This window comes from Lytechinus pictus, chromosome 16 (genome assembly GCF_037042905.1).
Source record: "Lytechinus pictus isolate F3 Inbred chromosome 16, Lp3.0, whole genome shotgun sequence".
NCBI lineage: Eukaryota > Metazoa > Echinodermata > Echinoidea > Temnopleuroida > Toxopneustidae > Lytechinus > Lytechinus pictus.
Genome location: NC_087260.1, coordinates 18,778,162 through 18,900,338, shown reverse-complemented (window position 1 = coordinate 18,900,338; position 122,177 = coordinate 18,778,162). Strand labels below are relative to the sequence as shown.

At 35.5% G+C, this 122,177-nt stretch overlaps 2 protein-coding genes across 2 annotated transcripts; both read right to left on the bottom strand.

Annotated features, from left to right (window-relative positions):
• Window positions 1-10,772: 10,772 nt before the first annotated feature.
• On the bottom strand, window positions 10,773-44,554 carry LOC129278603 (transcriptional coactivator YAP1-like). Its single transcript, XM_064111205.1, has 6 exons — window positions 43,753-44,554; window positions 22,763-22,856; window positions 22,003-22,162; window positions 19,691-19,857; window positions 18,050-18,169; window positions 10,773-13,063 (listed from the first exon to the last, which is right to left on the bottom strand). The coding sequence occupies exons 1-6, from the start codon at window positions 44,220-44,222 to the stop codon at window positions 12,959-12,961; spliced, it is 1,116 nt and encodes a 371-aa protein (XP_063967275.1). The 5' UTR covers window positions 44,223-44,554; the 3' UTR covers window positions 10,773-12,958.
• A 9,706-nt stretch (window positions 44,555-54,260) lies between these two features.
• On the bottom strand, window positions 54,261-92,648 carry LOC129278493 (disks large homolog 1-like). Its single transcript, XM_064111232.1, has 19 exons — window positions 92,592-92,648; window positions 91,233-91,283; window positions 85,835-85,959; window positions 83,600-83,702; window positions 81,628-81,837; window positions 80,907-81,105; window positions 79,949-80,147; window positions 78,303-78,459; window positions 77,180-77,282; window positions 68,732-68,843; window positions 68,036-68,212; window positions 66,934-67,018; window positions 66,111-66,198; window positions 63,592-63,630; window positions 62,385-62,432; window positions 61,777-61,878; window positions 60,537-60,709; window positions 59,264-59,465; window positions 54,261-58,084 (listed from the first exon to the last, which is right to left on the bottom strand). The coding sequence occupies exons 4-19, from the start codon at window positions 83,600-83,602 to the stop codon at window positions 57,978-57,980; spliced, it is 2,004 nt and encodes a 667-aa protein (XP_063967302.1). The 5' UTR covers window positions 83,603-83,702; window positions 85,835-85,959; window positions 91,233-91,283; window positions 92,592-92,648; the 3' UTR covers window positions 54,261-57,977.
• Window positions 92,649-122,177: the final 29,529 nt, after the last annotated feature.

Genomic DNA, 122,177 nt, shown 5'->3' with positions numbered 1-122,177 from the left:
CAGTAAAGCTACTTAAAATATTCATACTACTGGAGGTACGCCTATACATTCAAAACTTTAAAACAGATAGGGCGTACAGCAAATAAAGAATAAACACAGGAGCCATGGAGAGCTAAGCCCCAAGATTGGGATAGCTGGAAGATGCCAAATAAAGCTTGACAGTCAATCTAGATTGATGACCTCATGATCAGCATCAACTAGACTCGTTGGACAGACTCTTACAATCAATACATATTGGAAACAGACAGCACAACAGGAGATGATTTCTACATTATTTTCAAGAAACTCTAACAGCTTTGAAAACACATATGTAGAAGAACAAAGCTAAAGCCTGATATATAATTTGGTTTGAAGAACTTTACCAATCTGGATTTTAAAAAAAATCAAAACAGACAGCAGAGGTTTAGAACACAATTCTGAATAAAAATCATTCGTCATAACTTTATATCCTTAGCACATGATGGAGAGGGGGGAGACCTCTTTTTCAAGAACTACCTATTTTCGACATAAATCTAAAAACAATATGTAAAAATGAATAATTTGTAAATCTAAAATGATATATATATTTTTTAAATGAAATCTTCCACATATAATCAGAGGAGCTAGTGAAGTCATGGGATAGTTCATGAAGGAAAATTACAAAAATACACAAATCATGTACAAAGATCGGATAGTTCATCACCAAAAGCTCAAGTACCCCCCCCAAAAAAAAAAAAAAATGATGACAATTTTAATATCCAATCAAGGTTATTCAGCTGTCATGTAAAACGACAATTGTTATTTTCTCTTAGTATCTAAACCATTAATTCAAATTATCAGACAGGGTACATAAAGATCATTGGGTTACTTGTGTGTTGGAAGCTCCTTGCTTGTGACAAAAATTGCTTCGTAGAACATTTTCATATCTATGTTTGCAGTAAATATTTATATCATGATTATTTCTTGATTAGTGACACTCTCCACACCCAGTGAGGTCTTGCTATCAGAGATTTATTTACCTTCAGATTATCAACAGCATTAATGATTCAATGTTCTATTAATTTATCTGTACCTGATGAGTATCACGCAAAAGTGATATGCAGAAGAATCGAAACAGAGGTGTCAAGATACACCACTAGTCGTTACAGAGAACCACGCCAAGCAATTTACACCAGTGCTTAAGTCAGTTCAACACCTATTGGTGTCATTTTGTTTCATGTCTTAATACCATTTGGTGTAACTGTTACATGTAACACTTAAGTATATTTTAAACACCTATGATATGATTTTGAGGGAGATTATAGAAAATGGCCCATTGTGAAGGATTGTTTTTTAAATGCCTTCAAAATTAATGATAGCTAAAATGATTGAGTCAATGAGCTCTGTGTAGTCCCATATATTGATTACTAAGTGCAGTGCTAAGTTGCGTCAAGTTATCTTTATACTATTAAGGTACACTATGAAAGATGGTTCCTTATGACTTTGAGACAATTTAATTTCTTTCACAACTTTCAGGCTCGGGACCTAGAACTAAAGTCCTGGAAAGGGAGACTAATCTTTCAGCAAGACAGCCAGGGAGGCAGAAAGAACAACATCTTGGATTACTCCGCCTTCTTATTGGAGAGGGTCATGGCCCTTGTGCAACGATAATCAGCTTCTTCTACACATCTCCCTTTCTAAAGCAAGCGAGGGCTATAAAATACATGGAAAGTTTCTTCGTCACTCTCCGCTGTGGATATTAAGGCCTCCAGTGGAAGACAGCCAGTTAGTTGTAATAGGATTGCCCTTAGAAGTTCTTGTTCCCTTTTCCTGAAAATGAGTAGCATAGGTCCTAATTTGAATCAAAATTTCATCAGAATTTCTGTCTGCTTACGACCAATCCTTTGTTGCATGCATCTTTAATGAAAGTGCTAAATTTCAAACAGGAATATTTCCACATTTGTCAATTCTTTATAGGCCTATGACATATCAAGGTGTTATAAACAATGTACCTTCCCCATGGTTTTGCTAAGACGTATATGTTGGAAGGGGCCTATTTGACGTGATACTAACAAAACAAGATCAATATGATCATGTTGTTGATTCACCAAGATTTGAAGTTTTTGGCTCACTTCACTTGCCCAAAAGCATGAAAGGCCTCACCCACAAGCATAAGTTGCTTTTAGCATGGATCAATGTATGGAGGTCCTGGTTCATTATTTTGTACATCTTTGTGATTGGTGATGATTTTGATGTCGATTTTCAATATTTCCAAATAACGTTCGATTTTAAAGGTAAATGCTAGTTTTGGTAACGATATCAAAATGAGTTCGTACAGAATCCAATGAAATGACCACCAAAGTGTCTGTTTGTATAAATAAAACGCATGTGCCAAAGGATTCTGGAAGAAATTGTGTAATTGCTGAGAAATCAGCAAATAAGCACAGGATTCGGGTAGAGCGTCGGGCCCGACGCTCAAAGCAATAATTATACACAGTCCCACGTGCGCTTATCTCTGTTGGGGAAGTTCAGTCTGAACATTTTTCAGCGTAGATTTCAAGATTTCACAAAGTTCAGTTTATGTAACTGTACCAGATCTAGATCCTCGATGATATACTGACAATTAAGCCTGGTTTTACAGACTTTCTCATGAAATCAGTGTTTACTGCAACTACTGGAATTTCTCTTTAAATTCAATTCAAAGCACTATAATTACGATGCTCCATTTTGCCTGTAACTCTTGCTGAAACATTAGATCCGCATGTTTTGTCCCAAGTTAAACCTGCTGGTTTGCTCTATTCACCTCTTGGGATTCCCCACTCCTTTCAATCTTGTTGATTTCTAATCTCTTTCACAAAAACGAGAACACTGACATTTTTCATCACACTTCTACGAAATCCATGTTTTGACTTGAACCTTTTGTGACTCGTCAGAGGAGGTAGGGGGTATATTTGGGGTATCGCGAGTTCGGAAATAGCCATTCCCGTCTCGCGGGAATCGATAGGTATGTTCTCGTATGTATGTAGAAACATCAGTTTGGTGTATAGAAGTACCTTCTTCACATTTGCCTTGCAGCTGCCTTGCGAAAGCAACAAACAATTCTACTCCAAGCAGTCTTAAAATTCATCATCAGTCTCGACAAATCGTAATCCTCACCCACTTTCCAATAGGCCAAATATAACTTTTGAAGTCCCTTCAATGATTTCATGTGATTTGTATAATACAATCAACTTTTGGTTGGGATATGCTATGTTATACTTTCAAGAGAAAAGAAATCGGTACTTACATTTGAAACTGAATTATTCAAACTTACTGATCTGTGATGCGCAGTGGGTTGGCTTGAAAATGCCTCCCCAAAGTAACCATATTTTACATTACCCTTTACATTGTGATTCTAGCGTTAAAAATGGTTTGAACTCACCCTAAAGGCCTATACTCTTGTGTTGATTAAATTGCCCATGCACAGTACACGAAACATGAAAACATACTTAAAACACCACATGGTGCTGCAAAACCTTTAACAAGGCAGTGAAATTAACAGCAGGATACCGCTAACTCACAGTTCACAGATCGAGATCAATTTCCACATTGCTCGTTATCGAGTTGTTTTTCAATGTGCAAGAACATGTGTGAAAAATAGGGAATGAAACACTGTCAATGACCCTAAAATTTTCAGGTATCATCCAAATATTGAAGGTAATCAACATTTTTGGTTTTCAAGCAATTTTGGGATTTTCATCACTAATAATTACTATCAATTCAGTTGAAAGTGTGAGCCTACTTATTGATAAAAGAAAAGCATATTATCAGAACAAAAAGCAATCTAACAGAACTAATTGTAAGTATAAGCACCCACATAGAAATTGTCGAAGACATTTTTCTGTCTCTTGCATAAAATATAAAAAAGGAAGTATCTGAAAAAAGTCCCATGCATTATATATAAACTTTCTCAGATCTTGAAAGATCTTGTGATTTTCTAAATCTCTAAAACTATTAATAATCTTTCAAACACAATTTTTTGATTTCTTAATACAGTAAAAAAAAAAAAATGAGCCAAAACAATAAAATCTGATGAGGGGGGGGGGGGGGCCACATCCCTCTTGGAAACCGGAGGGCAATGTCCTCTGGTATTCTTAGAAATCCTCCCGAGGGGGGTTTGGGGGAGTCGTCTGGATCCTTTCAGGGTTTGTTTAATGAGGGTGGATTTCTGGGTTCCTATGAAACAAGAGACTGAAGAGAGGAATGATGGTTTGATTAGTAATCCTATGATCTGTATTCTGCTTTTAAGACCCATTTACAAATCCTTTACAGAGGACAACACTAACGCTAGTGCAGAGACTTTCAAACAATGGAAAATGTACTTGAACTTTAAAAGCCAAGGAGGCGACCACACATTGGCCCCTGTGAGACTAGTGCCCTATTCTGATTTATCCAAAGACATTGGGTAAGGGACAAGGTCGGGTTGCGACTAGGCATAATTGTGACAGGAGTTTCTTTTAGAAATGAATACGCAGATTTTCAAGAGACCTATATAGCCACCAGAGCAAACTTCATTAATCAAAAGCCAAATATCGATTTGACATGCCTACTCCAAACCCAAAATCATTTTCATATGTTTTGATATGAAAAGTTTAAAGCCTTTTTAAATTTTGTCTTGCATTTTGATACTTCGGATTACCCCTTTTGTCATCGAGGAGTTTTGGTTACGGAGAATACGGCGTGTTCCACAGGGGACTGTGGGTAAGCGTACATTCATTCTAAAGGAATGGTAGGTACTACCATAACACTTCCCTGGTACTACCATGGTTCTAGTAGTATCCATGGTACTACAGATTAGGTGGTTTCAAACCGCCTCGATCACAAGAATCCCCGTTAAATTACGAGAACATTTTTAGGCTAAAAAATACCCATTAATTATTCCTGCATTCAGACCGCCCCGAAACATACACTTCGGGATAAATTCCTGAAGTTAGGAGCATGCGCAGTATGGTCTAATAAGCAGGCAAGGCGCGAAATTCAAAACTACTAGCCCAGCAGCCACCCACGGCGCCGCACCCAACGACACGCTGGGCTAAAAGTTCCTGTAATTTGCTTTCACATCGCCAAAATACCTGCGACCTTGGAAAAATCCCCGCGAAAGTTCTCGTAATTTCGCCAAGTACCTACTATTTAGCGTGTATTTTCTTTCGGGGAAATTACGCGTAGTTTGCTTTCACATTACCAAAATACCTGGTATTTTCTGATCGGGAATAAATTTCCCGATCAGAGAATACCTGGAACTGACGAACTTCGAGGCGGTCTGAAACCACCTATTGTGTGTATGCCACACTGCATCAATTCACCACTGTAGTGTGAATATGAAAAACGGGGACGAAAGGAGAGGGATCTTTAGAGATTTTAGTCTAGTCTCAGAAGAAAATCAAAAGGGTGTAGGCCTATACACTCTAAATTCCAAGGATTTGAAATAAATCCAGATCGGCTGTGCATGGTGACCAGCCGAATTTTGGATTAATTTTAATTTTTATGATTAACTTTTAAATCTCAAATGATTTAGATTCAAATCTTTTAGCTTTATGTTTAAATCCTAATGGTTTAAATCTTAATCTAATATTCCGCTAGTCACTATTCACAGCCGATCCGGATTTACTTTAAATCCTTGGAATTTAGAGTGTATTTTATGAAAAGGAATAAGGTCTGTCTTCACTTTTAGGTGACTAAATAGGGATGCTCAAATTGAGAGAGGAAAATTGAGTTTATTCAAGAAAAAAACAAACAAATCAAGTGAGTAAATCACCGGACAATGTAGCATAAGTCAAAACAAATGCAACATATGTAGGTGGACGTTCTAGACAAAGATCAATGTTGCACAGAGAATCTGAATATAAATAATCATAGAGAACAAAGGATATCTGAAATCTGATGTGAAATCTGAAATTTCACATCAAAACATTCAAACAATAACGAATTTGGACTCAACTGCAATGCTTGGACTTGGAAAAAGTGCATAATGTACAATTCATCATGGCGGCCATCAGACAAAAGGAAAAGAAACATGGGGGGACTATCTGGACAGCGGCCAAGATTCAAGTACATGAAGCGGTTTCTAGGAAAAAGAACATCCTTAGATGGCAACCAGGGTCATGTGAAGTCATTTGAATCATCCAGCTTAAATTTACTTTAGTTTAAAACAAATTCACTAGACCTGAGGCCCTATGTATAACACTGCATTGTATCAGGATTAATTTTTTTAATCATATGTTGGGAAGAGAGAGGCACCAATTCAGTAAATCTGTACATGTCCCTGTACATGTACATAGTTTCTAAAAAATACAACAGAATGACACACAAAGAGTGTGATCATTATACTGTAGTTCAGAAATTCAATTGAAATTTAATCATTTTTTTATTTTTTATTTTTACTCTAAATAGATTTATTCATCTATTTACTCATGCAATCATTAATTTATTCATTTACAAAATTTGTTTTCTTCCCTTTATTTGAGGGGAGTGGGGTGTGTGTTTTGATAAACTCAACATATATAAGTGTGAAGCAAGGCCACAAACCAGTTATAAAAAGGAAACTAACACGGGATTGCACATACCAGATATCAATAGTCTGATAAAGTGACCCATTATTAAATTAACACGGTTTGAGCTGCTTTCAAAAATGTCATTTCGGCACATCATGAGTTTAATTTTCTGTTGGTTAACAGTAAAGGAGCAGTATTCATCTGTTCTTTTCATAAATATATACCACTGAAACATTTGTGCGACTACATTGTAGGCCTACATACACCATTCTACACCTTTGGAATAAAGCTCCTCCGTGTGAGGGAGGCCTTTTGGTCTAATGACAAGCACAGCTATCCCTAATCAGATTTATAAATCATAACCTTATGCAAAATCATTTACGGAGGAAAGCACACTCGTTTCATATCTACGCATGAAGTCGATACTGGTAGAGACACAGTAAAAGGGGTCTAGAGGTACCATAACAGCGTAAAAACTCAAAAGGGTTTTTAGAAGTATTGAATAACTTCTTCTCAAAAGAACCTGCCAATTTAAGTCGCTGTTGTTTCCAAAAACAGAAAACAATTAGTAACGAAAATTGGAAATCAATTACGAATAATTAAAATGATCCTTCTGTTTTTTAGAATTCTACAAAAATAAAGCTTTGTCAAAAAGATGAAACTGCATAACATTTTGTTTAAAATAAAGCAAGCTGCATTCTATTTCCTTATTGAACAACACGCTATTTGGTTGATCTATCATTATCTAATCAGTAAAGAGTTTATTCAATTTCTTAATAGTAATTTGATTGTTATCAACAAATAAGTAATTATGGTAATAATTAAAATGCATGATGCAAATTATGTAAGCGTTTGATTAGAATTATTATAGTCAATACTGCATCAAGCCCACAGTGACCATCGGTCTTTGATAACTGCTCTATAAAGATTTTTTTCTATTTACAGACACTCTATAAATGAAATGTCAAGCTTACAAGCCCTTGGACAACCTAGTCTGCAGTCAGAAACTTTTTAATTTTTTTAAAAATTAAAAATGTGGTTTAGATTGCAAGACTACAATGGCTAATTTAATTTTTCAAGAAGTTTTCCTTAATTGTTGTTTACACATCAAAAACTGAATAAATTAAAGAAAGCTAGTTTTATATGTTCAAGACTTTTTTTAATGGATTTGTCTTTTAGCAACATTTCAGTGTCTGATCCAAAAGACTAGTACTCAAGTTCACAGATTGGTCTTTTATATACTGTGTATGTTATCATACTCAGGGGTTGCCCAGACGACTCCAATAGCCATCCAATTTCACCAGCTAGTCTATCTAATTAAACCCTTCCAACACTTAGATAAAGAGATAAAGAAGCCATTCATCCAAGAATACTTCAACCTTGCATGAGGTATCCCTGGTGTATCACCAGCAGATTCTCAATGGACCCACATGTAGTTCAACATACTTTAATAATTTCTATGTATGGTTACTAATACACAACAACAGGCAAAGTACATGTATCTAGAGATCAACCGTTCATGAAAATCACACCGCATTCTTGACTTTGCATGAAACTGATACAAACAAGATGTTTACTAATGAGACCATAATTCTAATTCTTGTAAGACTTTCATGATCATGATTCTACAGTTGATCCAACAAACCCAATAAATATCTTTCTCCCTAAACGTAGCTGCTAGATACACTCGGTCTGAAATGTAAACTAGATAAAGTTGGTGTTTCTGGTATAGTTGGCAAGGCTCCAGGCCCGTAGGAGGCCAGAGCTAGGGGGGTATGGTGGTCTACGCAAACCAGCTGTACTCAATTGTACACACAGCCCTTTTCGTCACGACTGTACGATGCCAATGGCAGAGTAACCAGCTTTTAATTTAGGAAAGCCAACCAAAGTTGACTGGAGAGAAAGAAACAAGAAACAGTATATCGGAAATTGGTGTAATATGATTTATACCGACCAGAAAGTAAAACTGATTATAATCAAAGTAATATCATAAGAACCCATGGCTGAACAAAGATTTGAGATCAAAGATACTGGCCTAAAGTGTGTGATACTTTCCTGATGTTACCATACCACTACGCAAGTAATGGCCTATCAGAAATGACTATAATCAAAGTAAAACTAAAAGAAAACATGGCTGACCAAAGACTAAAGATCATGCTGGCCTAATATCAATGTAAGTGTGATAGGTGCTTACTATTGCTTACTGCTTTCCTGATGTTACAATCCCGCAACACAAGTTACTTGTATTTGACAAGCCTGGTATATTTCCAAGTATGACACCAAGCATGCAGAGTTTCTTGGGCAACCAAAGATAATAGATAGGCTTCAAGAAACGTCTGCCCATTTTGGTATTGTGCCAAGAGAAACACGGATACATTGGAAATTCAGTATGAAATATGTCTGGCCAGGGACTGCTTCGCAAAGAATTAAAGCCTATAAACTAACTTAAATGATAGAAGTGCTATGATTTCTATTCGCATGCAATATAACAAATTATCGCACCAATCAGATGAAGTCATTCTTTATGGTACTGTTGGATAGTCCGCATTATGTGCATTGGTTATTATGCATGTCGATCTTTACTCTCACACTAACTCTTTGTGAAGATGCTTCCCCTAAAACGTATGGTACATGTAATATTCCTGAAACTGTAGGTCATTATAATCTCCTTCATTTTTGACACCGGGTGCATAAAGTTGAGATTGTACAAGCCAATAGGAACTTTCCTAGATATTTGTTCCTCAATTTAGCAATCCAGAGTTTGCACAGGAGCTGATGGGAATGAAAACCTTTAAAATCTTAGTCTTCCTGGAAAACCAACATTTCCATCTCCTGGGTCCCGTAACACAAAGGTTTGTGATTAATCGTACACTTGATTTTCTCGACTGATTGTACATTGTAGTCAATGGAATCAATCGTAGAAAAATGTTCTATGATCATTGCTAAGTTTTGTGTTACGGGCCCCTGGGCTCTGTAACACGAAAGTAGCGATTGATCGCATAACGTGCAATCACTGCAATGGCCAATCAAGATCACTGATGCATGTGCAATTTGTTAGGAGACTGATAACCAATCAGGATTGTTGTTTCAAATTTGCAAGAAATCAAAACTTTTGTGTCACCTCGCCCAGGATGAGCTGTTTGAAACTCATACTGATGCAATGCCAGAATTCTGGCTTTAAAAGAATGAAAAGGACATTTGCTTCGTGGTAATACAAACCAATGCCATTTTGCAAGTTACTGTACAGCAATCCAACATGCAGGCAACCCTGGCATAACCCAATATAAAACTAGGCACCAGTCCCTGGTAGAATCCGATTCCTTGCTCCTCGTCTTGAATTACCATCCAATCAGCAAGCATGCATTACTCCATGCCCTCGGTTTTTAATGAGCAATATATCGCCCGATGAGTGTTAAAAGGGTTTATATGCCATACTAATGAAGAACTTGAGAAGATGAAAATTTTCAATGCCCTCAATATATTGCCTATTGAGCATAGCAGAGTTTATATGTTGTGCTTACAAGATGAAATTTCTCCATAACCTCAGTATCAATTAATTAGCAATACATTGCCCATTGAGCAGTAGAAGGGTTTATATGTAGATAATGTTGTGTTATTTGACAAGAGAAAATTTCTCGATATCCTCAAAAATCATTGAGCAATAGGCCAATTGATTGTTGAGCAGTAGAACTAGAAGGGTTTATACTATTCCCTTTCAGATACACACAGATATAACAGGCAATACCAGTTAACTAAATTACTCTGTCATCTCAAACCTTCGAAACGTTTGATTGAACTTTGCAAAGTTCAACAGCCAAATAACCAGGCCTGTATTTTGGCATAAACAAGAAAAATTGGAATAAACAAAATTTGAAGAAAAAAAATCTGCTGATGGATTACTTTTCAGGTCCCACTATTGGATGTTTATCTGCTGACTGAAAATAAACCGACTTAGGCTCCGAGGCCAGAACTCGGGCAACCTTAAATCTTTTCATTGCTAGTTTTTCACTGAAATGAATCTCCATTTTCCGTCGTTAATAAAAAAAAAAAAGTTAATAATAAATGGCTAAAAAACAACTCGGGGTAAACAGCCAGACCCTTGTTTGATCACAAAAAGGCAGAGTCAATGCACAGAATAGGAGGAAGGACGCGAATCACAGATTTACCTGAACGAAAATTGAATAGTGTTGTGATACTGTGCACTCAAGTGGCAACATTTGACTGCTTTCAATGGAGATTAGTACCTAAAAGATATGAATATCTATCTTTTTTCCCCCTTTTTTTAATGTTGACTTTCTGCTCGAGTTGCATCGCTCGAAAACAAGCTGAAAGAAGTAGTTCTGGAGGTTGTGTATACTTTGAGTGAATGGTGAACAAAGTTGATATTAAGTTGACAAGCTTTAAAATATATGTATTCTTTACACTGGCTATAGATTGCTATCTGATACATGAATTTATGTAGAGGGCAAATAGTGCAGTGAAATTTGATCATGTCCACGAGTCCACTAGGCCACAGAGCTGTGAGTGATTTAATGATTTAATCACTTGACAAGAAATGTAAAGGTTACAGGTGCAATCCCTGACATAGCACTGACATCCTTGAGCAGGACACTTTATCTTACTTGCTCCTTCATATAGTATACATGTATGTACGATGTACTTTTATTATGAAATCAATGTCAATTGTATGTGCATGTGAAAAAAGTGTGTATACTAGTAAAAAACAATTATTAAAATGAAGAATTTTGTATGAAATTAGAATGGATTACGATTAAATTGTCCAACAATACAGGCCTAGATAATAAGTTTATATCAATTGGGCATTTATTCATTTATAATGTCATTAATGAAAGACTGTTGCCGTAGAAACAAAAATGAAAAAGATATAAACAAACCATGATCACACACGCCTACATAACTTGACCCCAAATACATGCATATTTGCGAGCCCATACATGCAAATCTAGAAAAACAATGATTAGTGAGTGGTCAAACTTATGGACCAAGCCTGTATGCAAAGATTTGCAATCAATCACAATAGTTTTCAACTAATTGAAAGTTGTAGTGGTGAAACATATTTGGTAAGTGAAACTTCTTGACCCATTCAGCATGCAAAGGATATCATGGACCCAGTTACACAAAGCTGTAATAAAGTCTGACCAGCAATTTGCCATATTTTTTTTACTGGAATTTCTTTTATTGTGTTGGGAGCCATGGTCTGTCTATTGTTAGTTTGCAAGTGATTGAATAAATTTGTGAAAGAGGGCAAAGAATTGTTCACAACCCCAGGCACGCAACAGATTCAAGTCAACAAGTAACCATCAATGAAAAATACCAAATTCACTTGAAAACATAAATTTTCAATTTTCAGCTGCACAAATATACATCCAAATACATTACCAACAAAAACAAATATGAATACAGCAGGGAAAATCCTATTTATTTATCAATATTATCCCTTTTAAAAAAATAAGCTATTATGTCAGGACCAAATATTAGGTCACATTTTTGTTAAATCTTGTCTGATCTAATGATAAGAACTACATCTTTAATATGGACTTTCCATGACCTTGAATTTCTAAGCAATACCAACGATCAAAAAGATGGTCGACAGATTATGAAAAACCAGGCCACAATAAAGCACCCTTGCCCTCCCCATATCGCTATACCATCGTAAAACTTGTCATAAGATTAATGAAGTAAATTAAGTGTCAAGTAATAACATATGGTCGTGTAGTCACACTAGTAATCTACCGGCTTAATGTGTATCAATTAGTCCAAGAAAGGGTGATAGAAGCTAGGGTTGAATAAGGACATCCTTTATGTTGATACTATAGTGGGCTTTCGGTCCTGGACTACTTATCACATAGTGCAAAAGGTCTAACTAAACTTGCATCAAACCCCTTTCTCAAGATAATTTAGACTGGCTTAAATCTTGATATGAAAACATTCTGTTATAGGAAGTCCCAGAATTTAGGATGGGAAAAGAAATGTTCCTAGGCTGCTCTTGGCCAAAAAATGGTACGTAGAAAAATTAGGGATGGCTAAATTTTTTGATATAAAAATATGGTTCTTAGGCTAACCTACATCTGGCAGCATAATTTTTTTTTGCAGATTATGAGTCATAGATTGCAATGAGATACAGAACCCCCAAATACATTAAAATTCTAAAATTTTAGAAATTTGTCACTTCTGAAGAAGAGGTTGGTAGCATTTAAAGTGTACATAGAAAATGATGAAACACTTCCATTTTGAAATCTATCAGTTCTAGGGATGAAGTTGGTGTAGATTTAATATTTAGAGTGCAAAATCAATAAATTGAGAAAAACTTTAATACATTTATAAATCTATCACCTCTGGGGATGAGGTTGGTGCACATAACTATTTAGAGTGTACAATTAATTTGTTGAGAAACACTTCCATTTTTAACATCTATCACTTCTGGGGAAGAGGTTGGTGCAGATTACTATTCAGTGTGTACATTGAATATATAAAGAGACACTTACATTTTGAAATCGGTCACTTCTGGGGAATAGGTTGGGGCAGGATGACAAGTTTTTAGGATTCTGCTGCGCCTGAATGTAAGACAAACACAACACACTGATAGAAAACCAGACACATTCTCAAAAATAAGGAGACAATAAATAGAACAAAGATTACAGAACAAAAAGCAAGACAGTTGAACAAGTGCACTCTGAGCAAAATCCACTCTTTCTTATCTAATTTTATAAAAAGATCCATCAAAATTTTTATTTCAATATTCATATTGTTCTAGTTTCAAAAAATAAATGGAAAGTATTTTCTATATGTTGATACAAATTTGTTTGATATATTTAATGTTTACCTCTCAATAAGCTACTGTACTCAAATAAATATACAAACTGTTCAGTATACTTAATACCCCTCTTAGCAAATAAATAATTTTTGTGTGAAACCTTTGGGATAGATTGCAATATGAAACAAACAAAAAAAGTTATGAAAAAAGAAACATCTTATAGTGAAATACAGTTTTGGGCACAACAAAAAGAAAAAAAAACATTAAGGCAAACTTGTAAATAAAACAGATAAACATTTTAATTCTAAAAACTAAAATGTACTTTGGGTCTAGAAAAACAAGGCAAATCAAATGAAAACAAAAATATGATTGGATGTCATGTTCTGTATGAAACTGGATTATTAGGAACAAATGAAAGCGATACATAAAACAAGAAAACAAAATATAGGCTTACTATTATATCAAACAAAAATGAAACAATTTTTTTATGGCAACAGCCCACACAAAGGCAGAGAGAATGTTGGCAATATATAGCGATGGTAACCCATTTTGTGTATTTTTATGCTGTATTTCTGTCAATGATTGTATAATAATGAATTGTCATAGTAACATAAGAAAGAGACTTGCTATTGGAATATTCCTGATTCTCATTTCTGTCAACAGTATTTCACTTTCTCTTTCATTTTATGCAGACACTACTAAAAAAAACCATCTGGTTTGAATTTATTATTTTGTAATATGTTTATCCTTTGTCTGAATGTGTTTATTTTATTTCATTTCCCTTTATCTGTCATTAATATATATCACCTTGTTTGAAAATTATATCACTTATTACAATAAATTCATTTGTAATAGGACTATTAACTTGAAAACTGATATATTTGTTTTCTCTTTCCCTTCCACATGTTTGAAATTCTGTCATAAGTCATCCTAATAATAGGCTATATTCAAGGTACATGCAATGTTATTGTCTGATTTCTATATTCTGTTTTTATATAACTTATTGCAGGCACATTTGTTTATTTCATATGCTATAGACTCAACTTCGTTGCAAAATGTAATGTAAATTTTCTGACACCAACTGACATGTGTCAATGGTTTTGATGCTGAATTCTGCGGTCAGATCTCAAACAATATGGAAGAATCCTCATTTTCGTACACGAGATATGCATACACCTGTTATAAATGGAATAATCAATGCTTCAAACTTCTCTTTCTGCGTTCCCACACTGCAAAGACAAAACAACTCTGAAGCCTTCCTTTATGGATAGTCTCAGTCATAAAGACCCTGTTTTATACTGATGTGGTTTGGTCTCTTAGCAACCAGGGGGTAAAATCTATGAGACAACCCTTATCTGAAGTTTGAATTCACATTCTTCCCCCAAAACATTAAAAGGAATAGTATATGTTATTTTTCATAATTACAAAAACAATTTTGTACTTTAACGAGTATGTTTGCCACCATCTGGACACTGGAGGAATCTGCAAAATTTCAATTAAGAATCCCTTGCTATCATTCTGTCTATCATTTCAATATTTTCATTGGGTAAATGCTCAAAAAGTACAGAATCAAAGTGCTTTATAATACCAAAAATAAATTAGTAACATGCACTCATGATTACTTTAGCTTCCATCGGCTTCATGCGATATATGTAATGATTAGATAATAGTCAAATAAAAAAATATATAAGTCCGTGGGATCGCGATAAGTCTTTTAAGGGGAAAACCAGTCCACTCCTATTACAGTCCAATCCCTAGACACTTGAACCCCTATTGCTCTCAATTTTTCTTCCTTTCAAGAACCGTTTAAGCTCCAGTGCGTTCCTTCACATGAGACTTGGCAAAGTCCTTCTGGCCATTGATTTGTGGCTTTTTAATCCTCTGTTAAAGCGTAGTTAGTCCCAAGCCTTTGTTCTGGTGTGGGCCTGTGTGAGACCCTTATTATAGAAGCTATTCAACTGAAACCATTCAAGGAAATGGACAAAGTTCCTTCACTTTTTAGAAGCTCCCAACCTATCAATTGAATTCAAACACTTATAAAGCAAAAGCCAGACCACCTCAACAGAATTCACACACAAAAAAAGTCCATAAATCAGTTTCTTCTCACCCCCAAAATATACCCTCATTAATCATTTTTGAGAGATAAGTGTTATACTTCCCCAATTGGAAACTGTACTCAAAATGCGAGTTGCATATTCCTTATTGGGCACCACTGGCAATTGTAAGTGAACTTTAAATAAATCAAATTTTAGTAATGCCACCCTAGAAATTCATAAATGAGAACCTAAATGATTATGACATAGTATCTGACAAGAATAACAGCTCAGACATATAGTAGTAAGTCATTGTACAATACACACGGAAATCAATGAAAAACCCTGATAAAAAGCATGAATGCAAAGACTAAATAACCAATCTATCTGGAACTACCAAATGCACTAAAAATAGCACACATTTATCATTTAACAATAGTTCGTCCACTTTCAGCCAACTTGCTTTCTGATTTCATCTCTACAAATGTAACCCAAATAGGGGCGTTTACACACTGCTTTGGTGATCTGTTTTGTTGTCGTCATGAATACCTGCTGATCTCGAACCCAAACAGATTTTTTTTTTTCATTCTGTGGCTGGTGTCATGATTCTCGAAAGTGCATTGCCCTGTATTTTGCATAACACTGTGGTCTCAGGTGCCTTTGATATTCAAATGACCTTAAGGTCAAATTCTTTTATTTGAGACACAAACTTTGTCTTCCTTGCAATCATAATCTTTTTATTTCTTTTGCTCAACCTCTGTGTAGATTTACTCAACAAACGAGCTCTATCATTACTTCAGATTCTTTGAAAAAAACATTTTGTATTATACTGTGCTCATTCTGTTTAAATTCATTTTCTTAGTTTTGACCATGGACCTACTACTCTGAGTAGTAGGTCCATGTTTTGACCAATTCAAGTCGATATTCATATACCATGGACCTACTAGGTTCATGCATATACTGACCCTCGTGCATACCACGTGCATACTTTCATGTATTCATCCTTTCCTTCTAAAATAAAGTTAATTTTTATTCTAACGCTTGGAAATATCTATCCTCTTGTCACTTGGAGTACTTCAAAGATTTTAAATCCTATTATATGCTGTATTTTACTTTCCTGCAATGCTATTGTTTGATAAGTTTCCTCTTCCTTATAATTATGAATTTGAGATGTTCCTCCTCTTCTTCTTTATATTTCCTTATTTCCTCCAGAGTAATTAACTAAAATGTATTCAAAGGGTTTACACTTCCCAACACATTTTTTTTTACATTTGCCTTGCTTTAAACCATGTCTTGTAAAACGAACAAAAGGACCACCCATTAATTCAATTTGAGTTCAACTACTCTAAGCATTTAATTTGTAGATTTCTTGTAATTCACTTGAATAAGTGTTAACAACCTCTCTTGTTTTGAAAGAACTCAACAAATGACCCCTTTTGCGATATTATATAAGTAGGTACTGATTGGATAATAGCCAAAACCATAACAATCAAGTCTATTCCTTAATCTTGGAATTTATCAGATGACCAATAAGAGCTAATAAAAGCACTGCTAGGTTTGTAATTATACGCCTTTGTACAAACACTTTCAAACTGTGCTTGACTTCAGGTCCACCCTGCTATAATTGACAGCCTGCTGACTCCTGTACTCGAGTCCTCTAAATTAAAGATTGCAAAACAAACCCAACTTGGAACCATCTAGGTCACGGAGTTTCTTCAGAATCAAACTGCAGTTAAGGACTGAATGTACTAATGCAACCTATGATCAATAGCAAACTCTTATTAGATTTTGGCATATAATAACCAAGATTGGTCTAAAAAAATATTTGAGTGAACCTGGGAGAAAAAAAAATGGCATAAACAAAAGAATATCCATGATCAGGGGCCTGTAACACAAAGCTTAGCAATGATCGTAGAATAATTTCTATGATTGATTGTATTGACTACAATGGACAGTCAATCGTGAAAATCAAGCTTACAATCGATCGCTAACCTTTGGGCTACAGGACCTTGGTCTCTACAACACATAGGTGTGCATGTGGGGAGATTTATGACTGCACTATACCTGTGAAAATGAATGAAGAAACATGACATGTGAGTTGGGTTGAGCGAGTGTTCCCATAGATGTGAATACAGAAGTATAACTCCAGAGTCATAAATAGGCCTATATTGAGCTGCAATATGAGTGTGGGTTGGAGTGTGTGTTCACAAAGATGATACTCTCTGGGTGTGTGTGTGTTCATGAGTGTTTGTACAGTATTTCACACTTAAAGAAATCAGTCATGAATATATTGAGATGCTATGTGGGTGTGGGTCTGAGTGTCTTTTCAAATGCATACTGATAATATAAGGGTGTAAGTGTGGGTTTGGGAGGGATGGTGTGTATGTGTGTGTCAGGATTTGGCTGTGTGTGTGTGTTAACCACATACTCAGACTGTGGGTGTTGGTGAGGGTGAACGTGATGGCTGTGTGTGTTTGTGTGAAAGCATATTTTTTATCGTTGGTCACTGTGGAGAGCACCTAAATGTGCAGGTGTGAGGGTGGGTGGGTGAGTGGGTGTGTTTCATGAATGTTTGTTTACATTAGTGAAGTATACCTCCAGAAATAAGTCATAAACATATGGAGATGTCATGTGAGTCACAGTGTGACCGAGTGTACAGATGCATACTCTTACTGATACTTTACGGGTCTGTTGGTGTGGGTGATGAGTGGGTGTATATTTGGATGTGTGTGTTTGTGTGTATAGCACCATACCTGCTGTAGGATACGCATGTGCTGTCTCTGAAGACAATCTCTCTCCATCATCACTCTTTGAAGGCGAAGCTTCTGCTGCAGCTGTTGCTGTTGTGTCATCGGCCCTCCCTGCTGGCTTGCCTGTTACAAGAGTTCAGAAAGTAGAAGTCATTTCATGTGAAGACTTTGATTGCCCATTGTCAGCTTATCATGAGGAAAGTCCCTTTTTGTCATACGATACTTGTTTTCCTTTACAACATTTTTTTTCTCTCAAAACCCACATCATATCAATATTCTTCATAACCACTTCATGTTGTGGAACTACTCTCTAACCATTTTATACCATCACCAAAAAGTCCTTTCAAATCAAGCACGCGCTAGCTCTAGCTTGATCATTTCGTGCAATTCCTGAGATCTCAATTTTTGTTTGCATCCATCCCAAATTCAATCCTAAAGAACAAACGATAACACATTTGCACCCATCACAGAGAGAGGCCCTCTGTTATCAAATTGTCTCAAACTTTCAAACTTTTCCTCCCCCCCCCCCTTTCCTTGATTTACCATGTTCACCCCTCTTTGTATAACATAAACAAACACACATACCCTCTCTGTTTTCCCATTTCTATCTTTACATGTACAAGACTCCCCTTCTTCTCTTCTCTTCTCACTCTCTCTCTCTTAACTTTCTTCCCTCAAACCATCCATCCTTCGTGGCTCCTCACACATCATCAGCTGTTGCCTTCGTGTCATATGCCCTCTAAACCGAGATTGGTGAATGACAGATATAGATGTCCTATTGAGCTAATCCATCATTACCCCTTCCCATCTTCCATCTATCCCTCTATCATTCAATCTCTCAATCCCATTCCCTGTCATACTGCTTATTTTCCATCTACAAACATGCTGACCTAGCCTGATAGTGCCGACTCTATGAGGGATGTTGTCACATTGGCAGTCACATGACTAATGTCATTTGAAATCTCCCAACCTTCAAATCAATACACCGTAACAAATTTCCATTTCACAAACAGTGATCACGACAATTCCACTTTATTGATCTCTCTTCCAATTTCTTTGACGAGCCTCCCAATTTCTCTGATTAGATAATCTATTTGTCTCCAGGAAATGACATTTCCTAGCAATAAGACCTCTCAATCATTCATGCTTCAAAATAAATATTAGGAATACATATATTGGAAAAGAGAAGTAAATCCATTCAGATTTTGTATAGCTACAAGATCCTAATATAAGCTATCTTCTACCAGTCAACAATAATTTGGTGATGATATCAAGCATTCTATACTTGATATATGAAGAATTGTATTTTGTTAACACAAAATATCAAGAATTCAAATTCTTTAAATGAAAATAATTTATGTTGTTAACAAAAGGCAATTCTTAAAATATAAAAAATGGGACTAAGGAAAGGACATTCCTGGCTATAACATTCAGGGTTCCGTTTCATAAAAGAGACTTGACAAATACACAATTTTTATAACAATTCACTATCAGCCAATCAGATTGAATGATTTCAGTAGCTTTTAACTGTTGGAAAATTGTTATTATAACAAGTATTATGAAACAGACCCCGAGTGTGAGTCTCTTTAGATTTCGCCTTATCTTTGAAGAAGAAGCATTTCATGAAAGTTTATTTCAACTCACCTGTTGTGGAGGGCTGAGTGGTGCCTGCTGTTGCAGCTGTGACTGTTGGGATAGTGATGTTGTAGTGGAGGCAGTTGCAACGGAGTGGCTTGGGGGAGGGTTAGAGTTGTTCTGCGATTGTTGTAAGGCGGCCGCAGCTGCCTGGACCGTACCTGGCGCCCTCATTGCTGCAAAGAGAGCAACATTTATAATTTCACTTACAAAAACAATCATTTGCAACACAAAGTGTGGGTAGTTGATAAAGTAAAGCTCTTCTGAAATCGATGTACCATTACATGTACTTTACTGATCAAAATCTTAAAGGCTATTAAAGTCTGTGCAATGATGCACTTAAACAATGAGGCTACCTTTCTTTGCAATCTCTTAAGCAATGATTCAACTTATCATTTCAAAGATAAGCTCAAACAATTGATCTTGGCATAACTTTTCTAAAGAGTTTTCAAATTGCAATTTCCAAATTCAATCCGAAGTCTCTTACAGCACACTTTTTATCACACAAGCCTACATGTATACACAACTCTGCAATTCATATACATGCACACGACCCTCTTATCAAATTATTCAAACAACACAACCTAACAAATTCCCTTTTATCTTGAGTTGCCTAGCAACTGTATGTAATGGTGGATGATGTAGGTCAAGGCATTAACTGGAGATGACCCTTGCATGTCACAGGCAAGGGGTATCAGGTTCACGTTCCTTGGGAAGGGAAGATGCTGCTAGGAGTTTGAAACACGCCTAACAAGCATGAAACAAAAGAAGGGCTAGCAACATACACTTGGTCTCATTTCATCAAGACTTACTTACAAATGCATTATTCCTACAACAAATTTACTATCAGCCAATCGGATTGAAGGATTTCAGTAGCTTTTAACTGCTATTGTGAATTTAGTATTATAACAAGTTTATGAAATATAACCCACATGTATGTATTCAATGGGTTTTTGCAGAGGGTGAGTGTTACTGGGTGCCAAAAAAACATGCCCCAATAGATGCAAAAAAATAACAGTTCATTTAAAAAACCAGGCAGTGCTTTCAGAAATGATTATATGGTAACTTGCTAACTTTTGGAAACCTTGATATTAATTGACTGTTGAACCCTGTTACTACGGTAATTACCATATCTTAACTTCAAATTAAGATAATCAAAAGATGTTCCTTCCGAGTCCTATAAGTAAATATTTCAATAGTACCTTTTTTATTGATTTTTATCAGGTTAAATATAAGACATTATTTATTTGAACTCTAAACCAGTTTTGTGATTTATTCAAGAACAAATATATAGGGTTATGTTAGCATGGATGTAGCCGAGTGAGTATCGATATGGCTGTGAAAGCTATATCCACTAGGCTGCCACACGGATTCATAAGCACACCTCCGAACAACCTTCATTAAAAAATTCAAAACTAACAGAATTAACGGTTTGCAACGGTTGGTGTACCATGAAGATTTGGTTAAGCAGCTAGTCTATTCTTTGTTGGTTGAAAGTGTTCTGACATTAAAGTCAATGAATGCTGGATGGTATATAATAAAATGGGATATCATTTTGATAACTATTAATAAAATACAAATAGATATCCTTATATAATTGTAATGTAAAAAAAAGTAAATTAGTTTTCAGAAAAGATGTGTTTATAAAAACACATTAAGAAAACTATTATTGCATGATAAAGTGGCACACATTAAGTTTACAACTTCTCAATGTTACATTTCTAACAACCCTGCCTACAAAAGTATTATTTTTAAGTGCTTTCGATAAACTCCTATTTCACAAACAAACTTGACACTGATTGAACTATTTTGATGATGGGAGTAAAAAGCTTATTTGAACAGTCTTTCCAAATAAAGGCAGGGCCTTGACAGGAGTGGCATGTTCAATGAAAGTCTGCAAAGGGGGTGAATTTCTAACCGCACATAATCAAGCTGGTGGGACTACTGTTTGCATAGGACTTCAATGAAATTTATCAGGGTCTACAATCGTGCCAAATATTTTCTAATCATCAAAAAAGGGTAAAAAGAAAAAAAAAAGAATGCCCGCCACCTTGACGATGTATCACTGGAATTGGAATAAAGAATCGGCTGAAATTTGACAAGTCAGCTACAAAATGATGTATGACCACATGTTTGGTAGTGTAACTTTTTTGAGCTTGGATATGACTTAAAATTTTGATGTTTTCGAACAGTTTACCATTTTCAGATAATATCATGGATTCAAAGACATTTAAATTCTCACCCAAAAGATTATCTGATTCTTGTAGTTAACAAGTTACTGATAATACATGTACCGTCGTAGCACGGCATGACTGACTTACCAATTCTAGGGTCCAGCCACGTTGTCGTCCTTTCTACGTGATTGATAAAATAAACTTCGCCCTCTGGAGTTACGGCTTGTTCCCAGTTGATGGGCAGTGGCCCGAGATCTTGCATGGACGGCAGGGGCTGACCGCTGCCTTGCATGATAATTTGCTGCACCTACAGAGTCAATAGTAGGCTCGATTAGATATGCCGCAACAAAACTTGGCAGTAAAGTTCAGCATCGCTTTTCAGTTTTGTATACCATGTCAAGGTGATATGGCCTGACCCCCACAATGTTGCTGCGTTAAGATGCATCTTTTATTTTTGCCTAGCTGGCTTCAAAATCTTGGCCCAATTCAACTATTCAAAAAGTTGTGACCAATCAATTTCTCAAAACATAAAAAAATAAATTCCTCAAAAAGTTAGCATTAAATGTTCTATAACAAATCCATCTTATCATTAGGTCTTTCTTTCATTATCATTGCTATAATTGATGTCATTATCATTATGTTGTCATCTTTGTAATTCTCATCTTCCTCACTGGTATAATGATCATCAAATCCATACTCCTTACTGTCTCTAGTCATGTCTATTGATCAATAAAATGATCATAAAATCAGTCTTTTTTATAAAATGTAACACATGCAACATATCTTGGAAGAAGAAAATGCAAATATGTAAACTAAATAACAAAAAAAAGTACCCAAGAGCTCCAATACTAATATCCCTTGTGCAAAATAAAAGGAGAAAAAAAATCACTACAAAATTTGGACTCACCTGATTATTATTTGTATTTGTGTTTGCTTTGCTCAGTTGATTGGCAACGGCAGGCTTCCTTGGGTCTTCCCACGTCGTCTGTTGACTGCTGTGGCTGTCGGGAATACAACATGTGCAAATAAGATCTGATTGGTCAGACTAAATCAAAGAATAGTATGGATAGAAATGGTAACAATCGACAGGAAATTAAAATGCTTTTCAGATCTATCAGAGTCAACCAATGAAATGCATTTAGATTCAAGCAACCATTTTTTTCAACAAAAAATGAAAAAAGTGATTTGTGAAAAATTAGGGAACACCACATTAATAGATGTTTACCCAATGAGGAAATTCAATCCCCCTTGTTATTTTACATACGGTACTTCATGTTACATTTTTGCATTATTTGGGGAATTCACTCCCCTTTTTACTTTACATCATATTTCATCTTAAATCTTAAAACCCATATTTTATTGTTCGAAATAGACACCAGAAATGAAATACTCTGAAAATTTGTTTTGCCCAATTGATCGTGGGCCCGGCAGCCGCTGTGCAGCGCCAGATCGACGAGGCTCTATCCCTTTAATTGTTGAACGCCACAAAGGGTAGCAGCAACTCCCATCTTTTAACGTCTTTTGGTCTGACGCTGCCGGGATTTGAACCCCCGACCTCCCGGTTGTGAGACGGGCGCTCTACCAACTGAGCCAACACACCGGTGCATGCTACATTATTACATATTACCATTAACATGCTTTCAGAAAATCAATAATTGATCCAGGTTTGGTGTGTGTATTTGATAAAAACAAATCTCAAAACAAGATAGGTTTGTTTTGAATCACCTTATATAAAGCGGGCTACAATCACAATGATCTGTCCCCTTTCAAAATACAAACATTACGACTTCCATGTTTAAACTGATAAAAAATATATATCAGCATACACTGTAGGTAGCGGACAATCCCTTTGTCAAGTCATTATCGTTATTTTTGTAATAATCATAATTAATGAAAAAAATATCTTTGATAATACAAAAAGAAAATTGAAAAAATGAATATCATCTGTAAGTAGGGCCTATATACTTTGTATTGAAGTAATAATAAAATAATAATAATAATAAATAATAAAAGGTCCCTGTATTTTACCAAATTTACTATATCACATGCTTATGTATGATTTATTTATCAGTCTTTTCTGTATTATTTACAATGTATCTCTTCAATTGTCACATTTAAATTGTATTCATTTATATGTTTGATATCATGTGAACATGTTAATTTATCATTGATTTATGAATAAAATGCAGAAACTCCTGCAAAAAAAAAAAAAAAACTTTTATCACAAAGCAGTCTATGATATCATGGACCTTGTAGGTCCGTGATGATATCTAGTTATCTACGGATGAGATAGAGATGGTGAAGTTGAAAAGCATTACAGTTTTAATGGATCTGCCCAAATAAGGCCACGCCAATGGATGCAACTACTGTAGTACCCCTGTGGTTTACACACAGATTGTAATCAGAGGGATAGGACCAACCCACAATAACTAGTAAATGGGTTGTGTTCAGACACAACACACAGGATTACAAAAGACCTAGGGACTGTCAAGGGGTTCATTCATATCAAGCAATGGGTGTGTTCACATTAGAAATTAAGCTCTAAAGGGTCTGCTTTTAGTACATGTATTTATTCAATCAATGGGTCTGTTCACATGTTCACATTATATTTTTGGATTAAGAAGGGAGTCTGGATCTACTTTTGAATGGCATGTACATGTAGATGAATTCATCTATCAATAATTGTGTTCATAACTTATGTTTTAATAACATCAATCATTTGGGTGTTTTTACATGTAGAGCCAGTAGAGGTTCACAAACAGCCAATTTATGTGGTTACAAAAATAAAAATGAGCCTGGATACACATTTTCATGTGCAGAACATCTGATTTGGTCAAAATTCTCATCAGCAAACTACACACAAGCACATGAGCACTTTCCACCCGTATGCACACAATTTCATTCATAGGTCATGTAGGTTCATTCACATTACACAGCTTACAACGTTCTACATGCTCTACACAGAATGTCAGTGGTGCATTCACATTACACAGAAGTTTAAAAGTCTGGAACAAGGTGCATATCATTCAACAGGGGTGTTCACATGGCAATGGTTCAATCTTGCTGTTCTTTCATCCTTTGATCATATCATTGTACTTTTTATTACAAAAATATTAAAAATATAGGCTATTGAATTGAATGTTATATTCCTCATGCAACAATTCATGAACTTTTTAGTTTTACTAATGCAAAGATAAGATACCAATATAATCAACTTTTTTCATCAATTTGATCTATAAAGACCTGAACGTATAAAATGCCTATTTATTACAAATTTGCACCTTTAACAAGGGCAGAGAAACAATGCTTAACTTTATTTTTCATACATGTAGTAAATCAAAAAATATAATGATAGTCTTGATACATGTACATGTAGATGTCAGAAAAAAAAATAGATAGAGAAACAAAGATATAACAGATTTCTTGATCACCATGAATCAGGCTTAATTTCATGGTCCAATTGCATCAAATTTCAAAAAGAAAAATTGTCAGATTGTTCAGCAAGTTCAAAGTTTTAACACAAGCAAGATAGAACTACATGTAGCAGTGATGTATACCTATTGTAATTGGTCATTCAGTGTGAATGGTAGTGGCAAAAGGACGATTCTTCCCACAATAATGAAACTAAGCCACAATTCTTTTGGAAGAGGCTATAAATAGCAGTTTGTAAATGGACTGTAAAAAATATCCATTACAGAGGGTATCTACAGATCCATAAATCTGAAATATAGCAATGCAGAGATGTTTATGTATCCTTCATCTATTACATTTCATTTTATAAATCACTTAAATCAGAAAGAAATTATAATGCATTTATTATCCTATTTTCATTTAATTTCATCATTCATTATTCTTCATTCTGCCTTCATCAAATTATTCAGAATCACAATAAGACCATTCAGCATGTATTTTTAATCAAAAGCCTTCATAATTCCTGTTACGCCGAAATGGACAATTTTGTATTGGTTTTATGAAATTATCCTGTTAGCCAATCTTGTCTGTCTCTCGACACAAAAAAGTAACTTTATTTCAATTCTCAGATGAACAAAGTACATGTAGTACACTAGACATTTCAAATACTGCCAGAGTATGGACCAAGACTACCTCAAGGCTCCAAACTGCTAATAAACTGTTTGCACTTTGGCAACCAAACCGATAATACCTATTCTGAAAAATCTATCAGTTCTTTAAAACCCCACCTCAGGGCATATATAAAAATATGCAAACATACAAACCCCTGACCATATTTTACACTATATAATACAACAAAACAGTCATGAAAAAATAAGTTTGCCTGTGAAGGCATAAAAATTTGGCATCAATATTATGAACAAACAAGGTCTTTTCAAGATGTTTTGCACATTTTTCACCCTGAAAGTGCATGGATAAAGCGACTTTGAAACCTGGATAAATTCATAAGTTTGAACCTTGACCTTAAGCTCACAGAAACATGGCCCATTTCAGGTTGACAAATTCAAACATGAATGACAACGAAATGAGGCCTTACATTTTGACTTTGAAGAAAACAGCTACACAATGGAATTGAACAAGAACTAACAACTTTCTCAACAAATGAAAACATTTCTGTCCGTATTGCTGTAATGTACAAGGTTAAGCCACAGTACTGGGACCCCTGTAATACAAAGTATATTGACTGATGAATATGAATTATTTTACAGCTGATTGCAATCCTTACAATGATTATTATGTGTGAACGAACATACATATCTAAAAATTATCATTAACTATTAAAGGACATGTCCACCCAACAAAAAGTTGATTGGAATAAAAAGAGAAAAATCCAACAAGCATAACACTGAAATTTTCATCAAAATCGGATGTAAAATAAGAAAGTTATGACATTATAAAGTTTTGCTTAATTTCTCAAAACAGTTATATGCAAATCCTGGTCAGTATGCAAATGAGGAGACTGATGACGTCATCCACTCACTATTTTTTTTGTATTTTATTATATGAAATATTCCAATTTCTCCTTATTGACAAGTGAAACAAAGATTAATTCCTTCCTGAACATATGATATTAGCATTTTTTAATATTATATGGTTCAGTCAAGTTGGTCCTCATTGTCAAATCTGTAAAAAATGAAATATTGTATAATTCAAACAATAAAAAACAAAAGAAATAGTGAGTGATGGATATCATCAACTGACTCATTTGCATGTCACTGAGTTGTGCAAATAACTGTTTTGTGAAAAATAAGCGTAACTTTAAAATGAGATAACTTTCTTATTTTACATCCGATTTTGATGAAATTTTCAGCGCTATGCTAGTTTGATTTTCTCTATTTATTCAAATCAACATTTTTCTGGGGTGGACTTGACCTTTAAAGCTATGGGACCTGACAATTTGAAAATTTAGAAAATTCATTCTGCAAGCATGTCTTGTAGTCAATATAAACCAAGTCTACATAGTGTACGTGTCATAGCGAATTAAAAACTGAAACCTGACTTGATAAAATCAATACAATTAATTGTGGATTTTAGACTTTAATCTTGAAATCCTGCTTGCAAATATCACTGGAAAGCTAAATGAATTTCATATCAGGTTCCAATTCCGAGAATTCTTAGAATCTTGCTGTAGTTTGGAGTATAATATTCATGCACCGACATGTCATTTTATCATCAGTCATTAATCTAAAACAACTATTGACACTGCCTTACTTATCATTTCTCCAATCAAATCAAATAAATATAATATCCCATCCCGAAATATCCTAATTTTGGTTTGGCAATATTTAATTGTTTGGTCATGAACATTTACTACGTTTTGAAGGATTTACTCAACCCAGTTTTACGATAACCCTTGGTTGAGATTTGCCATTGTAAAATGATAAAACGTTACTTCGAATGTATATGTGATATTGTACTTTTTTAAATATTACATTTTCACTAATTATCTAGCTCTGATTGTGATTTGTGATGGTTTTAATAACTGTTGAAATTAAGAGAAAATGGAAACAACTTTCTTGTAAAGTTTCATACAGATCACTTTCAAAGTTTTTCAAGTTCTTTTTATGTTCTCTAGAACATAAATGAAATAGGCCTACTTGTAAGGTTTAATAGGATGTATGACACTAAAGAACAGATTTTAAGCTCAGAACAGCTAAGGCATGCCAAGAACATGGCTGAACTTCTGGGATCCCCCCCCCCCCATCCCTGACACACACACACACACACACACAAGATGATGCGCCCTCATCCATGGCTTGACTGATCTGACAATTTTCATCTTCACACAGAAATTGGTTTTCCAATTAATCTAATGCCAATTTGTCCAATTGCCAACTGGTCTACTATCATTTGGTCTACCATCAGTTCGTCCACTCACCACATGGTCTACTTTCATTTATTCTAATGCCATTCCATCTAATAACCAGTTGGTTCAATAGCCATTTAATCCATATACCATTTGGTCTAATAGGACTAGAGCGCTAACTGTGCAAAATGAATGAAAATGAAATGGATATTAGACCAACTGGTTATGAGACGAAATGATCATAGGACATAGACGAAATGGTAATTAGACGAAGTGATGATTGGACCAAATGATAGTTGGACCAAATGGTTATTAGACAAAATGTTGATGGACGAAATGGCATTAGATTAAATGAAAGTAGACCATGTGGTGAGTGGACCAGTTGGCAGTAGATGAATTGGCAATTTACCTTTATAATGACTGTAAGAATACTTCTCCCTAAATCATTTCATTAAAAATGAATATCAAGTGGAAAAAGGGGAATATTTTTATTTGTTGTACATCATGGAGGTACATGTACAGTCTACAGATCACTTCCATGCTTGGAAGCCCATTATACACTAAGTACAGTATATGTAATCTCCCATTCTCCCATCACATGACCCATGGCCCCCTATCTCATAATCGTGATGCAATTTACCTACTTTCGATTTGAATACATGTACAATTGTACTTTCGCTGTGGCGCGTGCGATTTCGCTCATCTGGCAAAACGACCATAACAGAGAGCCTGTGCATTACCAGTTAATATCTTAACCATATGTATCTGCTATAAATGTATTAGGTCCAGAGAGCACTGTACAATAAAGGATGTGTCACAGAAGTAAATCCCTCAAGTAAAATGCATACTGCATGTCTGCTGTGGATAAAACGAGTGTAGTCCCACAAGTATGACATTTTCTATGTGTTTTGATATTTCTTATGATGTAGAATTTGTGTAAATTTAGTTTTATTATTTTATATTGATTGTATTTTCATGTAAATGCAGGGTGCTACATAACTTTTTAGAAGCACTTGCCCGGTCGGGCAAGTAAATTTTTAAATAGTTGGAATATACTTGCCCAAAAATCTATTTCACTTGCCCGAAAAAATCATTGAAAAAAAGTTTTACCTCTTCAAAAGAATTTATCGCGGATTTTAAAACCATTGACCTTTTCTCCCTTTTGACACGAACTGATCTACCTTGTTATTGCATTTATTTTTCCAAAGTGATTTTATCTTGCCTGCCATGACCAAAATTATGGTCAATATCATATATCGACCCTAATTTTGGTCATTCTACTGTGAGAATTTTGCTTGCCCAATTCGGGCAAGTAGTTTTGGTCTTTACTTCAAAACACTTGCCCGACTCTAACTTTTACTTGCCCCTGGCAATCGGGCAAGTGCTTATGTAGCACCCTGAAATGATTGTAAAGGGTAATGCAATTCGGCTTTTCAGCTGCTATAGATACCCTTGTTGAAATAAACCGTTTTAAATAAAAATAAAAAATTTATGTTACCTGTAATAACTCACAGGTTTTTTCTCTCTTGGGCTGGTCACAATGAATCTAAAATAATCAACCTCTAATAATATAAAGTCATGAAGAATATCATAATACCCCAACAACTTTTAAATTAGTAAATTTATAAAATATAAATAGAGCATAAGATGCATATTAAACACATTGACATTGTCATGGAAATTCATCCTAATTCAAAATTATTTATCCTCATATCTTTCCCAATGTAGGATATTATAGGCCTACTACTCAGTATAAACATAACTCATTTCTGTATTCACAAATGTTCACAATGATTTTCTGTTGACTGATGTACATATGTACCTTTTCAATGGAACTTTGTGTAGACCTCATCGAACCAAAAAATTATGGTTACTAATCAAGCACTTTGACTAATGAAATCAAATATGAATCAAGCGATTCATTCCCACTCTACAATTCATGGAATATTGTGTAATACATATCGGTAAACATTTCCTACCCAATATACATTTGAAGCGTTGCTTCCCTTGTTTTTATGAACAGAGAAAACGCAATATACTGCAAGTGTTACACAACAGTGGATCTCCCTATATACCACAGTCACAAAATCAATATTGACAGTGTCAATAATATGGGGAGCAAGCTAGCTCTTCTCATGACAAAAGTTGCCAGTTTAGACCGAGCTCGCCGGAAACCAAGCCTCGTAAACGAAAACACACACACAAGCACACCGGAAGACCCACCGGACAGGGTTAAAATTGATTCCACTTCCATTAATATTATCTGTGCAAATATGAGCTGACCACAAATGAACTTGAACTAACCGAAGCATCACTTTATTGATAACCTCTACAAACTTGAACCACTTTTAAGCCTCCTTATTGGCGCCTACACTCCATTTTTATCTACTGATTACAAAGTAGGGTGAAAAACGGAGGTGTCATTTACGTGTAAAATTACAGGTAACTTTTAATATCTGTAGAATACATAGATGTGAGAGACACTCCTTGATCCTGCTCATGTCATGATACACCATTACTTGCTCTCTTCTTACCAGCATTTTGGTCTCTATTATCATCATTTTTATCATTGTTATCTATCAGTTATCATGATGGAACAAATAATTTTCCTGAAAAATATCCAGAGTCGATATTACCGGTACTCATAAGGTGATTTGAAGTTTGGTGTTTGACATCTGGTGTTTATTTTGGTGTTGGGTCGACTTTTACACCAGAAACAGTACTTGAACTAGACAGAAAAATATGGTGTTGACATCAAGTGTAAGTGTTAGTGCTGGGTTGATTTTTACTCCAGAAACGGTGAACTTAAAATGAGGTGTTTAAACATTGATGTGATTTATTTTATAAACCCAAATTAGATGTTGGAGCTAGATTTTGCCACACTTACGCCAACACAACACCCCACTTGAAATTACTCATAGTGTCTTTGCAAATCGTGTACGAAAGCAACCTTAAACGATGGAGCTTGCTTGGTATAAGGTTCAATTAAGTTCAAGTTGGCAATGGGGAAAATGAAACTAGAACCTAATCACAACAGGACTCTATACCAAAATAAGTCAACCCCGTAGAGTTAGGTCACATGATCTCACAGCTCATGTTTCGAGAACTCTGATTCCTCCACTAAGATTAAGAACCATCTTGACTTGAGTAACTCTTGTACATGTACAAGCCTGTATAAGGTTTTGGTAGAGTTTGAGTGCTAGACAATACTTAATTTCGAAGTTTTAACTCAATGCTACCACATACGGCATGATTAGTTTTTCTGACATTAAAAAAAAAATATTGGTCAATGGTCAGAGAACCTCGCTGGCAATACAACCAGAGTGTATCTTTTGTATAGCGAAATTTGCATATAGCGAGTATGGCGGAGGCATGCATGCTCAATAGGTGGGTACTGTCCTCAGAACTAGTGTTGTGGAAATTTTTTGTACCAATTCATAATGAATTTGAAATGAGTCTGCAAATGTAGACAAAGAAATAATGCTTGTACTAATGAGAAATCTAGTGTTAAAATTTAACATGGAATAGGTCTGCACTCTGCAGTGCCTGTAGACTATTACTTAGAAGGAAGCAATTCAGCTAGCTATTGGACATCAACTACTTCCTGTATTTGCTATCAAATACATATCATCTTCTTTTTGTCCCAGTACTTTTCTTTTCATTTGGAATCAAGAGTGTTTGGTAAGATTTATTTTCTTTCTTATTTTAAAGTTTCTTGGTTTATTGCCTGTATGATGTCTTGGCCAATTCCTTGTTTTATTTCTTATTCATCATCCTGATTAGTCAAATAAATTGCAAAATAAATCATAAAAAGAAGGAAAATGAATTAATCTATTCTTCAAGCAAAAATTAAACAGTACGATGCATGCATGTTTATAAACATCATCGATCTATTAGAAATAGAATTATCTCCCTCAATTTCATGCACAAAATAAATTGATTGTTTACAGTACACTGAGTCATTATACATATCCCTTCATTGATAATGCATACAATAATGAACTATGGGCCTTACACCTGCTGCTAATATAGACAGGGTCCATATGGTTGTCATGTATTATAATTAATAATCTACACAGATATGACTCATCAACGGAATAATCCACCTATAGATTTATGATGCTAATCATATGTTGGCATACATGTGTCATCTTTGCGTACATCAGCTTGCCTAAAAATCAAGTACACTATATTGTTACCAAATGTGTGTTAAAATCATAAGTAAAGAATTTGGAGGAAAACATAGGAAGAATGAGTTTTCTACAATCATTGAGCATTTTTTTCAAGATGAGCAACTTTCGTTCAAAACTCTTCAGGCACTTAACAAATTGAGCAGATGGAAAATTACGATTGTTCTTTAGATAATTTCTCATTTTATTCCTTATTGTGCAATTGGCATTGCTCCTCTGGATCCTATGTGAATAAATAATATATACCATATTCTGTAATCTTTTATAATGACAACATGCATGTAGAATTAAACCTTGATAGAGAATGAGCAAGTTTGGAACATTTGATTTGCAAAATGCATAAATAACATGTATTTTGAAAATATTATACAGAAGCAACAATGAAAATACCCCAGGAATGAGGATGTTCTCTAATAAACATCTTTTCTAAAGAAAAAAAAAAACTTGATGGGGGACGTCTATGAAGGTGTGGGAAATGCGAACAAGCTTGTTTACTGCATATTTCTAATTTCAATGTCTTGAATTCTTCTTTTGTCTCATTATTCGCGCAAGGTGTAAATATGTTTGTAACTTTGCCACAAAAACATGACGAGATTAAACAGGTCCTAAAAAAAGATGAATGGCTGTATCCTCAGGCCCGAGTATCTCCACTGATAGACACGCTCGTCAACTTGTAGCTGTTCCACGCCGTCGACAGAGCAAAGCATCCCACTTCCTTTCAATCCCACTTTTATTTTCCGATGGCAAACAGAATATGGGTGCGTTCATGCTGAATTTTCAAAGGCAGTATCATAAACGTTTTAAAATGCACAAAGTACATGGACCAGTAAATGCAGAACAAGAACACTCCGCACAGTCTGCTTGGGTAAAAGTTCTAAGGACTTGCGACAGCACTGGTCTACCGTTGACAGGGCCCACGTTATGACCTATGGGGCATTGAAAGAAACATACTTTCGAAATGCAAATCAAGTGCAAGTCCCAAAATCAAGAAGAAAGTTCAGTTGCAACTGAATTGGTTTTGGGACTTATGCTTGATTTTTAATTTTAAAAAGATTCTTATCATATAATGGAAATTGAAAATGTCATGAGTTTATAAATCTCAAGTGTATGATGCATTTCAAAATCTCTATTTACCATTTTTCATTCATCTATATATGAAAATGATAAAGAATGTAGCTGTGTTTTGATCTGTTAACATAATATTTCAAAATGCCTACATTCTTGATGAAAAAATGAGTATGAACGTGCCCAGAGCAAACCTTCCCATGAACCAAAAGCAGCTCAAATCAGGCAAAACAATTTTTTCTTCTACCCTCAAAATAATTTCTAAATATTCCCTTTTGATTCTTTCAATAAGCAGCAGCTATATCCACTCCCCCACGTCTTCTATAGGACTATGAATGGGACGATTCCTTCCCTGTATCAATACGATTACAATGAACAGTTATGTCAAGTATGTGACGGAGGCCACGCAACACTTTTATGTTCCTTGCTTCCTATTGTTCAAGATTCACAGGATTGTTCATGGAAAAAAAGAAAGAAAAAGGAACAGTTACAAAAACATTGCATTGTGACAGGAAGTCAATTGCAGATGCTTTCTCAGGCTATATCAGCGCATGGACCTACTACAACGGCTACGATCAGGGCCTCAGAACATCAAGCTTATTAAAGCCAGTCCATATTTAGGTAAATCCACCAAAATGTGACGACTTTTTCAGTTAATTACTAGATTATATGAATGTGTATTCCCCAAAACAGCTATAATGTGGAGATAAATATCAGTGCTCAAAAGCCCTTTCAAAAAGGCAAACAAAAAATGTTTGATTTGAATATTTAAATTGTCACAGAGAATCGCCAGTTGAAAAAAACAGATCAACGGACTACCACAAGTTTTAAAATTTTAATGTTAGATGTGTTAATCAAGTTGTAGTTCACATTATTGACCCTAAGTTACCAAAGATAAAGACAAGATTTAGTGATTGATCATGGGGCTGGTGTCTACAATTGATTGCATTGATTATGGTGTGTATGATTCATCGTAAAAATCAGCCCACGATCAATCGCTAAGCTTTGTGTTCAAAGGGCTCTGCTGTATGAAAATAGCAAACATAGAAAGAATGCTTAAATTTTCAACCACTTCATCTTTTGAAAGGGTAATAACAACTTTAGCAACATGGAATATATCAAACACCATGATTATCAAACTACATAAAACACCTTCACAAATCACATGATCAAATGATAATATCCAAGACATAAGGTCATTCTAAACAATATTCTAGGGTCATGAGAATAAATGGCTTATTTAGAGGTCTGTGACAGATTCAATTTATGAAAATTACATCCCATAAAATGGAGAGTGCAGTCAAAGTACTTGCCCTCCATGAAGAAATACCCAATTGCAATTTTTGAATGAACATGCATTTAATAATTTAGATCGTGCCTATATTGGACTTGTACAATGTATCATCTACCCTTGGGATATTCTTGGGTATTTTATCAAGATACATTTATATTCTTTATTGCAGGTTGAGGGTATCGACTGGATAAATATTTAATGTTAATACAGTTCAATTTTATTCGGGGGGGGGGGGGGTTATACCATGTAACATTCAAGGTTCACGCTTAATCCCATCTTGACCTCAGGTGTATTTTTTATAATAATTCATTTTCTGAAAAGTATCAAATGAATTTGCAACATACCGGTAATACCAATAATAATAATAAATTTAATAATGTTGATCAAAGGCTAATAATGGGATTTTTTTTCCCTGTTAGGCATGATCTCGTAAACATTACCTAACTTAACGCATGAAGTCTCAAGGAAGTAATCGGTCTCAGAAAGTGAATGTGAAAGGGTCCAGGTTTAAGGCTGCACACATAAAACCCAACTATTGGACCAGCAAATCTGTCTAAGAGAGCGAATGTGAATGGGTCCCAGTTCAACCATAGGGCTACTGCATGTATGATGTAACCAGACATGAATCAAAGTTTTCGGAGTAAAGGTTTGATCCATGAAAACTACAAGCTTTCCTAGTGTGAATAGGGATATTGAGAGGAAGGATAACATATGGCATGATCATTTTGAACTCCACATCACATGTGAATGGTGTCTCTGTTCACACCTATGGCAAAGGAGTTGGGGGTCCCTCGTTCTGTGCTGGGGCTGGAAGGCAAGACCCCGGGAACTACTGTACAAGAGTTTGAAGGCAGTTGAGGGAGCTCATTGGCTTTAAAGGGGAATCCAGCCTTGGCCATTAAATGTTGTGTTGGGAAGGAGAAAAATAAATTAAACAGAATGGTGAAAGTTTGAAAGAAATCGGACAAGCAATAAGAAAGTTATAGCTGCTTTAAAATTGAGATCACTAATACTATGTAGATTTCAAATTGGCAACTGGGTAAGTAAATTATGACAAGGGGCAAGGACAACTTTCCCATAGGCCATGTACTTTATTATCAGGGATTTGTGGTTTTCTCCCAAGTACCCATTCCCCTGGGGCAGTAATCTAAATATAACCCAGGTAGTATATTGTTTTATGTCCTCATGAAAGAAAAATATAATTTGAAATAAAACTTTTGGGAAAAATGACATATTAGCCACAATATGTATTGGAGTACATGGAAGAGTAGTCCTTGCCTTACATCACTATGACATCCCATATGCGGCCAATTTGAAGTCTCCATGGGTATAGTGATTACCAATATTTACAACTTTTAAAAATTCATAACTTTCTTGTTGTTTGTCCAATATTGTTCAAACTTTCACCTATCAAATTGTCTGATTTTTCTTTTTCTTATAAAAACAAGTTTTTATTTGGGTTGGATTCCCCTTTAATTCACTTACTGTAGAATCTAATCTTTACAGTGACATTAGCCTACATAAATCTGGGGCTGGCAGCCATGCTTTGCAGGCAAGACTAGAGGAGCTACCCCAAGAGTTTAAAGGGGGTTGAGGGGAACTCATCAAACCCAATGGCTCATACAGTGACTGTATCTTTGCAGTGATGTTCGCCTACATATATATATCTGGGGCTGGCAGCCAGGCTTTGCAGGCAAGAGTAGAGGAGCTACTCCAAGAGTTTAAAGGGGGTTGAGGGAACTCATCAAACCAAATGGCTCATGACTGTACATCTAATCTACATGCATATATTCGTGATGGGTAGGTGTCACTTTCTTGGGGTGAAGGAAAAAGGCAAAGAAAATTTAGAAGAAAAAAAATATTGAAAGATTCTCAGAAGAATATACTAGAATCAGAAGTAGAAAGGGAGCACAGTTGTTTAATGTTTAAAGAGGCAGAATCACATGCTTTTTTTTTTTTTTTTTTTTTTATGCTGATCTACAGTCAACCTCACAAAGGTTTCTATAAAGTCACAACAGTTTCCCTGTCAAAACTTAAGATATTTAGTATTACTGTAGGTCTACCAGGAGTATCCAAAACATATGTAATCTATGGGTGGGGGGGGGGTAGTCAAATTTTGTATTCAACTTGAAGTTTTTAATGAAAAACACAAATTTTGTCAGTCCAAACAGATTCGAATAACTGTCACACCAGGTTATAAGAAAGTGTTCTGATGATCAATGGGTTAACCTACTGAAGCAGCACATTAGTATGATTTCAAACCAAATGGGGACATTCCTTGAAAAGCTTACATACATGTAGATGTTTATTGAGTAAATTGACAGCAGAAAATTAATATTTTCATTCCATTCAACATGGTTTGACCATGGACCTATGGTTTGACCATGGACCTACTACACATGGTTTGACCATGGACCTATAGTTTGACCAATCCAATACTAGTAACTCATCCCTTTGACTCAATCTCACTCCATCTTTAGACAAAAAAAAAGACAGCAACAGTTCTATCCATAGGGATTTGCCCTCGGGAGGTCACAACGAGGTCAATACGAACCTAAAGAATCACAAATTTTATGGTTTTCTCATCAAAGAGCAGGGAACGAGCTGCAAAGAAGTGATGATTTTCCCTTGCCTGTCTGGGGGTAGATTCGGATGACAAGTAATACCATTGACGTGGTAGTAGCAGAGGATATGTAGGTGCTAATTGGGCTGAAAACCCCCTAAATTGATCGTTTCCACTCTCAAAAAGTTGTTTGACAGTACCTTTTTTCCTACCAAGCTACAGAGGTTAGACCAGGAGTTGGTTAGACAAGGGATTTTGCGATAGGCCTACTGCACTGTTTGCAATTAAAGCCAAGATACTGTTTTGTGTTTTGGATCCAAGATTTTGTGCTTTTGTTATTTTATCAAACTACTGTACGTTCTGAGATCACATCTTTATCATAATTTGTTTTTAATGAAATGATCTTTCAACAAATTTGAAAAGTAACTACATTGTCCTATTTTCAGATTTACCAAACTTGACCATGCTTTAAAGGTGACAACTTTATTGTACCATATCGAACTACATTTAGGCTCAAATATACATATAGGGCATTCACTTTAAAAAAAATCATGGCAACTAGCAAAATATTTGCGACAAAACCAAGGAGGTAGGCCTACGTTCATTCATTCTTTTAATTAATTCCATTGGTAGAATACAAGCTCTGTGTAAAAAAAAAAAAAAAAAAAAACACACAACTTTGTACAGTATTACTGTTTACACAAAGGTAATAAAATATATTTCTGCCCCTGGCTAAAGAACAGCCATAGTGCTTAGTCACAATTTCACATGGACAAACTTTAAATTGAAAATGAAAGTAAAAGTATCCTTCCTTACACCACAATGGGCTTTATTACTTTGCAATCATAAGGGCCGTCTGCACCATCCCGAGTTTTCAAATTAGCGCGCTATTTCTGATCCGGCAAATTATCCCGATCTGAAAAATCTCGAGATAGTTGGCGGTGCAGACGCAATTATCGCGCTAGTTCGTAGGATTAATCTCGAGATTGCAATCCCAAGTCAACTCGGGTTTATTTGCAAAATAGCGCGCTATTTTACGAATTATCCCGCTAATTCGTCGGTGCAGACGCACTCGAGATTGGACTCGGGGTAATTTATTCATGACGTCAGTCCATAATGCAATTCGCGTTCCACTTCCGCCTTGGTCAAAACATAAACACGTGCGAAAGTCAACTTTATACATGCGAATAGCGTTCATAAGCAACGATGGTGTCCCACCAGTGAATGGATTTTGGGAGAGACCAGACCGAAGGGGGAGGCGCTCATCGACGATGGTCATATTCAATAACAACACTGACAGCAGTGTTGTCTTATTCCTTCGCAAAATGTGAGCAAATAGCATTTCTTTCCTCCTTCTCTCCCTCTCTCTCTCTCTGTCGTTGCCTCCTACTCCGCCATCATATTTAACGAAGAATACATCACTTCTTCACTCGCTGAGCTGAGAGGATTGTTGCATAACACCGGTTGGATTCGGCGAAAGTGCTAGTGAAAGGAGTACATTGCTTGCATATCGCGGGAAGTTATTCAAAAGCGCGGGCCGTTGAAACTCCAAGATCCGAAAGTGCGCATGCTCGTAATATCGGGCTTGTTGCCTCGCTCGAGCAGGAATCGCTCTTCGTGGGATGGTGCAGACGGGGTTTCTTGAATCTCGAGATTAATCGCGAAGAGGGCTGATCGGGCTAAAATCTCGAGATTGAGCAAACTCGGGATGGTGCAGCACCGCCTATAGAGTTTACATGTGAAGTGAATTTATAGATTATATGGAGGACACCACACAAAGACCCCCCTTGGTGCAGATTGGGGCTAACAAATTTTCAAAGCACCCATTAGTTTATGTCTGTAATTTTTTGTCAGTACTTATTGAAAACACTAAGAGATTGAAAACTAAGAAGGCTACAGAATTAACAGAACAGTTTATATTTTATATGTTGAAATATAATTTGTTTTTATACTGTTACAAATTCTTTTTAATTTAAAGTAACACTCCTGTACATTTGTGTCATTTTTCTTTGTATTATTTGAATTTACAATTACAATCAAGGATGATGGTAGTTTACTGACATGGATCAAGTTTTAATTCCTTGGAGAAATGTAAAATCACAGAAATCTAAATCTTGCTGAGAGAAATTTTCAAATCTCTATCATTTTTTTGGTTTGTTGGATTGGGGCGAATTTGTAACCACTCCATCAATATGCTATTAACCCAAAATTCTGGAAACAAACTTCAATTTGTCTACAGGTCTGAATGATACATGTAGGCCTACAAAAATATATACGGTATCCAATGTTCAACTTTTACATACATCATGGATCCATGCATACATGTACATGTTTTTAATAAGATTGGTCCATGAAAATTGATATCGTGAATTTTACTGCAAGGTTTTATCATTTACAAAATTGAATCTTTACTAGGAAGTTAAGAACCTCTACAAAGACCGAGCTGTTTTTTTTTTTTTGGGGGGGGGGGGGGGAGTGGTGGGCCCTGTGGGGACTATCCATGACAGAACTGACCTGCCCTGGACCTAGTTTGACTCGGTCAAGGCAGGGGTCAATCAAAGGATCTAACCTGGGAGCTATGAAAATTGTAAACATCTCCATTTTGCACTTTCCCTAGGTTGGTCACCTTTCACACACTGCAGGGAACAAGAACCTTGTAACCATGGCAACTGGAAAAAGGGAAATCTCATCCTTATATTACTGTGTACTGATTGAAACAAGAAGTTTTATTTTGTATTTCATTGGGGGGTTTTCAGGGAAAGTCAACGGTTTAACTGGACACTGGGACATGCTTGCATGCACCTGTAATTTTAGCTACAGAACATGGGATTATGGGAAAAATACAAATTGATACAAATGTTCGAGTCCTGGGGCCTGTTTAATAAGACTTGGTATAATAACAAATTTGCAATAGCAGTTTAAAGCTATTGAAATCCTCTAATATGATTGGCTGATAATAAAATAGTAATATAGAAATTGTGCAATTCTTTATGAAAAGGGGACTCTGGTCACAACTCACATCTTATGGATGGTGGTGTCAAAATCTGAATGAAATAGCCTGCATGTATACACACTGTACAATTCGAAATGTTTATCATTACATGTAGGTACAGTGGTGTTCAAAAGTTAATGAACTCCATCAAAAAAATGAAAATATTTATAGTTCTGCCATGTATTAGATATTTAATTGTGAAGTCAGTTGATAAAATATTACATTCAAAAGATTTTGTTTCTCTGGGCTCGCCAAACATTGTAGTTTTGTTGACTGCAGTACATGAAGAAGTGCATTTTGTGGTGAGGTTCACTAACTTTTTAGCACATACTGTATGTACATGTACTACATGTATACCATTAGGCCTACTTTGTTTGTTGGTAACTATAGACTTCCCAATCTGATAAAAAAATGTACCAATAGTACCAAATGGGGTAGATATAAAGATTACATTCAAACTTTGTTTTGTCTACTGGGACTCGATTTCTCAATCATGACTCTAACACAGTGAACGATATCTGTTCCAGAACTGGGAAATCAATTCCAATGGGAAGAGGTACATGTACATATGCCTATACCACTGAATTTCTCTTGACTTGTGTACATTCAATAGGGTCTAAATCTACATGTAATATCAACATCAAAAGAAGTTTCAATACTTTGCTAAAAGAGTAGTTCAATTTCCTTGTCTTACAGTACATGTAGGCCTACATAGTACAAGTGTGCAAACACCTGGGTACCTCATTTTGAATCAATTTTTGATAGAGGGAAATAGGGTCATGGAATTAAAAAATGGAACAAGATTTTGTTCAGTAATAAATAGTACGTAGACCTATAGGCCTACTCGGTGTAAATTGACTTGCTCATTAAATTGTATGCTTTCCATTCAGTCTATTTGGAACCTGTTTCTTTTCCCTTTTGCACTTGCATCCTATTGTTAATCGTCATAATAAGCCATTTAAGGAACTACAGGTAACCCATTCAAGACTTCAAGACAATAATTCAAGAACCATTCAAGACAACCCATTCAAGTTAGCTACACAATAAGCCCATTCAGACTGCAGAAAACCTAGGTACAGGTGTAGATGATCGTTAGAAAATTACATTTCTGTTTTACACATAGGTGCATCATCATAATGTATTTCTCTGATGAAAAAAAAGGTAAAAGTCGGGTTTGACCAACATTACCGAAAGCTATATAAAACTTGATGCTTATGACAGTTTCCTGTGTAATCAATGGTTAGGTACATGTAGAAACCTTAATTTTGATTGGTTGACCAAGTAATGATTGTTATTGCCAAGGCAAGTAACTTTCAAATTCAATAAACATGGAAGAGATAAAAGAACTAAATAATGCAGAACTAGAAGAATCCTTCCCTCTACACAGATATTGTGCTCTCTTCTTAATCTTACATTTGCTACATTCTCTTATAATCATAGGGGAAAATTTTGTCTATTCTTTCGTCTAAATGCTCCTACAAGGTGCGGTTTATTCAAGCATCAGATTGAAGATTACTGATTATGAGGAAAAGAAACTTCTTTAATTGTAATCCGAGATAAGATGATGCTATAAATAGCGATTGCTTGTTTACATTGTCCTGTTATAGACATGGACATTTACAACTTGTTTACAATCTGTAACTGTTTGATCATTTTCTACTCTTTAACTAGTACTAAGACCTGATACCGTGACCTGATAATTCTGATTGTAAAATTTGCCGTATTTTGTGTGTGCATTGCTGGACACAATCAAAGAACATACAGTACTGTATCTCCACGAAGCACTGCACTTCCCAATTTGAAGAAAAATTGTGAAGACGTAAAAATATTCTTTTCTGGTTTGAAAACAAGGAGTGCAGAATGATTATGGCGATATGTCACATTTCCTACATGTAATCTATTACTTCATACATTTTTATGACCATTATCATTACAACAAGTGTAAATCAGCACTTCGGCCATTATCACTGCTACAGTATCACCTCCAGGCTCCATCATCATTACCATCGTCACTATCACCATTGTCATCAGCATCATCATCATAATCATCATCATCAGGATCATCACCATCATCAACACTATCATCATCACCACTGCCACCACCACCATCATCACCATCACCACCATCATCATCATCATCATCAAGTTATAACTTCTTGTCACTTCCATGGTCAATTTGGTCCAAAGCCAATTCGTCCAATTGCCAACTCGTCTACTATCATTTGGTCTACCATCAGTTCGTCCAATATTCACATGGTCTAATTGCCATTTCATCCACTCACCATCTTGTCTAATAACCAGTTGGTCCCATAGCCATTAAGTCCATATACCATTTGGTCTAATTAGACTAAACCTGTGTTAATTTGGCAAAATGAATAGACCTACTGGTTATGAGACGAAATGGTCATCTATAGACGAACTGAGGATTACACAAAGTGATGATTGGACCAAATGGTTATTGGACTAAATGGTTGTTAGAGGAAATGTTGATGGACGGAATGGCATAAGACTAAATGATGGTAGACCATGTGGTGAGTGGACGAATTGGGAATCTGCCACTTCCATCACCACCACCATCAACATCCTCGTCATCACCTCCATCATGGTCATGATATCCACAATATCATCACTATAAACCCATCACCCCATCATCATAATCATACCCATCATAAACTTTATCACCTCCCATTATCTTCACCTTTTCACTTCCAAGTTCCAACCTCATCATCATCATCAACGACATCATCATCACCATGACCATCACCACCATTTATTCCATAAGCATCAGATGTCCTTCTTGAATTCACTATCATGGCAATAATTATAATCTATGTAAATCCCCCAGATCATACAATGTCATGTGTTGAGTAATTAAAACCTAACAATCTTTATATGTACTCCTCCTTTACTTTCCAATCATTGCATCCTCGATTCATTATCATGGAATCCTCATCGTTGCTGCATCCTCACCCATGACACCCCCAATAAAAACCACCGCCATCACCGTCAACCCCCCATGCATTGGACATTTCCATTACGGCATTGTCACTATCCTCACTACCGTTATCATCATCTCCATTTTCACCATCATCATACATACCACTATGATCATCATCACACCAACATCATCATCAACCATCACGTATCATCACCATGCATCATCAACTCCACAACCACCACCATCACCATTAAACAACATCACACTAGTAGTAGTACAAGTACCACCATTTATCACCACAACTACCAGAAGTTGTACTACCAGTACCAGGACTACAGTATACCACAATCAGCACCATCATTAAAAATATCATCAAGATGATCTTCAATCATTTCATCATCTTCTTGTTATAATCAGCAGCAGGGTTAACAGTTTCATGGATTGGGGAATACAGACAGGTCCAAAATGGGTGGGGGATGGGGGAGTGGGGTTGGGGAGTGGGGTTAGGGATGCAGGGTGGAGCAAGAAGAGGGGGATGCTATCTGATCTCCACTACTTTTCTTCCCTTTTAAACTTACTCAAGAAAATATTTTTGTCCGGTTGGTGTGACGGCCATCTCCCAGCCGCTGGGCAGGCCATCCGTATCAGTGATATCATAACTCTGTTGCCGAAGATGCTGATTTCTGATCACATCTTGTGGGTTGATGCTTCGCATCTCTTGCAGCGATGCCGGCGACGAGTGCGCCCTGCCGTGGGCGATCGTCATCCCCTGAGGGCCCAAGCTACGGCTGGCAAGTTCATGGCTAGCGTTCGACATATTTCCAGAGTAATTCGTCGAGTCTGCGCTCGATTCCCTCGAATGGCTTATTCTTGGTTCTTGGAAAAAGGAAGCAGGCATGTTTCTTTTTCGCCATGGTACTTGCTGTGGAACTTTATCGGCTGCTTCGGCCGAGTTCAAAACATTGCGAAACAGATCGTCCAACTCCGCTCCCGAGTCTCCTCGTACGTGAACGATAGCGTTCTGTCTTTTCCCTCCTGTTTGCTCCATTTTTATCCGCTTTCCTCGCCAAATTCCTCACTGAATCCCTTAATCCAATATCCTCTATCCACTGAACATGAAATAAAATCTAAATCTAAATGGTGTCAGTAACAGCCGGTTCCGTATTAAAAAAGTTTTCTACCAGTTGATTATCATCGTCCCCGCATCTTTACACCATGGACCCTATAAGTATAACCATTCCGATGCATAGGTTCTTAGCTCCAATCGTATCCGGTTGCACACGGCGTATTTCACCTATGTGTATGTACGATCCCGTAGGTTGCTTCGCTCCACGGACTTTTTCGTTGTCGCAGAGTACACAGAAAAGTTACCCATACACCAAAGGCCGACCTTGCATGCAAATTATTGGTCCCTATTAAGACCGCATCACTACTCGACTTTTAACTATTTCAAACAAGATAGATCTCCGTTTTCTTGTTGTCTTTTCAACTGAATGGCATTTTATGTATGTTCAAAACACCAATAAAAACTTTTTCCGGTGTATCATAGACCTTTATTATCTTTATGATGCATACAAACTGATTAATATCGTTTTCAAAATCTTCACAAATCATTCCGCGAGTGAATCTTGCTCTACCAGGGGGGTATAGTTCGCCCTTTTCGATCCTTCTTTTGGTCAAAGGCCGACTTTTGTATGTTATTATTGTTTACGTCACAGAAAAGGGTGTGGCCTACGCCGGAAGATTATTGTGCGGAATAAAAGAGAGGTTTTATAGAAAACCTTGAACGTTCTTTTTCCCCGAATTAAGTGTCTCATTGCGGAGACCGACCGAAACTTCTTTCATTCATTTGTTGCTATGCGGTGATTGATAATAATGACACCCATAATCAGAATAATCAGATGATAACGAGTTACTTCTCTGATTTATGATTTACATTTTCAACCGCGGGAGCACAGCACTTCTTCCTGACTCGGTGCGGGCGTTGACCTGCATATTATTTATTCTGAGTTCGATTTTGAATTGTTAGAGAATCCCTTTGTCAATAGGGGTAATATAATAGGAGACCCAATCCCCTATCCCTAATAATAGGGTTCAGGGAGGGGGTACCGATTGAACCATGTTTCTTCGCTTTTGAAGAAGGGGGATTATAGCTTCTTGTAGTTATGGAATAAAATGATGTATACATACTTTCGCTAATAAGGGGTTTGGGGTGATTTCGTGAGCACTAATGTGAGATGCCTAATGCTGTTTAATTGATTTACGCTTAGATTATTACAAGAAGAAACCCTTTGATCACTTCCGCAGTCGGTACCTGCATTGATTGAACACATTGCAAGCCTTAACTAATCTGTGGTTCTGCCGTACTGCATAATATTTAGGAATATTTTTCTAAAACGTCTTATTATAAAAAAAAAAAAAAATCGGATTATTATTTGGTATACGCTCAATCAATCACAACCTTATCAGATTTACTTAATTCATCCGCCTAAACCTTTATACTTGCACATGGCATATCATATTGTTTAATTGATTTACGTTTGCAAAATAGGAAATGAAATAAGTTATTATTTTCTCCACCAAATTCGAATAGGCCTATATAAATTATGCACTTTAAAATTGACACAAGTTGATGTCTCATGGGAACCACACATAAGGTGTTGAAATTAATTTTATTCACAGATATTCTTATCTATTTTTTCAGTAACTTACTCAACATAATTATAGATTTGTTTCCTATTTTATCTATTCAATTACATTTTGCCTTTATCCATAATGATACTAATAATAGTGCCTACGTATAACGCGCAAATGCATGTGCACATTGCGGCAGGGGGGTCCAGGATTTTTCGAAGGGGGGCACATTTTCCCGAGGAAAAATTTGGCAAGCAAAAAAAAAAAAAAAGTTTCAACGAAAAATTAAGCCTATTAAAAATTGAGCCACGAAAAATGTGACAACAAATTTTATTTTTGTCTCTCAAAAGAGGGGGGAGCCACGGGCCGGCTGTGTCCCCCCCCCCCCCTGGATCCGCCAGTGCATTGCGGTTCTCATGGTGTTTCAAAAATCACTAAAATCTGTAAAATTAAAATATAAATGAAAATAGACATTAAGTAGTTCATTACTTACTTTTTATCAACTTTTCCCTGTAGTTGGTATGCGTTTTATTCATTCATTCATTTATGACCCTTTTAGTCACATAGCTATCTTCTCATTTGTTTATTTATTTTATTGACTTAATTGCTTATCCTGTTTAATTCATTCATAATATTTTCCTCACTACGAGTAAACAAATTCTGCTTTCCCCTCTGTTTTTAATTTTTATTTTTAGAAGACTCCATGCACTCCGTTCCTGTTCACTGTGTATATATACACGAACTTGAATCGGTTTATTTTCAATTTGTCTATAATGCCAATTCGTCCAATAGCCAACTCGTCTGACTACCATTTGGTCTATCATCAGTTTGTCTACTCACCACATGGTCTACTTTCATTTAGTCTAATGCCATTCCGTCCAACAACAAGTTGGTCTAATAGCCATTTAGTCCATATACCATTTGGTCTAATTAAACTCAAGTGTTAATTGTGCAAAATGAATGAAAATGAAATGGATAGTACTGTATATACCAACTGGTTATGAGACAAATGGTAATAGACGAAATGGTGATTAGACGAAGTGATGATTGGACCAAATGGTTTTTAGACGAATTTTTGATGGACTGAATGGCATTAAATTAAATGAAGGTAGACCATGTGGTGAGTGGACGAGTTGGCAGTGGACGAATTTGCATTTTACCTTGAAGCATGTCTCAAGTCTGGAAGCCAAGTGCACTTATTCATTTTTATTTTCTCTATATTTGTGGTTGGCAAAGCAGGCATTCGAATGAAAATTTGGGCAACAATACAGCAGGTTCATTTAAAGGGCAACTATTGATAAATATATTTATTTGGTTACTTTTTTGTATACTATTTTTCCTTATATTGTCGGGATGACATTGAAGCGTGTGTATCGCTTGTGAAATCTATCTTTCCACTCAAATTACAGAAAATCATGTGATTTTATTAATTTCAATTCTTGTGTTGAAGGAATATCAATGCAGACACACACTGTAGAAACGCAGTTTAAAAATTAAGCATGTTTTTTAAGCCCGTCACTTTAACAAATATTGTTTAAACTTCAAGACAATCGTTTAAACTTTATAAACAACTTTTTAACAGTTTAAACGGCGTTTTTTTAAACCATAGATATTTATGTGGATAAATCTTGTTCCCGATTGGATTAAAGCCGGTAGCCGCGCGTGATATATATTAATCAATAATAAAATAATAATGGTATTTATTTCATGATAAGTTCGTAGCATACTTAATTGTTACATATTATTCAGATAATATCACAAGAAAACGTTAATACGGCAAAAGTATCAGTAGAATATATTAAATGATAAAATAATGATCTTTATTTGATAATCACATAGAGAAGGTACAATTTACCCAGGTCCTTAATATGGGACAAACTCCCATTCACTGGCAATAGGCAGGGTTAATGATTATAGTTAAGTTGCATAATAGATAGAAAAAAATGTGCAAGGAAATAAATTGTGATATAGACGTCATGATAAATAAACAGGGCCCCGCATGCATGTGAACGACTTCCTTTCACCAGGACGTTTCGCTCCAAAAAGAAGGTGATTTCGTTCCAGGAAAATTTGTAAAAGACCCAAAAAAGCTCATTTTGGTTACATTTCTGCCATTTAGCATACCTAACCAGGGGGTGGGGCTGCCTATGTAAAATAACATCCCAAATGCAGCCAGGCCTGCCCCCAGCCCCCCTGCTTCCCAGGGCGATGTAAATGAATTGTCATGCAATATAAAACTGGACTAGTGTACAGAAATTGAAATAAGAATCGGGTTTAAAGTGTATAAGAATTTGAAAAGTGAAAGTGATATAATTGGCCATTGAACGAGGAAACAGTTTCATACACATGATTTCACGCAACTGTATCATTACAAATAGTCGTTAATTATGCGAATTTCATAATTATATTTGGAGTTAAAGGAGAATGAAACCTTTGGAACAAGATAGCTTGTGTGAAAACAGAAAAATCTAATTAACAGATCAACGAAAGTTTGAGACAAATCAGACCAATAATGAGAAAGTTATGAACATTTGAATATTGCGATCACTAATATGCTATAGAGATCCTCCTATTAGCAATGCGACAAAGATGTGTGATGTCACTTGTGAACAACTCTCCACATTACTTTAGTATATATTTAACTTAAACTGCCTCTTTTATCACATCTATCAGTAGATCATGTGTTCTTTCTATAGGAGAGCATGTAATACAGATTTTTAAAGAATACATCATGGAGGAAGAGTTGGTATCACCTTAAGAAAAAGCAAAAAGTGCAATTTAGGGGGTATATTATAGTCAATCAAAGGGAAAGTTGTTCACATGTGACATCACACATCCTTGTCGCATTGCCAATAGGAGGATCTCCAGCTCAGTCGGTAGAGCGGGGGTTTCGGTTTCCGGTGACCCGGGTTCGATTCCCAAGTGGTGCGCTAGTGCCCTTTGGTAAGGCATTTATCCTCATTACCAGGTCCCTCGGAGAGGACCTTAAGCCGTTGGTCCCCTGGTTGCTTGCTCACAGGCATTCGTGCTTTCTTAGCAGTCAGGTAAAACAACCTCGGTATAACATTAGTGATTACAATATTTAAATGCTCATAACTTTCTCATTATTTGTCCTATTTTTCTCAAATTTTCTTTGTTCTTATTCTTTTATTTTCTGTTTCGACACAAGCCAACTTGTTCCAAAGGTTTCATTTCCCTTAAAAATACAATGCAGTTAGGTCCTGTTGATATTATAATAAAGGCGAAATCTCACAAGGTCAATTGCGCCATCTTTCATCTGACATCAGTAGGGTCCATATTGTATAAACTCCGAAGTTGTGTTGATAATTCACGCTCATATAAATCTGATATAAGATTGGGAATAAGGATAGTAGAGATGTTTGTCAATCAAAATTTGAAGGAGATCCTTCAAAATTCACACTAATGAAGATTTCCATTATCTGCATGGGCCCAGAATGATATTGATGGAGCGTTGTGGTCCAGTGGATTAGTATACTGACTTTGAAACAGAGGGTCGTGGGTTCGAATCCCAGCCATGGCGTAATTTCCTTCTGCAAGAAATTTATCCACATTGTGATGCAGTCAACCCAGGTGAGGTGAATGGGTACCCGGCAGGATTAATTCCTTGAATGTATGAGCGCTGAAAGGCAGCTCGAGCTAAAGCCGGGGTAATAATAATAATAACATCGCGCATCGGAAAAGAATTTTTTTAGATATATGGCGCTATATAAATGCCTATATTATTATTATGGAAAATATATAGCGAATGAGATTATATGGTTTTATTGTGTATTATTTCTGCAAAATAGTGTTCACGCTGTCATTGTTTTTACTCTACCACTGCTGATATATATATTAAAAATTTTTGTTTAAAATCTAATCTTTATCATTATTATTCCACCTTTGTTCGAGTTGCTTTATCGTTATCATTGAAAAAAAATAGTTAGGTCCACTGTCACTTTGAAGTTTCAAAATCGACACAAAATTGATAAGGATGTTGAAAATGACATAAAAGAATAAAGTTGTACAGCGGTTTTTACAAGATTTTACAAGTGACATAATATGCACATGCATGTGACAATAATGTTTCATTGTCCCAGCATGAGATTTGTTCTTTATAAAAACATTTTTTAGTAATATATAGGTTTTATATATATTGCAAAAATAATGAAGGTGATGTTTAGGGAATTGTTAAGATATGGGGGACTTACTCTCTTGAAACGTCAAAAAATGAACACTTTGAAAAGCCACCACTTGGTTATTCTTTCATGGTTGTTTGCCAAACTGTCTTTTTTTCATTTTTCCATCATGTTTTTACTTTTATCAAAATCAAATTATCTTCAGGGTAGACTTCCCTTCACTAAGTCTGACTTTTATCTTGACATAGTCATTCTTTCTGTAATATACATGAATCAATTTCGAAGCCAGTATTGCGATGAATTATCATGATTTTGTTGTATAACAACCAGCACTTCAGTCCCAAATATGAATATTAATGTGGGTGTTTGTTATGCGATACCAACACAACAGATCAAGCTAAGTTCAATTGGCAACAACAATAACTCTACTCAAGGAGGAGAAACGAATCAGTGTACGAGGAAATCGTCCGTAAATAATGCAATCTGCGCCAATGAGGCGTAACAATGTTTCATTTGTAAATCTAATGATAATCTTAATCAAGAAAGGTGATAATTTTTTTCCCTCGTTTTGAATAATAATCCTGCCAGTCTTTATCTAGACATGCACCCATTTAATACACAAACTGCAAACGGGTATTCAAAATGAGTATGAAATCACCCGCAAGCGAAGATTCTTGTCAAGGTTTGAAGTGGTGGTTTTTGGTGAGAATAAGTTCAAATTTCTTGTAATTTATGAAATATCTTTATTATCATTATGTGCTAGAAAGTGATCACTTTTGGAAATCCTGATAGTACGCTCACTGCGCCAACAATTTTGATCTCCTACGTCCTACGATGTCAGGTGGATACAATAATTGTTATTCCCCTCTGTTCCTTTTTTTTTGCTGTTGTCACGGTACAATGTTCATTTGATGGATAAAAAGACTATAAAGAAAAGCAAATCGTGACGTATTTCCATGCAAATGAATATAAATAATGACTAAACCAAAGAGAAAAAGATAATATGGAAAGGGAACGATAAAGGAAAATTTACGGAAGTGCCCCCGAAAACCCATCTTTGTAAATTAATAGAGCGTTTAATCGCAAAATGACCCATCGTCTATACTCTGTGAGGCGAGCAAAACGAGATAATAGACTTCAGTGCTCGCAGGCCTATCATTCTATTATCTATTTATCTATTATTATTTCAGCGTTGACGACAGTATAAATGGTAAACCCATATATTATTTTTGTCAAATGTGAAATGGCCCGTGAATTGGGCTGAGTCAAGGGTAATGATTTGTGATTACAGTTATAAGGCCCACGGGGGTGGACGAGAGTAAAAAAAGAAATAAAAGAGATATAGAACGAGAGAGAGAGGGAGATGGGGGTTGGGGAGAGAAGGGTGGGAGGGAGAGAGTGAGAGAGGAAAATTTAGATTGATAGGTAGACGAAAAGAAAAAGGAGGATACTATAGTAGAAATATATATGTATATAATTATATATATAGAGAGAGAGAGGGAGAGAGAGAGAGAGAGAGAGAGAGGGGGGGGGGAGGGAGGGAGGGGGTGGGCTAATAAGGAGCCCCAACATTTAAAGGGGAAGTTTACCCTGAAGAAAGGTTTGTTGTAATAATAGCAGAAAAAAAAAATATTTATGAAGGTTTGAGGAAAATCCATCAAAGATTAATTTGAGAAAGTTATTAGAATTTTAAATTTTTGATTTGTGACGTCATAAAGGAGTAGCTGCCCCAATTATGTAAAGTAATATAAAATGCATAATTTTCAATTATTTAATGGTTCGTAATGACTTATCTTTGTTTTCTTTTTAGGAACGGGTGTAAAATGATGTCTATTCTATTGATATACTGAATGTACGGAAAAAAATAATTTTCATTTTTTTCTGAGAAAATGACATTTCATCGATTTTTTTACCATTCAATATGTAGAAAAGCTGCTCGCATTATGTGACGTCACAAAATAATAAAATAGATAAAATTCTAATAACTTTTTTATTCTTTGATGGATTTTTCTCAAACCTTCGGCAATATTTTTTATCTGCTATATTTACAATAAACTTTTTGTCAGGGTGAACTTCCCTGACTTAGCATGCTTTAGTGTGCTATGCTGTCACAGTGTCAAGATCACTTCTACTGCATCCAAACGCTCTATGAAATCATCCACTAATTAACTTCCGTCAAAGTTGAAGATTTGAAAAAATAAACAATACCCCAACAATATTTACTCCTGTATAAACTTTTTTTAAAGGACATATATCACGTAAAGTATCTCGTAATGACCAACCAGAAACACAAGTAACAGCTGGTACTTATGATGCCCATTATATAATTTTCACTTTTTCCTGGAATAAGAAAAGGGCGGTGCTAATAAATGCCTTTCCTTGCTAAAGGTGCCATGGCCGCGAATCGAACCCCGGACATCTACCGTATGTGTCTAGTTCACTAGTTCTAGGTCACTGCACTTCTACTTCGTTCTTGGTTTTATGATTTTAATATGAATGACTTTAGGCTCAATTTGTTTGACACCGTGACGGTGGTAACTTACAGCTGTAATTAGTTTGTCACAAAAAGACATTATCAATGTTTTATTTGAAGCACTGTCTAAAATACATTGATATCAGTAAGATCATAACTGATACGATGATGATGCCAAAACTTAAATTTATTCATGTTTACCACTGTGACTTCGGCCTCCCAAAAGCAATTATAAGGAATAATAATAAGGAAAGCAAGACATTGTGAAACAAAGAAATGCAGGAAGAGAGCTGAAAAGGTAGAAAAGAAATGGGCATAAGAAACCAAACTAGGTTGGGAAGAAAGTAAAAGAAATGTAAAACTGGAATTAAAAAAAATAAGTATATAAGACAGATATTTTCCCCCACCAAATGTGAATGGGGCCTATAATATTTACAACGCTGGGGGCGATATTGCAATTACTGCAAATTTTCAATACGAGTAGCAGATTTTGCATCCCGTGATTTGTATAGGATTGGTGTTGAATATGTATTATTTACAATGTAGAAGATATATATTTTTTTGTCTGAAAATCTGAATTAAGAATAAAATCCATGCTGCTTTTTGCTTTCTCAGTTACTGTTAAGATTTTCTTTAACATTTCTCTCCTTTTTTTTTTTACTCCACTCTCTATTTTATTTCTTTCTTTACTCCATTTTTTCTTCCTTTTTTTGGATCCCCCTTCATTCCACTTTTATCTTTATATCTGCTGTTAATTTTTTATGATGGCATGGCGCCTGTGGTACTTTTAGGGTAAATTTATAATGTATTTTGATATTTTATTCATATTTTCTTTTGCAAAAAAGAAGAGAATGTAACTCCTTGTAGTTAAAAGCCACCGACATTATTGTGTGCGCTCATTGAATATTTTAGATATTTCTGTGTATGAACACATGGGGTATATCAGTTGGTAATGCTTATTTCAATGCCCTTTAAATGCTAGGGAACGATGGGGGGGGGGGGGCCCTCCTGGTTAATTTGTTTCCATGAATTTATGCTGTTGTCTTTTAAATGTAACTTAAGGCCACCTCACACCTTATGACCCAACTGGTCTATGACTGGTCTGCGAATGAGTGAGTGGAGATGAAATGCAAGGTAAGCCACGATACCGCACACCTTGTGATTCGACTACCATGCAGTCAGAAACTCACGCATGTGCTTTTTCTTTTGGCCATAGTAACTGAGAAAATGATGCTTATTACTGCGTCTGCGCATTGCACATCATGTACGCGTCGTGACTCTTATGTCTGATTGGCTGGAAGTTGGATTGAGCCTGCGATCCAGTTGTAAGGATTCGACATGTCAAATCCTTACGATTAGTCTCTGACCGGTCTGCAACTCTCAAGTTGACAAGAGCTGTGACGTCACATTTCCCTTCACTCAGCCGCAGACCAGTCATAGACCTGGGCCCCATCTTACAAAGAGTTACGATTGATCCGATCAATCGTAACTATTGATCCGATCAATCGTAACTATGGACGGCCAGCAACATCAAAATCTATTATGCATGTTTGTTCAAAATATTTTCTACCTATGATGTATATTCATGCATTCATTGTTTTCTTGAAAATTCACTGCGCTTCTCTTTGCATACAGAGGACATTGTGTAAGTTTTTTGTAGAAAAAATTATGACACTGATGGATTTCCATAGTTACGGTTGATCGGATCAATCGTAACTCTTTGTAAGACGGGGCCCAGATGGGTTGCAAGGTGTGCGGTGGCCTTTAGGTGAAGACTCTAGAATATAACTAACACATAAACAAAACTAAATCAATAAATAATGCATAAGAGAAATACATGTTGAGTTTATTTCAAAATGTCTACTTTTTTATTTGTACAACACTTAACCTTCCGTGGAAAGAAAGAAACATTATACAATAATCATAAATGACTACATAACATATAATTCTTCATTTGCATGCTAGTAATTAAATATCAACATATGATGAATATACAATCACAATCTTTTGTGTCATTATTTTCTCTCACTCTCTTTAACATGTGCTACAACTCCCATACACATTGTATATCTGGAAAAATGGAAAGAGACAAAAAAAAAAAAAAAAAAAAAAAAAAAAAAGTTAAACGTACATGAAATATTGATAAGTACATAATATATAACATCTGCGGGGCACTTAATGGCAGTCATGTTATCGTAATCTTTGAAATGCTTCGTGCATAAGAGGAGTGTCTACATCAACGATCCCAACACAAAATATAATTTTTTAGCAAATGAGGGGGCACACACAATTATTATTTTCCATCACCTAAAACTGCAAAAAACAGCAAAACTCATCTTAGAGAGAGAGATCCAGAATATTGGACAAAGACAAGATTTAGGGCAGATATAAAGGCTGAAGTAAATATATTCTATCAATTTTTGTAATCAAAGATTTGAGATAATTATTCCTCCCCTTTTGTTGCTTGCACTTCTATTTTTAAATCTAAAATGTCTTTAATATATCCTTTTTGAATGAAAGTTGTTTACGGCAGATTATAGAGTAGTTAACTATATGACCTGATGTGATAAAAGCCTTAAGAAAAATAATCACAAGATTTGACTTAGTCCCATACAACCCTTTTGATGTCCTTTACATTGTCAAACTTGTACATCTCACAATCAAATACTAGTATATCCCTAAATTACGCACTACCCTTAGAAAAAATATGAATTGAGAGAGCAACAAAAAATAATAGAATAAGACCAATGTGTGGTGGTTGAGTGCTAGAAAGTATAAAGTGTAGCAAGTGCTTGCTTGTATAAATGTCTTGAATAATTGATAACTAGTGCACGTTCATTTCCAAATATTTACAGCAAATGAAAGCTGGATTTTTGACATTTTTCTGCAGAGTGAAACAAAGAATCAAATGTTATGCAAAGCAAAATACATTTCAGAGAAATATGGGAAAGCCTGATCACCTTCCTTTCAGAAATTTCCTTAATAAAATCTGCATACTCCAAAGTAAGATGCTTGAATTTTCTTGAGTAATAAACTGCCTAATTAGATTGTGTCATTTTCTTGAACTCTTTATTCTGACTTCCAAGAAAAGCTTGTATATTGGGAAATGAGAGCGGCAAATTTGTACCTCAACAAATGCTCTTTATGCCAACCCTCCTCTAATTAAAACATTCTTTTAATCCAAATGGAACTGATGCATGCGAATAAATCTGCATCAAAAGTTTGAGGATATTTTCCATATTCGAGTATCGACGCCCACCTGGGTGTGGTTTCACAAAAATGGAAGTACGACATGCTTAGTGGCCATTACTGCGCATGAAAACAACACCATATGGGTGGTTCACAAAGAATATGTTAAGTCATGGTTAAGTGCCAACGGATAAGAGCCATAAACAAATACCACACACAACTGGGAAGTGCAATTTTAAGTTGCACTTAACTTTTTGTGATACACCTCCAAATACCGGCACTATAGCTCTCTTTTACCGACTCTCAAACACCACGAGACAGTTTTGTTGTCTGAAATGAAAAATATAAAAGATGTGATATATCATGGAATTGCGGAACCCAATGTCATCATTCATGGAGGTTTAATGTGCCCATTCTTGAGTATTATAATATTTGGCAAACCTTATTATTTTTTAAACAGAAATAACAAGAATAAAGAGGCCATGCAGCTTAAATTGCTTTGGCTAACCATGGTTAACAAGTCAAATAATTTGTATCAAACTCATAAGTGCAATCTAGGAATCATTACACTTGGGGATTTTATATGTATTTGAATACACACAATTAATACCTTTGCAATGATCATTACAACACATTTGAAAGCCATGGGATTGCTCGTAACATAACAGATGTACATATATAGCACCATATTATGCTTTCTGTAACCGCATGTCAATATGAACACATGTACATACATATGACAAAGGTGTGGGTTTATACATGCACGATGTACACTTGATATATAGCCACGTTAATCACGCTTTCGCTTTGGTTTTAGAATTTAAGATATGAAAATTACTTTGTCTTGATCTAGACTGCCCTACTTAAAAATAAGGGAAGTGAAAAAAAATCAAACTTTCTGCCAAAAGGTAAAATTTGTAAGCTGGGATATCATGTTTTTGATAATCCAAGTATCTTGCATCGGGGGGGGGGCAAATTTTAATGATGCACAAGTCATAGTATCTGTACTCAACATTGTGCCCAGAAATCCAAGTTTTGAGATAAATATAAAGAATTTGTCAATAACATTTCTTTTCTACGAGTTGGGTCAAAGATAAAGGCAGACAGGAGAGAGGCGAAGAAGGAGGTTGGGGGGGGGGGGGGTATGGAGAGAGGATATGGTAGGGTACAGAGATATCAAGGAGAGGGAGAAAGAGAGAGGAGAGAGACAGAGATAGAAAGATAAAGCGAGTAGGTGGGGGGGGGGATAGAGAATGTAATAAAGGGGAATTGAAGAGAGAAAAAAAAGGAAGAATGATTCTTTTTCAAAGAAATCTAGGAAAGTTTTTTTTGCACAGAGTTGCCATCAACCAGTAAATAAACAGAACAAAAACAAATGTTACTCATGATTAGTATTTGGTCCACATAAAAGATTGTATCATACATCATGATAGAATTACGGTACAAGGAACAACATGTCATCACTTTACTAACCTTCCAAATCATTATCAAATAATAAAAGTAAAAAAAAATGCAAACATAGATTGATTTATTCATAATCTGTGAAGGGCACACAATAGACAATTTCCTAGGAAACCAAATCTTATTACACTCAGGCTAAGATTTGACACGATCATAACCTCAAACTACAGGTATTTACTAAAGAGGGAGGATATTGGTCTTTAAAATTTCAATTGAATTAAATTCTAATACATTTCGGGAATTTGCACGCATAGGGACCAATTAATTTTCATCACTTTTTTTTTAGTAAGCTGCATCAATCAAACTACAATTAAATCTGGCACCTTTATAAGTGAGTATACTGTATATACTTAGGCATAATATATATATATTTACTAATATATCTTTTTTTTTCTTGCAAAATGGCAATACAAAAACAAGGAGAGTAATTTCACCATCATACGTTTAAAAAAATATGTTCACAAATTTCATGAAAAAAGTGTGATTTTTCACTCCAATTGAACAGGTCGTTGCTAAAATTACATCTGCTGAGAATATGGGAGGGAAAACAACAAATACTTCCAGAAAATACTTCAAAAAAGGTGAAAATGTCTGATAACGTGAACTATGATCTCCTGCTGAGGGCATTCTTGGTATAGGGCGGATCAGGTTCCGGTACTGCACCCTAATGGACTCCTACGGGGTTAGAAACGGAGACATCTTGCGTATAAAACACAGAGGGGGTTAAGTAATTGTAACATACAATTCCTCCCCCAATATTCCATGACGATTAAAATTTTTCTGTACAAAAAATATCTCTAATATCCAACATGGCTGTGCAACGTTGTCAAAATGTCTTTTTTCTTCTCTTGACATATACAAATTTGGTAATTCATGTTGTGATTCCGGTAAGAGAAGGTAGCCGTTTTCACAGTTTTTCTTTCGCTGGGATCCAGATCGTCGGGCCGGATTGTTCGTGGATGATCTCCTTGACTTGTTGGTATATGTCATCTATGGTGTCTCCCAAAACGATTGCTATGGAAAAAAAAAGAAAAGAAATCTTTAAAGGAGAATGAAACTCTTGGAGCAAGTTAGCTTTTGTGAAAGCAGAAAAATCAAAGAATAAGATCAACAAAAGTTTGGGTAAAATAGGACTAGCAATAGAAGAGTTATGAGCATTTGAATGTCGAGATCACTAATGGTATGGAGATCCTCCCATTGGCAATGCGACCAAGATCTAAGGATGTCACAGATGAACAACTCTCCCCTTTTGGACACTGAAAATATACCCCAAAACATCTCTTTTTGCTCATTCTAATCATATGACAAACGATTCATCAATGATATAATGTTGTGAAACCTCTGTACTTGTCCTCTCATATAAAGAGAACACCTCACCTTGTGATAGACTCTATAAAAGGGAGAATATAAGTGAAATAAGTACTAAAGTAATGAGGGAGTTGTGACATCACAGATCTTGGTCGCATTGCCAATGGGAAGATCTACATGGCATTAGTGATCTCAATATTCAAATGCTCATAACATTCTTATTATTGATTCAATCTTCCTCAAACTTTCAACAATATGTTTCTTTGATTTTTCTCTTTGATATGGATTCAGCTGGTTTCAAGGGTTTCATTCTCCTTTAAAGACCAGTTCATAATCAGCCCATGTCCCAAATGACCTCCAATATCCACAGATATTTGAAAAAATGGAGAAGTATTTTTGTACTTGGATCGGACACTCACAATCAAACAGTGGTGTATAAAGAATCCCTTTTAATCCAATTTTGAAAAGTGGATAATTGCAATTGGATATCAAGGAACATACCACGAATGAATAATAGACGGTATTTGCAGGGTATTCCAATTTATGCAAGCACCATTCAGCTTTAAGCACATAGAGATGAGCTCCTCTATTCATCCCGCTTTTTATACTCAATGAGGCTCAGTCTTCGGACACCAGTTTGCATAACGTAAGTGTTACAATGTCCGAGAAGCACACAGACTTTTAAGAAAACAGTGAATGCATGAATATACATCAGATCTACAAAATATTTTGAACAAACATGGATTTTAAATGTTGATGTTGCTGGCTTTCCATGGTAGTAGTTGATCAATCGCAACTCTATGTAAGACTATGTAAGACGGGACCCAGGTGATCCTTTAGAAAATAGTTTATCGGTAAAACATACAAAAGAAGAAGAACCTATACCTGTAAAGTATTCCAGGAACTCTTGTTCCAGTTTGAGCGCCCTCTCGTACGTCTTCCTCGCCTGATCCTCCGAGACCCTCCTGTTCATCTCGACGATGGATTCTACCGACTTAGGCTTGAGGAAGATGGCGATGGGGTAGAGTTGGGCCACCTGGAGGCGTTTGATGGCGTTGCCGCTTACGTCTAGGATACAGTGCTTGCCCTGATGATGAGATTTAAAAAAAAAATTCAATTCAAGGTTTATTAAAAACATGAGTCGCAGCCAAATGGCTGAATTGGTCATGTATACAAAGTAAAAACAATTAAAAGACTCATTACATATTTCAAACATTAAAAAGCAGTACACCTTTGTAAAAACTGACATGAGAAATATGTGTATAGGCAAGAATACTTAGGCAATGAAAATTTACATACATGTACATAAGATAAGATAATGAGGAAAAGGCAAATTAAGAATAATAAAAACAAAATAAGCTGTAAAAGATCAATAAAAATATATGTATATTAAATAAGAGTTGATTTCCTCATTCATGAAAAAACTTGATATGCACAAAGTAGAGAAATGTTGGTACGAGTCACATGGGCGCCAGTTTCATGGGGAGTGGATCATTATTTGCAGAACCAAGACTTGTTAGGTACATTGAAAATAACTGAAATAGAGAATTCTTTTGGGAAAGCAAACTCGATGTATGAGTGAGAAATTTCTTCTGCCAAGCTTGGCTTGGCCTCAGACAATAAGGGGATTTCCAGAGGCATTACATAACATCTGCTGATGGTCATAATTCTCTGCTGCACTCTGTATGATTGGCATCCGAATGATTCAAATTCCCAACGAACAATGAAACGATGCACATACAACTTCAATCTATTTCTCATTGAAGTCCACCTAGTAAAACGATCACTTTAAATTTAAGCAATTTTTCTGACCAAACAATCTATAGTCAGTCAAATTTCTCCTATGTTGAAAATATTTTTGTGGTCCTAGTATATTTGATTTCAGATATTTTATTGCCTGAATTCTAAAATATTAGAAATAGTAATGGTCAACAAAATGTAAAAGAACTCAATCAACTATATGTATTAAAAACAAACAGAAATTCTGCATCCTCAATAAATTTTGGGTTTCAACTGAAACGTTACAATTCTGTAGATGATACCTATTTTTCTTAACACCATTTTGTTTGAAATACCAAACGATAATCAGTTTCAAAAAGCAATACATGGATACATCACAATTACTTGATTACAGTCCTACATATTGCAATTCATGTACCTTTTCTGAAACCTCCTTGACGGATGCCACACTGGTGCCATAGAGATTTTCGTTGTACTGACCGGCTTCGATGAATAGATGATTCTGGATGTCTTTCTCCATCTGTTCCCTGGATTCTACAAAATGGTAATCCCGACCGTCGACCTCGTGAGGTCTCCTAGCTCTCGTTGTATCTGAAGAACAAATTTAAAATTCATCTTAACAAAAATGATAGTATATAAAGCAATGCTCATCTAGTTGCCCATTAGGTGCACGTTTCATTGCCCCAGGTTTAGTCGTCATATTCAATGCCATCATCATTTGCAACCATCGTAAGAAACCACAAAAATATCTGTGGCAGCTATACTATAAGATAACTATCATGGGAAAGGTACATAAAATAGCCCAATTTACGAGGTTAATATAACAGAGTTCTAGCCCCTGATGGACAAAGTATTGCAATAAAATGCAACTTGATTTACACGAATTTCTTACACTGTTGTTGCTGCTAAGCTGTGGAAGAAGCAACAAACCTTCCTCAAGACTGCTACATCAGTGGACCAGGTCAAGAAACTCTTAAAGGTCTATTTATTTTGTTTATGAACTATAAATACAGGTCACTTTGAAATGATCACTGTTGAGAGGTCACCATGTATAACCAAATTGTGAAGGGCTTTAACACCGCAAAAAAAAAGACGCTAAACCAAATACTCAAATGGATTGGATTGATTTGGATAAGCAGGAGTGCGTATTGGGATTTGTGGTTGAGTTTTCACGTAGAGTTTGGCCTCGGGTAAATTGCTTCTAATCCCAAATAGAAATGGAGAAGCCCTCCAAAGATGGAAAGGTTTATACTCATTTGGTCTACAAGCTGTTGGCCTACTTCTGAGTCTTGTACCACATGGGCAAAACCAATTTGGGCTAATTTCCACTTGGCTACACTGTACTTGTTCTAATACCCACTTGAACCTACATGTAATCCTCATTTAGTATAATGTTCAAATTTTCACTTAGGCTACCAATTCATTTCAATTTCTGTCAAATGAAAATTTGATTCATAAGCAGTACATCTAAACATATAGACCAAGTTCAGTTAGACCAAGTGGATATTAGACCAAATGGGTGTATCCTAACTGGAAATTTGACAGTAGTAGTAGGAGGGCAAATGGTAATTAGACCATGTGGGATGAGACCAAATGGAAAGTAGACAAAGTGGGTGGAGTCCCAAGTGGCAATCTATCAATGGAAATGGAAAACTCACGTGGTACACAGCTTCCAAATTCGTCAGGCATTTCCGAGATGAGATCATCATTGACCCTGTCTTTACCAGGCCCAAGGATGATGACAGGTCTTGTGTATTTAACTGAAAATGAAAATACATAAAAACAATGTTAAAATTCCTAACTAGCATTTTGTCAAGGGCCCCTGCTGTATAGGGTCTAATACAGAACACATTTTTTTTTTTTTTTTTTGGGGGGGGGGTGGGAGGGTGTGTGGGCAATATGCTATTACGAGTATTGCAAGAGGGCTTAATAGCCAATCGAAATGGAAATTTCCATGGCAGAGATACCATATATTAATCTTCCTAGGGTTCAACACAAGCACATATGAATATATTTTGTATAAAAGCTGTTGTATATCAGTCTAGCTTATTGTAATTCAAGGAATTCATATTACGATGACAAAGATAAAGGGCAGACATAACAATATACTAATAGAAAAGTAATGCCACAGTTACACCAACCAAACCAACTCCAGACCGTCCAAAGCTATTGCATTATTTACAATGACATACTATTGGTCCGTTTGGAGTCGGTTTCGTTGGGTGTGACTGCAGCAAAAGGCCAAATCAACCCCACTGATACTCACTTTCTTGTTGGACGACAGCTTCATATGAGAGAATTACTTCCTCATTCCCTGTTGTAAAGTAAAAGTAAAAGTAGAGAGGAAATATAATAGTAAAGAAAATATGCAACATCTTTATGGCACTTAAAACAAATGTTTCTAAGTACTGCAAATATGATTAACAATAAACATATCCTGATCATGAAATTTTGAAAGTATTGATTTCTTTTTTATATAATATATGAAATGCTAATCATCATAACCTAGATTTATACACTTGAAGTATTAACTATGAAGTACCATCTCTACAAATGCTCTTTACATAAAACATGACTATAGTAAAGATTAATTAATTATTAATCAATATGCTTCTCTGGCTAAATAAATACTCATTATGTTCAGCCCAAACTTGCAAAGATTTATCCAGTAGTATTAATAACAATTGTATTGAACTTATCAGGTTAAAAGATTTTTTTGAGAAGGTTTTAATTTTCATGTCTCCAAAAAGAAGAAAAACATCATACTCTAGTCTTACCCTGTAATAACTTGTCAAGGAGTAATGTTTAATTTTGTCAATATTACTTTTAAATCAAATTTTACAAATATCTCAATAATTCACCAGCCCCCTTTAAGCTAAAACCCCCTCATTCATGTATGTTAATTGTGTCAATTTGCAGTGATAAAATTAATAATTTATAAATTCTCTTACTTAATACTCTCATAGAAAACTATGAAATTAATGCTGTGCAGCTTTGATGCGAACAAAATTTATAAATTGGTTGTTGCTTATTGCAAAGATTAATTTGACATGATTTCACTTTCATATGAAATTTTATAAATTGTTTTTCTTTTCATCCCTATCAAACTTAGATTACGTGTGAACAAATTTATGAGAAGTTGCCAATTTGCAAAGATTAAAAGATTAATAAGATGTAAATTAAACACGATCTCACTTTCATATAAAATGTTATAAATGTAATTATATCATCCCTATCAAAGACTTGATTAAGAGTGAGCAAAATTTATCAGAAGCTGCTAATTTGCAGAGATTAATAAATCATGCATAATTTCACTTTCATACAAAATTTTATAAATATGATTTTATTTTCATTCTCATCAAAGCTCAGTTAAGTGAAGATAACATTAGAGGTTGCCAATTTGAAGGAAATAATTTCATTAATTAATCAGTGAATTTCTGTCTTATCATGCGACTCATTAGGTTTCTACTTACTGTAGCTACTTTCGCTATCACTGGCATTGGATGTGAAAGCTGTGGAAATTAATATGGTGTATAAAAGAAAATATAAACTTGTGCATTAGACATTAAAATATAGAGTTAATAATCATGCTACTAAATTAAAGTTTGCTGATGCTCTATTATAGTTATATATTCATACTACACAATCTTGTATTTTGAAATTTATTACATTTGTGGGAGAGTATATATGTTCTACTAATAATCAAAATCGTCTTTCATTTATTTCTTTCCCAATATGGGAATTCATTTATATTGATGCTTAACAGACAAGTATTACTGCTTTCATATATAAACATTAACAAATGCCCCTATTTAATAAGTTGAATTTGTATAACACTAAACATACAGAAAACGAAAAAAAAAAAAAAAAACCATACGAAAGGTGAATGAATAATATGGTTGCTAATTGTGAACACAGCTATCTCAGAATAGAACATTCTTTAGGTAGAGAATAAACATGGGTGGATTAACTAGAGGGGGTACAATGTATATTTAGGGGTACAAGAAGAGGGGTACATGCCCCCCCCCCTATTGCCCTTGATGTGCATCTGGTAAAACACATAGGTCAATTTACAGGAAAACATGTTAAAATTGTGAGGGCTGCAATTGAACAGGGCTATCTATCAAATGAAAGGGGGGGGGGGATGTACAAACAAAATGAATATCATTATTCCGAGAACATATGTCTGCATTTCAAATGGCACAATAAATTACAAAATACACGTAGTCATGCACATGCAGCTGTGTCGATTTTTCTAAGTTTGTGTTGTGAAAATATACCACTGAGGGTGGGGCCTGTGATAACAAATATTATTACATATTTAAATCACTATTAAAAACTGATGTATATATTTTTTTTGCAATTCGTCTCCATGATAAATTATATCTTTATTAGTTCAAAGTACAAAGTCTTCATCTTCTTATCATGTGTGTAAAGTATGTACTTGATTAATGCACAAGATATAATAAAGTTTCAGAAACATTCTCGGTAAATGTATTTATTTCCTCATAGCACTGGCACTGTGTGCATAAAAGTGATCAACACAAAACTGATAATCTGTGTCTGCAATATATGTGCATTCAAAGTAAAACAATGACCCTTTGAATATTAAATTTTCCTATCATTTCAAAGGAACCATTTTGGACTGTGAAATGCTGAATGTAGGGGATTCTTTAACTCTTCTGTAAGTGCAAAGTTACATCTCGATTGTACTACATTGAATGTCAAACAAGGGGTAACTAAAAGTGTTGACTGATTAAATTATTGACCTGGTTGTGAAGACGTTGATACTATTACTGAAGATGACACTAAGGCAATAGAGTAAAGCAAGAAAGAAAAAGAAACAGAAAGCATTCAGTAGCCAATGCAATCTTTAGGCAAAAGCAATCATTAGGCAAAAGTAATCATTACGCAAATGCAATCTTTAGGCAAAAGCAATCATAAGGCAAAAGCAATCATGAAGCAAATGCAATCATGAAGCAAATGAAATGCAAGTTTGAAGCAAATAGAATCAGAAGCAACTGCCATCATGAAGCAAATGTCACCATGAAGCAAATGCATGAAGCAATTGCATTCATGAAGCAAATGCAATCAACAGGAAATTAAATTTGAGAAATACAATAAACCACAAATTTGAGTGAGAAAGATAAATATCCAAGGTAAACACAAAATTTGGATGAAAGTAATTATAAAAGTTAATACAACCACAATGAAATCATTTGAAAATGTAATCCAGATGACCAAAGATATGAACTGCTGAGATTAAGTTAGGTTTTGATGCCATTTATGAAGTCACAAAACAGGAATTCCATTTAAAAAAATGGGCAATAATGAAGCAAGAATGACAAATACTAAATAAAAAATTATGTTCTTCGAATAGTTAGGTGATTTGTGCTCTAAGTAGACAATAAACTGAGATTTATAAAAAAAAACAATTGGAGGGAATACATGTATGTAAGCACATACAAATCTTCAAAAAGAATTTGAACTATCAATATAAATTAGAAATATAGTTAACTGATCTCCCTTTGCAAATCATCTACTGACTTATCAACTAATAACATCATTTGAAAATCTAGCTGCTGCATTTTCTTCCTATTGAAGCTTTTCTCATGCAGTTTTTAAACTTAATACACTAATTAAATGAGCTCTGAACATGCAAAAGCTGCAAGCATCATGCATTTTTATAATCCATCAGTCAAGTTTTATACTACAAAATACATAATGCCACATTACTGCTCCTGAATAAGCAATACTTTACTATTTTCTGAGTTTTATTACATAAAGTTATACAAACGAAACATACTTCAGACTTAGCACAGGAGTTATTACATTATTTCAAATGGCTTATCATTGGTCAGTTTGGAATCTGCTTTATTAGAGTGACCGCGGGGATAATGCAGGTTTTTTCCCGGCAATTTAAATCTGAATAAAAATTTCCATGGACAAACCCCTTTTTGGCAAAGAAATATAGTTATTTGATAATACTTACGTTCTGGGTCGCTTGTCTCCTGATCACTGTCCCTGTTCTTCTTGAACTTCCTGAAGAAACCCTTTTTGCCTTTGCTATTCACAGTTCCCTGATGTGAGCAAAGAGAGGAGTGAACATTACTTCAATCCACATACATGGGACTACAATGCTAGTACATGTATATGTGTGGATGTTAACATTCACATCATTGAAAATGATCTAAAATTCATTTGAAATTTCTGGAAAATGTTTTTCCATGTGTTTCTTCTAAAATTCTTAACATTAAACCCATGATGGTGCACTTTATGTGTGGAACAGTGATGGATCCTATGACTGGGGTAATAATAATTACAATGTAAAACGCTTAGAAACCAAAGTATGAAGTGCTATATAAATGTAACTAATATAATTATTATGAAACTATATCTTTTTCCAAAACAAATTACATACAATTTTGTGAAGACATCTTGGTCTTAGGGGAACAGAATAATTCGAGACAAAATGTGAGTCCCATACCCCCTTCTAAAATTTGCCCTCATAAGATGCAAAAGAGCCCTGATATATTTATGCTTGGTTCAAAGAAAAATTTTAATTTAGATTAATTTTGGGATGGAGTAGTTCTGAAGGAAGTACAGAACATTTACCCTACACTCCATATCCATTTATAATGTCAAATATGGTATTACTAAAACAGTCAATACCACATAAATTCAATCTCCAAAAAAAAAAAAAAAAAAAAGGATTTTACACTGTTACATTTATTGAATGCTTAGAAATTGTATCATGTGAATAACCCACAAGAATTGAAATAAAAATAATGTTGTATTCCACAATGCTAACTTACGGGCGGCTCAGTGATGTTGTTGCTGCCTCCTTTGTTACCCGTGAATTTGACACTCCGTAACCTAGCCTTCTCTTTCCTCTCCACTCTGCGTGATTGAATAGAAATATATTATGTTACTGACAGAAAACTCAAATATTGAAGATATTGATCCCCCAAATTTTGTTTATAAATAACTGTTAGAAATTAGGCAAACTTGTATTGGATCAAATGGTCATTTGGGGCCGTAACACAAAGCTTAGTAATCATCGTAGAACATTTTTTTACAATTGATAGCATTGACTACAATGTACAATGAATTGTGAAAATCAAACATGATTAATCGCTATTAACCCCTGTGTTATGGGACCCGGAAGTAGCTGAAGTGGCAATAAGTCAGCTGGAAGCTACAATATGAGCATGTGCAAATATTTAAAACTCATTGACATGAACATTTTACTGGTTTGCCTGACACAGCAAGAGCCAAATTTTGCAGACTAGGGCTCCGTAACACAAAGGTTAGCGATTAATCACTATTTTAAAAGTACAAATCTGATTTGTTCCTAGTCAGTCTACTGAGCTAATTGCGCATGCAATGATGATCTTGATAGGCCATTTCATTTTGTGATTAATCGCTAATCTTTGTGTTACGGGTCCCTGATTCCGCAAACAATGCCTCATTGATTGTAAAAAGCAGGTAAATGGGACACCTTATTTTCAGGCGCTTGTAGCTGTCCAGTTGGAGGTATCACTTTTCAAAAGTTTAAAACTCATGTTGCACCTCAGTTACTTTGCGATCGTCTGATCTTAGCACAAAAAGACTTATCTGTGGATATTAGAGGTTATTTTTGAGAACTATGAACTGGGGGATGTTTCACAAAGATTTGAGTATGACTTAAGTCGCACTTAAATGCCGACGCGTACATGATATGTAACGCACGATCTGATTGATAGATATGCAGTAGTGCGCGTCCTCATGACACGATCTGACCAATGCGGTCAAGCCTTTCATACCGTAAGCAACTTGGTATTTAAGTACAACTCTAAGTCATACTTAAATCTTTGTGAAACACCCCCCAGGTCTATTAGAGGGCATGGACAGGGTAAAAGGTCAAAGTTCACTGACCTCCTCTTGCTTGGAATGATGCCGATTTCTCCCTCCTCTCCGTTGGGAAGAATGTGACGTGCCTGCCACCACTCATCGTCGCTGGCGTTGGTCACGTGAATGATGTCACCGAAATCAAAGCTAAGGCCTTGACTGGGTAGACCGCTGTCCCTATTCTTATCATAGTCAAACAGAGTTCTAGAGATGATTCAGAAAAATACAAAAAAACAAAATATTAAAAATGATTTGATGGAGAATCCACTCCTTTAAGCAAAAACAGGAAGAATTTGTTTGATATAAAAATAAAATATATTGTAATTTGATAATTTTACTTGTGAATCAACAGCACTATGGATAATTATACGATTTAAATTCTTGAAAAAAATGAGAACAGATAATCCTCCACAACTTCAGGCCATTTTTCTGTAATAGCATTTCAATCAAACCTTTTTTTAAACACAGAGCTGTTCATTGACATTTACTTGCATTTGATAACCATGCATTATAAATGCTTTATACAAATTGATCATTTTATCATCCAACCCTGAACTTCAAAGAGTAGGCTATTCTTATTTTCAGAACATTAACTAACAGAATCAATGCACATATTAAAAGAAGTAATTTCGATTTCATAGAGAGTATATTAACATATCATCAGATGATATCAAACTTTGTAAAAAAGGAGTCGTAACAATGGATTTTTGTTGGTGCACTCACCTGACAAATAAGGTCCTCTTAGCCGACGTCCTAAGACTTCCTGTGGGACTAACAGAGTTCTGCATCATCTCCTCACGCAATGATTGGATCTTTGCTTCAAAACAGTTGTATTCTAAAATGGAAAACAGCAACAAAATTGATTTAACAGACCTGCTTACAAATCTATTACAATGTAGGAATGTTCCCCCAGGTAACGTAACAGGCACACCAATGTAACACACTCCAAACTGATCGATGGAATGTCACTGAAAATAACACAATATATTTGGTCGGTCTGGAGTCAGCCTGGAGACGGCTTGGCATTCATGCCTGGGCTTAAGAATGTATTCAACTCATATATTGAATAGATCCTACAAACACAACATGTTGGGATGTTGGGAAAGCCTTGGGCAAGCTTTCCCATTGCCAAAAGTAACCTTTGTTTGAAAGTTATGCATGGAATTCAAATGTTTAACTGGTCCATAATGCTTGTTCACAACACGGTACATTCAAATTTTCTTTCACAAAATAAGCTATTCATGGATGTTTCTTTCTTAAGAACATAGTATTGTACGTAAAAAAACAACAACCTACAATACTTAAAATTCAGTTTGCATACATTTCCATTACATGTACTTGTCGCTATGGCATGCCTAGAAACCTCTGATAAGCATTCTTGACAAAAACAGCTTTTGTTTTCAAAGTAAGCCTAACATTCGGATGTTTGTAAACATAGAGGTTGCCTGTTTTAAATGAAAGGAATACTGTACCGAATATACAGAATGCATGAATCAAATGTTGCTATGTCTGGTAGCCCTCTAGCATGCTTTATATGTTTTCATACTTTGTTTGGCAAGAATGCATAAATTTGAATATATTACAGTTGACTGGTCTCTGGAGTGTAATTCAGTAGGGTTAAATTTAGTGCAAACCAATAGATTTATTATCATTACCATGTCAGTAAAAGCTCCAGCAATCTCTTCACATTGCTGGCCAAGCTTGTTGACTTGCCCATTACAATGAGAAAATGTTACCTTTCCCTATTGAGCAATCTTTACCGCAATTACAATACAAACATTACGAAACCAATTCAAAAGTTATTTTCAATATTATATATATTCACTGAGGCTTTCATAATTTGTCATTGTAATCAGTCATGATGCATATTTGTAATATTCAATCATTTCTTGTAAAGGATGTGAAAATCAAGCTTTACAATATAGAATACAATTGAACAGCATGTGACTATATACTGTAGGGGAAAGAATGTTATTTGCATATAAAAGGGCAAAAGGCCATTAAAGTATGATCGTGTACATTCAATCAGTCATTGTATTGTTAAAAGTCACTCTCTGGGAAAATGATCCAATCTATATGTAATACAAATGGAAACCGAATGTGCTCCACACAATACAGCAGACTAAACATGATCAGAGATGAATAAAAAATCTTGTATAATTGAAGATTGTGACTGGGGGGGGGGGGGGGGACACCACGACTCATGATTGATTGGTTTGTTTGATTAATTTATGGCTTCTTATTAGAAAGGAGTGCAATAGTTATTATGCACTCATTATTCCACTAGAGGGTAGGGGGATACTGATTACTTTTCTGATTTTTTTCAGGACATACACTGTTCTCTATTGCAACACAGCCAAGTGCATAACCAAAATTTATTTTGCTAATTATCAAAACATAATGTAAATATGTAATGAACGGTTATAAGATCAAGAGGAAATACCAGTAATTGTTTTATAAAATCAACATTTTTTTTCAAACCTACTCCAGAATTTTGTGGTTAGTAGAAGATCAGGCCTAAATCATTTCCCATATGTATTACACCTACACTCCCATTGGCCAAATTTTGTCTGTATTAAATGTAATTGTTCTATAATTTACATACCAATGCATTTTTTTGGCAATTTTCTTTGTAACACAAATATTGTTGGTGGTAATTTTTCTTTTAAGATTAGATGTACATGTATATATATGGTAATAAAAAGCCTGTCATACAGGCAGCAATTATCCATGTCACCCATGTTTAAACCTGATCATGTTATGGTATGAAATATTTGTAAATTACTGGCTAACATTTAATTGTATATGTGGGCATACAATCTAGAGACACAAAAGATGAAATTCCTGTCTTTCATGATCAAATTTGCATTTCATGCCTGAGCAAATTTAAACAAAAAGAGTGAACTTTTAAAAAAGAGGTTTAGCCTCGAAGGTGACTTTTCAATCAGGTTTTGTAGGTCTGCTCAGTCAAAGCGTTTCTAAAAAATCAATTATGTTTATTCATGATAGTGTAAATATTTATGATGAAAACCAAAGCTACAACTGAAAGCATATTTTTAAAGTTGCAGTAGAATCATCATAAAAAATATATGAAAATCTGTTTTCAAAATGCTAGAGATGTATAACTATAATTCATAATATGAAAAAAAGTCAAACCAAAAACAAATTGATATACAGATATATATTAAAATGACATGTCATCTTGTATAGAAGTTCATTTAAAAAATGTCACAAAGATGTGCATTTCATACAATATTCTTAGGCTAATTAATAAAATTGCAAAACTTGTGAAAAAAAAAAAATTTTAGATTTTGAATTAGTGGTTTGTAAATGATATATATACTATCTTGAATCAAAGTTAATTTCAAACTTGTTTCGGAGATGTGTTATAATATAAAATCATAAAGTAATAAAATATGAATTCACATAAAAATTACGATACAATCATATCAGATTTGGTGCCAGTGTAGTTGATGTTTATGATGTTGTATTTGTATCAAGGTTCATTTTAGTGATATAGATGTATGAAAACATAAAATTATAAATGATGAAATACCACCAAAACTTATAGTTATCATTCGGTGTCTATGCTGTGTAAAATATTATTTTGTAGACATCATGTCTTTTCCTGACCCACCACCAACATCATTTGTATACCACCTATCACTTTAACTCCATTGAAAACAACAATGGTAGAATGTAAGTATGAGGAACATGTACTCATGCTATGTATATGTTAACTACTGCATACTTTCTCTTACATATTTTCCTTTTGGCTTGACCTTTCATCCACAGTATTATAATAAAACTGAACAAAGTCTAAACTATTTCAGTTCACACTGAACTGCATTTCAACACACCCAGACAACCTCATAGCACCTATCAAAAATCATTCAATAAAAAATTAAAATGCCAACAAAAGTGGTAATATACAAATATGATCTAGCACTGACGCTATGTAAACTACTACATACTACCTTGTACCAGGGTTGTATATCATATCCATCTTTATACTTGACCTTTCATCTGAAGTATTGCACAAATTAACAGAGCAAAGTCCAAAATATTTCAATTCACATTGAAGTGCATTTCAACACAATCATATGTCCACTCGTCAAACCAGAGACTTCATCGCGTCAGGTCCAACCAAAATGATACCATCTCCGTCAAATCTGATCCCAGCCTAGTTCTGAAATCACGTTGAACAAAAGGAAGACCTTAAACCCAGCAGATGTCCTTTGTGCCATCAGATTTTCTAACAAAAGCTGAAAACTATATAGCAAGCAAGTTTGGTACATCATTTGAAAGAATAGCCTAATGCAGGATCGGTTTCTATAGTAGGCGAGCTTTTTTTTCAGTCAGTTCTTCTATTTTTTGTGTGCAAAATACAGCCCCTAAGTGTTCTTGCAATTAAAACTTCTGAAATGTTGATGTTTGAGCACCTAAACCTATAAAACATAATCTATCTTTTACAAAAAATAAATAAAGCCATGTTCTTGTCAATGACACATACAATCTTAAACATCTTAGCTCCAAATATTTGTTAATTTCATAAGACCATGTCTTAGTGAATGATAATGTGAATATGTATCATCTTAAAAATTTGAGCTCTAATTATAACACAAGTCAAAGGAAATAATCAACCATGCATCAATTCCGGTTTGTTTATAGGCAGAGTGACACAACATATAGAAATAATCTTTTTTTCTTCAAAATTTTGAACAAACCGAACAAGCCATTCCATACTTGATTCAAAGCAACTTACAAATAATGTATGTCCAATCATTGAATTAGTCAAATTCCTTCCATGCAGCAAATACGAAAATGATGACAGCACTATCAAGTCCATGCCATTGGGCTATTAAAATCACACATGAGTAACTGTAGTTTCCTTTCAATAACACATCATAAAGAAATTCCAACCACTCAGAAGTACATTTCGCAGTCTACATCAGGTTGTACGTAACCATCCTGGATGAGTGAACATTACAGTGAAATGAACACAGCCAGGAATCCCCAGCATCTCAAAGCATGGAGATCCACCGAGTTCATTTCATGTCAATTTCGAAGACTGAGTGGGTGTCCCCAGTCAGAGGGAAAGAAAGAAGAAAGAGATAAGCCTCGCTGTAACAACAAGTATTATCGATGGCCAAATACAGATCTTGGGAGCGTATATAGCTGCTGTGACATTTCTGTTCCAGAGAGGATTAATGATCGCGGAGTGCCTGCTTCGAACACTGAAACCCACTCATGAGAGAAGAACTATCGTAAATGTTCCGGCCATTGAAAATGTAGTACAACAATGAGAACGTGGAGAGAATGAGAGAGAGAGAATAAAACACTGCAATGTATCCAGTAGGCATATGCTATTGTCCGCTCCACATTCTGCTTTAAGAGTAAACAGTAGTCCACGATTTGATTTCAAATGGCTCATACCGACTGCGGGGCAAAGGGCACGGGAGCATTTAACTTTGGCTTGTATTGAATAATTCAGGATTGAATGGCTTGATAACAATGTATGCTCCTCCGACTTCTATCTGTAAAATCAATAAGTCCTTCCATTCCCCTGGCCTTTCGTCAACCCTGATGATAAATGATTCAGATAGATTTTCAAATACAGGCCTAGATCAAAGAGCATTGTGTATTTTTACACATTTTTTTATCAAGTGTATAAAATTTGCCTTGTTCACAAAAGCATGCTTATAAGTAACTGATAACAAATATATATATATTCAGATAGATTTTCAAATACAGGCCTAGATAAAAGAGCATTGTGTATTTTTACACATTTTTTTATCAACTGTATAAATTTGCCTTGTTCACAAAAGCATGCTAATAAAGAACTGATGACAAATTTTGCGAGTTTCCATGACATGGAAAATCTAATTTGTTTCAGTTCTGTTTTCTGAGAATGTGTATATATATTCAAAAGAATATGCACCTGTTGTTTAAATTACAAACTTGCTATTGATTAATACAATTCCAGGGTTTAACTAGATATTGAGCATTTCATATAACTTGATCTTGATTTTAAGTTTTATGAAACGGGCCCTTGCCCCGCCCCCAAGAAAAAAAGAAAAAAATCTATTTGCTCCTACAGTACAAAAAAATATTATAAAAAAGGAAGTAGAAGCAATATTCCTATCTACTGTGAAATGAGAAATTACACCTTTGAACAAACAAAATTAAAACCCCAATAAATATATGTTAAATGGACATAGCAAAACTAAAAAATAATACAATACAATGCATCTTTAATATACGTTGCGAGCAAAATCAATTTAAGATAAATACAGCTGCTAATTGAAATCAGCTTTTGGTATCGCTTTTGAAAGAAACCTCATTTCATGTGATCGACTGTAGTCATCAATAAAATTAGTATTTGAGGGATTATTTTTCACCAATTTGTTCTAGTGCTTGTAGGAATTTAAGGCCTGTATTATGAAGTCCAAGTCAACATGGTCCATCATCTTAAACAGCTAAATCTATGACTTGAGCACAAAATAAGCATACAAATTTATTGATTCTCCCCTTTGATCTGTGTCACAATTGTCTATGTATAGTTATACCACAACTTTGGATCAGAGTTTACACGATATCTGAGTTCAGAATATTTGCCTACGACTTTTGTCATCTGTGACAGTCCAGAATGAAAAATGTCTGACATTAATATTCATTTACAGTTCACTTTGTAGATGTGCATGTTTAACGACTTGTATAGGCAGGAAGTAAAATCAAGCATATATCCATAACACACATTGAGAATGAACAGAACAGGAACATATTATTACCCTAAAGACAACGAAATGAAATCATACATCCGAACCTGACCGGAAGTAAATGTATGTGTGGGGGAGAAGCAATAGGCTTTTGAAAATACTTCTTTAGCTTATTTCTAAGATTTCAATTAATGCGTGTATCTCCTGCCCATTGTTTACAGATTTTAAAAAGCTTCTTTTCTTAAGGAAATGCAGGTGTCTTTAGTCCATTCTCTGGAAGACGGATACTATGAAAAGCTGATTATCCTACTCATTGATCCACAAGACAAAATTACAAGATCAGGAGGAAAAAAAGGCAGTTGTTTTTGGTAAAGTGGATAAGCACCCACATGCAAACCATGAAATATGGGGTTCAAATCTCACAGCATTACTAGTGTGCGTTGGAAAGACTTTAGGCAGCTAAAGATTTGTTTCTGAGAACGGAGACCGAGACAAGAGCACATATAAGAGACAGATACATGAAATGTCATACCAAATTGCCCATATTAAGTATTGCAAATACTTATTATTTCATTGAAATCCATGAAGGTTGCAGTATGTTAAGGAATAAGTTTCTCTAAATGAAAATATCATGGGACTATCGCTGTAGTATCTAATAACAAAAATATTACAAATCTGTATGTATAGAGCGGTAACTAGCTTTATATAATCTTTTTTTCGCAAAATATTATCAAAGTATTCATCAGCCAGATCCATTTAAACTGTAAATATTTTACAATGCCTACCAAAGTTTACTTGCACCTTTAAGAGTCTGAACTCTTAAAACAATTCAACATGACCATCAGGCCATGACAATTAGTCAACCAATATCATAATATTTTCCAGTTCTACTTCACAATGAGGGCAAACAAATAAAATCAACCGGATGGAAACTTTTCGTAGAATACAAAAACAGACAGCAATAATAATTCATGATGTATTTGTGGTATTTAGATTAAGAATGTATATTTCTGATACATGTGTTATTATTCCCCTCCCACCAGAGGATGATGTTTAAACAAATACATGCCAGACATCCTGTATGGATTCCCCATCTTACAAATACAGTACGGGGGCAGATATCCACATTTCTAGGTATTCAAAAATCAGAAAACCATGACCATTGTTTCCTCTGTTTGTCAAGGAAATGTCCCCTCTTTTCATTTCATATTTTATATTTCTACTGTTTAATTTACATTTGAATTCTTTATGTGCCTTGAACATGCTACAGAGTGGATTTTGGCGATTTTCAAGTAAAACTTTCATCATCATCATCATCATCATTTGTCACCATCATTTTCATCCCCATCATAATCATGATTATTATAATTTTTATGCATGTAACTTCTACTACTACTACTACTACTATTAAGTGTATCATCATGATTCATTTCTAAACTTGAACAATTGCACAAACAATATAATATATTCAAACAGAACATTTTAAGGGATCCAAAATGTCTTTAGAAAATGATCTTTCCCAATTTTTTAAGGATATAAAAATCCTCAATTTGGCTATGAAATGCCTATAATTTTCATGCTAGGAAAATATGACCAGAAAACCCTTAAGTATTCAACCTAAAAGAAAAATAATTATCTGATGAAGTCAAACAAATTTTCAAACCTAATTAAGAAAAAACATGTGTTATTTTTCCTGTATAAGCTGGATTACTCCTAACATTTTCTTTGGTCTGAAGAGTTACCAGTAAACATAGTTCTTTCCCCACATGACATTTCACTATACATTATAAATTCCAACAGAAAACAAACAAAATGAAATCCCATGAAATGCTCCTTCCCCCTACAGCAGATGAAAATTTACTTTCTCACAAGCAATGATTATGGAAAGCAACTTAAAAAAGAAACGGATTGTACATTAGAGATCCTACAAGTGTTGCTTAAGGACAAAGCAAGCCATACAATGGCTTCATTAATAAAATGGCTTCATTAATGAGTATGGCTTTTCTCCTACAGGCCATACCACATCAATAACAAGATTGATAAGAATGTTCAGAGAAATATCAAATAAGAATAACACTAAGAATGTCATGAAAATTAGATCCCAACATCACATTACAGAATTCTCAATATAAACAACAACCCCCTCCCAACTATTGCTGCCATTACTCCTCCTCATTCCGTTTCCCTCTTCATGTACCTTTTCTTCTTTGTTTCCTCCACCTACTCCTCCCCTTCCTTCTTCATCATCTATTAGTTTATTTTCAGAGAACAAGGTTCCCTCTCAAAATCTGGACTCGTACTCGACTTTAAGTGAATTCCCTAAATCCCAGACCTAAAATAATGTCACACAACAACAACAGCACCGCCACAACCAACCAACAGCAGCAGCACCACCACCAACAACAACACTAGCAACACAACATCAACAACATCAACAACAACATGAACTTACCTTCTGGTTTATATTGTGCATCTATTGTAACCACTTGGCCGGCTCCCTTCAGCGCTAACGCAGCATCTTCATGTGTTGCATTGACGAGGTCTTTGCCATTTACCTGAAAAATGAAATTGAAATATGCATCAAATTAGTGATCATATTCAGGGTTCCATGGAAGATGGAACCGATAGTGCACTGCCCTGATTCTGAAACAATGATTGCACAAAGGATACATTATGGATTGTATTTCAAAGGTCTTTAAAAAATGAAGAGCACAACATGAAAACCTGAAAAAAAAACATTATTTCAACTAAAAGCCATTTCAGGTACAGTTAAGTATACATGTATATGTTCTTATTCTTTCTCCCTCCTAATTCTTACTCTACTATTTTCTTTTCCATTTTCTCTCCTCCTCTATCAACCAATTTCATTTCCTCTCTGGATTCTTTTTCTTTCTTCCCCTTCTTTAGGTCTTTCTTCTCCTTTTCAACTTCCTCTTCTTTTCTTTTCTTCTCATTGATTTGAATTTCTCCTCTCAATTTTGGTCTTCTTCTTCACTTCTTTTACATTCCAGTCCTATCCCATCATCATCATCATCATCATCATCATCATCACCATCACCATCACCATGATCATCATCATCATCACCTTCACCATGAAAACCATCATCATCATCATCATCATCATCATCATCATCATCATCATCATCCTCATCATCCTCATCCTCATCATCATCATCATCATCATCATCCTCATCCTCCTCATCCTCCTCATCCTCCTCATCCTCCTCATCCTCATCATCATCCTCATCATCATCATCATCATCATCATCATCATCATCATCATCATCATCATCATCATCATCATCATCATCATCATCATCATCATCATCATCATCATCATCATCATCATCATCATCATCATCATCATCATCATCATCATCATCATCATCATCATCATCATCATCATCATCATCATCATCCTCATCACCACCACCACCACCACCACCACCATCACCACCACCATTGGTTTCCTTCCCCACTGCTAAAATCATTAACCATCACTATGACACAATTGTCAGCAATATGACTGGAAAATCTAACTCATGAGCTATTCACGTTTCGAGGGAACAACCTACCGAAAGGATTTGATCCCCTCTCCTCAGAGCGCCGCTGAGATCTGCTACCCCTCCGGCTAAGATGAATGAGATGAAGATGCCCTCTCCATCCTCTCCTCCGACGATGTTGAATCCAAGACCTGTCGCTCCCTTGTTAAGGACAACCGTCCTGGGCTCCCTGTGAGAGGGAGGTAGGGTGGTGACGAGGGGCAGAAGGGGGGGGGGGGTGGGGGGTGAAAGAGAGGAAGATATACGTTTAGTATGAAAATAAGATCAAAACAATGATAGTGCAAGAGGAACAGGCCTGCAAAAGGATATGTAAAGTAAATACAAAGTCAATAGTACCAAGGCAATGAAAACAAATACAAGGTACATACATACAAAGTTAAATATAGTGTAAACAGATAAAAAAGATTATTCAAAGCATTTTGTAGGGGCCATACATATATATGTATGTAAACAAACATTCAAAGGTGCAGTTCTTCTAAAATATTTGCTGTCAAATAAATTGCGGGAAATGCAGGTCTTGAGTGAAGTTTATTACATGAATGAAATGAAGCCCCCAACTGCCAGCATCCATAAAATTCTTGAAACACTTTCTGAATAATAGCGTTGGAGCAGGTGCTTCGTTGATTAGAATCCTCACCATTGCGATACCAATTATCACCCCCTTCCATCTTTCATCCCAGAATTACATGAATTTTAAACTCTCGTTATGACGCTCTTAGAAATGATGTCATCAAGCATGGGTCAGGCATTAAAGAGAATGATCACCCTATCAATAAGAGCATTGGTTTATGAACATTTGTGGTCTGTGCAATCGATCGTAAAATGTGTTGTAAGATCAATCACTAAGATTTGGTGCAAAATCACAAAACGAAGTGCCATGGTGGAGCGGTTCTGACTCTCGCCTTGTAATCTGAGGGTCGTGCGTTCGAATCCCAACATGTCCTAGCATCCTTTGGCAAGGCATCAATCCACACTTTGCCACTGTCACCCAGGTGCTAATTGGGTACTGAAACAACCATTATCGTGGTTGGTTTAGCAAGCCTGCACCTAACATGCTGCTAAAAAGCAATGAATCTAGTGACCGGGTAATAATAATTGTGAAGTGATTTGAACAGTCGTAGACTGATATCGCGCTATACAAAAGCCAATTATTATCATTATTATTTGGTACCCTGGAAGCCTAATAATAGGGAAGATACAGGAAGGGAAAGGGGAAACTTTTCTGTATAACATGTATCGATATTTGATGAATTCTTGCATTTTATGTCAGTTACTATAAAACAAAATAATTGAATAGATTAACAGAGACAAATCAACTACAGATACTCAGTTCTGTTGGGCAGAAATTATTTACTTTTAGGCCCCAAAAGACGGCTATTTTGATGCCTAAAAAGACCAAGATCCAAGCCTTTGTTGCTGCAATCACGCTGAAAGAAAATGGCATTATATCAAATATCTTCTTGATTAGATTGGACATCAGAGTGATTTGTGTGAGGGTGAGTTGTTTTCCAATTTAAACTGAAAGAATTGATGAAGTTGTTTTGTAATTTTCCACTAAATAATTTTAGTTTTTTTAAATTTTGGTGGGGAAGGGGTAATAGCCCCCTCCCTCCTGTCCCCCTGAACGCCCACCCTTTCCTTTCTCACAAAACACTAACCTTGGAATGCCATCGTCGTTTTGAATGAAGATCTTTGGAGCATGCGTGTTATTGAAGGCGTTTGGTGGTTGTGAGTTTGTTGCTCTGTTGTACGACGGGGGTTCCCCGTTAGCTCCGTTTGCCCCGTTGGCGCCGTCGATCTCTTGGAGGCCGGCGGGCTGCGGCTCTGGCATGAGGGTGGGCTGCATCGTTGCATAAACTGGACAAAAGAATGGGATAGTAATATCAATAGTGTAGATTTGTAGTGTACACGCAAATTCCAAAGACGCTCATGGTGCAAGCAAGGCAACAGTTCTCTTGTATATCAACACACTGCAAATATAAACAAACCTACAAATTAAAATATAATACTAATATCTTAATGACATCTTACACAAACCTTCTATAGCGACCATTGACAAATAGTCAGTGCCTGTCTACAAAACTACATAGGTTTGGTTTCCCTAGAATAGTTTTTCAAATTGAAATATGTATTACAGGAACCAGTCTGATAAATACCACAAATTTTCTGGTCTTTACAAACAATATTTACCGCACTGCATTAAAAAGTATATTCAGAAGGTAAACCAAACAGCAATAAACCAAATTCAGACCAAGCAGGGTCCGTCTTACAAAGAGTTACGATTGATCCAATCAATCACAACTATGGACGGCCAGCGACGTCAATATATATTATGCATGTTTGATCAAAATATTTTCTAACTATGATGTATTTTCATCCATTCATTGTTTTCTTAAAAATTCACTGTGCTTCTCTTTGTTTACAAAGGACATTGTGCAAATTTCCTGTCGAAAAAATTATGACACTGATCAATTTCCATAGAGTTACCATTGATTGGATCGATCGTAACTCTTAGTAAGACGGGGCCCAGGTTTAGCCCTTGTGGCATTAGACTATCTGAGAAGAGACCAACTGCTTTTATACAAAGTGAATATAAATCATCTGAACATGACTAACCTGGGACTGATGGAGTCATATCGACATTGGACACATCAGGGGGCTGGACGCTCTCGTCATTCTGTGTGTAGGGCGCCATCTGTGTCCCAGCGAGGAGAGTTGCGTTCTTGATGACGGTTAGGAGCACCCTGTTGCTGGTGGCTTTCAAGACGGCGACCGCCTCCTCGTGGGTCACATCTACCAGGTTATTATCTCCAACCTGCAATAAAGGAGTTTAGGTCACGATGGAGTAAGATGAATACTGGAGAGATGGTGTTTTTAGAGGGGTCTTTCACATGGGCAAGTTCCACGAGGGTGAGGTCTTTCAATGTTAACCGAAAAGTTAATAGAGCACCTTCTTCAGTCAAATGAATGACATACCAGCTGCTCCTCTTCTGGTCATACAGAAGGCTTTCGATAGCGAAGTAAAATTTTTCCTGAAATTTCGCACCATTTTAATTTGGGACAATATTTCATAAATGACGATTTAGTGTACCAGTAAGTGGAAATTATAAAAAAAAATCACAAAGACTGCTGGTATGGAAAGAGGTAGTTTTCAAGGTTGTTCAAATCCCCCATAGCTCTCTCATCTTGCCAAATGTCTGAACCATCTCAATCTATTTATCCTTCTCACCTGCGATACGTACACCAACAAGCCAATCCAAAGAACAAATCTATTTCATATCTATTCTGAAGAGGGAACAAATATGTTGCATCACAATACACAATTACTGTCACGTACCGCTGTGATCTTATCGCCGACCTGCAACCTTCCGTCCTGTTCGGCGGCTCCACCGTCGATGATCTTGGTGACGAAGATACCATTGTCTCCGGGGACGTGCTGGTTACCCTGACCCCCTGCGATGCTGAAGCCCAGCCCCTTTTGACCTTTGATAAGCTCGATGGTCAGTGTTTTACCGGTGGAGGGACTCCTTGGCCATCTCCTTAAGACCTACAGATGGACGGAGAGAATCACAGGAAGAAATAATATATTCATTCACCATAATGTATGCAATATGTGACAAGAAGGAATCTATTAGTGTTCTTTCACAAGACTTAAAACCTAATGGTACACATAGCAGCTCATTAAAAACACCATCATATTACAAGTCCAGTTTAGAAAATACCTGTTCATATTTGTTTCTAAACACTGCAATACTAGAGCAATTACATGGTATTCTACACCAAACAACCACAATACCCACATTGCTGGAAATCCCAATCCCAATCACAGCCATGATATATTGCAACTTTGATTCTCAATCAAATTTTAGGATTTTTGGATTCAGTTTATACGGCAAACTATCTGCAACATATGGTAACAATATAATCAAACCTGCTTTGGCGACCAACTGGCTTTATGCGAGTTTTGGTTTCTTATTATTTTTCCAATTATTTGTGGAGTTTTATGGCCCAGTGGATTAGTCTTCTGACTTTGAAACAGAGGGCCGTGGGTTCGAATCCCAGCCAAGGCGTAATTTCCTTCAGCAAGAAATTTATCCACATTGTGCTGCACTCAACCCAGGTGAGGTGAATGGGTACCCGGCAGGATTAATTCCTTGAATGCATGAGCACTGAAAGGCAGCTCGAGCTAAAGCCGAGGTAATAATAATAATAACATCGCGCCTCGGAATACAATATTTCTAGATAGATGGCGCTATATAAATGCCATTATTATTATTATTCCAAATGAAATATGTATTACAGGATTATGTACATGAGAATCATCTGCTCTTTAAGACTACTTTTCTCGTCTTCCCTGTGTGGCGATTTAAGACGGGTTTAACAGCATTTCCATATGCGAGCAGAAAAGTAGGAATTACATTTATTTATATACAACATCATAAGGGTAATGACATTAAGGGCGTTTACAACATTTTCAATTTTTTTACAGTTATGTGGCAGATATTAAATAAAAAAAGTATTAAAGTCTTTATTCTTTTACAATATGTGAAATCTGTAAAAAGCTAAATACTACTACTACTTCTACTACTACTACTACTACTGCTAATACTACCAGAGCTGCCAAGTTGTATTTTCAGTATTCTTATCCCCCAAAATAAGTATTTTGACAAAAAAATCAGTATTTTTACCATGTGAGATGAATATTTTGTATTTTTCCCTCAAAAAGTGTATTTCATAATAAAATGCTTGGCGCACTCGCCCATCACGGCGCTCAAGCTGCATGCAAGCTAAAATGCACACACTGCTCTTGCAGATGAAAAAAAAAACCATTGAAACTTGTGTATATCTCACCCTGGTTTTTACAAAATGATTGAGAAAAAAACAAATTACCTGAAATTACATTGATCTAATAACCATATTTGTGTACGTTTTATGAAATAGAGACATATAGAGATGATTTTTCTCAATAAATTACGATTTTGTTTTAAAAAAAAAGTATTTTTTTAATACAAAAAACATATTTTTTAAAGAAAAAACGTACTGCCGTATTTTGGTTGAAAAAACGTACTAAATACGGCTAAAATGTACTGGTTGGCAGGTCTGTACTACTACTACTAAAAACTACTACCACTACCACTACTACCACTACTGCATTGCCATAGTCCTCAAAGAAACATTGGCATTCTCATGTATACTGCACATGTTTTTAAGATATGAAAAGTGCGCATATTCATCTAAAAGCTGTTTTAGATCCAAATCATCAGAATTCATTAATTGATGGGTAAAGTAACAATCATCTATGAACTTACCATGTGTACCGTGTTGCCCGCCCTCTTGAGTGCATCGACTGCTTGCTGATGTGAGACACCGAGGATCTCCCATTCGTTGACTTTGCATATCACATCGTTGACTCTAAACACAAACAAAAGCAGAAGAAAAATAAAGTTAAAGGAACAAATTTTTCGATATGCAATGCCTATGATTCCACAATCTTTGACTTTGCATACATGTATATCCTGTTGTTAATTCTGAACATATGAAAGAAGATATGATACATAACAAAGGAAAAAAATAAATGACACAGTAGAATGTGGGAGAACAATGCCTTGTAGAAAAACATTAGAGCTGTTGTATACATGTATAATTACATACTCGTACATATAATTACGTACTCGTACAGCTTTTTCACACAAAACAATTATTGTCACAGGTCCATTATTTTGGAATGATCTACTAACTGGCTTCAAAGATTGCAATTCTATATATACTTTTAAATGTAAATTGAAAATTTATATTTTAAACAAATGTCTAAACGACAATTCATCGGCTCCCTAGTGTTCCTCTTAACTATTGTCAGTCCACCTCCCTTTGCTTTGTTTTGTTTAGTTTTTTTTCTTTTTGTCTCCTTCTTTCTCTTGTTTTTTTAAGGAAATATATATATTTTTTCTCTCTCTTACTCTTTCTTTTCTTGTAACATATTGATATTAAAACAAGTTGATAATTACTTATAATTTTATTAATAGGGAAACTGTAAATTACAAGCTCTGCTTTTTAAATAGTTTGCCCTTCATATTCTCATCTTATTGATATATCTGTCTCCAATCCAAACGTTCAATTGTATATCATTTGTCTGATTTATTATGAATTATGGTGATGTATTGTATTATTTTATTATCAATGATTTACTGTCTTTCGATGGACGTTACATTGTATTTGATATTTTATGAGATATGAAAATAAACCAAACCAAACTGAAACTATAATTCAATAACTAATGATTGTAAGACTTCAAAATGAGAAATTGCAATTTTGAAACTACCCCAGGTATATGAGTGCTTAAATAGTTAAAGATATATATTTTGTGACATCTCATTATTTCAGCAGTACTAGTACTATTTGAGAAAAAAAATACAAATCACCACAAAATTTGCAGCATTTGGGACTGATACCATTCTTGGAGAAATCACTTGCAAATGTCATGCATGTAAAAATTGTGGAGCTGGACGTTGAATACAGAAGTTGTAAAGGTTATCTTATTTCATTTACATGTAGCTGGGGTAATGGCATAGGCAAGATCAGGAGAGATTTCAATTTGGCATTGTTTCAAAATGGCTAAAAAGAAAAGCACTCAGACTCAGTTATTTAAATTGAATAAGATATACGTCAAAAGAAATTTAGTTGTGATTAATTGTCCACTTTAAGTATAAGGATAATGTAGACACTACGAAAGGAGGATTTTTTGGCATCTTCTTTTTTAAACTGAATAAGTACATGTACAGTGTAATAGAGAGATGACACTAATCTCCATCTGGACAGAGGTGCTCACTTATTTTAACAAAAGATAAAACAAATAAATAATTAAAAAAGTGACTTGCAGGAATCTTCCATTCTCCGCTGCATCACCTCTGGTTCTGTGGTTCAGATACCAAAATGATTGCCTACTCGGAAAGTTCCATGTTACGGACTTTACAGTTGACATTCTATACAGCTTATAAGCGTCACACCTAAAATTCACAGTATCCAAACGGTTCATTCCTCGTTTATCAGACATAATTTAACATTCAGTCACATGTAATCAACTATACAAAATTTAATTGAATAGTTGTAAAGAAAATGCACTTGTTTTTAGCATATAGGAAATGCCTCTCATGACACGACTTCCCGGAAGTTGAAGTCTTGTGATAGATATATAGAAAATAAATTCCTTATAATGATATACTAGTAACACTGACTTACTTGAGTCTTCTATTAAATGCTGCAGCACCCACTGGAAGTTATGTAATAACTATATTGACCAAAAAAAATCCCTAATAAGGCAAATATTGCTCAATGCTGACTTACTTAAGTCTTCCATTAACTGCTGCAACACCCCCTGGGAGCTTTCCTCTGATTAAAGAAACTTCCCTAACAAAATATAAATATTACTTAATGCTGACTTACATGAGTCTTCCATTAACTGCTGCAACACCCCCCCCCCTGGGAGCTTTCTTCTGATTGAAGAAACTTCCCTAACAAAATATAAATATTACTCAATGCTGACTTACTTGAGTCTTCCATCAACCGCTGCTGCACCCCCTGGAATAAGTTTGGTGATGAAGATACTAGGATCTTCTCCTATGTGGGGGTTGTCCGTACCCCCTGCGATGCTGAAACCTAAGCCCGCCCCACCCTAGGAAACCAAAAGAAAGAAGATCAAAAGATTAAAGGTTACAACGTCATTATAATCAAAACTTGCCTGTACACAATCCTTAAAACCATCATATAATACATGACTTGAATCCCTTTATAAAGAATTGTTGATCCCCTCCCCACCTTAAAAAATATATATCAATTTGAGTTTGTTACATGAGCAATCATATTCACCTGTATTCAAAACAAATTTTAACAAATCATTTTCTCAAGCACTTCTTATATATCTTTTCTAATCCTCACACAAGGTTAATCAATTTCTCACCCACATGAAGTAAATTAATTTTAACAAACATCATGAAAACATTTGAAAATATTATTCAAATACTTTTAATGGGCAAAAAAAGAGAAAAGGTGTGCCTATGCTTGAGTCTTAATAAAGACGAGCTTGATAAAATGTCAATAAATTTTCTCATTAAATCATGTTTGTGCCTCATTATGTTTGTATTTCAAGGACACAGTGGAGTGGGTATTGATTATGATTGCGAATATATTAGATGATGGGATATGGGGGAGTAAAATGACAATCTAGAGCAAAACATGATGTTTAGAAAAATGTGCAGGCAAGGCTGGTTATTTGAAAAGATGATTTTAGAAACTGCACATAATTTTGGATCATTCATCAAATACCATTAACAAAAAAAGGTCTTACAATGGGTTATTTTTACGACAGGTGAAAGAGAGATCTTCATTCGCAAAATATGAAAAGAGAGAGTGCGAAAAAGTAAAGGTACTGTGTGTGCTGAGCTTTGTAAGGAAAGGAAGAGGCGCTATATCAAATGACTATTGGACTGGATTGGAGAAGGGGTAAGGGAAATAGAGAGATAGAGGGAAAATAAGAACGAGAGCAAAAGAGAAAAAAAAATAGAGAATAGAGCGAGAGAGATCATTCTCCTCAAAATATAAGAGTGCAAGAATGTAAGGTTATCTTTCATACTGTAAGCATTTTCAGAAGAACAGTGTATATGCATATATATATATATATATATACATATGCACTGGCGGATCCAGGGGGGGGGGCACAGCCAGCCCGTGCCCCCCCCTTTTGAGAGGCACAATTAAAATTTGTAATGTAAAAATGTCGTTAACAGAAGTGTGCCCCCCTTTTGAAAGTGAAGACCTTTTTATTTTGTTTTGCTTGTCAAATTTTTCCTGGGAAAAATGTACCCCCTTTTGAAAAATCCTGCATCTGCCCTTGTATATATGGATATGATTTTTGTTTTTACAGTAACTACAGTATTGGATAAAAATAGATTCAAAATTTACACCTGTTGTGATTCAGAACTTTTCACATAAAGTTGATAATTATGCCTTACAAAAAACTTATAGAATCTACTTTTAGTATTCATAATCGGCTCCTTTGATGATAATAATAGATGGGATTTGTAATGCGCCAAATCCACTGTGCAGAGTGCCCAAGGCACAGTGAAAGAAAGAAAGAGAGAAAAGTACAAATACACTAATAAATTAAGGAGCAATTAAAAATCAAATATGAATCATATTATTACATTTTGTTGAGTATTTTTCCCCTTATTATTAAATAATATAATAATGTATTTCTGATTTCATAGTAAATTATCAAAAAGGCTTGGACGATCAAGGAATAGTTGCAAAATGAAACAAAAAGCAATCTGAAATGTCTTATCAAGTTTTGATCTTGTGACGTAAGTATGGACATTCAAAGAAAACATAAAATATACCACAAACCACAAAAGATTTTCTTTTTTTTCTTCCATCTTTCTGTGCTTCCAGATTTTTTTAATTATCAAAACAGGAAGAAATTTCATGGGATGGGATGAAAACTTCAACTTCTCCCAGAATATTCAGGGGAACTGAATCAATAGCAGGCATTTTAACTCAATCAATAGTAACGCTAAAAATCAACAAACATTGTGCGCTTGAGGCCGACAGAAAACCGCCCCACCCCCTAAATTAAGAAAATGAGCAAGTGGAGGTCAAAATGAAGTTCAAAATTTGGCATTGGAGAAAAAGGTCAGGGGGAGCATTTCATGAAGAGATGAGTCACTGATTTTCAGCCAATCAGATGCAAGGATTGCCGGTAGCTTATAACATCTGTCAGTGAAAAACAATGGCAGAAATCTCCATGAAACTCTGCCCAGGACTGGTCAAGTGACTAAAGCAAAAGAGGAGTCTACAATCAATCAAAGTTATGTTTAATCAAGGGCTCTTCCTGACTTGAATGCCCGACATAGCAACAGTAGCTACTAGTGTCCAAGGAAAGACATTCATCAACTATGAATAGTTTTAATATATAACCAGTCGGTTGGGGGAAGAAAATTTGATTTTATCAGGTATACATTCAATGAGAGGTATTGAAATGGTCAAAATGAAGGAAAACTGGATCTACTGTATGCTATCTTGCCGACACTCGCATGAAATCCACACAGAAATAAGTATGGTGATATGTGTCATTATTTGGATCAAAGTTGTAAGAAGCCTATCACACATTAAAAAAAAGAAGACTTTTACAGGGCAATCCTTATCATATAATCACCTAGTTCATGATATTCTTCCAAGAGTAAATAAAAAATAATAAAAAAGGAACATATAAAATAATTTAATTTTTCAAAGACCAAACCCTTCTCAGGTTTTACTGTTGGATTTGTCTGATTCTGTGGGATGTGCAGAAATTGACTATTAGATAGAAAGAGAGCAATTAGGTCAATTCAATTCCACAATCTCTGAAGCCAGACTGAGTCATGGAGTGCAATTGTTTTTTTAATCTCTGGAGGGGTGAATTCTGGAGGCATGAATAAATAATCATCGTCTATGGACAAAAATGGATTAATAGGGTCAATTGCCTTTTTAAAATTTTTTAGATTGTGGGAGGTTGGAAATGAGGTATGAGAAATTATCTAATTTATGGTGGTAAACACTGATTGTTCATTTCAGCACAAACTTGGGAACGAGTATCATAAGAAATTCCTAATTCTAATAATTAATCAAAAAGGTGAAGGTTGTGTTGATCATTATTTAATTGGCGATGTGGGGGGGGGGGTTAGTGGGGTGGGAGGTTGAATTGACATGAGAAAATATTGACAAGTATATTGCGATCAAATTTTTACATCTCGACTTTTTTTGGGGGTGGGGCATTTTATGTTGATAGAAAGGAGAACTTTGGATAGAGGCTTAATTTTAATGATAAAAAGCTTGAGTTATGGCAGGTCATCATTTGATGTATTATCTAGCCATATACAATAAAAAGTGATTTCCCCTAAAATTTGCAAAACGAAGTCTCACTGCCCATGCCATGAGAAGATATACACATGTCAAAGTATTCCCAAACTGTTTGAAAATTGAATTCTTTTTGCCCGGTAATGCATTACTACGCTCGACGAAGGCGCAGTGCTGGGCCGGGCTATCAAATGTTGGTTTGGGATACGTTTGTGACAGTACGGTCTGATGGATGGTTTCATAGCACAGGGAAGCGAGGCTAAATTGAAACTACCCTGGGAAATCAACAAGAAATGTGCGACATATGTCGGATGCCTGTGACTCAAGGCTGGCAAAATTGACTAGACTGGAGTTTAGAAAAATCGACTCTGGTGCTGGCGGAAGATGGGAGAGTGATGGTTAGTAATTTGGGGACGAGAACGAGAAAATGGAGAAATGAGAAAATAGAGAAATGGCCATGTGCATGAGGCATTTATGAAATGTTATTTACTCTTCCCAATCTTCAAATTCCACAGTGGTTTAGTCTCGCAACTCGGGACGAAAGGAAAAGGAGGAGGGCGATGGTTTGATGTCGATGAATGTAGAAATGATTTTTTTTTTACGATGGGCAAGGAGAAATGTATTTATCAATACTTAATAAGAAAAGGTGATTGAAAAATTGTATTTGCAGGAGGGAAATCACTGCAGGGAAATTAATGAATGAGTGAATGATAGAAAGAGGGAGTGAAAATAAGCTTATGGGGAGATAGAGAGGAGAGAAAGAGCGAGATAGATAAATGGGTGGAATAATGAAGGGGGAGGGGGGGGGGAAAGAACGGAATTGCAAAAGAGGGGGGGGGGGTCCAAGGGGGTGGAATAAAATAAGATGTGAAATTTATGTATCATGTTACACATACATGGATAATATATAAGGGAGACAATCCTGTCAATAACATTCAGAGAAAATCCAATATTGAGTAGATAAATTAGGAAAAAACATAATTTTTATAAAAAAATTCTAATAAAACAAACTTTCTGTTTCAGATTATTAAAAAGGAAGCTCAACTAAAGTCATCTCGAACCAGAAAAAACTGCCCTAAACCAACTCGGAAATTACCCGTGTTACAATTTCTCCTCAATTTCACAATAAACCTGATCAAATTCTTCATGACAAAATGTCAGCAAACTCCACGGAATAATCCACAAAATGCAGAATAATTTCATCTCGCTATTATCTTTTAGTTCTCTCCTGGCCAAACGATGCAAAAGATAATTACAGATGTCTTCTTCGAGGCCTTAATTATGCATATCATACCAGATGGAATTATCCATGTCATATTTTGATCCCCAAGCTTGAGGTTTTGTGCATATTTGAGTTTAAACGAAGGTCTAAAAATAACATTCAAGATGAGAAGATGGAGGTTGTTATGAAAATCGATAACTCTATGAATAATGGAATCTATCTGATGGCCTTTCAAAAATAAGTAGAAAAAGAAAAAAAACCCAGGGGCAACAGATGCATGAGAAGTCGGTCTCTGATTAGTATGAAGACAATAACACTGTCTGGAAAAAGAGACTAATCTGTATCTCCGATGTCTAGCTTCTCTTGCTCAAATTGGGGATTTGGTCTCTGTTCAAGACTTTCTGTATTGTCTTGGACATGCATCAGGAATTCTACCCCCCCCCTTTTAAATTGCAGATTGGATTTTTATTTGGAGTTGCCTATATAAAGGTGATGGTTGATTTTTTTTTCACAATTGAATTAAAAAAAATAAGATTGTGATTAATCTTTGGAGATGACATGGAGCATGGTAAAAATGCATTAGGACATCAAAGAAAGTGAGAGAATGAAAGTAATATGATGAAGGATAAAAAGGAGAAGAATGAAGGAGGAGAAAGAAAAGTAGAAAAGGAATGAGATGGATGATGAAGATGGGGGATAAAATATAAGATAAATAAGAAAGAAAACGAAGTGAAGATAAAAAAACCAGAGCATTAGAAGAACAGACAAAAACTAGGAAGAAGATGAAGAAATGGGAGGAGAGGAAGAAGAAAAAGGAATAAACATGGTAAACTTACCCGTACTAATGTGATTTCCTCATATTGCCACTGAGTATCTCTATTTTGTATCTGACAGAGAGATAGAGAGAGAGAGAAAAAAAAGGAGACACAAAAAAAAACCAAGAGTTTAAGAAGAGACAATATATATTAAATAGGAACAATTCCTCATAAAAATGAGAAAAGGTAAAGAAAATTGCCATCAACTTATCATTACAAAAAAATCGAATGAAAATATGCTCCGCTGTTCCCGTACATAAAACTTGATATCAATTTTTTGGTTCATGAAAAAAAAAGAAAAATAACCTCATATCTACTCTAGATAACACTCATTCTTTTCAAATTCCTGAAAAATTCCAAATTATGCAATTCCAAAATTTTCCAAAAGAGAGTACAGTCAATTTTATAATTTTTCAGTATTATGACTGGGTATGCCAAAGTCATTTAAATCTAACTTGTATGACTACCAATGATTTATTTGTATTAATACATTTAAATATGTGCTAATTTCTTCTGGTATATAGAAAAAGACTTATTAGTCAGTAATAATACAAGGGTTTGCAGTTTATAAAGTATGTCTAGTTGGCAATAAGCAAGGAAAATAAAGTAATTAGACTTTTTTCAGGGTATCATATAATACATTCCTACATCTGCATAGCTCTGTTAGCAATTTTCATTGTCAGAGCGTGATACGAAAAAACAACCCAACTAATTCACATGGATTTTTAAATTCTACATCGCTCACTCCCCTGAAATGTGCTTTTTGTATCAGAGTAGCTAAATCTTGTGTACATAATACACATGATTGGAGTATGTGAAATGTACATGGTGTAATCGGCTGTTCTGGTATAATGAAATCAAATGTTTCAACCTATTGAACAAATCAAATGAACGATGGTGTGACGGCGTCGCTTACAGAATCAAACTTCGCAGGAAGCCGGGGGAAACGGAAACAAACCCAACCACAATGGAGGAAGAAAATGTGATTAATCATAAATTTGGTGGATTGCACTGAAATTCTGTGCCCGGATCTTGCATTAGGTTTTTGCACGAGGCTGTGTATGGTAGGTGGAGGTACACCGTTTTCCTGAAGTCAAAAGCAACAGTTGTATGCCCTTTGATCAATGCATAATGCATGGCTTGTGATCTCTGATGGTAAAGACACCTCCATGTGATGTCAATCTTTTAAAATGCCATTTTCTCAAAAAAAAAAATTGAAAGTGATGTTGTTGGTATGGTGGATACTCTTGTTTTCTTTGATGGATTGTTGCCCAACCTTCACCACTATTTTTTGAAAATTTGTCTGTTTTTATTGAAATAAACACAGCGTTATGGTGAAGTTCCCCTTTAAAGTCTTAGCAGCGGGTATTTTGTACTTACTGTCGGGGTTCCTGTTCCCTCTAATCTGTCTGATAACACTGGTGATGAAGGTGAGGGCTGCTGAAAAGAAAAGAAGAAAAAGGAAGGAAATTTTATTTACTACTGTCAATGTCAAAAACACTAATATGGGGGAGTACTTATGATAGTGAATTACTAGTTATTAAACTCAAGATTAGCATAATAATCAGCATCGCCATTACCACAATTTATCAGCCATTTACAGCATCAACAATTACAACAACTTTCTCCTTTATTTTTACATTACTACCACTTTCATAACCAATGCCATTTTTATAACCTCATCATCATTATCATCATCATCATAATCACCACCACCACCACCACCACCATCACCACCACCGTCATCGTCATCATCATCAACAACACCACCACCACCATCACCACCATCACCACCACCACCATCATCGTCATCATCATCATAATCATCATCATCATCATCACCACCACCATCATCATCGTCATCATCATCATAATCATCATCATCATCGTCGTCGTATTCATCATCATCAACACCACCATCACCACCATCGTCATCATCATCATCATCATCATCATAATCATCATCATCATCATCATCATTATCATAACTGTCACCTTCACTGCCATAATCATCTTCATTCCAACCATCATCATGACCACCACAACCATCATCATCATAACATCATCACATCAACATTGACATCATCACCACCACCAATGCCACTATCAACATCACAACTCCTCATCACCATATAATCATCCGATTCTTAAGTTAAAATGTTTTTACCAAATTATGCAATCATAATACATACCTCAAACAATACCACCAATATCATAATCACAATCAGTATTCACATACCCTTTTCTTGAACTCATCAACACACAATTTTTTCCGACACATACACATAGGCCTAAATGAGCAAAGTTATAAGCATTCATATTTAAAACCAAGCATTCAATAAACATCGGAGAAACATTTTGATAAGTCCCACCACAAAATGCAGAACTAATCTCATCAGATCCAATTAGCCGTACCATGAAAATAACAACTACATCTAACAAATATTGGCTGGTTTCAAGTACATAAAAGCCCCGCTCTTCCCGCATGGTCGAAAAAATTTCTCCTTTCCTCATTAAACATCTAAATTGCATCAGCAGGTAGTAAACAACATATCATGGACTATATATCACCATTTGGAATCATAACGCAGAGATTTAAGCTTGCGGCAAGGATAGGGTATTACATTAATTTTACTTCATTTAAAAAGCTGCTAAATTTAAAGACACAAGGCCTCATAATAGAGGGTACTTCTGCCTGCAGAGTGCAGACTGTGTATGCTAATTACCAGGGGTTGAACAAAAAAGCTATTTAATGATACGCTGTATTGTATTGATTAAATAATTCTTTCTCCTGGTTTCTGTGTCTGCCTGACAAGGTCTGTACAATTGTTGGTCTGTATCTCTTATCATTTTCTTTTTACTTGTACTGTATCCCCTAAACAGGTAACTTGATGCTGTAGTGTTGTTTAAATTTAGCTCTGTAGTGCAATGTACAAAAAATTATCAATAAAAAGAAGATACACTATTAACTTTATTCTCAGATAGCAAGCTCATTTTCAGTGACTATTCAAAAATTTTGAAGTAAACGCTAAAAGCTATTTGCAAGATGCTTTAGTTCGAGTTTATATACTTCTAGCCTCGGTGACGTGACATGCATGGCACGACCTTAATCAGGTTTTGATCGATAGGTGATCGGAGGTCAGGTTTAAGGCTGCCATGGGCGTTGGAGGAGTGGAATGAATGCTTATGGTGGTGGTGTTGGAGGTCGTGGTGATGGTAGAGTGATGACAATAGTGGAGGTGGTGATGATGGGTGGTGGTGATGATGATGATGATGAAGATGGTGGTGATGATAATGATGTTGATGATGATGGTGGTGGTGGTGATGATAATGATGGTGATGATGATGGCGGCAGTGGTGGTGGTGATGATGATGATGATAGTGATGATGATAATGATGATGATGGTGATGATGATAACGATGATGATGGTGGCAGTGGTGATGATGATAGTGACAATGGTGATAGTAGAGATGAGGGTGGTGGTGATCATGATGATGATGGTGGTGATAGTGATGACAGTGATAAAGATGGTGGTAATGACTGCTGTGAAGAAGACAATGATGATTATGGCAGTGGCGGTGGTGTAGGTGTTGATGATGGTGGTGGTGATGAAGACGATAGTGATAATGGAATGATCATGGTGATAATGAAAATGGTGGAGGTGTAATGATGATGATGATTATGATGGTGACGATGATAATGAAGATGACGATGGTGGTGTTGATGATGATGATGATTTTGGTAATGATGATGATAATGATGAGCTATATGAGACGCAGAATTCACCAACATTCAACTGTTTTGAATTCTCACAAGTTAAATACAATTTGCTTAACCAATAAATGATTCAAATTGTATACCACTGTATAAACAAGATGCATCAACTAGGAGCACATTAGGAATATTGCAATTTATCAGACATCCTACTCACGTTCCGCAATGCATAACAGAACCCTTTCAAATCATCTCGACACCTGCAATTTGATCGAGCCTTGCAACCTCTAATGCTAATCTGCAACAAAGGCAGAAATACAACGACAAATATTGGAGCCCACTGAGAGACCAAAATGCAGTAATCAATCTAGTGAAGCAGATAACAACACGTGTACAGTGAATTCTTAATGACATACGATCAAACTCTACAACTCACTAAACAACATCTTAAGTTGTTTTTCAATCAGCTCAGGGAGTCAACCGTGTTCTCTATTCGATGCGTAAAATAATACGGATTAGAAGACATTTGCATCCAAGATAGCTATCACATCATTCTTTGCATCAGGCATTTCTAATTCTCCATAGTCTTCTCTTGCCCGTAAGGTGCCAGAGTTTGTGGGTTTTACATGTTTATTAGTCACGGCTTGACATTTTTGTTTGTTTCTTGGCATTCTGATGCAAACCTCAAGGGGTAGATAACCATAAGAAAACCCAAGAATGTGATATTTTTAACTCATTCTCTGAAGAACTTTTGCATAGAAATGTGGCATACTGTTAGAAGCAGGCAAGGCCTACTTTTTATTAGGTCAACTCATAAAAAGAATACTTCTCTGAGTCCCGTGTATTCTTTTAATATGATGCTCGATGATGGTCTATAGTGTTATCAAATTATCTGCTATTCGTCTCTTAATATAATTTTTTTAATGCTATGTTAAAATGGAAAGTGATCTTATTCAAGTAATTTGTGGTTGTATTTCAATATAAAAATATCATATGGGCCCTAGTCTGGTGAAAATGTGTGTGTAAAGGCTAAATCTACCCTAAAAATTAGTGAGTTGAATGGCCCGAATAAAATGGAGCAAATCAAATTGAATATGTCATCGAAATCACTATCACTATTCAAAATTTATTTGAATTCAGCGTGCAGAGTGGGAGATTCTTGGTTAACAGGGACATATATAATTCAAATTTCAAATTGACAAAAAAATAAAGCACTGAGTACAGTAAATCTTTAGGGAATAGATGAAAATACAATGATTATAGTGGTAAAAACGAGAAAAGAGAAAAGAGAGAAAAAAACCAATCATCAGTGACAAGGGAAAATCCCAGATTGAAATCTGAAGCTTTGTAGATGAAGTAAAGATTTGTTTAATTCATTGTCAACCGTTTCTGTGTCATCCTATCTGTCCATAAACAGGTATCTCCCCAATTCTTTTCAAGTGGAGGTGCCGTGGCCGAGTGATCTAAGGCGCCTGGCTATAGATGGAAAGTCCAAGGTTCGATACCCGGCCGCGGCACCTATGCCAATGAGCAAGACATTTAATTGACAACGCTCTTTTATCCTGCATTCAAATAAATGAAAATGATATACGCATTATTGGTAACTAGGTGTGCACTTTATAAAAAAATTCTTTGCAAGCTGTCAAGATATAAATGAAATATAGAGATATTCCAAAGTCTGTATGTATCTGAAAGTGACAGCTAATTTATGAAGTGTGAATACACGTCTTAAATCTTGATTTATTTCAAATTTTCAAATTAAAAAAAAAATCAAATAGACAACTTGGAAAAATGAACTTCAAGAAGTGGCATTTTAATGATACTCTTTACAATTATTGATTTATTTTAACAAGTGGAACATTATCCTACCATTACTTGACTTTCTCTTCAAGTAAAGAGACTGAGATTTCCATAAAGAATATTTCATCCACTTGCTTTCTTTAAACGGCTGAATATTCTCGAAGATTTTCTTTTGGCATGCCACTTCCTGTTTTTGAGTCAAAGCAGTTGAAAACCAACCCCCACTATATCCTTGGGGGTTTAATCTTGTACACAGTCCTACATATCCAGATCCACGTATGGTTTCTTGTGTCTGCAGACTTGGATAAGATGCACAATGAATACTGTACAAAGACGGGCATATTCATGTATGGATTACAGCCAAGATTTTTTTTCTTGAAATTTGCATGACCAACAAACATATTGAAGGACAAAACTAAAAGAAATATGTGACAACAACCTTTCTCGCATTAAAAGAAAGTCAAAATTCCACAAAAGAACCTCAACTTTTGTTGAAGATCAAAGTCTCTGGAGCTTATGGTTTAGGCAAAATTATTTAGCATTCATCTTAAAGTTCTGCCAGGCATTGATTTTTCACAAGATGATATTGATGGATGAAAATAGTACCTCAAGCACACCAGGGCCCCGTCTTACAAAGAGTTAGGATTGATCCAATCAATCGTAACTCTATGGAAATCCACCAGTGTCATAATTTTTTCTACAGGAAATTTGCAAAATGTACTTTGTAAACAAAGGAGAACACCCCAAATTGTCAAGAAATCAACAAATTTATGGATATGCATCATATCTATAATTTTTTTTAACAAACAAGCATTTCATATGTTGACTTTGCTGGCATGCCATAGTTGCGATCGATCGGATTAATCGCAACTCTTTGTAAGATGAGCGCTGTAAGCTATCATGAAGTGCCCCACAAGACTGCACAAAGAAGGGTAAGAAAATGGATATTGAAAATAAATCAAATCCTGGGAAGAAAAGGGAGAAGGAAAAAATGTGATGTGAAATTTGAACCATTACTTCATTGGCTGTTAACCCAGTGGGGAACGGTGATTTTAGCCTAATTGAAATTGTGATAAGGATGAGACTTAATAGTGATTGAAATGGGTGCAAAGGAACTTGAGGGAGGGTGAAAAAATGGGAATGGACAGGGGATGAATCGGCAGGGATGGGGGGGGGGGGGTAATAGCAATGTAGGAATATATGAAAAGGGTTGAATTTGGTTGGATTACAAAGCGAGCTGAAGGAAGGGGGAGGGGCTACCTTCCAAGTTAATCATTTTTGGTATAAACTGTGTGGGGTGGACTTCATGGAGGTTTGCTCTGGATATATGTATAACTGTTTTTCTTCTTTGCTAAACTGGAAGGTACGAATTGCAAAGTACAAACTGATAAAATAATTGCAGAAGAACTACATGGGGGGGGGGGGGGGAGTGCACAGAAATATGGCAGAATCTACCTTTTTGGGATTTTAGCCTAATTGAGATGGCTAGAATGAGGCTTAAGAGGCTTTTTAATTATGATTGGAGTGGAAAGGGGAGGGTGAAGAGGAAAATAGGAAATAGGAAGAGCAAACAGGAGGAATATTGATAGAGATGGAGTTAGGATTGAGGAAGACTGGCCTGGGAATGTGAAAGGAATGAAAATACAAAGAATTAATTAAAAATAAAGAGAGACAGAGGAGGAGAAATGAATGAGGGGAAAAGAGAAAGATAAATGGGAGGATGAGGCAAGGGAATAGTTGACAAGATTTTCCCCTACACCGGAAAACTATGGTGTTACAAAGAACACCAGTTGATGCTCTGAAAGGACTATATTCTCAGGAATTAAAATATCATATCACACCAAATACTAGTAGTAGCAACACCAGTGGTGAAATAACAACATAAAAAGTAATGATTACACCAGTCATGATTGCACCACTTATACCATGAACACTAATGGGTGATGAATTTACACCATGAACACCAATGGGTGTAGAATTAACATCATGAACCCCAACACTGATTAAAATGCCTGGCGTGTTTCTCTGTAAAATGTAAACACTAGTGGTGAAGTCGTAACATATGAAGTGTACTTACCCCTTAACATGATATCAGGGGTAGATATGGAAATACTTTCCTCATGGGGTAAACTAACTGGTGTAAAATGCTTGGTATGGTCACCCGTGAACACCGGTGGTGCACTTTTGACTCGAATATAATTGCAGGGTATAAAACCTAAGCATTATATCAGGAGTAGATGTGGAAATACTTTCCTTGTTGAAGGTAAAATAGCTGGCTAAAATGCTTGCTGTGAACATCTGTATACACTGATGGTGCATTTTTAACACAATTTTCATTGCAGCACATAAACCAAAGTATGCTATCAGGAGTAGATATGGAAATACTTTCCTCATGGAGGGTAAAGTAACTCTCTGGTGTAAAATGCCTAATATGGTCATCTGTTAACACTGGTCTAACCATTTCAACACCACTTTATTTAAAGTGTATAAACCCAAATATGATATCAGGAGTAGATATGGAAATACTTTCCTCATGGAGGGTAAAGTACATGCAACTCTCCAGTGTAAAATGCCTAATATGGTCATCCATAAACACTGGTCTAGTTGACTTAACACCACTTTATATAAACCCAAATATATTAGGAGTAGATATGGAAATACTTTCCTCATGGAGGGTAAAGTAACTCTACGGTGTAAAATGCCTAATATGGTCATCTGTTAACATGAGTCTAGTTGTTTTATTTATTTGCAGTGTATAAACCCAAATTTGATATCAGGTAGAAATGAAAATGCTTTTCTCATGGGGGCAAACTGGTGTAAAATGCTTGCTGTGATCATCTGTATACACTGTTGGTGTACTTCTAACACCATTGTTATTGCAGTGTAAAAAATAAAATATGCTATCAGTGGTAGATATGAAAATACTTTTCTCTTAAATAGCAAACTATGCTAGTCACACCAACTAAGCCAGCTCCAAACCTACTGAACCTATTATGTTATTTTGAATGGCATACCAGCGATCATATTGGAATTGGTATCACCGGTGTGACAGTAGTATACAAATAATAAAGCAAATAATCATCTTTGGTGAAGGTATGATGGGACAAGGGAAAGGCAAGGGGAATAGGCGATCACATAAACATTTAAAAAAAAATGTGCGAATAACAATTAAATTTGATTATAACCTTTAGAATGTTTTGCTATAAACTTAGTTATGCCTAACAAACAAATGATTGTATATTTTGTTACAGGACAAATCATATAAAATTACACAACTGATTGTTGCTGTATCACCATGGAAAGCATGTATAAACAATTAAATAAAATAAATTAAAAATAATTCTGTCTAAACTTAAACTAATGAGAAAAAGATAATTTAATCGATTCCCATTTCCAAGAATACTATAATCCTCTTTACCTCTTGTCAATAATTCTTGACTGATTGATCTCTCCCACATAATGGCGGTCATTATATCGAAACCCGTCTTCAATTCCGAGAAATTCCGACAAAATCATGGATTCCTTTCTAAAACTTTCTAGACTAATTAGTTGACCAAGGCTCTTAAGCTTGAGATCACTCTCCAATTTACTTCAAAGAATCACGAAGAAAAGTGTGTTACGTAACAAACGTCTCATTAAGTAAGAAGCTAGAGACATAGCGGCTCAGCCCTAATGGTATAGGCAAACACTGACATAGAGACACCAATCACATTCAATATATCCACCATCTAATAAGAGGTCCGGGGGAAATTACTGCCCTTTTTGTGTGCTATCGATGATAAAGCAGAAATGGCTGCTGGGATAAGGGTTGGTTTCCTCTATCAAGGCTGTGTAGGAATCACTCTCCTTGGGAATGTTTATTCAAAATGAACGAGAGAATTCTTTCTATTCTCTCTTATATTGACACTATTTTCAAATTTCACGTCTAATCTCTAATGGCAGCATTAGACATAGATAGAAAGAATGCGTCAAAAAGGAGAGGGCAAAAATACCCCCAAAACTAGGAACGGCAAAATAATTCTTTCCTTTCTCCCTTTGAATGACAAAATGTTCATTACCCATGGCAACACTGGACATACATGTAGATCAAAGGATGATATGGTGTCTGACAGAAAGAAAGAAAAAAGAAAACAAACAATGCCCACCGCTTGCAATAATTCATAACGAATCAAGGCCTCAAAATTATTTGAACGTACTCTGTGTCCCAACATACTATTTAGACATGATTGTAATTCAAACTTTTTTTTTAACTTAATCACAAAATTACATGGTAACCACTATTCCAGGGATAGTTATATCCTACACCCCATTTCATCATAACTCTTAGCATCTGCAGACAATGCAATCATAAATTTTTGCATTTGGAGACAAGCGATTCAAAATTACGCATCACAAGACGCCATTTTATCCTAATCTGGAAATTTTATATCTGATAATCACATTTTTTCCAGATTATCAAATCAACCTTCATTGAAAAAAAAGTTAAAACCATCATATTGACAAGTTTGGTTATAATTTTGATCCTCATGGAGACAGACTCCACTATAATTTGTTTATTTGTGGTAAGAATGGCCATTACAAATATATAAATTTTGAAAAGTCAAAAGATTTTGGTAATGTGGAGACCAACTTTTATAATCTGGCCTGCTATACTACTTTATGGTCCCCCTGAGTATCTAGTAAATAGGTAATCACTAACTCATTAGTAATTAATACAATTTACCTGGAATTCTATTTGCATAAATACATGTTGCTATGTCTGGCAAACCACTGGTAGGTTTTCAGGTTGTCTAGAACAAACTTTATCAAAAATATATGCATAAAACTTAAAAGTGATTTACGGTACTTAACAGGTCTCTTGTATAATGTTGGTGTGCATGTTGATGATAATGAACAAACTCTGAAAATGTATGGTAGTGGATCGTATTACCGAACACTTTTCATGAATTCAATCATATCAAACACATTATTCTCATAAAATTCACCAAACTTTCACCTAAATACACAATTACCTACAAAATATAAATATGTAAAAATTTTGCCGAAATCGTTTTTCCTTTTTACGATATTAGGTTCCAATCGGACCCCTCATCGCATGTGAAATATTTTGGTCACTTGAAAAAGGTATTGTATTACCGAACGTGTGTTTTCTATGGGGAAAGTTGAGAAAACAACAAAATCACTGATGAGCTATTTTGACCATATTTTATTATTTTTAGAATATTAAGACTTTGAAAATGTGTTTTTGACCATTTTTCATCATCTTTCTATTCAGGTTCTCTTTGGAAGGATGTTGCAAAATTTTGAGCGTATGAAATTATTTTCTGATGCGTATGATGCGCGCGTTCGGTAATACAAGGCCGGTCGGTAATACAATCACTATAAATATCCATATAAATCAAAAGATGACAGCAAAAGATTCAAAATAATCAAACATCCTTCACTGACAGAATGAATAAAGCAGACGTTTAAGTAATGCACAATATTTGATGACAGTGTGTAACGTGAATAAAGATGGAATTGAACTTGAAATGTTGAAAAGAAAAAAAATAGAACTTAGAAGGAATATTGTTACACTTGATAGTATAGTATCCATTTCCACATCCTCTCGTTGCCTAGCTTATAGAAATGGGATGTCCTGGAAAACTGCTTGGAGTTCAACTGGCTCGGGGCTTGAAATAAGCCGAGGAAAATAAAATAAGAGACGAAAGACAAAAGGATATTGGATCAAAAAGGAGATAAAAAGCTAAAAAATATTAAATATTAATAAAAATCAAATGTGTGCTTGAAAAAAAAAATTAGGCCGGTAGAATTTCAAATTAGACAAAGGCTTAGGGCTATGAGGAGGCTCGACCAAGGCAGAGATGAAGAAAAAAACCATACTTAAGGGAATCATTAAGAATAAAAGCTACATAGATCCAAAATACTAATTCCTGAAATGGAAAGATTAAGCAGAAAAAATATTGAAATATAGTAAAATCTGTAATTTAGTTTCATGTTCTAGGATTGGAAGTATAATAGTTAAGATCAAAATGTATTTTAAAAGATAAGAATAGATATAAATTAGAGAAATGGTAAAGAGAAATACTATTGAAAAGATTGTACAGTACCAAGGGACAGTGTACTGTATACTTGATAATCTAATTAATATTCTGAAGGTGTACAGATATTTCTTGATTTCTTTTTAAAAATTTTTCTCCAGAATATACATGAGTTTTCATTGACACATTTTTGGTAGTTATTCTCATTCCAGGTAGTGGATTGGCAGGCAGCCACACATAGGAATTTAAATATTTGATTTTGAAGTATGGACAGACAAGTTATAGTTAAATTGAACCACGGCCAAAATTTTTGTATTATATAAGTCAGTATTTTATACACAAGACATCAAGAGGTGCATATTTTCAGTACTGTAATTACTACTATGATTGAACTGAACACTATCAGGAGTAACTGCAAATAGGTCTTCAAGAAAAGGAAACTCCTGCCTTATATTTGCAAAGAGTTAGCTCCGATATATGCAAATTGATATCGCAAATCTTCTTGCATTTAAAAATGGTAATTTCATGGATCTGCTTGCCTTCCCATGGATACATGTGAATTCACTCTCACATGGCAGGGGTATTTTTTCCTTTATGGTGGTGTGATGATGAAAACTGAGAAAGAAAAAAAACTGCATTATATATTCACTTTAGTGCATGTGTCTTTTCATTTATAGTCTTACAAAGAGTTGCAAGAGACTCAATTCAAACACAAATTAAACTTGATCCCAATGCTCTTATTAATCACAACTACATAATTATGATCTCAATCTTAGTTTGACATGAGTTTGAAATGTTGACTCAATCATATACAAGTCAGTTTGTGGAAGGCTACGCATGATACAAGTATTTTAAAATGACTTAATTATAGTTTGCGGATGGGATCCTGAATTGTTTTGATTTTTATTACATCATCTAAATATGAAAATAAACATATTTGAATCTGCTTTTTATAAATTAACAAGATAGAGCATGGTTGTTTATTGCAAAATATGATATCAGTCTGATTCAATTGGAAATAAAGTTAGTCACCCTTTCTTTTCAATAAATGATTAAATTGGGGAAAATCCACTTAGCACTTCATAGTCCAGAGCTTTTTGCACATGAATTAATGTGTAACTTTTTAAATTACTTCATAAAACTATCAGTCATGCATTTGGAATGTATGTACATTTAATCCTTGTACCTTACAATATGATGATTTAAAAAGAATTTTACTTCATAAGGTATACCTATAAACTGGCCCCCAACTTTTTCTATCTCTATTCTTGGAAAAAATAGAGAACACCTACAAAATAGACTTCACTATGATTTTGAGGCCTTTCTCCAAGCAACCATACAAAAGGCATGTATGCCTGCTCTTCAATCATTTGTACATAGTATTTTCCTTTTTTTTGTACAAGAGATCTGTTGCTGGGCTATGAGTGTGAGAAACCCATACTATCATCATCATCATCATCATCATCATTATCATCATAATCATCATCATCATCATCATCATCATCATCATCATCATCATCATCAAACTCATCATCATCATCATCATCACCACCACCACCACCATCATCATCATCATCATCATCATCATCACCACCACCACCACCACCACCACCACCACCATCATCATCATCATCATCATCATCATCACCACCACCATCATCATCATCATCAAAATCATCATCATCATTATCATCAAAATCATCATCATCATCAAAATCATCATCATCATCATCAGTATTATTTTTATCATTATTATCATTTTAATTATTATTATCATAATTATTATCATCATCATTATTATCATCATTATCAGTATTGTTTCATTATCACAGTTGTTTTTATTACTATCATCATTTTGGGGGCCATAACAGATGGGCCATAGAAAGGACCATTGCAGACTAAGCCATCACACGTTAACCATAGCAACTAAGCAGACATTTCATTTTTATTTCAATCTAAAGAGCAGAGATAATGAAGAATCAATGGTAGAATTACCGGAGTCCCTGGGGGAATGAAATCTACATGTAATTGACTTGGGTATGCATACCACACATGGGCCTAACTGATTGAATACAAATCTATATGGCTTGCATGGATGCATGGTGAGTTATACGACTACAGCAAGGGAAAGGGGAAGGGCAAAATTGAGAAATGAATATATTGGGTATGGCATGGGTCATTAGAAGGAATAACTGCAATAATGTTTCCCCAGATGTCTTCCAAGAATGAAAAGACTTTAAAATGGATTTTTGCAGTCGCCTCATTCGATGTCTCTCAATTAACTATAATTTATGCATTGAAGAACACACTGTAATTGCAGCTGATGTTGCTGTTGCTACTCTTTCTACTACTACTACTACTACTACTACTACTACTACTACTGCTACTACTACTACTACTAATACTACCACTTCTTCTATCTCTACAGATTGATTTGAATAAAAAGAGGAAAATCAATGAGCAAAACTCTGAAATACCTAAAAATCGAAAGTAAATAGGAAAATTATGGCATTTGAAGTTTGTCTTATTTCACCAAAACATAAACGCAAAACAGAAGTATAATGCAAGGGGATAGCTTGTCCCACAGCATCATTTTGTATTTTATTACATGGAGTAAGTGTTCTTTCCTATTTTACGAAATTATGATAAAATAATTTTGAATAGAATCATATAAAAAATGAAACTTCCACACATTCAAAGTAGAGTTAGCATTATAAGAGTTACAAATATTCAACATTTCATAAAGTACAATAGTTTTACTGTCAGAAAAAGTGAGAGGATGACATCATCAGTGCCCTAATTTGCATAGAACCCAGGATTACTTTCTCAATAAATCACAAGAACCTTTAAAGATGTCAACATCTATATCTGACATAAGTTTTTCTGAAATTTTCACGATTATGCTAACTTGATGTTTCTTATTAATTCAAATAAACTTTGTTGCTGTAGTGGACTTGATATGTCAGGGAGATGAATGAGGAATTGATCAATGTACAATTGATCAATGTACAAAGTTGGAAATTACAACTGTAATTCATTTTATTTTATCTATTTTTCCAAGGTTTGCAGAAAGAGTACACAAGTCATGTACAAAGTAAAAATGAATAAAAGAATAAAGCGATGGAAATATAATAGGACAAATATATTCATATTTGGCTAGGGATTCGAAAACAGATGGCAGCTGCAACTGAGCTCCTATGGCGATCGATCATACATTATAAATATTGTTGTCTATTGCTCTATATCCTACACAGCAAAAATGTTGTTTACATTTTTTATACAACACTGTTTACTATTTGAAACTTACAGTAGATGTTTAACAGTTTTAAACAACCATGGTTACTTTATTGAGAATTATTGAAAATTGGATTTTGCTGTTTAAGATTTTGAGCACTTGTTTAAACCATTTAAACAACTGCTGAATGGTTCATATTGTAATCAGCATTCCACAAAAAATTCAAACAGCATTTCTAGTGTGTAGAGGGACAAAACTCACTGATTCCAACCAGGCCAAAGTAAGTAATGTGTGGACTTGTCAAGCAATATTATACATGAAAATTCTATGTATGTAAAATAAAATGTCAAATGCTCAGGAAATTTTTTTCATCTCAAAACCAAAACCTATGATACTCCAATATACCTCATTGGGTTCCACTCCCCTTACTTCTCCGACTGCCCTGAAGAATGACTAGTTTTGTCTCCCTGAACCCAGTAACAACATGTTGAGTCATAAAGTATCCACTATTAAAGAGTCCATGGGACAAGCCTGTATTTAATGCATGAATATATAAACATGTGAAAACGTCTAGATTGAGACTAAACCAAGACTTTTGCCTGTGAATGGCGCTCATTTAATAAATGAGATGCAAAATAAAATCAGTTTCAGTTTCAGTTTAGTTTATTTCACTTCCATTTTCTGATAATAAACATAACAAACATATATACATATGTATGAATGTACACAACAGAATAAATGTCATAAGAATACTTAATAATTAATTAACAAATTCGTAGGAGATAGTCGGAGTATATATAATTCTTTTTGTTCCAAACACATTTTGATAATTAGACAAATTATAGATTACAGTTAGCATGTGAAAATGAAAATGAGGGACTTATTAAAAAGCAAAGCTTGTAATGGTAAGTCCCTTGGGATAAATTTATAGCAATCTTAATCGTATGTAATTAAAAGTAAAGTAGGACAATCTTGACCATATATGAAGAACAGCAAAATAGGTTTGAATAACAAGGAAAAGGGGGAAGCAGTGACTACATATATTAGGGAGGAGAAGAGAATATTAAAAACTGGGGGAAAAATAAAATAATTCAAAGCAGGAGGAAAAAATAAGAAAACATACGAATCTGAACTTTATCACCACCAAAGCATTGGATACATACATAAGTAAAACACCCACACCCACACATCCAAAAGACAGAAGTTGTTTGAAAGTACGCAATACCTTCCGCCTTGGACACAGCAGTGCCGAAGAAACGTTTACAAATACATGCATCCCGGCAACCGGTTGCTGTACCAGAGACCTCCCATCATCCGCACACATCCATACTGTATCCGCTCAGAGCCAAGGAGTAACCCATTAAACGTGCGCTATTCCAACAAGTGTATAGAGGACCGAGATACTCGTGATCGCTTGATGGGGGTACACTGTGTGTGCCGATGTCGTGAGTAATAATGGCATTTCAAGCTCGTTAAGTGAGTGTGGTTGGCGCTACAGCTGCCTAAACTATACTGTGCTATGAGTCTCTCGCTTGCTCCCTTATAATGGCCCTCAACGTTGGGATGATAGTGTTTGCTCCCTAATGGGGAGCAGGGAGGAGTGATAGATTACCAAAAAAGAGGAGTGAAAGAGAAGAGGAGTGATAGAAAAAAATGATAGTGAAAGGAAGAGGGGTGATAGAGAGAAGGAGTGCTAGATAGTGAGAGGAAGAGAAGTGATAGAGAGAAAGAAGGAGGAAGGTTATGAGGAGAAAATAAAAAAAAGGAAAAGAATAAGCAGATACTGCAGGGAAAAAGAAAGGAGATAGTGATGATGCGGTGCACTTAGAGCAAGAGAAGTGAAGAAAGAAAAGAGAAAGAGATGAAGAGAGAAGAGAAACAATAGCTTGAGAAGAGAAAATAGGAGAATCAAAATAGAAAAATAGAGAAAAAAAGTTAAGGGATGGAAAAATAAAAATAAAGAGAGAGAAAACAAAAGAAAAGAAAGAAAACATACAAGAGACAAAAAAGAAAAGAGAAGGGATAAGAAGATAGGATTGAAGAGAAAATAGGAGAAGAGAAGAAAAGAAAAGAGAGGACGGAGAGAGAGAGGTATAGAGAGAGAGAGACGAAGTGAGATGGGGAACAGGTGGTTTTGGAGACAGACGATTAGATTGAAGCCCTGGAAATGTACGTTGGCATACAAATGCTAATGTAAGATCGAGACCCTCTTAGCGCAACAGCTTTTGCTGAATTTGCTCCAAGGTTTTTTTTTCTCCTTTCAGTTATCAATACAGATATGTATTGTGTAATAGAGGTTGAGTCATGTACGTACTGCTTTTTTTTCTGCATTTCATTTTTCATTGTTTGAAGAGAAATAGAAGCTTTCTTTGTATTGGAACAATCAGCAAAAGGAAAATTCTAAGGCTCTGAACTAAATTTCAAGCGATGGCTTGTATTTTTTATTTCATAAATACGAACAATTCTCAACATTGTCTCGCAAAGTATTTGAGAAAGCTTTGCAACAGGAAAATTAAATGGCTCTGAATTGAATTTTTCATTTCAAGCAACATTCTTTTTTAATTTCATGAATATGAACAATTCAAATTCAACATTGTCCCGCAAAGTAGTGAAGAATTCTTTGAGTGCAGTCATGATAAATGATGTTCAAATTCAACAAGTTGAATGAAATACCGATACTAAAAATTCCATAGCGTGTAATGAAACGCTCATTAAATTCACTTAGTCCTGTTTATGCTTCTATTTTGGGGTGAGATGAATGCTACCTTGACCCAAGAGGAGAGGTCAAGTTGAGGTGTGCACTTTTTAAACATAACTATTGCATTGCTATATTTTTCTTACGTTGCGATCTCAATGAAACGAGAAATGTGTTTATAATCACTTATATGCATCATGTGCACGTACAGAAATGTACAGCCCCTTGAACAGTCAACTCTTGGGATGAATCTATCTAATTCTAAGCTAAATATAACTCATGTTTGTTTCTTTTCTTCCGGCTATTCCTAAAAACGTCTCACAATCGATCGTACCCGATCCTCACTTGTTGATTTACCCTTCGTTTCTTGTGGCCTTCAGGGCAAGCAAGCAAGCATTAAGGCATTACAAATCATCCCATCTTGGTACTAGAATAAGATAAAGAGCAGATCATGCAGAATCCGCTTCGCAGGAGTTTTTTTTTTTAAGGTGAATGTTTTTGCTGAGCTTTTTGGGCCAAAGGAAAGATGTTTGACATATATTGGTACAAAGTACAGTAGCATTCATTTTGAAATGTATTTCATCTAAAACGCAGCACTCACATCCACTTTGAATTCCATTTCATTGAAAATACAGTTGCATGTGCTGTGAACTTTGCAGAGAAATGTGTATGCAGGGTGCTGATTGTCATATCTGAAAAATGGTGTTCAAAATCAATGTTTCTCAGAAAGTATGGATAAGAGGTGCAATATCTGATTCATAAAAAATATCCTCAGAATTCTCCTTGAAAAAGGTGCACTCACAAATACAAGCTGACAAAATCATCCTGTGTTTGCCTAATATTTCATTCCGACTTTGTTGTTGATTCAGAATGGGTGTTGCTAGGCAACCCGGCTCAGCGCATCCTCCTCCTCCGGCCTCCCCAGAGCCGGCCTGACTTCCAGGGGACGCTGAGCTGGAGATATTCTTTACATGTGTATGTGGCAGCCAGAGAAAGTGATTAAATTTGTGTTCTTGCCCGAGTAACGCGTTACTTTTGACATTTTCTTGATCTTGTCTGATTGTCGACATGCCCCACCCTAGCAGCCAACTCCCTCTTTGGTTGTAACCCCCCTTCCCCCGCCTCGCAACCTTATCTCATTATTTCTCATCCTCTTTATAGTTTTCACATATGCTCTACTCAAATGAAATCATCTATCTTTTCACAAAGTAATGGTAGCAGGGAATAGGAAACTGAAATTTTACTGCATTTTTGTTCAATACTTTTGTTCAACTTTGGACATCATTCACTAGCATATCGAACCTCACAATTTCAAAATAAAAATACAGGCTTATGAGTGATCAATGGAAATATCGGTATTGTCACCAAGCTGAAAAAAGGGATTCACAAAGTGACAGCTGGCAATATTCCCATCCATAAACATGAAATGCTAATAAGCGACACTATACATGAATATAGCCCTAATGCCCATAGCACCCATTTTTCTACAGGCTTAAGTGAGTTACAGCTTTTCATTTTTCAGCTTGGCATACTACCTTTCCCAAATGCCAAAATGTAATTAATATGTGATTTACATCACATTATAATGATATACAATTTTTCTTGCTGTTTGTGAGTGTTCTTTTTTGTAGGGGGAATTCAGTAATGAAAACACGTATCCGCCAGAACCCCCCATGAATTTTTCAATGAGGCACAGAAAAATCAAACTGAACAAAAAAAGTTCACCATCCAATCTAAAATATCGATCATTCTCAATCTAATTCCACCCTCCTTCCCTTTAAGTTGACCCTAATAGGCCCCAAGAGATCTCCACTTTAATTCATATTCTCTCTTCTTCGTAATTTGATTGCCATTTTGACTTCTCTATGGTGATCCGTAAAACGTCGGTACAGAGGGAAGCCGCAAGGCAAAAGCCGGGCAAGGACGTGAAGTTGTCACGATTGGCCAAGATTCTTTTTCTCTTTGCCAATAATAATAGGAGGATTTTGAGCCTCTTTGGGTGTACATTATGGAATAATTAAAGCAATTACAATGAATTTGTGAGTTTTTAAAGTTCTTTCCTCTTGAATATTAAGGATGAGAATAAGGGTGAAAGTCAACTCTTGCTCTTTAGAGACGTAAGCAATCATATATAAAAATGGTTTGACATGTCTGGGCTGTAAAATGTTCAGTCCCATATACATATATTCCTGTGTGCAGTACATGTGACTGACTCGCAGCATACAAAAATTGATTTTTTGATCAATTTGAATATTTGTCATTGTCTTCATTGAGTGACAACTTTCTTCAGTAGATATGAAATGGTTCATTATTTTGATTATGATCAGAGTCAACTGCAAATGCACAAAAAAATGGGTGTTGGATTGAAATGTGGTTCGTAGAATAAATGCTTCCATAGTAAATTCTTTTTAAATTTTTATAAAGATTTTACACAATGAACAGTGATTTGTGAACTAGAGAACGGATTACTTTCAACTGTAGATGTGGAACTCCACCTTGGAAAGTAGTGAGAACATTTTTTTCAACAGACTTTAGCATGATCAACATGTATCGTCACCATCACTACCACCACCATCACCATCATCCCCTCCATCATAGATATCACACATTTGAATTACCAGCACCACCACCATGATTAACTTACTAACCATCATCACAATTATCATCCTCATCGTTGTCATCATCATCACCACCATCATCATTGTCAAGATGATGATGATAATCATCATCATCACCACTACCACCACCACCACCATCATCACTATCATCATCATCATCATCATCATCATCATCACCATCATCATCACCATCACCACCATCACCATCATCATCATCATCATCATCATTATCATCATCATTATCATCACCACCATCACCATCATCATCATCATCATCATCATCATCATCATCATCATCATCATCATCATCATCACCATCATCATCACCATCACCACCATCACCATCATCATCATCATCATCATCACCATCATCATCATCATCATCATCATCACCATCATCATCACCATCACCACCATCACCACCATCATCACTAACATCATCATCATCATCATTATCATCATTATCATCATCATCATCATCACTATTACCATTATAATATCACCATCCTCCTTCTCTTTATCATACCAAACATTTCCATCTACATCAGCCCATTGCTAACCTTGCCCTCAAGTAACAATGCAGTCAATCATATTGCCCTTACCTCTGCTGGTGATACAGTGGACTGTGCCACATAGCTCTGTGTGTTTTCCTTAGGCTGTTCAACTTGGGACCCTACCACTGGTACTAGGCGGGGGTTGCCATCTGTTGGAGGGACTGACTCATCTGGATAATGGTATTGCTGTAATGGCAGAGAAAATAAACAAAAGTTTTATATCTGCCACCATTCACTGACTCCATAGCATGCGAATAATATTTAAAGGGAAAACACTTGTTATAAGAAGCGTGAAAACATCAAGTTTGAGCTTTCAAGTTCTCAATAACGGATATTATAGTAAAAAAAATAAAAAAGGATACAATGTCAAGGATTGCTCTTCAGAAACCCCCCCCCCAAAAAAAAAACCCGCTGAAATATTTAAGCTAACATTTGTGTGTTGTGTGTAATGGATTTGACTCACATGAAAAATAGTTAATTTCTGATCATTTTAGTTATTCCATCATCTTACAGGATATTAATGAGCACACACAGATTCAGGAGCTTTAGATCAACACTTTCCTAATACTATTGGAGACGATTTCTGCCTCGTTAAAAAAAAAAACATGACCAGGGTCCTGTAACATACAGCTTAGTGATTGATTTTGGGCTGATTTCTATGAATGATTGCATTGATTATTACATATGATCAATTGTAAAATTCAGCTCCACAATCAATCGCTATGCTTAATGTAACTGGGCCCTGAACATATAAAAATGTATTGTATCAACAAGGAAATGAATAATATTTGAACTGCTTTACTCTGGAAAATACTATAACCAGCTCTGTAAACTTTGCCTTTTGGGGTTGGTGACCACTAAAATAAGAACTGGCAAGCAAACTAATAATGTCAGCTGCATTTCTCATCACGAGGAACAATTGCAGCTGAAGCAAGAAATCAAATCATATACTGATTGACCAGAGAGGTGGACCGCAGGAGATGATAAGTGGGTGTGTGTGTGTGGGGGGGGGAGGGGCAGGGGGGAGAAGACTCAGGAGAGAGAGAGAGGGGGAGAGAGAGAGGGGGGAGAGAGAGAGAGAGAGGGGGGGGGTTAGTGGAGGGGAAGAAAGAAATATTGGGGCGAGTCAAGGACACATAATCTATATTAACTTAATTTTTCAAGATTTTATGAAGGCAACTATGGGTGGGGGTTGCAAATGCCCCCAAAGTCCCCCTGGTGCTGCCACTGGAAAGAGACTGATAGAGGAGGGGGTGGGGAAGGGGGGGGGGGGGCTGGTAAGAAAGAAGAGAAAGGTTATGTGAGAAAGTGGGGAAACAAATATTTATCTGAACAGAACCTTTCTTATTACATATTGCAAACTCAAAACAATGAGTCTGCAATAAAAAAGGAGAAATAATAAATGAATGACAATAAACATTTTTGACAAGGAGAGGTCATCTATATCACCATCTTTTGTGGGGTTATGGCAAAAACAGCATAAAAAGAACCCAAGCATCTTTAAAGTTAGCCCTTTTTAGAGTCTACCCCTATTACCTAATATCCAGTACATACTGATAACAAAGATATGATTTCAGATGAGGAAAGTACAGTATCTTTCACATGCCCTCTTCCTCAACCCCTCACTCTCAGCATAAGAGGATCTGGAATGCTGCCCTCTCATGACTAAAACACTATAGTTTCTTAAAAGCTCATTTCTGACACTTGTGTGTACATTTGAGTTATATACATTGTGTATGGATGGAATCAGGCCACAATTACTTACAGGGCAAAAGAGTATTGAGCAAATCAATATTACTGCCCTGTGGTACAAATACGCACATCTGTGGCGGCATTCATTAAAAAAGGAAGGAAAGTGTGACCTAATTCACACACATTATGCTTGATTGCTCAGAATGGAATGTAAATTTTAAATGGTGGGATATATGTTTGCAGAGAAAACAGTTTTCACTTGCCGAAAGGCAAAGTGGCATCAACTTTTTTCTACTAATTCATGGAAACTATCATTTCTTTGGAAATCAATATTATTGCTTTCAACAAGATAAGACTGATGTTTGAGATATTGGCAGCTAATGTGACTCGGTATATCCTAACTGGTTCACCGTCTCCATGTTCGGGTAGGTGGAGCGTAGTGTAGCGGTAGTGAAGTGGAGTGGAGCATGCACGAACATCGCTCGAGGTAGCATTGATCAAGCTAGGAAAATGATGCACAACTTTTTCATAATACATGTAATTCATAACGTGAAAGAAGAAAGATCAATCTAAAACATGTAGAGCTAAAGATTTACTGCATTTATATTTCAGGGGTGTGAGTGGTCATAAATAAAAAGATCTGAAAAAGCTGAAGAGTGTTGAAAAAGTCTGAAATAAAAAGAGCTCCCATAATTTTTGCACAGAGGAAAGCCAAAAATAAGCTGAAAATAAAAAAAAATCTGATATCAGCTAAAAATCTGAACTCTCACACCCCTGATATTTCTAATTAGTGAATGAATATGCATGCTTGCCAGTTAGCAACCAACTGACTGTATACATCCAATTGTATTTGTAGGGACTTAGCAGCAAGTGTCACCGCCTTATCAAACTGTATCAGGAAATCATTATTTTTTTTAATTTCATTAAGGGCTAGGATATTAAATACATTTGGTCAGTATGGCATTAATATACATTATGCACTCTTTAAATTACCAAATTACTTCAAGCGGGTTTTAAAAATGTTGCAAATGGATTTTAATACCTATAAGGTGGTGCATCTAGGAACGAAAGGAAAGATAAAATTAATACGAACGCCTAGACTCAATGTATCATTTTCTATCAAAGCAAGACTTGCCCTACTATTTGCTGAGCACAAAATGTCAAATAGCTTCAGTCCCTGTCAGCAAACAAGCAAGCAATGCAGGCCAGTTCATAAATTTAATATCAGATTTCCTAAAGGTAATAACCATGAAAATATCAAATGGCTTGTATATAGTCAGCACAGTAACTGGCTGGTGTTCCAGTAATTGATGTATGCAGTTAAAGGTAATCTCTTGTGAATAGGATGACTATAATACTATGCTTTCAGGGTTTTCTTTATTAAAGGGGCAACTAACTCCTGCCATATTAAGCTTATATGTGTTTTAGGGGGAAAATATGCATATTATACTTCAAAACTTATTCTGATCAGGCGCCAAATAAAAATGAGATAAAAAATGTAAAAAGTAAAAACATTACTGAGAGAGAGTGCAGATCCAAATTTGAATTCTGAAGGCAAAAAATACCAACTCTGAACTTCAACTTTTAAATACTAGTACACCCAATGACCAGTTCACTTTTGCAATATTGGAATATTTATATTATATTGGATGGCTCAGAATGGAAAACAAGAAATATTCCAAGAGTTTGGGAAAATATTCTACGAATCGCAGATGAGTGGAATATTGGCCCTCACGAGTGGAATATTTCTGGTATTTCATGATATAGAGCCATCCAATATAATTATTATCTATACAACCCCCCCAAAAAAAAAAAATCAAAGAGGGAGAAATTTGATTGAACAATAGCACTAGTCACATTATGGCATCATCACTTTAGGATAAATTTTGGTCATTGACATGCGACTTACATGTAGTTCATTATGACGTCATTGAGCATAATTGTGATCTATGCTGCGCATCGCATTGCTTTAATTGTTGTATGCATAGACTGTTGAATATGGTCTCATACTCAATGGTAAATTTTTTACAGGAGCCTGTGGGATATTCGTTGGATTTCGGTCATTTTAGGGATACGCTCTGATACTGAACAGGCAACTGATGCAGACAAAAATATGTGTTTTTAATGTATGGCTTAAACGCTCTATATAGATGATAATAGATGATACTCCATTCTAATTCACATTATGACCCTTAACCCCAATGCTTTACCAATGCTACAGACCAGAGGTGCAATGAGCAAAAAATTTGAGGGGGCCAGATATGGCATATCGGGCAAAATTAACTAAAAGTTACTAAAAACGAGCGAAGGAAGCGAGCAAAAATTTTGACATTTTTATTACAAAAATCCAAATTGTGATAGATTTTGATATAATATTTAGAAGTTTCTCTCTTTCCTTTCCTATTTTCTTCTTGGTCATAATATTTTTTCATTTTATTCATTTATATATATAGATATAAAAACAAAAAAAAAATTTGGGGGGAGGCGAGTGCCCCCAAGTCCCTCCTCATCTGCACGCCACTGCTATAGACTGGCTCCAATAGAAAATGAACACGCTTTACAAGAAAACATCTTTCCAATGGGAAGATGGATGGAGAAATTAATAGAACGTCGGTGACCAGGTGACGCACTATGTGTCATCCAGGCTTGAGTTTCACATTTCTCTCCATCTCCTTCCTCTCTCTTGGAGATATTAAAGAGAAGGTGAGATTTCTTGGAAAGATATCAAGATAAGCAAGGTCCTTGTAATTATCTATGGTACTTCTAAACAAGAATACAGTAGACACTGCATTAGCTGACCTTCCATAATACCTCGTTTTCACTACAGTCACGATTTGCACAATTGAAACCGTGGTCTTAATCGTGGAGTAATAATAGTTTTTGTATCAGATCCTATCAGACCATTCATGGCAATCGTATTGAGCATAGAAAATTCTTAATGGTTCGAAAATTTTGCGATCGTGGCGTTGGTATAGGATCGTACGACAGTGGAAATTTGACATACGTAGAGGCATCTCCAGTGGGTAATCATTGCTAAACTTTAATAATTAACTGCACACACACATACCATGGCCATATGGAAGTATGAAGTTTCGCAGAATTATAAAAAATAAATAATACATAAGATCTATCAATAATAATAATAGGCATTTATATAGCGTCAACTATCTAGAAATAATCAATTCCGAGGCGCATTATTAAAACAACTTACAGCTTTCAAAAATACCTTTTGGTACCATACCTGTAGGGCATACATTTATTAAATGAATATAACAAAGATGAATTTGATGATAACCTTAGAAGAAGAATACCTCCATGCCCTTTTCATCTTTTAAAGCGATGACTCAAACTATATTTATTATCATAATACCCATAGCATACACCTATTATCGGTTTCCTTGAATTAGATGAGTAATTGTTAATGTACAGGTTCAGAAATCCATATCTTTGTGCATCATCCTCAAGCCATTGTTTATGCTATAGACTCCCTTTAGAATGCTCATGTTTATGCTCATGTTAATTACAAGTACTCCATTATCGATCGACTAGCGAGCAATCACAGATAAGGGGGCTGGCTCGCAGTGTTGAAGGGAAAGTTCCTTCATAAAGGATAAGTCTAACTTTACATTCGGTTTGTTTTAATGAAAGGAGTTAAACATAGAGAAGATAATAATTACAGTTTGGTTGAAAAATAAAAAAGTTGGTGACAAAATAATAGAGGTCAAGTCTTAAAACTGTCCACACTAAAGGGCTCAATTTTATATGTACAGATTTTATCAAGAATAATTTCAATTTGATTATATAAAATTTCTGATTTGTTTTTTAAAAATTTTCTTTTTTTAAATGCATTTTATCCTGTAAAAGGGAAAAAAATCCATGTAAATCAAATTACTAAAAACTGCCTTAAAAAGATAATCCCAACAACAATAGAAAAAATATATATATTTGAAAGCACATGCATGGAAATTTGATCAAGAATTCTGATAGTCATTCCAAAGCCTAATTAGAGGCTTGTTTTGAATTTGGACTTAATTAGTGGCCTCTCATCGGCTTTGCAATTTAATCATTTATACAGCAGTATAGAAAGCATATACATGTAAATTGACCATAGTCCTGCATTGCCATTTGCCAAGGAGAGAGGGAGAGAAGCCCCACATGTCAGTCCCACATGTAGAAATACATTGCAGGTTTACTTATTCTTTCATGAGACATTCTTTTTGACTGTTAATTTTTATGTAAATTTTCTGAATTTTCATAATTGTATTTCTAATTATCATCATCGCTGTCATGACCACTATTAAAATAATTTTTACTTATTATCAATCATACGTCTATATCCTGATCTCATTTGTATTGATAATGATGATGGTGGTGATGATGAAGGTGGTGATGATGATGGTGGTGATGATGGTGGTGGTGATGATGATGATGATGGTGATAATGATGATGATAATGATGATGGTGATGATGGTGATGATGATGATGATGGTGATGATGATGATGGTGATAATGATGATGATGATGATGATGATGGTGGTGATGATGGTGGTGGTGATGGTGGTGGTGGTGATGATGGTGGTGGTGATGGTGGTGATGATGGTGATGATGGTGGTGATGATGGTGGTGGTGATGATGATGATGATGGTGGTGATGATGGTGGTGGTGATGGTGGTGATGATGGTGGTGGTGATGGTGGTGATGATGGTGGTGGTGATGATGGTGGTGGTGATGGTGGTGGTGATGATGGTGGTGGTGATGATGGTGGTGATGATGGTGGTGGTGATGGTGGTGGTGATGGTGGTGATGATGGTGGTGGTGATGATGGTGGTGGTGATGGTGGTGATGATGGTGGTCATAATGATGGTGGTGATGATGATGATGATGATGATGGTCATAATGATGATGGTGGTGGTGGTGATGATGATATCTGAGATTGCTGAATGATAAAAGTGATGGTGATTATGATATTGGTGATAATGATGCTGGATGATTACAATGATTATAACATTGGTCATGATACTCCTGATGATAATCATTGACATTACAACCCTTCATAATATAAATAGCAAAACATGGATCACTGAAACATCTTAATTCAAGAATAAGAAAAGTATTTTTGGTAAGAAGCACCGACTTACTTGTGATGTCTCTGAAGATTTTTATACCAATCAACCCAGATTTTTTTAAACACACCCATTGAGCAAATTTTTCATCATCAACTGCTTGCCTACCGAGTTCAATCTAACTAAAACATCACTGCGCAATAAAATACATTATGCATTAAGCGGACATGTAATGACAGTGTCCCCCCATGACATCTCCATTCGCTTGAAATTATACCGCGCAAAATCGTTACAGTCCCGCATCATTGACTTTAGTGGGTGGCAAGGTATAAGTCATGCATACATGTATCTAGAGTAATGGAGTAGTTAATCTACCCCTTTTCAACTTCAAATTTAAAGATTACTTGTGGAAAAGTCTGGGATACAATTGAATATTAAATGGGCAAGCTTATGATGTAAATACTCTGAGAGGAATTTAGTGCAAAAGAACTTGAAAACTGCCGACAGAAATAATCAAAGAAGACAGTAAATGGACTCAAATAGTAAAATTGGAATACCAGGACACAAAATATTGTCGCTTTGCTGCTTGGCATTAGTGTGATTAATGCGTTCATCAATACTTTTCTACAATACCTTTCTCTTCAAATCATGAATAAAGTGCGGACAGGATGAGGTCGAGGAGGGGGTTGAGAGAGGGGGTGGAAGGAGGTTGGAAGAGGGGGAGGAAGGGGGTTGGGAACTTGAAATAGGGGGAAGAAGGAAGAGGATAACAGGAAGAAATGAGTAAGAGAAGGAATGGCAGAGAGAGGGCAAGGAAAACTGAGACAACAGACGAAGGATGTCATCCTCTTGTGAAACATCCCAAGATTGTCAAAACTGTAAACAATACTACATTCCAATGACATGAGTCACTGCAAAGAGTACTTTCCACATTCCATAATGCTTCACAAAGTGACATGAACATAGAAGTAAAGGGGCTGTCGGTCACACCTTGGTCCTGTAACACAAAGGTTAGCGACTGATCCTACACTTGAATTCCATGATTGACTGTACATTGTAGTCAATGTAATCAATCGTAAAAAATGTTCTATCATTGCTAAGCCTTGTGTTACGGGAGCGTGGACATTTTAGCCAGCGGATACCAAAGTATTATTCATGGCAAGCTGTTTTTCTTCCATGTAATTCTATATCTTATACTCTTTTATGAATTAAATGTTTCATATCAAGAAATCTTATTCTTGTTACCAAAAATACTTTATTGATATCAAGATATTGTTTTGTGTTGTTAACAAAAAATGAAAATTTTTAATATCAAGAATTAGGATTAATGAGTAAATTGGCTTACTATACCTATGTCGGACACGCACGCTTAAATGTGAAGGCCCCTATAAGACACAAACTGCATGGGGAAGTTCATTTGATACTATTTAAAAAAAAACTAGTCCTGCTTTTAGATGCACATACTAATTCAACACTGTGTATGATACAATATGATTTAAGTTGATATAGGACCATTCACATGCAACAGAGGGTCAATGACGATTAATGCCTCATTATGAAACAATGTATTAATAGCATTCAAATGTGAAAAATATACCATACAATGTATGAAATAAGAATTCTAAGGCTTCTTTGAAAGCAGGGTATGAGTCCAGTTGTCAATAATAACATTAAGATTCGTTCCTTACTAAATATGTTTGTTGATCACACTGTAACTACATTTATAAGGGCTTGAGTGAAAAATGCAGATAAATCTTGTCACTATTGTGCCAAGGGAGAGAGAGGAAGAGGAGGATGGAGATTGAGAGAGAAAAGAGAAAAAAAAAGAGAATGGAGAAGAGGGGGGGGGGGGGAGGGGAATGTAATAAATAAGTATGATATCACTGTTCTAGAATGTCAACTTCCACTTTACGATGACCTCAAGTCAATGAAGAAAGTCAAGGGTCATGAAAGGCAGTACCATTATGACATCACAACCAGACAAAGGTCTAGTTCAGCTAGTCTGAAGAATAATGGTTTCCTTATACAAATTGACAATAGTGCACAGAACCCTCTCTTTTTTGCAAAAAAAAAATCCTTCTTTTCACTCTTGAGGCTTGCCAATTCTTGAACTCCTTCATGGAGTCAAGTTGTTATTTCGTTAAATAAAATATACGGTCTTTGAGATAGAACAAAGGAGGCTTTGGAAAATATGAAGTGGACAGTGGAGTAAAATAAACTCCTCAATTCACTTGAAATGTGCAGACATTAAAAACAACTGAAGTTTCCTGGAAAATAGGGTGCAGGCCAACCATTTAAAGGTTGGGAAGCAAGTTGAATTGCTGCAGTAACTTTACCTCACATTCACAATCAAAATGACTTATTCTGCTGCTAATTCTAAAATTGTCTGGTGGTTAGCTATTCATTAGTATGACTTTGTGATAAGGGTAGTGGGGGTACCATCATACTTAAAACTCGACCATCTAAGTGTTGCATTCTACTGCAAGAATATCAAATGAATTTTAACATACTTTTCCTTTAATTCTGGTGAAGTATTCCCTAAAGCCGGTCTTGAGAGTCTTGCCTAAGAAACCACATTGTGGTCCATTCACTTCAGTTCCAATTATGGTTAGGAAAAAATCAAAATACAGATTGCCAAGCAAAATTCTCCAGAGAATAAGACCCTTGTTCTATGAAATTCAGGAGATGTAACAAGATAAGCAGTACATGGTATTTGATACAGTAGCCTCAAAAGAAAAAAAAAAAGAATAAATGAAGATGGTTTATAAAGTGGTTTTCTGGGACACAATGCATATCATGTCTATACTGCAAAAGAAAAAGTATTTCCGCAAAATTCTTATGCAAGAGCTCAGACAATACGGCTGTTCAATCATTGGGTTGTCCGCATATATCGAAAGGCGTGAAATTCCTAAACAGACTAGAACGGAGAGATGGGGAGTGTCGGGCGAAAGGGTGCTACAAAACTGCCAATAATCAATGATGCTCTGATAACGATGGAACCATGGCCTGTCAGCAGATAACACTTGAACACATGAGATTCAGACAAAATAGAGACATGGTATAGGCGCTTGCAGACCCACACGTTTGAAAACCAAAAATGCCTTGTATTTTGCAAGTGTGAAAGCATATTTGTGATACTGATACCCCAAAGAGAAAATACCTGGGGGCCGTTTCATAAAGCTGTTCGTAAGTTAAGAGCGACTTCAAGAACGACTGGTGAACCTTTCTTACGCACTAAACCATTGCCAATGGTGTATACCATTTACCAAAAGAAAGGATCACCAGTCGTTCTTAAAGTCGCTCTTATCTTACGAACAGCTTTATGAAACACCCACCTGATCATGGAAATGAGCTCATAAGTAGGCCCTTATCAAAATCATGAGAACATTTGCAAGGATTTTCCAAGGTTTCATGTATTCTTGCAGTGTGAAAGCAAATTACGATTCCATCACAGGGAAACCTTGGGCACAGGTGCCATTCGGCGCTTGGGTTGAGCTACTCGGACCAGAATTCAATTGCTCATAACTATATGACACCGTTCGCATTATGCTTT

What these genes read in the sequence shown, in the direction of transcription:
- LOC129278603 (XM_064111205.1), bottom strand. Translation starts at nt 44,222, where the DNA reads ATGGAGCAAACAGGAGGGAAAAGACAGAACGCTATCGTTCACGTACGA. An exon ending in GTGGCTGGACCCTAGAATTG is followed by an intron (nt 19,858 to 22,002) that starts GTAAGTCAGTCA and finishes CTCTCTTTGCAG; the next exon opens with CAATGAGGGCGCCAGGTACG. An exon ending in ACATGCGTATCCTACAGCAG is followed by an intron (nt 13,064 to 18,049) that starts GTATGGTGCTAT and finishes TCTTACATTCAG; the next exon opens with GCGCAGCAGAATCCTAAAAA.
- LOC129278493 (XM_064111232.1), bottom strand. An exon ending in TGCACAATATAAACCAGAAG is followed by an intron (nt 68,844 to 77,179) that starts GTAAGTTCATGT and finishes TTTCCATTTTAG; the next exon opens with AATACAACTGTTTTGAAGCA. An exon ending in TGATAGCGAAAGTAGCTACA is followed by an intron (nt 62,433 to 63,591) that starts GTAAGTAGAAAC and finishes ACTTTACAACAG; the next exon opens with GGAATGAGGAAGTAATTCTC.